The sequence below is a fragment of the Elephas maximus genome, chromosome 1 (assembly GCF_024166365.1).
Source record: "Elephas maximus indicus isolate mEleMax1 chromosome 1, mEleMax1 primary haplotype, whole genome shotgun sequence".
Taxonomy (NCBI): domain Eukaryota; kingdom Metazoa; phylum Chordata; class Mammalia; order Proboscidea; family Elephantidae; genus Elephas; species Elephas maximus.
In genome coordinates, this window is record NC_064819.1 from 148112184 (window position 1) to 148256362 (window position 144179).

Consider the following 144179-nt stretch of genomic DNA (forward strand, 5'->3'; position numbering starts at 1 on the left):
TAGTTGTGCTGGACTCAATTTGGTGGAGGCTGTGGTAGTTGTGGTCCATTAGTCCTTTGGACTAATCTTTCCCTTGTGTCTTTGGTTTTCTTCATTCTCCCTGGCTCTAGATGGGGGGGGGGGGGTGTCCAATGGAGTATTATAGATGGCCGTTTATAATCTTTTAAGGCCCCAGACAAAAGGGTTTTTAATTACTACTTCATTCTGAAGAAAGTTCTTGATATAGGTCCACAAATACTAATTACCACAATATTTTAGATAAAACACCAGAAAATTTGACAAAATCAGTAACTATAAAAAACACTGGCAGCAAAAACAAAACAAAACAGTACATGCTTGTACTGCCTGCAGATGAAACCTTGTGATTCAAAGGTCATTATAACTGGGTAATAATGACAGCTCTGTCCAGCACATATTAGAAAGTTCAAAAAGAAAATTAGCATAGAGTTTTAGCCTTGTGGTTATATTGCTACATGTAAGCTGGGCTTATGAAAAATATTTTTCTTGTTATAACTAACTACAGGGATACTTTTATAGATAGTTGTTTTGGTGTCACGCCCTCTGACAATGTCACCTGGTGTGGTCCTCACCCCCACACCTCCCTAGTGAGGGCACTGGGTGCCAGGTTTTGAAGTCACATAAATTGAGTAAAGGAAAAGACTTTCTACTTTCTTCTTAGGTCTTTGAATTAAATGAAACAGCACACGGGTCCCCAATATTTTTAACTAATACTATTTTTTTTTATATTACTGCATTACGTTCAGTATTAGAAACTTTAGATATAATTAACCATTGGAAGTTTATGGTTCATCTTGACTACAGCACTAGAGGGCCCTGTGCCAGTTCTTGGCCTTTTTGCTCTCAGGCCTGCTCTGTGTTTCAGGGGAACTAATCCTCACAGGCTGCATTTCTCAGGCTCCAACATCTGTCTTTGGTCAGTGGAAGACACTGGCTGGATATTAGAGGCTACCCATTTATGCTTTTTGTAGTGTTGATAGAAAGGATCATGCTGACAATAAGAGGCTGAATTAAATGGGAAATAACTAACTCTATTTGTAAATTGTAACTCTTTGTGTTTACTTAGTTCATGTACATCTTCTAACTAGTTTATAACCATCATGAGGATAAGGATTATGTTTGTGATGTTAAATATTATTTACCCAGTGCCTAGCACAACGCTTGGCAAACGCTTGTTGTTGTTAGGTGCCATTGAGTCAGCTCCAACTTTATTATTGAATGAATGAAAGAATAGGAACAACCATTTCTTCAAGGTGATTTAATTAGTTAGTGATAGTTCTGGGTTTAAAAATTTCTGTGTCAAACTTCAAAATCTGTGAGCTTTCTGTTAAGGAATACTGTCTCTGATAACCTTAAGATAATCTTGTAAGTCAGTATTACAATGTAGGAAATGAGCTTAATATTCAACAAGAAATTAATGTCTCTTCTGTTTAACTTCATTGTCATGAGTGTGGCTATCGTGTTTAGTTGTTCACATTTTAGAAGAGTCCACCTGCCAACTTAGACAGAATATGGTACCTGCATGAATGATGCATTAAAAAAACTATTTATTAAGCACTTTTTACATGCAAAACTTTGTGCTAGAACTTTCAAAGACAATAAAGAATTTTAAAACATGATTTATCTCTTCTTCAAATAACTTATAATTTAGTCACAGAGTAATTCATCCATATCTAAAAGCTAACATTATGATTAGGTATTTTTTATCTGATGAGACCAAATAGGATGAATTGAAGTGGAAAAGGAAGACTAAGTGACTTGTGACTTCTATTCCAGTTTGTCAGAAGAGATATCCTGAAGGATCCTCCTCAAAAAACAAACAAAAAATTCTGGCTGAAGTATTAACAATCATATCTTAAAATATACCACTGAGGTGGTGTGAAAGGAAGAAATGGGAAGAGCCTAAAAATAGAGAAAGCAGAAACTTAGGAAGAGAAAAAAGTCTAAAGCTTGCTCTTGCCCTAAAGATTTATGCTAAATTCTGGCAACACAAAGCTTCAGCTTTGATAAAAAAAAAAAAAAAAAAAAATTTTGATAGCTGCAGGAAAAGAAGAAAACCCTAGAGCCTGTGCAAGTTGAGAATTTTGCTAGGAGGAGACAATATCAAACTGAGACACCAAAGGATAAAATTTGTAGTACAAAAGAATTTAGCAAATAAACTTACCTGCTTCAATCTTGACACTCATGGTACACAACAAAGAAAGTCCCTAATGAGAATTCATAACCTAAATCTGACCCTCACTTAAGTCTGCTGTCATGATTCACACAATCTTTGCGGTCTCAAACATCTCAAACACCTAAAATAAAATAAATAATAATAATTTAACATGGCCCTGAATTGAAAATGTCCCAAGCAATTAGCAGAAGCAAGCACAAATTCTTCCTTGAACAGCTCAATATCAACCCAGGCCTTGAAAATTTCTTGTAGGTGAATTTCCAAGGAAATCAGCCTCTCATGGTTAAAAATTAAAAAAAGAAAAAGATACGAGAACAAATGGCACCATGAGAAAGAATATTGAGCTGATAGACGAGGAACTTCATTGACTGAAATTAGAAAACACAGAATTAAAAAAATAACTTTATGTTTGAAAAATATAAGATGTTTAGATATATAAGCAGATAACAAGAGACAATAAAACAAGCAGAGTTCTAAAAATAAATAGAGCTAGAGATTTTTTTCAAAAGGAATAAAAACTGAATGAATGGATTTAACAGTGGATTCTCCCTCCCTGGCCAAAAAAAAAAAACCCACTGGTGTCATGCCGATTCTGACCCACAGCCACCCTATGGGACAGAGTAAAACTACCTGGAGTGGCTGTGGATTCGAACTGACGACCTTTTGGTTAGCAACTGTATCACTGTGCCATCAGAGCTCCAATACGAAGAAATTGTCCAGAATGCAACCTGAAGAGACAAAGAAAAAGAAAATATGGAAGAAAGGTCCAAAGTTATGAAGACTAGAATAAGAAGTTCTAATACACATCTAAGCAAAACAGGAAATATGTTAAAAGAAAAATGGGATAAAGAGAAAATGAGTGTAAGAAAAAGACAATGAAATCAGGACCAAGATTAATTTTTAGAAAGTACCCCATGGGATATCACAGACTGTTACAAATCAGCAAAGTGGAACATAAATTTGACTCTAAGCTACCTAGCAGTCACAATAAAGAGGGAGATGGATTTATTATGTCTAAAAGATAAAGAGATTGGTAGTCCAAGAGAAGCACAGATATGGAGAGTCCTGAAAAAAGAGAAATGCCTTCCTTGTGTCTTCATGATGAGATGAATAATGTCCATACGGTGAACACAGTCATGAGATTTCTTAGTTATTTCTGGTAAGAGTCCTTTATGTAGGCCCTCATAATGTTTTTCTGGTTTAATTCAAGTGTAGATTTTTAGAATAACAAGAGGAATTAATATCTCCCAGGAAGTTTTCTAAATTTCACCTTTCAGGAAATTCTCTAAAAATATTATTTCTTTAAACTGAGCTTCTGATAAATATCACGTGACAATAAATTTGAGCTCATACTCCTTGATAACTACCTGTAGTGTAGCTATCTGCATAGCTAGGAGAATGAAGAACCATTGGCTTTAACAGTCTCCAGAGTCCTGGGGAGGAATGACATCCTTTTATGACTACTGCAGAGCTGGCAAGGGCACATGTCTGGAGAGAATTTACCCTTAACTACCTCAGAAGGTAGCAGAAGAGAAACCTTTGGTCAAGACCAAAGAGTTTTGGGTCCTTCCTAGTTCTCTAATGAAAGGGTATTTGAGCTTCTAAGGTTCTTCTACACCACAGAACATGACCACATGGAAACTGTAAAGGCAATTATAACCAACAATAAGTAAGTAAGTAAATAAAACAAAGCATCCATAGAAATTGATTCTTGAATGTTATAATTGCCTGGTACTCCTTCAAAGATAGACTGGTTGAAAAATATATACCTAGCTAACCAATTGTTTTAACATGCTGTAGAGGAATTGTTATATGACTGTTAATGGAGAAGAGTAGGGCGATACCTATCATTTAAAGTTATTGCTTTAAATTTGGAAACGCCATTGTTCCATAACTGTTTCATTTTTCCTAGCAGTAATCAAATAGTAAAGTCTTCTCTTTAAGACCAGTACTAGTTCTTGATAGTAAGGGAGGTATCTGTATGTTGGATATTTATCTGTCTAGTCTTTATGGTGGGAATGGAGTGGGCGAGAGGGGTGAAGGCAAGTGTCCATCTAATGCAAGAGTAATATAAAGTAACTGAACTGCAAATTAAAAAAAAAGAAAGGCCAGGTTAAGAAAAAAAATCTTCATTCTTCCCACCTGGAAAATGCTGTTAAATTTATAAAAAATATTTCTACGAATCTTGACTTCCGAAGTGGGACTAAGGTGATTACTCTGTGAAAACATCAATATACTATCTGTTCTGAACTTATACCAGTTCTTTTCCATTCATAGAGTGAAGGACACATAAGCAGGAAAAAAAAAAAGTAGATTTCAAAGCAGTATATGATTCAAACTTTCTTTATAAAATACATATTATGTATGAGAAATACACCAAATTATTTATCCCTGGATAAGGAGATTGTGGGTGGTTTTTATTTTCTCTTTATATTTATTGTGTAGGTTTCTAGTTTCCTGCAATAAACATGTATTTCTTATATAACCAAAAATATATGTTTAGGGTTTCCAATATCTGCTTAGAATTTAAAAAGCTAGAAAGAGCACATATCCCATTCATACAATCAAAAAACAATGTAAGCCAGAAAAACTGTAAATTCACAGCCTTTTCTTGACCCACGAGAGAGCTGAGATCACAGGCACTACAAGGAGAAATGGGACACAAACATTTGTTTACCTGGGGCAAACATAGTTGGACACCAATCATAATCAGCTAAAATTGTTAAATTAGCGGTGTGGATTGAATTTTATCCCTCAAAAAAAATGTTGAAGTCCTAAGCCCTGTAATTGTGCATATGACCTTGCTTGGGGAAGCAGGGTCTCTCTTTAAAGATACTATCAGTTAAATCACACAGGAGTAGGGTGAGTCTGAGTCCTAGTCCCTTCTTAGTGGTGCTCTTCTCCACAGACCTCACCAAGTGCTCTCAAAAAAGACTGTCAAAACTCCCAAGAAAATGTTCCTTGTAGTACAAGACTAGGGTAGGGAACAGTAATACTATGGAAAGGCATGAAACTTACCCAAATCCTTCTCCCTTATCTCTCCTATGGGGGAAAAATGCCTTAATCTATGACTATTGTCTTTAGGGCACTACTGAAAAACCCATTGCAGATGGTGAGAATTTAAGAAAGAGATAAAAACAAAAAACAAACAAACAAAAACCTTGCCCTGAGGGAAGAGCCGGAATAAAGTACTAGGCCGAAAACTACAGTTGGAAGAGGAGCAGGAGCACTGAGACAGGCCATACCCCCAAGACTCAGGTATAAATACCTGATTAAGACTTAGGCTTCACTTGTGATCAGCCGTCTAGGATACTCCACTTGTCTCACCCCTTCAGGAGCAAGGAAGAATGAAGAAAACTAAAGATACAAGGGAAAGATCAGTCCAAAGGACTAATGGACTACAACTACCATGGCCTCCACCAGACTGAGTCCAGTACAACTAGATGGTGTCCGGCTACTGCCACTGACTGCTCTGACAGGCGTCACAATAGAGGGTCCCAGACAGAGCTGGAGAAACATGTAGAACAAAATTCTAACTCAAAAAGAAAGACCAGACTTTCTGGCCTGAAAGAGACTGTGGAAACCCTAAGAATGTGGCCCCCGGAAACCCTTTCAGCTGAGTAATAAAGTCACTCCTGAGGTTTACCCTTCAGCCAAAGATTGGGCAGGCCCACTAAAAACAAAACAAAACAAAAAAACACAGACTAAAGGGGCACAGCAGCCCAGGGGCAAGAACTAGAAGGAATTAAAGGAAAAAAAAAAAAGACTGAGGCTTCATCAGATCAGTAAAGGTACTCTCACCCCCACCACTAGATTAACAAACATTGAGTAAAAAGTAATTTGTTGTTGTTGTTAGGTGCTGTCGAGTCGATTCCGACTCAAAGCGACCCTATGTACAACAGACTGAAACACTGCCTGGTCCTGCTCCATGTCCACAATCGTTGTTATGCTTGAGCCCATTATTGCAACCACTGTGTCAATCCATCTTACTGACGGTCTTCCTCTTTTTCACTGACCCTGCATTTTACCCATCATGATGTCCTTCCCCAGGGACTGATCTCTCCTGACAACACCTCCAAAGTATGTAAGATGTAGTCTCGCTGTCCTTGCTTCTAAGGAGAATTCTGGCTGTACTTCTTCTGAGACAGACTTGTTTGTTCTTTTGGCAGTCCACAGTATATTCAATATTCTTTGCCAACACCACAATTCGAGGGCATCAGTTCTTTTTCTGTCTTCCTTATTCATTGTCCAGCTTTCACATGCATATGATGTGACTGAAAACACCATGGCTTGGGTCAGGAGCACCTTAGTCTTCAAGGTGACATCTTTGCTTTTTAACAGTTTAAAGAGGTCCTTTGTGGCAGATTCACCCAATGCAATGCGTCTTTTGATTTCTTGACTGCTGCTTCCATGGCTGTTGATTGTGGATCCAAGTAAAATGAAATCCTTGACAACTTCAATCTTTTCTCCGTTTATCATGATGTTGTTCATTGGTCCAGTTGTGAGGATTTTTGTTTTTTTATGTTGAGGTGCAATCCCTACTGAAGGCTGTGGTCTTTGGTCTTCATTAGTAAGTGCTTCAAGTCCTTTTCATTTTCAGCAAGGAAGGTTGTGTCATCTGATAACACAGGTTGTTAATGAGTCTTCCTCCAATCCTGATGCCCCATTCTTCTTCATATAGTCCAGCTTCTCAGATTATTTGCTAAGCATACAGATTGAATAGGTATGATGGTAAACCAATCAGTTTCCCCTTGTTCTGCCCAAACAACTGCCTCTTGATCTATGCAAAGTTTCCTCATGAGCACAATTAAGTGTTCTGGAATTCCCATTCTTCTCAATGTTATCCATAATTTGTTATGATCCACACAGTCAAATGCCTTTACAGAGTCAATAAAACCCAGGTAAACATTCTTTTGGTATTCTCTGCTTTCAGCCAAGATCCATCTGACATCAGCAATGATATCCCTTGTTCCATGCCCTCTTCTGAATCCAGCCTGAATTTCTGGCAGTTCTCTGTTGATATACTGCTGCAGCCGCTTTTGAATGATCTTTAGCAAAATTTTACTTGCATGTGGTATTAATGATATTGTTTGATAATTTCCTTATTCAATTGGATCACCTTTCTTGGGAATAGGTATATATATGGATCTTTTCCAGTCGGTTGTCCAGGTAGCTGTCTTCCAAATTTCTTGGCATAGATAAGTGAGCACTTCCAGGGCTGCTTCGGTTTGTTGAAACATCCCGATTGATATTCCGTCAAATTCCAGAGCCTTGTTTTTCACCAACGCCTTCGGTGCAGCTTGGGCTTCTTCCTTCAGTGCCAATGGTTCCTGATCATACGCTATCTCTAAAAAGTAATAATGGCATATTATAGGGAGAGTGGCAAAAGCAAGGAGAGAGACTCTCTCTTGAAGTGAGGTACAAAGAAACAACTTATAGCTGAGAAGGAGGAAATGAAAAAAAAAAAAGCCCTGGGAAACCAGCTCTCACCCCAAAATGGCATCACTAGAAGGACTTGCAATACATATTATACAATTGTATATGATTTTTAGGAGAGCATTTGTCAACTTCAACACCAATGTTCCTACACCACTTTTGGCTTTAGAATGACTCAATTACTGGCAGTGGCCTTGGAGATAGGATTTGAAAAAGTCCCTGTGCCTTGTCAAAATATACATGGGTAAAACACGGACTTAAAAAGTTGCCATTAGTTACAAGGCCAGAAAAAAAAAAAAATTTGTTTTGGAATCCACAAAGTAACAGAGCAGTTGTCTTATAATGTTAATATGTCCAAGTCTGACCCTGGTTTTAAGAAGCAGCACAGTGAATTTCACTGAGGACAACCAAAGCCAAAGACTAGAGTTCAGCTGGAGGAGCAAAATTGAGAGAAATATTGTTGAAAAAGGACTTAAGAGTGTGAATTTGAGGGTTGGTCTGAATTCCAAGATCAATCATACAGAGAGAAGCTGGTCAGATATAGAATAATTAATCAAAACTCCAACCAAGTCAAAATCTGAGATGTCCTTACCTGTTGGGGTAGGGGGTTGTTGACTGGTGATTGATAGAGGTCCACACTGAGCAATTACTGAAGCTTCAGATATTTGATTAACCCAGAAAGAACCTTGGACCCAGGCATGGTGTTTAAGGACAGAAAGTCAGTTACTGGGGAGAGTGAGGTTCCATAAGGGCAAGTGTGTGGCTGGAAGGACTGGTGGACATAGTGAGAACTAAGCTACTAAGAAACAAGGAACAGAACATGAAATTCAGAACTATCAATCTGGTAGATGAGACAAAACTTTGTCACTAAGAGATAATATTTGTAATAATAATAATGAAGTAGTTGAGATTATACAAGTGTTTGCCATTTGTTGGGCACCATGCTGAGTACTTCACATGGATTATCTCATTTAATCTTTAAAACAAACTTAGGAAGAAGAGGCTATCATTATACCAAATTTACAAAACTGAGGCTTAGACTCGTCTCCTAACTTGACAATAACTTGGTGCTTTTTAAGTGCTGGAGCTATGAGTCAGGACCATCAGAGTGCCTGACTCATGGTGGAGGGGTCAGGAGAGGGCCCCAGATCTGGGACCCCTAAAGAGGGGCTGGAATTAGTTTACGGGTAGGAGGACATGGCTGTGGGGAGCTCAGACACAGCACACTCACCCTCCTGTGACTTGAGGATTTACATCCTGTATTAGACCTGTATCACAAACAAATGAATGACTCTTAATTTACACATATTGATTTGATTAACATAAGTTGTGCTTGAATTAGCTTTGTGTCTGAAGGTTCACAGAAAGTCTTAAATTTTCAAATATTAGCAACAAATGGTGCTTACTGTCTTTTAAAATTTCTTAACAATTGTACCAGTTATATTTATAATGTATTTATTTTTAATCAAGACATTTATTTCTGTGAGGTAGAAGAAAGGTTAACGCCATTATTTTAGAAAGAGGAATTTTGACAGAGAGGTTCAGTGACTTATACGTATCCAAATTCCTGATCTATAAACAGTAGCACTAAATTCAAGAGAATTCAAATGTTGTATATTTAGTTTTATCACCTTCTTCTCATAAAAAAAAAAAAAAAAAAAAATTTTTTTTTTAGGGCACTATAAAAGTCTAGAAGTCTGTTGTTTCTAAATCTCCATTATTTGAAGGTGAATGTTTACCTTTTTTTTTTTTTTTTTAATATAATCTATATTCAAGACTAGATAGTGACCTGTTTGATATCTGATTTTGTTTGGAAGACATTTGCTTTCTAGAGTACAATGTTTTGAAATGTACTCACTCAATTATATAAATAACCAGTTCCAAATATGAAACATAGCCAAGTTACCCAAGTAATAAGACAGGGGAAAAATTCAATTAATATAAGCTCCCCTATTCTGAAGTGTTAAATAGCTGTTTTATAACCTTGCGACAGTCACCACCGTTATATCACCAGTGTTTCTTTATAACACCTTAAAAAACTTGCCTGTTCCAAAAAATGGTATTATAAATATATTTCTTTATTCTACTCTCATTATAACAAGAGAAGGTCAATGGTCTAAAGGGTGGTTTCCTATTAAAAGAGGGATAAAAGCTAAAATCAATAAATCTTCAGATCATAAATGTTGCTACAGTCTGGCAAGGTTGAGAAAATTATGAGCCAAGCTTCATGATGTCTGGCTATTGTAGCTTGTAAATTTCTACATACATATGTATGTGGTTATATACATGCTTGCTGCTGGGCACTTCCTAGAGTTTGCTGAGAAATGTGGTGGGATTTTGTTCAGTATTGGTTCTGGGATTATTGAGAAAATGTTGGTAGAGTACACTGTGTATTCAAAAATGAAGATATGACATTAATTCATTTGGAAAAAGATTCCTAAGATAATAAAGTCATATATTTTCCTTTTGGCTTAAGTAGTTTGATCAGGGAACTCAAATAGGATATCATCTGCCTCCATTGTTCAATAAATTATGAATGTTGAAATTAATTGGCAAAGCTTTGACCTCTGTTACAAATGTTCACACTGAATGGTGATAATTCTAATAGTTCTACCAAAATAAGATAGATTATCAGAAGCATAATAAATTGGTTCAAAAGAAGACAATGTATAACAAATTACTATGCAGCACAGCATGGCATTTTAGTCAGTGTAGACTAATGGTTAATTGCAAAGACGCTGAAGCCAGATTGTCTGTGTCAATTCCTGCCTCTGCCACTTAACAGCTGTATCTTTGGCAAGATACATAATCTCTGTATGCCTCATTTTCTTCATTTATAAAATGGTAAAAAAAAAAAAAAAAAGTTCCTACTCAGAAAGTTGCTGTGAGGGTTAAATGAGTAAACACATATAAAGAGTTTATATCCGTAGTAAGCACTATATACAAATTGGCTACCTTACACTGACATCTTACAAGTAACCCCAAATGCCAATAAAAGAATGGCTGTTGAGTTCATGATCTGAATTTCTGCAAAGCAGAGCATGAAAATTCATCTTAGAAGTGCCTTCAAGAATGTGATGGGGATCACTATAAATAAATTAATTAAATGAATAATGTAAATAATAGAGAACTATGTGCTAGATTTTTTTTCTAGGTGCTAGGCCTATAGCAGTAAATGAAAAATACCTATATAACACATTAGATGGCAAGTGCTAAGAAGAAAAATCAATCAGGTTATGGGCCAAAGTATAGTGAGGGTGCATAAATTTAGATAAGGAAAAAATACAGAAGCAGATTCACTATCTAAGAATATACCAACTTCCTTTGGGCCCCATTTTTATATTATCCTCACCCCCAGTGCACACACACATACATCCATTAAAGGTCTTGCTACTCTAAGAAAATACAGTGGAAAATGGCAGGGCAAAATATGAAAGGAGAGAAAAAGGAAAAAAGGAGACAGACCAAGGAAGAGTGAAAGGGGTGTAATTAAACTAGAAAAACGTAAAATTCTCCCTCGCTGTGCATTCTATATAACAGGGCTATGGAAGAGAAAAACAGTAGAATCAAGAAATGCTTTTTAGAGAAAATTGGAACTACAGTAGATGAAGTCTTTACCTGTTCACAACTCAGCTATATGATAAAGTCACCTATATGGAATTTAGTTGAGAACAAGGAACTGAGTCCCAGTCCTCCCCACCCATCACCACAAAAATGCTGTTGAAAAGCAGTCCCAGGAGCCCCAGAATCCACATATTAAAATTCTTGTTTATTCATAAAGGAACCTATTGACTTTACCCTGAAGATAACTCTGACAAAACAGAGAGGTATCTCAACCCGCAACAGGTTTGGTGTAGCAATTAAAGATGAAGATGAGGGGCAGGCATTACTACCAGACTGACAGCTTAAGAAATGATAGAAAGTGTTGAGAATGAAAAATAGCAAAAAACAAAAACAGGCACTCCCAAAGCACAATTGTGCAGGTGAAACACTTCCATATTCCTTCAAAGTAGTTTTCTTACTCTATAGCACATTATTGGAAACCTTGGTGGCGTAATGGTTAATTGCTACGGCTGCTAACCAAAGGGTCAGCAGTTGGCATCTGCCAGGGACTTCTTGGAAACTCTATGGGGCAGTTCTACTCTGTCCTATAGGGCTGCTATGAATCTGAATTGATTCGATGGCACTGGATTTGGTTTTATGGCACATTAACTGATATTCGTGTGGGTAATTCTTTTCATTTTTAGTTGCCATTGAGTTGATTCTGACTCTTGGTGACTCCATGTGTGCAAAGTAGGACTGCTCCATAGGGTTTTCAAAGCTGTGACCTCTTAGAGCGGATTGCCAGGCCTGTCTTCCAAGGCGCCTCAGGGTGGGTTCTAACTGCCAGCCTTTCAGCTAGCTGTTGAGTGCTTAACCATTTACGCCACCCAGGGACTCCTATGGGTAATTCTAAATCCTTGAAAAAAATGTTGACTATACCCAAAATTCTTTGCCTAAATAGGCAAATGATTATATTAAGCAATAAAAGGATAGACCCTTCTATCTAGATCCAAATCAAGTCGCATGAGTTCTGGATATATGAAGATTTTGTGTAAATATCAAGAGATATTGGAAGCAAACACCTTCCATAGTCTGGTTGGAATTTTTGCAGACATTGTTATACATATGGCATATTATATATGGAAAAGTGTATAGATCTTTTATAATAGCTTCAATAAAACTCGCTGTTAATATAATAAAAGGAATAGGAGGGCTTTTGCATATTGTGGGGTTGCTTTGTTCATTTGGGAACTGCTAAAGTCAATTATCAACAAGCCTCTACCCCATACCCCATCTTCTCTCATAACCTCAACCCCTCTGATTTCTATCAGACCGTATTTTCATAATATTGAAGTTTTCAAGGATTTCATTTTACTCAGATTCACAATCAGTGCCCATGGAAGCAGCAGTCAAGAAATCAAATGACGTGTTGCATTGGGCAAATCTGCTGCAAAAGATGTCTTTAAAGTGTTAAAACCCAAAGATGTCACTTTAAGGACTAGGGTGTGCCTGACCCAAACCATGGTATTGTCAATTACCTCATATGTAAGTGAAAGGTGGACTATGAATAAGGAAGACTGAAGAAGAATCGATGTCTTTTAATTATGGTGTTGCCAAAGAATATTAAGTATACCATGAACTTCCAGAAGAACAAAGAAATCTATTATGGAAGAAGTGCACCCGGAATTCTCCTTAGAAGCAAAGTACTTCTCACATACTTTGGATATACTATCAGGAGGGACTAGTCCCTGAAGGAGGACATAATGCTTGATAAAATAGAGGGTCAATGAAAAAGAGGAAGACCCTCAATGAGATGGATTGACACAGTGGCTGTAACAATGGACTCAAGCATAACAACTACTGTGAGGATGGCACAGAACTGGGCAGTATTTCGTTCTACTGTACATAGGGTCACTATGAGTCAGAACTGAATTAATGACACCTAACAACGACAACAACAACAACGTACTTTCATGCTCTGGTGGTCTGAGGGAGGGTTGGTCAGGACTGGTTTACTAACTTGCTGTCTCAAAGGCCTACAGGAACTGCTCAGACATTGCATTCTTATTATATTAGTTTAGAAGTTGAGAGTGGGGTAAAAAACCAGGAGCATAACAACCAGAAACAGTCATCCTTCCCCAGGGATTTGTCATCATTATCCATTAAATGCTCAGCCATAGTATTTCCTGAGAGTGCTTTTTGCAAAGTACCTTTCCTCTTGGAACGCCAAAAGTGGTCAGTTTTGCAATGATTGCTGAAGACATAGGTGCTCATATTTCTTAAAACTAAAATGCACCTTCTGTGATCATATTAGAGTCTCAAAAAGCCAAAGTTTCATAGAAACCTTCAATGAATCCATTATAATGGACTTTTTTTTAAGTGCTGCAGTTACTACAAATGTCTTCCCTGCCCCCACAACTATATTAAGAACACTAACCTTCTAGATCCTTAATCACACGTCTAGTCACTATTTTTACAAATGCATGAAGGAAAGCTAGAATTTATTTTTGTTAAGGCTGAACTGTGGTCCCCAGTGGTTCCCTAACATGCAGTGGGCTGGCAGAAGAACCAAGAGGGTCAAGGCAAAGCCAGATGCTCTAACCCAGCCTAGAATATGTCCATCCTATGTAAGTATCCAGTGGCAGGAGTTCTAATGGAATCCAGTATGAGAAGGTAGGCAAGTGGTCCAAAAATTGAACACACAGGTGTTTGAGGTCTGGAGACAGAATGAACAGCCTAATGCAGGGACAATTCAGGTACTTGTTTGAAAAACTAAGCAGTAGATCCAAATTAGGCAACAGCCAAAGGGCAAACAGAAGTTACAGGTCAAAGCAATACAGTAAGTCTTTCTCTTCCAACCATCCAAATACCTTATTTCAATGGCTGACAGATGCATGTCTGTGCTTTGGTTCTTTCCCCCGTATGTTCCCCCTTTTTGGCATGAAAAATAAGTCTTCTGTGAGACAGTGATGTAGTTGGCAAGCGGGAGTGGGCAGACAGCATCTCATGGGAACTTTTCAGAAGATTATCCATTTTCACAAATTATTCTCAAATTGCTCTATCCATTTTAAGGAGTGAAGAGTCATTTGGGAATGTATTTGATCATCAAAAAATGTTTTTTGGTGCTTTGTGTTTAAAATGAAAAAAAGTTAGTGGAAAATTTATTAAGGCTGACAGTCCACTATGAACTTCAATGTACTGCAAGCTGAGCTGGCAAAATACTCCTTAACAGGAAAGAGAAATGGGACAATGGATCTAACCTATCATATCACTTTTCGATGGCAGCTCTCATGGGAGAGGCTTTGTCAAAACCTGTTTGTCATGTGCTCTGGGCTCTTTGATGGTTTTCTTTCTTAGCTTTGGGTCCCAGGAACATATTCAAGATATCATTTAACTCTACTACATAACATCTGCTATGGGGTTTCAAAACCACAAAGCAAGCACACTTAATGATTCAAAGTTCACAGCTTTATCAACAGCAACAACTGTTCACAATCAGAGTCAACATGCCATCACCACATGTTATTGACGTGATTATAAATGATGCTGATGATTACCACATTCACAAGTTACCTTTCCCAATGGTCTGTTTTTCAAACAGTAATTAATGAATCCTCTCTGGACTGTAGTAAAGAAACACTATAGCACTTTAGTTGGTTGATATTAGAAGCAGGCGTGCTAAATGACTCTGCTAACTTTCTCCACTCACCACCCTTGTTATCTTTCAACTCTCTCCATGGCCCCCGCCTCACGAGTTTCCTGAAGGCTATAGTATTGAATGTGAAAAGAAGAAAAAAAAAAACAACATATATAGTATGACATTCAGATGGAGCATTTCTGAAATGTCTAATCACAGTATAATGAGATGCTCTGTTCAAAGATTAGTTCAGTAAGCTTGCGGATAATGTATCCTATATCTTCCTTGGAGATTCATAATTAACATTACCATATGAAAGGCTTTGGGTATTTCTATAGCATGGGTCTCTTTTCAGATGGCAGGGTTCATTGAAGGTAGATGTCAGGAGGAGAAAGGGATTAAAAAATGGAGAAGTGGGAGATGATATGGCAGAGTCGGAAGATGATGATTGTGTTTGAAACCATAGGCAAATGCAAGGGAATGCAGAGTCAAATGAAATCCACCTATGTTCTCAAATGCTTAGAGCAGCTAGTATTTCCTTGGAGAATATGAATGCCTTACATAGGGGGCAAATTTGAAGTGTTGAGATTTAAAAAAGTAGAAAAGGTGCCTTGAGAAAGCAAGGTTTTGGCATTTTCCTTAGTGGCTTTATCACAGTCCAGACTGGAGTCCTCAAGTCTGCAGCCCTAGGATCTTGATAGCAGGTCCGTGTTTAGAAGCATACTCACACTCATGGAACTAGCTGTGATGGATGTATAAAGGAGACAATTATTATTATACATCTAGATCTATAAGCATCTACAGCAGCTCTGTAGTATGTTCTCTGCTGGAAGGCATCTGGGAAGGATACCACATTTCTGTCAGAAGAGGTCTTTTGGCCTATGGAATCAGAAAGCATGGAGTTTATTTTGTAAGTCAAATGTTTGTTGCCGAGAACCTTGATTACCACAAATATACGTAAACTTACATTGGCCTATGTCGCATCCTGGGGCCAGTAGTTTCTTTTCCCAAATTGGCACCCCTATAAATCTTCTCTTCCTGGGCTTTCATGGCTGCCCAATCTCTCTATTGACTCTCATTTTTTCCTGATGCATATTAATTCTTGTAATAAAGTCTTGCTTTGGCTGTGATTGACGGGAGGACGTCAGGTGAAGGATTAAAAAACAAAACAAACAACAACAAAAAAAAACCTGTTGCTGTCCAGAACTGCTCCGTGGTGTTTCCAAGGAATGGCTGGTGGATTCAAACTGAAAACTTTAGGGCTCTGAACAAGAATAAAGGGACTAAAAAATGGAGAAGTGGAAGGTGAAGGAGAAGGAGACCAACTACCTTCCTTAAAGTTTTATTTTATGACTATCTCTAAGCTTTTCCATTATTTTTTGGTTTTACAGTTTAACTCTCAGAAGACAACTGTACCTACTCTGACAGCCATGATCTTCGGTGAGGCAGATTTATTGTTGTCCTCATGCATTACCTATGCAGAAGTCCACATTTGCTATCTTCTAGAGGAAAATAACTGAAGAACTTCTATAAACCCCCATCAAGTTCTTCACTTGTTTAATGCTTACATGTGATGGTGTGGGCAAAAGTCTTTGCTTCAAGCCTGGAACACAGTACTTAATGTCAAACTAAAAAAGAAAATACAATAAAAAAAAAAAATACAAGTAAACAAGAACCACTAGCAGAGATCTGAAGTTTAAAGGGATAAATTATTTGCCTGGTCTGTTACATTAATATCAAAAAGAACATTTTCTGATTGGTTTCCTTATCTCTAAACTAATAATGCCTGTTTTAATGAATTATTCTAAGGAACAAATGGAATACTACATGGCGTATTAAAGTGCTTTTTAACTTGTAAGATGCTTTTTCAAGCATAAGATAACATAAGAGTTATTAAACTGGTTGTAGCTTATTTAAGATTTTTCTACTTAAAAAGGTAAGTACAAGAACATCTAAAATGTAGATGGCACTGGGAACTTGCAAATGGTAAGAAAATTCAGTTTGTGTTAGGCCAGACCAATACGTTGAATATTAAGGACAATTATAGCCCAATGCACAGTAGGTTGAAATATCAAATCAACGTTATGACCTGAGTTGGTCTTTCTGGTAAACTCTTAACAGGAGGGTGAAAACAAGTGAGGTATGTTGTCTGTGGGCGGCCTTGTTATTGGACTGTGATGAATGTGGCTGTTAAACATTTAGGTAAAAAACATTTGCAGCTTTCAGTGCCATGGGGAGCTACTTTCTCTGTGTCTTTACCCAGTCAAGTGATACAAAGCAAACTTGGCTGCTGAATAATTTGGTGTAATTGTACCCCGGAGAACTGAGGTATACAGGAAGGAGGTCTTTTGTGTACAAGTACCCATTTAAGAAACTACAATGGAAAACGAATACATCTGTTGGTGGACCCTTACTTGCAATTATCTTCAGCTGAAATTTCCAAATGTTGAACATAACGAAAATTCCCCCGGTAGAAAAATGTCCCTGGTTAGCTTCAGTATCTACTCGTTACTTTCTAAATGGTCTTACCAGGCAAACTAAGCAAAAAGAAATCTCTTTTATAAAAATATTACCTGCAAAGCACAGGGCCAGGTTGGCTGGTCTGTTGCAGGCAGTAATTCCTCCAAAGGACCTTGTGATTTTGTTGGTGGGGGGATTTCACTCCCTCACCTGACTAAGCCTTTCATACGCATGTGCTTGCTTTGGTGGAACTGTCCGTGTCAATCTCCCAAACTGGAATTAATTGGTGAGGGAGACAGCTTCAGGTGGACAATTAGGATTTTCTTTCTCAAGAGAGGTGTTAAATATTTTATACTCTACATTACGCTTATGTTATACTTTACAACCCCTCATTAGCCCACACAATATGCCCAGGGAAAATGCCAAGGTAGTCCCTTCATGGGATAGTTGAGAGGAAATTAATAGTAAAGAAGTTGGCCTTGTCCATATTCTGCCAAAGGTAGAAGTGGAATTAACTAGTTTTTTTTTTTTTTAACTTACTCATGAAATAAGAGCAAAAGATTTGGACAACTAAATAAGCACTTAAATGCTAACAGAGAAAGGTATTCTTGCAGTGTCCTCTCATCAAACTCTTTCCCTGAATGCTTTGTGGGAGCCTCTCCCAACCACTGCCTAGAGTTGGTCCCTCTGTGAAATTTCTAGAGTTCCTCCTTTCTTACTGCTGTACCTGGCACTGTTATTCAAGTTGGTTGCCAAAGTTCTTTGCTTACGCTAGGCTTTTCTATTGTATCTGTTGTTCTCTTCCTCCTGACACCCTGCCTTTGGGAGACTATGGGAATCCCTTCATGCTTTATTCCTCTATCCTCCCTTTTTGCCACCTCGCCTCATCATTTATTACCATATTCCTCCTTCTGCCTTCCTCACCTCCCTCATCAAAACCCTTCAGTGGTACTAGAGACACTACCTGTAGGACATTTTATTTTACATTCATTTATTTAAGCCTCTTATCATTCCCATCTGAAAAGCTGACTTTAGAATAGGTACTACAAATGAATCATCATAGAAAATTCACAACCTAAGAGTCCAACAATTAGAGAGTGGTTAACTTTAGCATACTCCAATTCAGTGGAACATTTTAAGTAATCATACTAAAGATAGTAGAGAAATATGTAAAAGTAATTTTGAGAAAGTGTTAAGTGAAAAAACACAAATCCAAAATGTTATGTTTACTATGATTTAATTAAGTCATATGCCTATGGACAAAGATGGAAGTGGAATATGTGAAAAAAGAACATAGATGACTTGGGTGGTGAGATTAGGGGAAATTTCACCAATTTAAAACAAGTTTTATAAAGTTGTGAAAATCTGCTGTTTTGACCTGGTCTCTGATTTATTCCTCTTTTCCCTCAAAAAAAAAATTATTGTACCTTTAGTATCATGGCTTCCTCAAACTTTAGATCAAGGCCGCATTCATTTAGTTCATAATTATGAAAATCTGTAATTTCCATTCCTGAACCAAAGTGATGCTCAGGATACAAGATGAATTGCCAGACAAAAAAGGTTATCAATTAGTTTAAACTTGGGAATAGAGTTTCTAATTGGTTTTCATTCTTTAAATAATGCAGACTTTTTTGTTATTGTGCTTTAAGTGAAAGTTTATAATTCACATCAGTTTCTCATACATAAACTTATACACACTTTGCCATGTGACCCTAGCTACTCTCCCTACAATGTGACAGCACACACTCCTTCTCTCCACCCTGTATTTCCCATGTCCATTCAACTAGCTCCTGCCCTCCTCTGTCTTCTCATCTTACCACCAGACAGGAGCTGCCCACAAGACCTCATGTGTCCACTTGAGCTAAGAAGCACCCTCCTCACCAGTATCATTTTATTTCTTATAGTCCAGTCTAATCTTTGTCTGAAAAGTTGGCTTCAGGAATGAATAACTCAGACTTTTTAAAGTAAATTTGTCAAACTTAATAGTTGCCTGAGTGGGAAATAATTTTTTTTTTTATTTTCATTGCCTTTTTCTCCATCTAGAAAACTACATATTCTGTAAGTGAAAAAGAGCCCTGAAACATCAGAAAGGTTAGCAGCACTGCTCTCTAAGTAAGAAGATGTTCTGTGAAACCCTTATGTTTCATTTGTTCTGTATCTGTCAGATTAGGTGTCTTTCAAGGTACATAGCTGTTTAAAAAACAAATGCCCCAGTTTTGGACAGTATGAAAGAAACTTCCTGAGACAAAAGTACTAGTGCTTTGCTTTTCCTTCCATAGAAAACTGGCATAAAATGCTTCAGAACTAATTTTGTCCAGTTATTATTTTGCTGTTGTCATATACCCTTCTCATATTAGCCTTCTCTGACCCTGCAGTTTGGTCTCTGGAAGTGTGCATTGAGGCTGTCCCTGGTGTTTGCTCCAGAAAACTTCAGTGACCCCTGTCAACAGGTCTTCCTTTCTCCAGTTCTGTGTCTAGTGAGTCATTCAAAAAACCAAAAACCAAACCCACTGCTGTCGAGTCGATTCCGACTCATAGCGACCCCATAGGACAGAGTAGAACTGCCTTGTAGAGTTTCCAAGGAGCGCCTGGCGGATTCGAACTGCCAACCTCTTGGTTAGCAGCCACATTAGAGGTGCTGAATTTGATGCTGACATCGATCTGTCTCTAAGCTGACAGACAGAAGAAGAACTGATTTGTTTGAATATGGTGTTGGCAAAGGATCTGAAGAATAGTGAATATATCGTGGCCTGCCAAAAGAATGAAAAACTAGAGCTTAAAAGAACTACAACCCAAATGTTCCTTAGGAGCAAGAATGGCGAGACTTTGATTCACCTACTTTGGTCACATCAGCAGGAAAGACTAATTGTTAGAAAAGAACATCATGTTTGGTGAAATAGGGGGCCAATGAAAAATGAGGGAAATCCTTCATGAGATGGATTGACACAATAGCCTCAACAAGGGGCTCAGACTCACCAATGATCATAAAATGGAGGAGGACCACTGGGAAATATTTTGGTCTATTATACATAACTTTGCCATGAGTTGGAGCCAACTTGATGACATCTAGCAACAATAACAACAAGCTGAAGAAAGGGGCAGGACAAAACTCTAGTTGAGCTCTGGTTTTTAAGCTTTCTCAGAGGGTTGAGATTTTAGCCCGAGATCTAGCCTTGTTGGATTGTTATTTCTGGGAATGCAAGAGTGGCTTCTACGACTAGTCCAGTGTCTCAGTGCCAGAGCTGAGCCTGCCCTGGGCTGAAAACAGAATGGCTCAACGTTGCATGCAGGTTATTATAGATTCTGCTTACTTTACAACGGTCTGTTAACAGCTCTAATGTCTTTAACATGTGCAGCCTATTGACTTTTAAGTAACATTTTATTGAAGTAACTGCCGTGCTTATTAGCCCGTAAGATTTACGCTTCATTTTCAGTCCTGAATCTGGAGGAGAGGACAACCTTCCCTTAAAAGGTAAGGTGGGAGCGTTGCGAGATAAGGGATGCTCAGTGTGAATGAGAACATATGTGGTGCAGTAGGGTTAGGAAGAGAGAAGCAGCTTTTCTCCCAGGATTTGGAATGTGCTAAAAGATCATAAAGAAACAATCATGTCTTCATTAATGGGACTAAAATTTGGAGGAAAAAATATTTTCAGATGTGGCCAGTGTAGATGACTAATGTTATAGCTGTACTATTTTATAGTATCAGGTAGAGAGCTAATTTCAATGAGTGCAAAATTCCACATTAGTGAACATACAGAGAACCCTCAGAATTGACACCTGAATATCATATGCTGCTTTTACTTTGGTGTTTTGAAAAAAATAAAAGATTTGCCTAGATGATATCTTTTCATTGCTGCTGTTAGCTCTTGAAAACACTACATGCATAGATCACTGTTCACAAAATACACCAACATGTAAATTTTCTTTATGTACAAAAGACATACTGAGAAGGAGTAGTCGGGCATTCACCTGACCCTGAGATTTTTGGATTTATCAAATAGTTAACTATTAAATAAAAATGAATATTTAGGAGCCTCCAGATGTTGCAAATGGTTAAATACTGGGCTACTAAGCAAAAAGTTAGTGATTCAAACCCACCCAGAGCCACCTCAGAAAAAAAGGCCTGGTGATCTGCTTCCAAAAGGTCACAGCCATGAACACCAGAGGGAGTGCAGTTCTACTCTGCACACATGGGGTTGCCATAAATTGGAATTGACTCTATGGCAACTGGGTTTTGGGTTTTTTTTTTGTTTGTTTGTTTTTTTTGGTGTATGTTTGTTTTAGGACATTCAAAATAAATGAGGAAAACAGCTATATTATGTACAAATGTAAGTTTATTAAATAAAAGGGAATCTTTCCATTCAACTGTATATTAATAGCTCAGTATGATGAGGTACAAATTAAGACTTCCAAGGACTCTTCCAAAGAGCATAGAGTGGAGAGACAAGGAGAAGCAGTTCATAAGGATAGGTGCAAATATGACTAATCACAATGATCTGACGTTTTATGGCTTAAGGAAAGCAATGTTTCTTGTTTCATTTTTCGAGCCATGGCTCAGAAATAAACTGAAGAACCGGGCCCAAAGCATGGTTCTCCCGTAACTTTTCCAGACCAGAGGTAAAGTTTTCTTGAACATTTATGGTAAAAACTAAAAGAAAGATAAGAACCCACAGCTAACTGTGGGCCAGCACTATTTCTTCTGCCTTAGAGACACCAGCTCCTCCTTTCTGAGAAATCTCATCACCCAGAGCTTAAACTGATGGAAGAAGATTGTCGTAGCCAAAGGGCTTAAATTCCTAGATTTTGGGGTGTACAGAGACTTTGAGAAACGTACTAATATATTCACAACGGGAGGAAAGTGCCAACAGAAACAGATCCTGAACTGGATCCCAAACAGGATGACAAAAAAAGTCCACCCAGACCACACACAAATCAGCCGCACTGCACGGGAGCCTGCAACATACACTTGTTTTGTTTCACCCACATATCTGCCGACTGAAAGCTCTTCACATGAGGACTTGATCGCTCCTGCCTCTTAATTAAATTTTGCACTTAGCTCAGTGACTCAGAATCTGTGTTGGTAAAAAAATATATATTTCTTCCAAGTAGTTCAGTCTCCAAGGGATGTGCCCTTTAAGAAAAATTCAGGGGGAGGGAGGGAACAAAGGGGCAGTATGCAAACAAGAAAGTTAAGTTTATGTTCTAAAATTACACACTAGTATATATCATTTAAGGAGCCCTGGTAGCACAGTGGTTAAGTGCTCAGCTGCTAAGCAAAAGGTCAGGGATTAGAACCCAACAGCTGCTCCTCGGAAAAAAGATGTGGCAGTCTGCTTCAGTGAAGATTACCGTCTTGGAAAACCTAAGGGGCAGTCAGTCCTCCTCTGTCCTACAGGGTTGCTATGAGTCAGAATTGACTCAATGGCAATGGATTTGGTTTGGGTTTTTGGTATATCATCTGTGCACAAATTGACTATACATCTCTCAAATGTTTTTGTTGTAATGTGGTTTTAAGAAAATTTTTGTATGAATATTGTTTAAGATAACAAAGTACTAAAGCCCAACTAAGACGCCCCTCTTGCAAAAGCCTGGAAAGTCAATACAGACTTAATAAAATTTGTGTCTAGCTTGCTGGCTTCTGGAAATAGAACCTTTTTAAGAGATTGCAAAATTACTGGAGTTGGCATCAAGTGAGAGGACTTTTTATAATCAGACTGTATTCCCTGAAAACTTGTTCCTAACCAGAGCAACCAAGGGAAAATTCTACCTAAAAGGACTAAAATGGACCCAAATTTAGCTGCCCTGCATAAAACCTTAAAAATGCAGACAAAAAATGAAATGTTAAGTAGATGAAAACATCTGTGGTGTCTTATTTAATGTCTGATTAATTGTAGATAAGCTTCATGCAAAAACAATTGATAAAAGACTGAAAGAGATCAGTGATTATAAATTCCAAACATTTCAGAACTTTATAGGAGTTTTTTTTCAACTTGGGTTAATGCTTTAGTCCCAACACCTTTAATAAAATCAAGGTGACAGACCATGAAAACATTTACTTGAGTTCCACAAGCAAATCTGATACTGTTGTTGAAAGATGCCTCAGGGCATATGTACAAGTGTTCTGTAGCAAAGACGGCGGTGGAGGCGGTGGAGGTGTGAGGCGTTCTGCCTCGGGAACTGTGTGAGTCTTCAGAACAATCGCAGGGCTATGATAATTTAAACCTGTTAAAACAGAAGAAACTGGAGCCCAAACCCTGCACAGATCACAGGAAAGAGGGTGTCATCCAAAGGCAAATTTATTTTCAAGCAAAAATTATGTATTTTTTCCTGGTTATAAGTAAAATGTGGTTTCATAAATTAATGCCTATGCAACATGAAGGCAGCTGAAAAATGAGCTTGAAATAATTTCACCCTGCAGTTCACAACTCACACTTCATCTCACATCAAGCCCAGATCCTGAAAATGGAAATTGGCAATTTCACAGGTTACTTAAATACTGATGGTGAAATTATATAACCTTTTCAGAGTTCCAAGTAGTGAATTTCATAAAACAGCAAGAAGGAGTTTTGTAATGCCTGGGTAAGAATCATGGACTAATAAAACTTAAATCATTTTGGAGACCTGAGAGATCTCTGTTTAGCAATCCTAACTTTATCTAGGGAAAGAAGAGGCTCTGATTCATGTTTCCCTTCTTTTATTGCCTGAAACTATATACAAAATAAGAACATATTTATTTCGTACCGTTGTGATCTGAGTTTATTTCTGATAATAACAGAAATGATCTGTTGTGATAACTTTCTGAAAATATCTCCATATATAGCGAAGGTTGAAAATACTGCACTCCACGAACACCAGAACAGCAAATATTTGGATATTTCCCCAAGCATGATTACATGAGAGAGAAAATTGAGACCTGACGTACAATTAAAAATAAAGTGATTGCTTAGGGGGAGAAAAACCTCAAAATCATGTTTCTCAAGAAAGAGACCAGTTTCTTATTTTGCTTTGTCAAATTAGCCTAAAAGTTGCTGATGCGTTTGTTCTCAGAGGACAAGAAAAATAATTTTTCTTGTAATATTACTATGGGGAAAATCAGTCCAATTGTATAATGTGAGCTGTACCTGAAATACAAATGAATTACATGCAAATGAAAAAGTCATTTGAAACAGAAATAAGAAGTTACTTTATAGGGATTCTTATTTTTTAACTTTTGTCAAAATGTAGTAGATTATTTTTAAGTTTAAGAAGATGCTTCAGAACTGTTGTAAAGAAATGTAAACTACCACATATGTTTATAGATCTTAGCCCGTCTCTCCTCTCATACTAGCTTGGAGCATTTTACTTAATTCTAACAGTAGCTTTGCTCTTCGTTATTTAGATGTTATGTATCTAGTTAAAACTCTTTCAATTTAACACAATAGTATTTTAAGCAAGCCCCATTTCAGATGGCTAACTTTATTAATAAAATTATGTACTACCATCTCCTTTCTCTGATGTGTCTGTCAGTTTGTCGCGCTGTGGGGGCTTGCATGTTGCTGTGATGCTGGAAGCTATGCCACTGGTATTCAGATACCAGCAGGGTAACCCATGGTGGACAGGTTTCAGCTGAGCTTCCAGACTAAGACAAGGAAGAAGGACCCCACAGTCTACTTCTGAAAAGAATTACCCAGTGAAAACCTTATGAATACCACCGGAACATTGTCTGATATAGTGCCAAAAGATGAGCCCCAACGGTTGGAAGTCACTCAGAATATGATTGGGGAAGAGCTATCTCCTCAAAGTAGAGTTGACCACCTTAATGACATGGATGGAGTCAAGTGTCCAGGACCCTCATTTGCTGATGTGGCACAACTCAAAACGAGAAGAAACAACCACAAACATACATTAATAATCAGAACCTGGAATGTATGAAGTGTGAATCTAGAAAAATTGAAAATCGTCAAAAATGAAATGGAATGCATAAACGTCAACACCCTAGGCCTTAGTGAGCTCAAAGGGACAGGTACTGGCCATTTTGGATAGGACAATCATATGGTCTACTATGCCAGGGAGGACAACTTCAAGAGAAATGGTGTTGCATTCATCGTCAAAAAGAACATCTCAAGATCTATTCTGAAGTGCAATACTGTCAGCGATAGGATAATATCCATATGACTACAAGGAAGACCAGTTAATATGACTATTATTCAAATTTACACACCAACCACTAAAGCCAAAGATGCAGAAATTGAAGATTTTTACCAGCTCCTGCAGTCTGAAATTGATGAAACATGCAATCAGCCTGCATTGATAATTACTGGTGATTGGGATGCAAAAGTCGGAAACAAAGAAGAAGGATCGGTAGTTGGAAAATATGGCCTTGATAGAAACAATGGAATACATCTGTGGAAAGAGATGATGGAAAAGCTCAATAACATCAGTCAGAACAAGGCCAGGGGCCGACTGTGGAACAGACCATCAATTGCTCATATGCAAGTTCAAGTTGAAAGTGAAGAAAATTAGAACAAGTCCATAAGAGCCAAAGCACAACCATGAGTATATTCCACCTGAATTTAAAGACCATCTCAAGAATAGATTTGACGAGTTGAACACTAATGACCGAAGTCCAGATGAGTTGTGGAATGACATCAAGGACATCATACATGAAGAAAGCAAGAGGTCATTAAAAAACCAGGAAAGAAAGAAAAGACCAAAATGGATGTCGGAAGAGCTCTGAAACCTGCTTTTGAATGTCAAGCAGCTAAAGTAAAAGGAAGAAATGATGAAGTAAAAGAACTGAACAGAAGGTTTCAAGGGGAAGCTGGAGAAGATGAAGCATTATAATGACATGTGTAAAGAGCTGGAGATAGAAAACCAAAAGGGAAGGACATGCTCAGCATTTCTCATGCTGAAAGAACTGAAGAAAAAATTCAAGCCTCAAGTTGCAACACTCAAGTATTCTATGGGGAAAATATTAAACGACACAGGAAACATCAAAGGAAGATGAAAGGAATACACAGAGTTACTGTACCAAATCTGTCTTGGAAGAAGTACAACTAGAACGCTCCTTAGAAGCAAGGATGACAAGACTGCATCTTACATACTTCGGACATGTTGTTAGGAGGGATCAGCCCCTGGAGATGGACACCATGCTTGGTAAAGTACAGGGTCAGAGAAAAAGAGGAAGACCCTCAATAAGATGGATTGACACAGTGGCTGCAACAATAGGCTCAAGCGTAACGATTGTGAGCATAACGCCGGCCAAGGCCGTGTTTTGTTCTGTGGTACATAGGGTCGCTGTAAGTTCGAATGGACTCAATGGCACCTAACAGCAACAACCATCTCCTCTTGTGTCAACCAAATTCTGTAAAAATTTTGTCAAAATTGTAATCAAATTTTCAATAAAATTATGCTGATGCTACTGTTTACAGTTACAATAAACCCATTGCCATCAAGTCAATTCTGACTCATAGTGACCTACAGGACAGAGTAAAACTGTGGCATAGGGTTTCCAAGGCTGTAAATCTTTATGGAAGCCAACTGCCACATCTTTCTCCTTTGGAGTGGCTGGTGGTTTTGAACTGCTGACCTTTTCTTAACAGCCGAATGCCTTAACCTCTGTGCCAGTAGGGCTCCTTACGGTTGCATTAAAAAAAACACAAAATTAAAACTGAAGTGGTGTAGGTACTATTAATTAAGGAAAACTTGGTTCTTTCATCATTGTAACTACTTTCTAATTTGAAGATTATTTTTAAATTCCTTTTTTGGGGAGAGCATATAAACCATGCTGTTTTCTGTATCTAAGGACAGAGCACCCTGTTTAATTTATCTAAGAATTCAACAGATCTGTTGGCTTTAAGCTCAAAGTAGATGAGAATGTTATGCTGTATTGGAAGAAAAAAACTAATAAAAATAAATTTCTTACACAAACTGTTAGAACTATGACAATTCGTTTTCAGACGAGTTTTATTTGCATTGTTTATCATATGCAAGAAGTTGCATGAATCTCTCTAGAGATCATATCCTTTTATAGGCTAAAAAGACTCTGCAGAATCCAATGTGTTCCTTACCATTTCAACACCCAGTTAAAATTAAGAAGAGCTATGGAATTTCTCCACTCTCCATAGTTACTTAAATCACCAGGACTGAAGGGCTCCCAGCAGTAACCATGACAAACACAATCAAAACAAAAATCTGTAGAGAACTTTATCTTTTTCAAAGTATTTTCACACTGATAATCTTGAGAGGTAAGCACAGTTTCCGTGACTGTCCTACAAATGAGGACTCCAAAATTCCGAAAAATCCAGTGGTCTCTGCTAGATCCCAGATCTTAGTTACTGAACTGGGAAATACAATTCAAGTTTTAAGATGGCCCTGGGAGGCACAAATGGTTAAACTCTTGACTACTAGCCTAAACATTGGTGGTTCAAACTCACCGAGAGGCACCTAGGAAGACAGGCGTTGCAATCTGCTTCTGAAAGGTCACAGCCTTGAAAACCACGTGGAGCAGTTTTACTCTGCACGTACGGCGTCGCCATGGACTGGAATTGACTCAATGGCAGCAAATAACAACAATAACAGCCCAGATTCAGTCATTTTAAAGACCACTAAATATGCATAGATGAGCCTACTCCCCAAGATGGAGAATCTCTGTAACAAGCAATGCTATAAATTAATTTTAACATCCTTCTTCCAGTTATCTGATTCCAACTACATATTTTTATGCGTATGAGCAGAGAAGAATCATTCACGTAAAGTGTGTTTGAAAGCTTTTTAAAAGATGGAGCATATTGACCTTAGGGGTGAGGAGCGGGGCTGGAACCAGGATGTGCTTGGACATACTGAATCCAAGTCAAAAAAAGTGACCATAAATATTCCGAAGGGGTCACGTTCTGAGTTTTATCCCAACCACCATGGCTCTGGGTGGGTTTATATGCAGTTGTACCACTACTAGCGCTACATCTGAACCAAGCTGTTCAGTCATTCTAAGCCTTAGTTTCCTCATCTCTAAAATGGGGAAAATAATACCTAACTTACAGGGGGTATGGTGAGGATTAAATGAACTAATGTGAGTAAAGCATTTGAACAGTGCTTGCGACCAAACCCTTATGTCCCCTACTTCTATCATCCTTGCTTGAGACCTTAAATTTGGTCAATTCTGGGTAATTAGCCCAGTGGTTCCCACCTCTGACTGCATGTTAAAATCACCGTGGGCAGCTGTTATAATCCCAATGCCTGAGTTGCGTTGTTGTTGTTGTTAGGTGCCATCGAGTCAGGTCCAACTCATAACGACCCTGTGCACAACAGAACGAAACCCTGCCCTGTCCTGCGCCATCCTAAAAATCGTTGTTATGCTTGAGCTCATTGTTGCAGCCACTGTGTCAGTCCACCCCGTTGAGGGTCTTCCTCTCTTCTGCTGACCCTGTACTCTGCCAAGCATGATGTCCTTCTCCAGGGACTGATCTCTCCTGACAACATGTCCAAAGAATGTAAGACTTAGTCTTGCCATCCTTGCCTCTAAGGAGCATTCTGGCTGTACTTCTTCTAAGGCAGATTTGTTCCTTCTTTTAGCAGCCCATGGTATATTCAATATTCTTCACCGACACCACAATTCGAAGGTGTCAGTTCTTCTTCAGTCTTCCTTATTCATTGTCCAGCTTTCACATACGTATGATATGATTGAAAATACCATGGCTGGGGTCAAGCACGCCTTAGTCTTCAGGGTGACATCTTTGCTCTTCAACACTTTGAACAGGTCCTTTGCAGCAGATTTACCCAATGCAATGTGTCTTGATTTCTTGACTGGTGCTTCCATGGCTGTTGATTGTGGATCCAAGTAAAATGAAATTTTTGACAACTTTAATATTTTCTCCATTTATCATGATGTTGCTTATTGGTCCAGTTATGAGGATTTTTGTTTTCTTTATGTGGAGGCACAATCCATACTGAAGGCTGTGGTCTTTGATCTTCATTAGTAAGTGCTTCAAGTCCTCTTCACTTTCAGCAAGCAAGGTTGTGTCATCTGCATAACACAGGTTGTTAATGAGTCTTCCTCCAATCCTGATGCCCCATTCTTCTTCATATAGTCCAGCTTCTCGTATTATTTGCTCAGCATGCAGATTAAATAGGTGTGGTGAAAGAATACAACCCGGACACATACCTTTCCTGACTTTAAACCAATCAGTATCCTTTTGTCCAGTCAGAACAACTGCCTCTTGATCTATGTGAAGGTTCCTCATGAGCACAATAAAGTGTTCTGGAATTCCCATTCTTCGCAATGTTATCCAGTTTGTTATGATCCGCACAGTCAGATGCCTTTGCGTAGTCAATAAAACACAGGTAAACATCTTTCTGGCATTCTCTGCTTTCAGCCGGGATCCATCTGACAACAGCAATGATATCCCTGGTTCCATGTCCTCTTCTGAAACTGCCCTGAATTTCTGGCAGTTCCCTGTTGATACACTGCTGTAGCCATTTTTGAATGATCTTCAGCAAAATTTTGCTTACATGTGATATTAATGATATTGTTCTATAATTTCCACCTTCGGTTGGATCACCTTTCTTGGGAATAGGCATAAATATGGATCTCTTCCAGTCAGTTGGCCAGGAAGCTGTCTTCCATATTTCTTGGCATAGACAAGTGAGCACTTCCAGCGATGCATCTGTTTGTTGAAACATCTCAATTGATATTCCATCAATTCCTGGATCCTTGTTTTTCACCAATGCCTTCAGAGCATCTTGGGCTTATTCCTTCAGTACCATCGGTTCCTGATCATATGCCACCTCTTGAAATGGTTGAACATCGACTAATTCTTTTTGGTATAATGACTTTGTGTATTCCTTCCGTCTTCTTTTGATGCTTCCTGCGTCGTTCAATATTTTCCCCATGGGATCCTTCAGTATTGCAACTCGAGGCTTGAATTTTTTCTTCAGTTCTTTCAGCTTGAGAAACATGGAACTTGTTCTTCCCTTTTGATTTTCCATCTCCAGATCTTTGCACATGTCATTATAATACTTTACTTTGTCTTGTTGAGAGGCCCTTTGAAATCTTCTGTTCAGTACTTTTACTTCATCATTTCTTTCTTTTGCTTTAGCTGCTCGACGCTCAAGAGCATGTTTCAGTCTCCTCTGACATACATCTTGGTCTTTTCTGTCTTTTCAATGACCTCTTGCTTTCTTCATGTATGATGTCCTCGATGTCATTCCACAACTCGTTTGGTCTTTGGTCACTAGTGTTCAACGTGTCAAATCTATTCTTCAGATGGTCTCCAAATTCAGGTGGAATATACTCAAGGTCATATTTTGGCTCTCGGGACTTGCTCTGATTTTCTTCAGTTTCAGCTTGAACTTGCATGTGAGCAATTGATGGTCTGTTCTACAGTCGGCCCCTGTCTTTGTTCTGACTGATGTTATTGAGCTTTTCCATCATCTCTTTCCACAGATGTAGTCAGTTTGATTTCTGTGTGTTCCACCTGGCGAAGTCCATGTGTGTAGTCACCATTTATGCTGGTGAAAGGAAGCATTTGCAATGAAGTCGTTGGTCTTGCAAAATTCTATCATTCGATCTCCAGCATTGTTTATATCATCAAGGCCATATTTTCCAACTACTGATCCTTCTTCTTTGTTTCTAACTTTTGCATTCCAATCACCAGTAATTATCAATGCATCTTGATTGCATGTTTGATCAATTTCAGACTGTAGCAGCTGATAAAAATCTTCTATTTCTTCAACTTTGGCCCTAGTGGTTGGTGAGTAAATTTGAACAAGAGTCGTATTAGCTGGTCTTCCTTGTAGGTATATGGATATTATCCCATCACCGACAGCGTTGTACTTTAGGATAGATTTTGAAATGTTCTTTTTGACGATGAATGCAACACCATTCCTCTTCAAGTTGTCATTCCCAGCATAGTAGACTATATGATTGTTTGATTCAAAATGCCCAATATCAGTCCATTTCAGCTCACTAATGCCTAGGATATCAATGTTTATGCATTCCATTTCATTTTTGACGATTTCCAATTTTCCTAGATTCATACTTTGTACATTCCAGGTTCTGATTATTAATGGATGTTTGCAGCTGTTTCATCTCATTTTGAGTCATGCCACATCAGCAAATGAAGGTCCCAAAAGCTTTACTCTTCCCCAGTCATCTTTTGAGTGCCTTCCAACCTGGGGGGCTCATCTTCCAGCACTGTATCAGACAATGTTCCGCTGCTATTCATGAGGTTTTCACTGGCTAATGGTTTTCAGAAGTAGAATGCCGGGTCCTTCTTCCTAGTCTGTCTTAGTCTGGAAGCTCTACTGAAGCCTGTCCTCCATGGGTGACCCTGCTGGTATCTGAATACCAGTGGCATAGCTTCCAGCATCACAGCAACACACAAGCCCCCACAGTACAACAAACTGACCAACATGTGGGGTGAGTTGCATTACAGACCCATTAAGTCTGAATCTCTGGGTGTGAGTCACAAGCAGCTGTACATTTAATGTTGCTGAGGTGATTCTAATGTGCAGTCAAGGTTGGGAACCTCTGTACAAGAGCACAGTTGGAGGCAGGTTCATAGAGGGTTTGGGTTTCAGATTAAATCAGAATCTTTGTGTTTACCTGTTCAAGAGACAGAGTCATCTGGGGTAGAGCAATATAGAGGAATTTATTGCTTTATCAGCTCATCCACCCAAATCATGGTGCTTGACTTTTCCACGCTATTTCCACCTGTGCTTTAGGAGTAGGGTTTAAGAGAAGGGTTTAAGGCAGGACTTGTTGGGAAGCTTACAAGCTTACAAGTTCCAAACTCAATGACATTGTTGATTCAAAAGGACTTTGTTGGGGGGCTGGATATGGACATAATCATTTGTCTCCAAATCTAAATTAAGCCAAGGCCCCTGGGAAGTACTAGGGACTGAGCGAATTCTTTTCTAAAGTACCTAAGCACATGCTGGTAAAAAACAAAAACAAAAAACACTCTTCTGTTTCTTGGAAGGGTTGTGAAGGTGCTAACCAGAGTAGGTGATGTTTGCTACTGAGCTGTCCAAACATCCAGGTTGGGCTGTCCAAAGTGTTGGCACACTTGTGTTTCAGTTATTTTCTTTCAAGACTTTCACATGCTAACCTCCTGCATGATTACAGGTGTCTTTCATAGCAAAGCTCCAGAAGGAATTTGGGAAGAAAATTTGGTATCGTGCCACCCACATCAGGAACCCAGCATATATCACAAACACAATCACAATCAACATGCCCCTGCTAGCATGCGTTTTACCTTCAAAGCACTGCTGTTTTCTAACCTGGCATGGCTATTCATCATCAAACGAAGGTCTTCAAGAAGTACAATTAGTGATTCTTCCCATCCTAATGACCTCACCTTTGCCCCTGAGAAACATGATCCCAGACGCCAGGCTAATACCTTCTTTTACAATAAAGGATGCACAGTTCATAAAGCAGTCTAGGATGCTTATTCCAGAGTTACTTGCTTTCCAAGCACAGTCTTAGTTCAAATTAGCAAAGTTCCAAATTTAAGCGTTAGGCCCTAGCCTGATTTTGAAGCATGTTTTGAGATAACAGAATGATGGGCCTGATGCCTTGAAATAGCACAACGTATCTGTCCACCTATTCTTCCCACACTTAATTGTGCTCGTGAGGAGCCTATACATAGATCAAGAAGCAGTCGTGCGAACAGAACACAGGGATACTGCATGGTTTAAAGTCAGGAAAGGAGTGCGTGAAGGTTGTATCCTTTCACCATACCTATTCATTCTGTATGCTGAGCAAATAATCTGAGAAACGATTATAGGAAGAATAATTGGGCACCAGGATTGGAGGAAGACTCATTTAAAACTCCTGTTATATATGCAGATGACACAACCTTGCTTACTGAAAGTGAAGAGGACTTGAAGCATTTACTGATGAAGATCAAAGATCACAGCCTTCAGTATAGATTACACCTCAATGTAAAGACAACAAAAATCCTCACAACTGAACCAATAAGCAACATCATGATAAACGGAGAAAAGATTGAAGTTATCAAGGATTTCATTTTACTTGGATCCACAATCAATACCCATGGAAGCAAAAGTCAAGAAATCAAAAGATACATTGCATTGGACCAATCTGCTGCAAAAGACCTCTTTATTTATTTATTTTTATTGTACTTTAGTTGAAGGTTTACAGAACAAACTAATTTCTCACCTAAGAGTATACACATTGTTCTATGACATTGGTTAACAACCCCATGACATGTCAACACTCTTCCTTCTCAACTTTGGGTTCCCTATTACCAGCTTTCCCATTCCCGCCTGCTTTCCAGTCCCTGCCCCTGCTCTTGGTGCACCTCTTTAGTCTTGTTTTGTTCCATGGGCCTTTTCAATCTTTGGCTGCATGGTGAACCTCAAGAGTGACATCATTACTGAGCTGAAAGGGTGTCTGGGGGCCATACTCTCAGAGTTTCTCCAGTCTCTGTCAGGCCAGCAAGTCTGGTCTTTCTTTTTGAGTTAGAATTTTGTTCTACAGTTTTCTCCGGCTCTGTCTAGGACCTTTTATTGTGATCCTTGTCCGAGCAGTCAGTGGTGGTAGCTGGGCACCATCTCGTTGTACTGGACTCAGTCTGGTGGAGGCCATGGTAGATGTGGTCCATTGGTCCTTTGGACTAATCTTTCCCTTGTATCTTTAGTTTTATTCATTCTTCCTTACTCCTGAAGGGGCGAGACCAGTGGAGTATCCTAGATGGCCGCTCACATGCTTTTAAGACCTCAGACGCTACTCACCAAAGTAGAATTAGAACATATTCTTTATAAACTATGTTAAGCCAGTTGAGCTAGATATTCCCAATGATCATGGCCCCCACAGCCCTCAGCCCAGCAATTCAGTCTCTCAGGGAGTTTGGATTTGTCTATGGAGCTACCATGACCTTGCCTTGTACAGGTTGCACTGGCTTCCCCTGTATTGTGTACTGTCTTATCCTTCACCAAAGTTTCCACTTATCTATTGTGCAAATGACCTCTTTAAAATGAAGAGCAAAGATGTCGCCTTGAAGACTAAGTTGTGTCTGACCCAAGCCACGGTGTTTTCAATCGCATCCTATGCATGTGAAAGCTGGACAATGAATAAGGTAGACCAAAGAGGAATTGGCACCTTTGAATTGTGGTGTTGGTGAAGAATATTGAATATACCATGGACTTCTAAAAGAATGAACAAATCTGTCTTGGAAGAAGTGCAACTGGAATGCTCCTTAGAAGCAAGAATGGCAAGACTATGTCTCACATACCTTGGACATGTTGTCAGGAGGGATCAGTCCCATGCTTGGTAAAGTAGAGGGTCAGGAAAAAAGAGAAAGACCCTCAATGAGATGGGTTGACACAGTGGCTTCAACAACCAACCAGCTTGAGTATAACAACGATTGTGAGGATTGCACAGGACCAGGTAGTGTTTTGTTCTGTTGTACATAGGGTCACTATGAATTGGAACTGACTTGATGGCACCTAACAACAACAATTCTTCCCACGTATTAGCCTGGGAAGCCTTGTGAGCCCATGCTACCAAGGCATCTTCAGAGAGTCCAGAGCACTGGTTATTAGCTCTCCAATGTACATGGTCGTGCACAGCCCAACGTCTCATAGAATAAACTGGAATCAAAGAGACTGAAGTCTGCTTGGGAAGGGAATATGTTGCTGAGAAACTTGAGTCTTTTGGCTAATGCAAAGAAGTGGGAGTGTGTGAGCTCTCTACAATTTCCACTCTGTGGAAGATGGACTTCTCCTTCCAAGCAGCATTGTAAGGTCAGCAGATAAAAATATGCAAAATCATTCAGTTTATACTTACACAGATAGTAAAACTATATTTAAAAGAAAAAAAATAAAATGAATATCACAGAAGTCAGGATAAAGGATACTTCTGTGGGACAGGAGGTAATATGATCAAGAAAGGGCAACAGAGGACTTCTAAAATAGAGCAATGTTCTTTCCCTGAATTAATACATGGTTACGCATGTGTTTGTTTTATTATCCTTCTTTGCACTGTAAATGCTTTATATATTCTTCTTTAAGTATGTGGATGTCACAATAAAAAAGACAGCAGTCTTAAACTGGACTATAAAGTATAAAAAGACTTTAATTTTTGCATTTATTTTAGATCATCTTTTATTTCCAGACAGTAGACTCCCTTTGCACAAGTATGTATCAATTTTAAACAACAGTTCTGTGAATATCTTTAAGTTGAAAAGTTTTCATAATCCATCTTTAAAAACACAAGGAAAGTTCTATTCAGGATAAGCAGAGAGCAGAACAAACAATGGCTCTGCTCATTAAAAATACTTTATTATTACCATCAGTTCTGAAAAAGAAATCCTGAGAGATAAGAGTGGCAGTTCTGTTGACACAAAAGAAGTCATTGGAAGAGAAGGTTGGTTGGAACACGGGCAAAAAAGTGTTATTTAAACTAGTCTTCCGGACAAATTTTCCAAGTGCTTTTCCTGGCAAGTTCTCCATTATACATAACTTGCTTTTCTTCAGAGTTTGTATCTGGTCCCCCAACGGCTGCTGGTTCCCACCCCAATTATGCCTGCAAAAGCCGTTTGTGACGTCCATAGGAAGATTTTGGAAGAAAGTGGGTAAATGGGTCTAGAAATGCTGAATCAATACCTGAGAGTCTGTCCCCTGGTCCCCAGTCCTTTCCTTGTAAATCGCCTAAAGAAACTCCTCTGCCAGCACTTATTACATTTGCAAACGGACTTTTTCCATCTCGTGTTGGAGTCCTGAGGACTTGTTAATGTTGGAAAATGCAAAAGGATAATGAAATATAAAAAGTACACACAAACAAATAACCTTACAGTTGGGATTATTAAAATATTTTTTTCTATTTTATTAATTTGGATACAAAAGTGGCAGGTAGAATTTTAAGCAGATTCTGTCATTTTACCCTAAAAAATGAATTTTGGAAACACTGGAAAGCTAATTTTCTTTTCACTTTATACAAAGATTACCCCCGTGAAAATGGAGGTAAAGTATAGCTGTAAAAGACACATTCTAATTCCTCCTGGGAGGCGAGGGGGAAAAGAAGTTTGTAATCCATGCAAAAATTTAATTGCCATTTCAGAGTAGCTTGCCTTTGTTGTTAATTTTCTAATCCACGGATTTAATGACTCACACATTTAAATTTTGTTTTAAAATCCAAGAGGTTTTCATTGCTGCTTTTGGCAATTTTAGCAAATTATGATTCGTTTGCAAAGTAATGATATAGAAATATTATGAATATTGATTCTAGGTATTGAAGCTAATAATTAAACTAGAATTTGTGCAAGGGAGAATTTAGTAGTATGGGCTCACAAGGCTTTCTTTGTCGTGGCAATATTTATTTAATCAGATCCCCACACATTTTCTACTCCAGGGAAAAAAAAAAAAAAAGGAAGGCTTCTCCTTAAGTTGAAGTAAGAAGTACTCAAATTCAGCAACTGCTTGGCCACCGGTGCAGAGAAAGTAAGTTATTTAGAGTTGCTGACGTTTTAAATAGACTCAATGAACATACGTTCAAGTAGACGAACTAAGTGGAGAGTATTGGGTGAAAGATCAGAGTACACCCCAAGGGCGCCCTTCGCCCATCTCACCATGGGGTGGCGCTCTAAGGCCCAGATTTGCCCGCGTCGCCCTCTGCGCTATTGTAGGGAAGAGAGAATGAACTTTTCTCAAGCTCTCAACTCTGTGGCTCTTTCTCATTGTACATGTAAAATATTTACATTAAAAACCCACTGACCGTTCAGCACTGATGAAAATAACAAAGTAATTAGGAATCGGCTGGACATTTGTATACTTAGCTATCACAAGTATGTTTATACAGGTGATAGAAATGAAGGTTTGGGATATAAGAAATAGTAGCACTATCGTATAATTTCAAAGTTTGAATTAAATTTTCCTGAAAATATCTTAGTATTTATGTATTTTTAAATCTCATATCTAAACTCCCAGGGGTCCACTTTTAACTTTTTATAAACCGTACCATATAGTTTTAAAATCCAATGACTAAAAGTGTTTTCAAGTTATTAGTGAAGTCAAAGCTAGTGTGTGTACTTTTTTTGTGATAAAAGAAGATAGGTGGCTACATTTTAAATAAATGAAGATTTCAAAGCAGCATCATTGTTTTAGTTTAGCATTCTGGACTATCCCCTATGGGAAGTATTAAAGAAAAACTACAGTCTTAGAATAAACTACAAATTAAACTCTGTTCCCCAAATAATCTGAATCACTTTTATTATTTAATTGGGCAGATATATTGCTCTGTGCAAAGGGGAAAAAGAGAGCACTCCATTTTCAAAGGGCAAGAAGCATAGAAGATAAGGTTCAGAGCTACAAAAATATATATGATTCATTTTAAAAGGAAGCCTTCTTAAAGACAGTGGTCTGATCATCCGCCGACATCTCCCACAGCTGTTGCCAAGAGACAAATGACCTCCCACACGCACAATTAGGATCGTGCCATAGCTACCGTTTTTCATCTTACTCTTTTTACATAAGGTCATATCATAGGCACTTTCCCAAATTATTAAATGTCCTTAGAAAAACTTATTTTGATATCTGTATCATAAATGTTTTAACAATTTGTATTTTTAGTTTTTCTAAATAATGATTTAATAATTATTATAAATAAAATTGTGGAGATATCTGTACTTAAATTCTTAAGCGACTGTCTAAGTTGTTAAAGTTCTGTTGTATTGTAAAAGTAATAAATCTGCTCTTAACTTTTAAAATTTAAATTATGCAGAATTTGATAAATGTCAGTTTATACGGTATGTAATTGATTGCATATAGAGAGGGGGTTTGGTCTGGAGTTTAAACTCCCTAATAAGAGTAAGCTGGTATCTGACCAATTATGTAGAAAATTAGCTTTTAAAAATCACAGGTTCTTAATGACCTGCTTGAGTAAAGTAAGCTGATGGATTAATTTTGAGATGCTACATTTTGAGAAATAGAAAAGCCACTTCTGGAACTATCGTTAACTTCTCAATAAATGTCAGGTTTGCCTACTAAACAGATCAGAAGTAGTAAATCTAATTTAATATTTAGATGTTGATGTTTTATGTTATTTTCTACAGAAATGGATGGACTTGAAAAGGAAACCAAGAGCTATCCTGGGAAAAATGTTGATGCTCCCAAGCCTAAGAAAATGTCCTTTTTGAGAGGATCATGTATTTTCTTTTTTGCTTTGAAAATGAGTTCTTCACATGAAGGCTGCTAACGGAAGATGTTTGTCTATGATCTCAAAATAATGGGCGAAAACCTAAAGAAATAAAAGGTTATGCTCAAATATACAGTTGAACACATGGTGTCTGCTTTGAAATTCTCTTTCTATATTTGGACATAAACTTTTTCAAAGAAATTCAAGCATAGTCTCTTTGACTTTCTGTTTACGCACATCATAGTCAAAATTTCTTAGGCAAGAAAACGTTTTCCTGTTACAAAAATTCACCAGTGAGAACATAAAACAGAAGATTCATAATATAAAACTGATTTTCACACTTAGGCAATTAAAACTAAAGGCTATGGTTTAAAGCAAGTATCTCAAAATCTGATTATTTTCATTGAAACAAGTTTCATCTTTAGCTTTTTTTCCCCCCCTTTCATTGTTACTGAAGTAACTGTGAAATGCATTCAGATAACGACTTGGAAAGCTGAAACGTTATACTGACACATCAAGAAAGGTATTCCTTCAATACGGTAATTTTCAATGTTCTGCCTTAAAAGGAACAAAACAAAAAACCAAACCCACCACCAGTGAGTCAGTTCGACCCTATAGGACAGGGTAGAACTGCCCCATAGCGTTTCTGACTGAGGCTGTAAATCTTTAAGAAAGCAGACTGCCACATCTTGCTCCTGCAAAGGGGCTAGTAGGTTCGAACCACTGACCTTTCAGATAGCAGAGGAGAGCTTAACCACTGCACCACCAGGACTCCTTTTAAAGAGAACAATACCTCTTTAACTGAGAATTTTCCTTACTTGCACAATGAAGGCAAGGAAAGTTACATAGGGCTTTTCTTCCACTATCATTATGAAAAGGAAGACATACACAGAAAAATTATCTAAAATTCTAGAGGTCGGTAACCACGATGAAGGGTTTGTTTTTTTTCTTATGGTAGCCAGGCCAGAACCTGATGTAGGTGTTTTAGAAACAGAATTTGCTGGTGGAGTGAGCAGGACTGTGGAGTCAGACATTCTTGTTCTCCATCTGTGGATGTCTGTCATTTAGTGACAAGAACCTGCACTATATTTTCTTAACCCAATATGGACAGAGAATGTGTTTGGATTGTATTGTGTGACATCTCCTTCCCTACTGCACAGGCCCAAGAGGTGACGGGGGTGGGGTCTGGCTTTTTAAGGATGGGTCTAATGCATTCAGCTGTTATCACACTTTGCTGATTGCAATCACTCGTTTTATGGTTTCTTTTCCAGCTGCTCCAAAAATTCATTGCAATGTCTTTTAGGTTTGTTTTTAATATCCTGTAATTCAAAGATCTAAGAAAGAAGAGTTGAAATAGAAATCCAGGTCCTGATTCCCTCCCCATTTTTTCTCATGGGTAAGAAATTTAGGATTTGGACACATTCCTCAAAATTCTTTCTGGAGAGATGTGTTCTTTTCTGCAGGGAAGAAGGCAGCTTGGAGTCCATTCACGGGTTTATTCAATAGACAGGGAGTTGGGAAAAGATCCTATGTAAATATACAGAAATTTTTAAATTAAAATTAAAAAAATCAATATTTCCTTCAGAGCACTCACAATTAAAATGTTTCTTTTTCCAGAGTAGTGGCAAAGTAGTGGCACTCTGTTGGCGTTTAGGATTTCTAGAATCTCTAAATAAAAAGTGAGTATTTCATCTAAAACTTGTTCTAAAACTTGATTAGTACAACTTAAAAACATATAGCTCCGTAAGCTCTTTTTATTTTATTTTTTTTAATTGTGGTGAAACTACACATAACAATACATTTGCCAATTCAACAATTTCTGCGTGGATAATTCAGTAGCATTGATTCCATTCTTCATGTGGTGTGGCCATTATCACCTTCCTTTTTCACATTATTTCACCACCATCAACGTAAACCCAATGCCCCCTAAGCAAAAACTCCCTTAGCTCTATAAGCTTTTACCCTTAGAAAAAATTAAAAGGAAAGGGGGAATCCCCACATGTGCCTTCTCTGATAATATCTGACTTACGCTTTTAAATCGATTTATTTCAGGCAAAGTATAAGGTATCAGTTTTCTCTGTTTTCCCCTGTCCTCTGTTACCTCTGAAGAGCTGGGTCCAAGAAATGATTTGGCCAGAATTATAGGTTGCCATTTCCACATGTTTCACTGCATAGCGGTGGCTCCTTTCAGTCACTTGGAAGTCCTTTTAAAGTCCATAGAAAAGAAAAAACTCTGCCTGTAAATCAGAAGGACCCAGTTTCTTGGTTTCAGTGAAGGGTGGTTTTACTATCTGCTGTCACCACAGCTGTCAGCAGGATGCCTTAAACATCCTAATTGTCACCAGGGATCGGATTGTTCCTTAACTAATTGTTTAGATCAGCTAATCTATATCCATCATCTGCAAAGGGTCAGCAGCCCCAAGCATCCTGTAATTTAGATAAAACCCCTATCCTGGGTCCAAACACACTTGTTTGGGTGGCCAAGGGTCAGGGGACCAAAAAGCCAACCCACAGTTGGAACAAGAGTGTGGATTGTTAATATAGGAGTGGATAAGCCTGCAGGTTTAGACCCCCAGTCCATCTGCATGTGTCCCACCCAAATGATGCTAATCGGTAGAAGATTCTATTTCATTGATGGCAATATGCTCAGAACCCGAACACAGCAGACAGCCAAGATCACCGCCAATGTCAGCCTTTATGTCTGCACTTGTATGGGCTTTGGGCGTACTTTTTATGATATGAACATACCACTGTATTTTTGAGTTATTTAGAAGTCTTTTCTTTTTTCTTGAGTTGAAGTTCTAAAAACATGTAAACAGAAGTAGTGGAGTAGTAATTATACGTGTAATGCACAGGTTCCATATTAGAACATAGGCTACCTTCCAGAGCCATTTCCTTAGTCGGTTCTCCAAAATAATTAGTTAATTTGTTATTTTAGACTGTGGGATAGTTTGGCTTGCATTCTTCTGGCGTTTATTCTTCCATTCAATAAAAATACATTTCAAAACCATGTGAGTCAGGCAAGAAAGTTTTTATACCTCAGAAATGTGAACCATTTAGAAATAAGCCCACCATCTTACATTTATATAATGCTTACTTCAAAGTTCTTTTAAAAGAATTAAAGACTCAATTGGATAGAAATAAATAAATGAATAAATAAATAAACAAACAAATAAATAAATAAAAGCAACCAGGTCTTTTCCCCCAATTTACTAAGCAGAAGTGAATAGGGGGAGAAAGACAGGCAAGTCTATGATACACAAGAAGCAAACAAACAAAAAAACAAATACAACAGCCTTTAGAAAAGTGAAATGTATTCATTAAGATGCTTTAAGCAAAAGGACCTGCCTGGGGATTTTTTCTTTTTAAATAGAAATTTGGAAAATCCTCCATGCCCTATGTCCTTCTTTTAGACTTAGTAAGATCTTATTAATTTTTCAGTAAAGAACCTTATCGATTTTGTGTAGGCCAGTATTTCCCTCACTTACTTGGATTATTATTATTTTTATAACTGTACACCTAAGCCTTATAGAATCAGGGTGCTGTGGAATAGACTTTGGGAAAAGAATCAACAAAGTACAATTGCTACATGATACCAACAGCCAGCATTTATTGTGACTTACCTGTTTACCAGGCATTATTTCAAACACTTTATGTGTATCAACTCATTTAATCATCACAACAACCCTATGATGTAGGTACACTTCTTATTCCCATTTTGTATATAGGAAAACTTCACGGAGAGGTTAGTTAATTTACCCAAGATCACAGATTGTGCTAGGAGGTTAGCACAGAACGGTTTGGCGAACTCAGGAAAACATTTTAGAGAAAACAGGCTTTGAACCAGGAACTGAAGGCAAACACAAGAGTGGGCAGGGCCAGTTGCACAGATGTGAATGGGTCAAGGAGCTGAGCCTTCAGATGCTGTGGGCTTCTGTAAAACTGGATTGGAAGGAACTAGAAACCCAGCCTGGGAGAGGGGAGAAATGACAGCAATAGAGACAAGAGGGACGCCAAGGCAGCTGCAGACCCTGTTGAGCCTCCAGCACTTAGCAACTTGGTTTTGTCATTTTGACCTATTACATTGATTAAGAGGACTTGGCAAATCTGTAGACCACTTTTCTGTCTTGCTCCCCATCCAGCCATATTTTAAGTAATTTTTTTATTAAAAAGTAGTATATGTTTACTGTAGAAAATATGAAAAACATGAAACACACACAAAAGAGAAAACAAAATTTATAATCCCACTTCCCAGAGACAGCCACTTTTAGCCTTCTAGCATATATAACTCTAGACTTTTTAAATAAGTCATAAATAAGAAAACGGAGTCATAATGAAAAACAAACCCATTGCCGTCAAGTCAATTTCAACTCATAGCGACCCTATAGGACAGGGTAGAACTGCCCCATAGGGTTTCCAAGAAGCAGCTGGTGAATTCAAATTGCCGACATTTTGGTTAGCAGCCGAGCTCTTAACCACTGCGCCACCAGGGCTTCATTATAATGGACATAGTGCTTTGTAATTTTCTTCCTGTCCCCACACTTATCTTGGTTAAATGAATATTTTTTATGTTTTTATACGTCCCACTTTAATGAATGCCTCATATTCGATTTATTAATTTAACAGATATCCTATTGATAGACCCTTAGGTTCTTTCCACTTTTTTTTACTATTTTATGTGTTATTGCAATAGATACTTTCAGATCAATATTTTGTTCCACTTGAGATTATTCTTTATTATTATTTTATATTATTTATATTACTCTTTATTATTGTGTTATAGAAACTGATCGATTAAATCAAAGTGTGTGTATACATATTTGAATGCATACATGTCTCGTGTGTGTGTGTGTGTGTGTGTATATATATAAACCAGTTGCCATCAGTGGGGCCCAACATCTGAAAAATGGCTGATTTTTTGGAAGTAGGTCACCAGGCCTTTCTTCCAAGGCACCTGTGGGTGGACTCGAACCTACAATTTTCTGGTTAGCAGCTGCCTCATTAACCGTTTGCACCACCCAGGGATTCCCTTATGTATATACATACATGTATGTTGTTGTTGTTGTTAGGTGCCATCAAGTCAATTTTGACTCATAGCAAATCCAAGTGATAGACTAGAACTGCCCCATAGGGTTTTCCAGGCTGTAATCTTTAAGGAGCAGATGACCAGGTCTTTCTCCCACGGAGCCCCTGGGCGGGTTGGAACTGCCAACTTTTTGGTTAGCAGCCAAGCACTTAACTGTTATGCCACCAGGATTCCATCCATACACTTCTAAATCCATTTATGTGGATTTTGAAACTTATTCCTAAATGCCTTCCAAAGGTTGTATCATTTTATCTCCCTCACAGCCTAGGATTAGAAAGCCATTTCCCACACACACCACACAGGCACAGAAGTTCTCCAACTTCCAAAGGCTTGATTCACAAATTTTCCTGGACAGGAAGGAACAAAGCCATGCCCCAGAGCAAAGATGGATCACCTCTACTTGTCACCAACAGATGGCAGTGGCTGCCATTTGAATGGCATCCGCTGTACTTAGGAACAAATCAAGTTAAAGCCATCTTGTGAAGTTAACCTTTTAAATACTTTTTGACAAAAATTTAAAAGATTCTTATCAAAATTATAATAATCTCAAATTAAGGAGAATGTTGACCTGAAAGTAAAAGCAGTATGTCCTTGTTGTTTGAATTTAAATATCTTTAATTACTAAACATTACTGACTATTCTTTTGTACGTTCAACTGCACTTCTTTGGTAGACTGTCCCGTAACTTCTTTGGCCCATTCTTTTTGTACCAGGATGTGCACCTTTTCCATATTATTCCTACATTACCTTTTTATGTAAGGATATGAATCCATGCATAAGAGAGAAATATTGTTGCAGGTTTTTATGTCTTTTAATCCACAGATTTTTGTTTTTTGATGAGGAGGATGGGGAAATGTACAGCAGTTTTCAATGTTTATATAGACAAAATAGCCAATTCTATTTCACCGTTTATGATTTGTTTGTTTTTATGCTGAAAAAGGCTTTCTTTGCCTCAAGATTAGAAAAATATTCCTCTATACTTTCTTCATTTTTTCCAGGCATGTAGCTCTTTGATACATCTAGTATTTATTTTAGTGTAAGATGTTGAAGGGAATTCAACATTATTTTTTTCAAAGCCCTGACCAATTGTTTCCGTACCATTTTAAAAAAATAATCACATGTTCTTGTAATGATTAGAAATACCACCCTTAACCTGTAGTGAAATTTTACAACTGCAGGGTTTATTTCAGACTTTTCTGTTTTATTCCATGGGTCTGTTTAATTACCAGAGCCACTGTGCTATCTCAATACTTGTTCTCGCTTTGCTTTTAATTTTTAAAATGTTTTCTTGGAGTTGATTTTTAAATCATTACATTAACATGCACCTCTTGTAACAAATGGAACTGTAGAGTATGATGTCTACATAAAGCTAACAATTTCTCCCTTACTCTTCTAGTCCCACTCTTCTGTGGAAATAATGCCTACTGTTTGATGAATACGGTTGTATACTTTTGTTTATGTTCTTGCAACCAAACAATAATAATAATAACCATAATAATGCAAATGTTTATCAAGTGCTTACTTGTGCAAGGCATTGTTCTAAGCACTCTACCTGAATTACTTCATTTGTTTTTTTATCACAAACCTACAAGGTAGATATTATCATCACCAATATACAGATAAATAAGCCGAGTCACTGGAAGGCTAAATAATTTGTCCAAGTCACACAGTTAGTAAGTGGGGAACGGGGATCCAAATCCAAAGTGTGAGTTCTATCCCATTCTTTAGCATCTCCCTCTCCCCGTCCTTCTTCCGTTCCTCCTCCTTCATCTCCTCTATTAAAAACACAGAAATATTTCATATACATTGCTTTGAAACTTGCCTTTTTCACTTAAAATACATTAGGTTCTCCTTTCTAGCTGAATACACATAGATGCATCAATTTTTTTTTTGATATATCAGCGTATCAGATATGCTAGTATTCTACAGTACAACATAACATAATAGACCATTCTCCTTTTTTAGAAATAACATTTTATTGTGTTTTTGGTGAAGGTTTACACAGCAGTTTTGGTTCCCATTCAACAGTTTCTATACAAATTGCTCAGTGACATTGGTTGCAATCTTCACAATGTGTGAACATTCTCATTATTTCTGTTCTGGTATTCTATTTCCATTAATCTAGTTTCCTTGCCCTTTACAGTCTCATCTTTGTTTTAAAGCAATTGTTGAGAGTTTGGCCTTATATAGGTGATTTTTTTTAAAGGAGCATATTGCTTATGAGTATATTCATTATTTTGTGAGCCAATCTGTTACTTAGCTACAAGGTGACCTCAGAGTTAGTTTCAGCTCAAGGTTTGAAGAGTATCTCAGGGCAACAGTCTCAAAGAATCTTCCAGCCTCAATCAGTACAGTAAGTCTGTTTTTGTTTCGTTTGCTTGTTTTAGTAATTTGAGGTTGTGTTTCACATTTTCCTCCCATTCTGTCAGGGTTCATCTTTTGTGGCCCTGATTGGAATGGTTGATAGTGGTAACCAGGAACCATCTAGTTCTTTTAGTCTCAGGGTACTTGAGGTTGTGGTTTGTGTAGACTGTTTGTCCTATAGACTAGTTTCTTCTTTGAGTCTGTGGTTTCCTTCTTTCTCTTTTGTTTCAGGTGAGTACAGACCAATAGTTGCTAAACCATTCTCCTTTTGATAGGCATTCAAATTGTTCTTATTTCCTGGCTGTCACCCAATAATACTGCTATTAACAGTTTTGTACTCAAATTCTTTCATACTGGTAATTTTATTTTTGGCAAATAGTTTCTCAAAAGTGAAATTGCTGGATCTAAGGGCATATGTGATTTTTTTTTTTTAACAGTTACTACCAGATTATTTTCCACAATGAGTGTTCTAATTAATATCCCACCAGCAATGTACAAAACTACCCCACGCCTTTCCTTTCATTCACTCTTTCTCTTTTATTGAAACTCCAAACATGCCCAGCTGTTCTCAGAACTGGGATCCCGTGGTAGACAAGGTAAACATGGTTCTTGCTTTTGAGAGGAAAAGGTGTTGGTTCACACTGGACACTGCTCCTCTTCCTCAGTTCCCTAAAAGCACCACGACTTAACATAACACAGAGCACTTTACAGGAAACAATCTAAAGTTGAATACAAGCCATCTCTATTCTTTAATTGCCCTGGTCTTCAATATTGCTGCTTATACAATCTTCCTTCCACACAACCACACTCTTCCTCAAGAGCCCTCCTCCATATCTCCAAGACTTCATACCTTAGAAGTCACAAAGGAATGGCTTTTCAAAGGAATGATAATTTACCTTTCTCTTTGTTTCATGTCTTTCCTTTCAGACCCTGCCCAGGGAACCCTCTTTCAACAACAATAACATCAAAAACAAATACAGCTTCTCCAAAGAAAAGAACTTGGAAAAGGAGATCAAGAATACAGTATCATTTATAATAGCCTTTAAAAAGATAAAGTACTTAGAAATAAACCTACCAGGCATGTAAAAGACCTATACAAACAAGATTACAAAACACTACTGCAAGAAACCAAAAGACACCTACATAAATGGAAAACATACCAAGTTCATAGATAGGAAGACTCACCATCGTGAAAATGTCAATTATACCCAAAGTGATCTACAGATATAATGCAATCCTGATCCAAATACCAATAGTATTCTTTAATGAGATGTAAAAACTAGTCACAAACTTTATATGGAAAGGAAAGAGGCCTGGATAAGCAAAGAATTATTGAAGAGAAAGAACAAAGTAGGAGGCCTCAAACTACCTGATCTCAAAACCTACTATACAGCCATGATAGGCAAGACAGCCTGGTACTGGTACAATGACAGACACATAGACCAATGGAACAGAATCAAGAACCCAGATGTAAATTCATCCATCCATCTACGGCCAGCTGATCTTTGACAAAGGACCAAGGCCCGTTAAATGGGTAAAAGACAGTCTTTTCAACAAATTGTGCTGGCAAAACTGCATAACCATCTATTAAAAAAAAAAAAGAGAGAAATACAACCCACACCTCAAACCATACACAAAAACTGATTCAAAATGGATCAAAGACCTAATTGTAAAATGATAAAGATAATGGAAGAAAAAATAATGACAACACTAAGGACCCTAATACATGGCATAGATAGAACACAAACCATAATTAAGAACGCACAAACACCAGAAGATAATCTAGATAACTGGGAGCTCCTAAGAATTAAACACATATGCTTATCAAAAGACTTCACCAAAAAAGTAAAAAGAGAACCTGTAGATTGGAAAAAAGTGTTTTGCTACGACATATCTGACAAGGGTCTAATATCTAAAACCTATAAAATATTTCGACACTTCAACAACAAAATGACAATCCAGTTAAAAATAGACAGAGGATATGAATAGACATTTCACTAAAGAAGACATTCAGGCAGCTAACAGGCACATGAGGAAATGCTCGTGATCATTAGCCATTTCAGGCAGCTAACAGGCACATGAGGAAATGCTCGTGATCATTAGCCATTAGAGAAATGCAAATCAAAACTACAATGACATACCATCTCACCCCAACATTACTGGCATGAATCAAAAAAAACAGAAAATAACAAATGTTGGAGAGGTTGTTGGAAGACTGGAACTCTTATGCATTGCTGATAGGAATGTAAAATGGTACAACCACTATAGAGAACGATATGGCACCTCCTTAAAAAGCTAGAAATAGAAATACTATACAATCCAGCAACCCCACTCCTAGGAATATATCCTAGAGAAATAAGAGCCATCAATGAGTAGACATATTCACGCCCATGTTTATTGCAGCATTATTCTCAAACACAAAAAAACGGAAACAATCTAAGTGCCCATCAATGGATGAACGGATAAACCAAGCACAGTATACACAATGGAATACTAAACAACAATAAAGAATGATGATAAATCCATAAAACTTCTCATAACATGGATGAATCTGGGGCATTATGCTAAGTAAAATAAGTCAATCACAAAAGGACAAATATTGTGTGAGACCACTATTACAAAAGCTCAAGAAAAGGTTTACACAGAGGAAAAGGAACAACAATTTTTAATGCTTACCAGGGAGGGACGAGATGGGGAAGAGGAATTGCTAACTAGATAATAGACAAGTATTAACTTTGGTGAAGGGAAAAAACACACAATATAGGGGAAGTCAGCACTACTTGACCAAAGCAAATCGTAGATGCTTCCTAGACACATCCAAACACCTTGAGGGACTGAGTTACTGGGGCTGAGGCCTGGGAACCAAAGTCTCAGGGTATACCTAGGCCAATTGGTATAACATAGTTCTTCAAGAAAATGTTCCACATCATACTTTGGTGAGTAGTGTCTGGGGCCTTAAAAGCTTGAGAGCAGCCATCTAAGATACATCTATTGGTCATATCCAGTCCAGAGCAAAGGAGAATGAGAAAAAAACCAAAGAAACAAGGAAAATTAGTCCAAAGGACTAATGGTCCACATGAACCACAGCCTCCACCAGCCTGAGTCCAGAGAACTAGATGGTGCCCAGCTACCACCACCGACTGTTCTGACAGGGATCAAAATAGAGGGTCCTGGACAGAGCAGGAGAAATATGTAGAAAAAAATTCAAATTCACAAAAAAGACCAGACTTACTGATCTGACATAGCCTGGGGGAACCCAGACTATAGCCCCTGGATACCCTGCTAACTCAGAACTGAAGCCACTCCAGAAGTCCACCTTTCAGCCAAAGATTATAAAAGAAAAAATAGAACCTGTAACGAATGTGCTTCTTAGTTCAATCAAGGATGAGACCAAATGGGCAAGACCTGCCCAAAAGGAAAAATGAGAAGGCAGGAAGGGACAATTAAACTGTGTGAATGGGCATGGGGAACCCAGGGTGGAAAAGGGGAGAGTGCTGACCCATTGCAGGGATTGCAACCAATGTCACAAAACAATTTGTGTAAAAATTTTTGAATGAGAAATGAATTTGCACTGTAAACTTTCACCTAAAAAAAAAAAAGCACAACAAAATTAAAAAAAAAAAATCAGATTATGCAAGCAAGCAAGCACATATAGAGGGAGAAGATAAGCATGATGGCCAAGGAACCTAGGAATAGAAGCTGAAAAGAGACAAGGACCTTCCACCAGAATCAATAGAAAGTCTTTCCCTAGAGCCAGCTCCCTGAATTCAGACTTCTGGTTTGCTGAACTGTGAGAAAATAGATTTCTGTCCATTAAGAACAAAACAAGTATAGTGTTCTTCCTTCCGCCCTTCCTTTCTTTCTTTCTCCCTCTTCACTTCCTCCCTCCCTCCCTCCCTCCCTCCATCTACCCCCCTTCTTACATTCATTTCTTTTAAAATAAAAAATGCATTTCTTTCAAAACAGTCATTCTGAATACCTTCTAGGTTTCCAACTCAAACTCCAATTAAAAAAAAAAAAAAAAAAAAGCTTATTTCCTCATTATATCCATTTGCTTTTCCCAAGATTGCACTTGCATGCTGGTATAGAATGGGATTTTCGGAATCTTGTAATGCCTATTTCACATCTCTTAAGGATCTCAGAGTGTCATATTCACTTTGACTTTTGTTAATGGTCTTATTCACCAATGATAACTTTCATTGGTAGACTAAACTGTTCGTTTGGCATCTTAGAAAATAAATAGATTTCACCTCACCTTTAAAAGCAGATGTAGATAAGACCATTTTCCTTTACTTAATTCAGAAAAAGAAAACAAGAGAAGCTTTTTTCCCCCCATAAAGAATGGCCCATGTAAATGGACTGTCCACATCCTTTCAGACTCAGATCAGAGGTCATTGCTTCTATGAAGCCTTTTATGTCTCGTCCAGATGATCAGTTGTTTGACCCTCTATGATCCCATCTTGCTTATTCCTTCCTTTATCTTGGCCCTTGCCACTAAGTGTTTTAATTCGCTTTTGGTTCGTCTATCTCTCTCATTTGATCATAGCTACCCGAGGACAGGGACATTTCTGAATCATAGCAAACATAACAAATGTTTGTTGAGTGAATGGTGGTGGATAGATGGATGTACCACACTGTGAAGTTAACTTGGAGACTATTAAAATGAAGCAGCTATAGTGGACTCTCTTTATATGTTTATATATTAATATCACATCAAAGAATAAAGGGGTCTGCTAACAAATTAGTGCACTTTTTTTTTTTATGGTTCGATAAATAACCCAGATAGGGGCAGTTTATGGTTTCACTGCCCTGTGGACAGGGACACCCATTCTGTCTATTTCACCTGAGAGATAATAATCTTCATGTCACTGGTTTCATATAGCATCATTCAGGCAAGACTTGTCAGTGCTTCTATTAGTGAGGTGATTTCTCCAAGCACTGCTGATTTGGAAGACTAAAACGCCTGGAAAGAAATTGGACTAAGTTTTGAAAGAAACCTTTACGTAAAGGATGGCTTTTCTCTGACATGCAAACACCAGGAAGTAAATGGCTTTAATCTCAACACTTCCAGTGTTTTCAGCACTTTCATCATCTCTATTTGTATAATCTCCTATTTATCCTCAGAGAGGCAGTGTTGTTCAGTGGTTAAGACCGTTAATCCTCAAGCCAGACTGTTGGATTCGAATCCCAGCTTCCTACCTTGGGAGCATCACTTCACACAGTCGGCTGAGTTGCACAACTTCAGGAGGAACCACTCAAGTAGGACCTAACATGAGATGATGAATGTAGAGCATTTTAGCCCATTTAAACCTACCAAGCAGCACTCATTAAATAAGCAAATAGTATTATCATTTTCCTGGCACCCCTGTGAGTAGATGTTATTAACATCATCTCAATAATAGAGACATTATGGACTAAGGAGCTTAAACGACTTGTTCAAAGTTAAACAGGAAGTCAGAAGCAGACTCCTGACATCCCAGTCTCCAGATTCCCAGGCTGGCACATTTATTTCCACCTTTATTATTATGAAGGAGCTCTGGTGACACAGTGGTTAGCACTTGGCTGCTAACCAAAAGGTCAACAGTTCGAACCCACCAGCCTATCCTTGGGTGAAAGATGTGGCAGTTTGCTTCAGTAAAGATTTACAGCCTTGGAAGCCCTATTGGGCAGCTCTACTCTGTCCCATAGGGTTGCTGTGAGTCAGAATCGACCCAATGGCAACAGGTGTGGTTTTGGCTTTTTACTATTATGAATTACCCCTGAGCAAATATATGTGACCTGTTATTGTTGTTTTGTTTTTTGCTGTCTTGGATAGGGTTTTTAAAACTGAGCATGGGACAGGAATTTACAATGATCTACACCGTAACATAACCAACAACCACCACAGCAAAAACCAACTTAAAATCTTAAGACTGGTTACTCCATATTCAACCCTAAACTCTTCCTCCACCGAGCCTTTGCCCCCTTCCACACACCTTGTTCATTGCCTTCTATCATTACTAGATTTTTAGGTCCCTGAGGACTGGGACTCTGCTTTATTTATCTCTGACTTTCACTCAAGGACTTACAATAATGTTTCATATATAATGTTGTTGTTAGGTGCCATTGAGTCAGTTCTGACTCCTAGCGACCCTGTGCACAACAGAATGAAACACTGCCCAGTCCTACGCCATCCTCATGATCATTATTTTGCTTGAAGCCACTCTTGCAGCCACTGTGTCAGTCCATCTCATTGATAGTCTTCCTCTCCTTCACTGACCCTCCACTTTACCAAACATGACATCCTTCTTCAGGGACTGGGGTCCCTGCTGGCATTTGAATACCGGTGTCATGGCTTCCAGGATCGCAGCAACATGCAAGCCCCCACAGTACAACAAACTGACAGACGTGTTTTCATACATAATAGATGCCTAATAAATGTTTGTTATATAAAATAAATAGGAGTTTACTATCCAATAAAAAATTCACATTTCTATTATTTACTGCTTTCAACTTGTGGAGACAGAACCTGACTGAATCTATGGGAGTGGGCACTTTTATAACGAGATAATATTTAAAGGGCTACTGTAAAAAACCAAAAACCAAACCCGTTGCCGTTGAGTTGATTTCGACTCATAGCGAACCTACAGGACAGAGTAGAATTGCCCCATAGAGTTTCCAAGGAACACCAGGTGGATTCGAACTGCCTACCTTTTGGTTAGCAGCCTTAGCACTTAACCACTACGCCAACAGGGTTTCCGTATAGCAATTTCTTATTCAGAAAGTATAGGCTCTAAACTGTAGTCATCTTTGAGCATCTTGAAATTTTTATTTGAGTTTCCTAAACATGCAAATTGATTTTGAGACTAATGTACTATCCTGCTATCATCTTGAAAGATGAGCAATGTATGTATTAAAATTTAGTGTTGGCCTAAGGGGGCAAAGTCTAGTAATTTGGGAAAAAGAGGTGTGTATTCTTGCTGACAATAAAAATATGTATACTTGTTATGATAAATGAATCTTACTTTGAATTCATGCTGCTGACGGAGCCTACAGGTGGCACAACGGTTAAGTGTTTGGCTGCTAACCGCAGGGCTGGCAGTTTCAATCCACACAGCGGCTCCTTGGGAGAAAGTCCTGGCAGTCTGCTCCTGTAAAAACTACAGCCTAGAAAACCCTGTGGGGCAGTTCTACTGTCATATGGGGTCGCTATGAGTTGGAATCGACTCTACAGCAAACAACAAAGAAGCCCACCATATAAAATTATAAGAGTAAGTGAAAAACAAATTCATGTCTTAGAATAACAGCTAGGGTTAGAATGAGTTTTCATATACATGCAAGCCAGTCAGCATTTTAATAATAAAAATTAAGTTAAATAAAGATCTGTAAACTTACTAATGTTACAACTATTGTATCTATGAGACTATATCTTAACAGCTGTGTTTCAATACTGAACTACTTTTAGCTCATTTGTCTCATCGATAAAATCCTTTCAGTTAAAATCATAGAAAAAAGAATATGTAGAAGAAATCTTACTTTGAAATAAAAAATAATGCTTATCTTCCTTACTTAAGAATATCATACATGCATTGTAATGCCCAAACGCATGGGGAAAGTTTCCGATAACTGTCTTTTCTAATGCATTTATGACTGCAAAGGTTTGCACATTTCTTCTTCCTACCATCAATGTCCTTCTAGTGCAAGCCAGCAGACACTCTGCTGGCAGTCATTGATTTTTACAATTTCTCTTTAATTGCCGTGGAGTCAATTCAGAATCCTCGCAACCATATAGGACAGAATAGAAATGACCCAGAGGATTTCCAAGGCTATAATCTTTACGGAAGCAGACTGCCACGTCTTTCTCCCAAGGAGCAGCTGGTGGGTTCAAACTGCCGCCCTTTCAGTTAGCAGCTGACTGCTTTAACCACTGCCACCAGGACTCCTTTGGGAATAAATAATCATGCTTATTTCTTGGCATGAAAATGTCTACTCATTCACCAAATATTCGATTTCACTTCCACCATTTGCAGATTTTCTTTGTAAGTAAAAAGGTAGCTCCCATGTCTCCTCAACTTCAGCTGCATCCCAGCTGTGTTTATGAAACAGAGATTTCACATTGTCTGGTCTTTTGTCTTCTGTTCCATCATCTTCCCCATCTGGCTCCCCTCCCCACCACCCCCATATCCTAGTGAACATATCCATATTTTTACTGACAGTAGGGTGTTTTTTTTTTCATATATATATCTTTCCCTGATGATAGCAGTTAACATTCCTTTAAAAGCTTAAATTTCACCTCTGTTCCCTTGTTCACATTTCAACTATGTGAAATTGGGTGATTTGAAACAATTTTAGCAGCTTCTCACTCAACTATAATCCCTTACGACTTGTGATGGTTTTGAATTCTTGGCAACCATTTTCTATGCCACTAAGTTTCCCTGTAAAGGAAGGATTGTTAAGAGTTACAAGCACAGAGGCAGTGCATTAAACAACAAAGAAGACACATGTCACTTCAAGAAGAATAAAAGAGAATGTACTGTCACTTGTCCAGATTTCCCTACTTTCCTAGGTGGAAATAGAAAGCGGGTAGAAAAATACACCCCAGCATTTCAGGGGCAGGGACTTTCCTGGGTGGGGTATTCCTTTCTGAAGGAAGTCAAAGATATTAATCTCAAAGTTCTCCTGTCACTGTTAGTAACGTTTGCAATTCCATTTTCCTTGAGGCTTAGCCAATTAGGTAGATAAATCAAATTCTCTCTTTTTCTCTTTATAGAAAAACCAAAAAACCAGCCTGACTCATGGTGACCCCACATGTGTCACAATAGAACTATGCTCCATAGGGCTTCCAATGGCTGATTTTTCAGAAGTAGATCTCCAGTCCTTTCTTCCCAGTCATCTCTGGGTAGACTCAAACCTCCAACCTTTCCATTGGCAGCAGCCATGTGTACCACCCAATGTATTTTGAGGTAATTTATATACCCTGTATAAATTACCCCAAAAGTCAAGTGTAATCATAAGTAAGCAAAGAACTTTGATTCATTTGTGCAAACAAATATAATTTAATTTATTTAACTTCATTTTAAAATTATTGGCTAATCTCTCATTTTTCAAAATCAAATGATATTTCTCTGAAGATTGTGAAATAGAAGATGACCATTCACTTTTGGGAACTTATATGGAGAAATCTGTTTTAAAAGAAAAAAAATTAACTATTAATTCAAAATTTAATTGCATAATTTGTTTTTCAGCTGCAATAACAAATCACATTGAAGTATAATGGTCCCTAGTATAGTGCAGTGATTAAGAGACTGAAGGTAGATGCCCTGAGTTCAATTCCCAGCTCTGCTACTTCTTAGCTGTTTGATTTTGAGCAAAGTACTCAACTTTTCTTGTCTCAGTTTCCTTTTCTGAAAATAGGGCTGGTAGTAACAGTACTTACCTTATGAAATTGATTTGAGAATTAAATTAGTTAACACAGGTTAAAAAAAAAAAAACCTATTGCCGTTGAGTCTATTTCAACTCACAGTAACCCTATAAGACAGAGTAGAACTGCCCCATAGGGTTTCCAAGGAGTGGCTGGTGGACTCAAGCTGCCGACCTTTTGGTTAGCGGCTGTAGCTCTTAACCACTGTGCCACCAGGGCTCCAGTTATAGTTGTAGCATCCATCAACTTGGCGAGTGGGTTATGCAGGTTTAAAATTAATGGATTTGTACCTTGATCCAGCAAAAGAAAATTTCTATTCTGCTTCAAGGAGCCTTTACTTAACATCAATTATATGTTTAGCACTGTGAAACTGAGGGAGAAACAAACTAATCTATCTAGTTCAAATCAAACTTTTGGCACCCATAGACTTCCAGAATGACAGCAAAACAGGAAATAAGAAAACCAGAAAACAAACAGAAAAAGAAAAAAAAAAAAAGTGTCTTTTGTGAACCAAAAATTAAGCAACTAAATTCCCCTAAAAAGTCAAAGAAATGAAGCAAAGGTTATGCCCAGATGCTATCTTTCATGTTAAAGCAATCGACTGCTAATTGAAAGGTTGGAGTTCCAAACCACCAGTGGCTCCATAGGAGAAAGATGTGGCAGTTTGCTTCCATAGAGATTCATGGTCTTGGAAAACCTATGGGGTCGCTATGAGTTGGCATTGACTTGATGGCAGTGGGTTTTGGCTATCTTTGATTACTTTAATAACATGAACAAAAGTAGTTCTCTGATTGGTACTATGATAGGTGAGCTATTTTAAAGAAAGTTGAGAGGTCAGACAGAAGAGCAGTGTAAAACAGAGAAATTAAAAAAAAAAAGTGGTCTGTAGAAAGAGAGCCTAGTTTGGATACATTTCTTTGGCTTGAATTTAGAACTCCCTCTGACATACTTCAGGGTTTACACTCAGTGGTAAGCACTATGACTGTTGGTAAAGGACACTTCCCACCTCACTCTTGCCTGCCTTTTAGGGTAGGGGATGTGTCCAGTGGAGTAGAGGCAGAGGCAACAGGTGAATTTGATGGGAACTATTGTTCTGTGAGCAGGGGAGCAGAGAACCAGGGATGAAGAGGAAGGAAAACAGCTTTGAGTATGGAAACCCTTTAAGAGAAGCAGATCCTTAGTTGGTGCAAACAGTTTGCAGTGTAGTGGTCAAGAGCGTGGCTGCTAACCTAAAGGTTGGCAGTTCAAATCCACCAGCTGCTCCTTGGAAGCCCTATGGGGCAGTTCTACTCTGTCCTATAGGGTCACTTTGAGTTGGAACTGACTTGACTGCACCTAACAACAACAACTAACCTAAAGGTTGGCAGTTTGAACCCCACAACGATACTGTGGAAGAAGGGCCTGGTGGTCTGCTTGCATTAAGATGACAGCCAAGAAAACCCTATGGCGAAAACTACATGTAACAATGCATGGGGTTGCCATCAATCAGGAATGACTTGATGGCAATGAGTCTGGTTTTGAGTTTTAAGAGAAGCACTGTGGTGCCTCCTCCAAGGCTTTCATTTATTCATCTCTTCGTATTACATCCTTTGTATTTGCTGGGCCTCAGTTTCTTTAAATGTAAAATGTACTTATTTGATTATAAAATCTCTAAACTCTTTTCAGCATTCATGTTTCTGAACATTCATCTTTATAAACCTAGTGTTCTCACATTCATGGTTGATCCTTAGTCATCAAAAAACATCTAATTATCGTCTGCTCATTAACTTTAGAAACAGTTTTTGAAAGATGACTTACCAAAATATTACCAAAACATCCTGTTCACTAGACAAAGCTGAGTTTATTTTTTACTGATGGATCCCCCTCACCCTGTCCTGTTAGAGTCTTGATAGCATATGAGATGAGGAAGGGCAAAGCTGGGATCTTTATAGAGATTTTAAAGTCTGGTTTAAGCTTAGTTTTCAGTGTGGGGAGGTGGGGCTTGGTTAAGATTGGCTAAAGTTTAGGTTTGATGAGCATAGCAAGGTGAGGATTTTAAGCCAAAGGGTTCAAAAAGTCAGTTTGCCATGGTCTTCCATAGGTTTCTCACCGGGGCTGTCAGCATAGCTGCTTGATCCTATCCCTACCTCTCTTCCTGTCAATAAGCCAAAAACCAAACCGGTTGCCATCAAGCTGATTCTGACTCATGGCGACCCCATGTGTTGCAGAGTAGAACTGTGTTCCATAGGGTTTTCGATGGCTGGTTTTTTAAAAAATAGATCAGTAGGCCTTTTTTCCGAGGTGCCTCTGGGTGGACTTGAACCTCTAACTTTTTGGTTTAGTAGCCAAGCACTTAACCATTTTCACCACCAGGGACTCCTCTTCCTCTCAATGTTGTTGTTATTAGTTGCTATCAAGTCAGTTTTGACTCATGGCGACACCATGTGTGTCAGAATAGAATTGCTTCATGTGGTTTTCAAGGTTGTAAACTTTTGGAAGCAGATGACCAGGCCTGCCATCCAAGCTGTCTCTGGATTCGTCCAAACTGCCAACATTTAGGCTAGTAGTAGAGCTTTTAACTGTTTGAGCCATCCAGGGACTCTCTTCCTTTTAATAAAAAAAAAACTGAATTTCTGAATTACTGGGACCTGGTATATGTTCCTTGAACTGTATTTTCTCCACTGAAAAGTTCTTGATTCCATCAATTCTTCTTTACTGCTCTCTTTGAGAAAAAGGCATTCCTATCTATGGTCTTTGTCATATCCTGTTCACCTCAGAGATACTCATCTCTTCATTATCTGCTCTTTCTTACGTGTTAACCATTTTAACTTCACTGACTGCTTTCCCTTGGCCTATAAACATAATTTTGTATTCTTTAGTATAAATAATATCTACTGGGTCTGTGAGCTTCAAGTCATAGTCTTCTGTTCTTTTGCTTCTGCCTAAAATTCTATCCTTGCTTCCATGACAACTCCTGACAGCATTAATCATGGACTTGAAAAAAAGCAAAGATCTTCTTTGACTCCAAACCCCTCTGTAGGCATCACCCTCTCAGTTTACAATCCTTTGGTCCCTACCAAGATTTTAGAATGTATAGCTAATACTGCTTGTTGCCACTTTTCCACTCCCATTTACTTTTCATTGCACCGTAATCTGGCTGCCTTGGTAAGGTTACAAGTGATTTTCTAAGTGCCAAATTCAAGAGAAAATTCAAATTACTTATCTTTGTAGCATTTGACACTACTGACTTCCTTGTCTTTTTCTGACTTCCAAGACTTGTTCTCTCTCTAACTGGTTCTCTTATACATCTGCTTTTTAAATAATACTGTTATTTAAGACTTTGTCCTTGGTTCCTTGCTTTTATTACACTATCTAGTCCCATGGAGTGATTTCATCCCTAAGCATGGCTTTATCACCTACCCATGGATGAGTTCCTACATTTAAAATTTCCAGCATGGTTCTCTCCTTAGTTTCAGATACTGAAATTCAGTTACCTGTTAAATATTTCCACTTAGATCAAATTAACTATTTGCAAAATAAATTCATTATCTTTTTTATGAGAGTTCTTCCTTGTCTTTATTTATGGAAACACTATCCACTTTGTCTTGTGTTTTTCCAACAATATCAAATGAGTATCGCTTGCAGCATTTCTTAAACCATCAGATTACCAGGCTTCTTGCCTAGAAATTCTGATTTGGTTGTCTGATTCAGTTGGGTAGTACAGAAAACACTGACAGGACTCGGCATCATACTTGCCTTCTCCATTGATTCATTCTCACCTCACCCATTTGGCCACCTGGGATCTGTCCATTGCATCTACTAAGTATCTCTCAAACCACACCTCATCTCTCCATCCCCACTGTTACAATTTTAGTTCAGGCCCTCATGAACTGTTCAGTACCTTTAGGTTTAACTCTGTGCAATCTCATTCCCCAACAAGATTCCAGAGAGGTCTTTCTGAAATGTTTATCTTATCCTGTTTCTCACTGGGTAGAAACCTTCAATAGATCCCTATTTCAGGCAGGGAGAAGTCAAAATCTTTAGTCAAACCCCTCAATGATTGTTATCTGCTTATTATGCAAACCCAACCCTTCTATTCTCATCATCTTGAACACCCAGAATTTCCTTTATCCGGCCTTATTTTTCTTATCACTATTTCTTCTTCCTGAAAAACAATCCCCCATCCTAGCTTCCTTTTACTATCGAAATAGTCATTCTTTGAGACCCAAATAAAGTAAGTTAGAACATGGTTACCTGGAACATGGTAAGTACACAGTGATTTTTGAATGAACAAATTCTAATGGACTTCTTTTTTAGTCACATACTGGATGCAACTTTTAATGTTCTTGCCAAGGGAGGAGTGTTTCACCATAAAGATACAGGTTACCTGTAAGCCCAGATTTTGGGTTCAGATAGGTTTGAGTTCTATATGATTTTGGGAAAGTTCTTCAAACTTTCTAAGTCTCAAATTCTCATCTGTAAAAATAGGAATGATAATAGTGAGGATTAAATATCACAATGGAAGCAATGTGTTGAGCACAGTTCCTGCCGCAGTTGGGGCTCTAGAATCTTCATTGTTGTTGTTGTTAGTTGCCATCAAGTTGTCTCCAACTCATAGAAATTTTATGCATCATAGAATGAATTGTTGCCTGGTCCTGTGCCATCTTCATGATCATTGGTAGGTTTCAACATACTGTCGTGCCTACTGTGTCAATCAATAGTACTGAGATTTTCCCCTTGTTTTTGCTGATCCTCCACTTTACCAAACGTGATGCCCTTTTCCAGTGATTGCTCTTTTCTGATGGTGTGTCCAAAGTAAGTGAGCCAAGGTCTCATCATCTTCTCTTCTAAGGAGCATTCTGGTTGCATTTCTTCTAAGACTGATTTGTTCATTCTTCTGGCAGTCCATGGTATATTCAATGTTCTTCACCAACACCACAGTTCAAAGTGCATAAATTCTTCTATCTTTTTTCGTTGTCCAGCTTTTGCATGCATATGAGGTGATTTTGAAAGACCATGGCTTGAGTCAGGACACCTTAGTCATCAAAGTGATTTTTTTGTTTTTAAAACCTTTAAAGAAGTCTTTTTGCAGCAGATTTGCCCAGTGTATTTTGTCATCTGATTTCTTGACTGTTGCTTCCATGGGTGTTGATTTATGATTCACGTAGAGTGAAATCACTGACAATGTGAGTTTTTTTCTCCATTTATATTTTCTTCATGTACAGAAGTAATCTATACTGAAAGCTGTACGTAGTCTCTGACCTTCATCAGTAAGTGCTTCAAATTGTCTTCTTTGGAAGCGAGAATGTGTCATCTGCATATCACAGGTTGTTAATGAATCTTCCTCCGATCTTGTTGCCATGTTTTTTTTCATATAGTCTGGCTTCGTGCATTATATTTGTTCAGTATACAGATTGAATAAGTAAGGTGGAAGGATATAACCCTGCTACACACCTTTTTAATTTTGAACCACACAATATCTCCTTGCTCTGTTTCAATGATTGCCTCTTGATCCATACACAGGCTCTACATGAGCACAATTAAGTGTTCTAGAATTCTCATTCTTCATAATGTTATCCACAATTTGTTATGATCCACACATGACAATAAAACACAGTCTATAAAACATAGGCAAACATCTTTCTGGTATTCCCTGTTTTCAGCCTGGACACGTCTGACATCATCAGTGATCTCCCTTGTTTCATGTCCTCTTCTGAATCTGGTTTGAACTTTTGAAAGTTCTCTGTCAATGTATGGCTGTATTTTTTGAATTGTCCTCAGCAAAATTTTGCTAGCATGTGATATTAATGGTATTATTAGATAATAAGTATCATAGAGAGTATTTGTTACTTTTATTACAGGAAAGGAATAGGTTTTAAAAGCAAAGAGGTTGAGTTCAGTTTTAGACATGTAGATATTGGAAATCTTTGTGAAGACATCTAGTAGGCAGTTGGTTGGATATATTCATCTGGAATTCCAAGGAAAGGACTTGGTTGGAAACATAAAAAAAAAAAAAAATAGGTACTGTTAAATTTCAGCAGGTAAGTATGATTAAAAACATGAGGGTGGATAGAATCTCTTAGGGAATATGTGGAGAGTGAAGAGAGTAGGCCGAGAATAGGAGAGTGATTTTTTTTTTTTAATGAGATTTCTCAGTTTATTTGGCAATGTGTTAGGAATGGGTGGACACCATAATCATTAAAAAACTTGCTGCTTACTTCCTGCTATAAAATGTTTTTTCTTTCTATAACAGTTGGTATTTCAACAGTGAATCATTTCCAAACCTGAATCTTGTTAATGGAAGGATTTCAGTAAGAGAAATTAGTAGATGAAGAAAAAGCAATATTAAAATAAATGATGTGGGTAGATCTCAAGGAGTTCAGCCAAGAAATGTAAAAGCCAGCTCTAGAAAGTAAAAATGCAATCACTGAGGAAGGTTGAAAACTGTGGAACTGGAGTCACTCTAGGAGATATCTACGGCCTGTGGTGAATTCAGAACAATGAGAGTCTGAGGTATAACTGATGTCAGTGGGGAAACTAAGCTTAGCAACATGTCACTGTGGTGACTAGGTTTTCTAAACCAAGGATGGGACACAGGTCTAACCCAGAGAAAATCTTTCACATCATCAGTGTGGTAGAAAATCTAGGATATATCTCAGGCATTTCATGGTCCTTCTTCTTGAAATATGCGATGCCTTGAAATACCTTTCAGTAACCAAAACCAGTTACAATAGAGTCAGCTCTCACTCATGGTGACCCCATGTGTCAGAGTAGAACTGTGATCCATAGAGTTTGCAATGGCTAATTTTTTCAGAAGTAGATTGCCAGGCCTTTTTTTTTTTTCCAAATAATATTTTATTGTGTTTTTTGTGAAAGTTTACAAAAAAAGATAGGTTTCTATTTGACAATCCACACAAATTATTCAGTGACATTAGTTACATTTTTTACAATGTGTCAACATTCTCTTTGTGTTCTGACTTTTCATTTCCAGAATTCTAGTTTCCCTGCCTCCCTTATCTTTTTATCTTTGTTTTAGAGTAATGTTGACATTTTGGTTTCATACAGATGGCTTTTAAGTAGAGTAACGATCTTATGGGTAATATGCTTTATTTTGTGTGCCACTCTGCTATTTCTCTGAAAAGTGATCTCAGGGGATAGATTTGGTTCAAGGTTTAAAGAGTGTCTCAGGGTGGTAGAATCAGGGGGTGTCAGGCCTTTCTTCCAAGGCAGCTCTGAGTGGACTCAAACCTCCAACCTTTCTGTTGGTAGCCAAGAATGGTTGACCATTTGCACCGGCCCCCAACTCCTGAACTACCCCCAGGAATTCCAAAAAAGGAGAAGCCACCATTGGTAAGATTGAGCTACAGACAAGTTGTGAGCAGGGTGACCAAAATGTAAAATTGGCTAGAAAAAGAGGTAACAGGTAGGAGAAGATAACATTTTAGTTAGGTTTAACAATAAACAAGTGAGTTGACTTGGGGCTGTATCTAACCCTCCTTCCCCACAACCCACACCCCCAGTGGTCTCTGTGGGATGACATGGCATCCTCATGAATGGTTTTGGGCAGCAGGACTGAGGGAAGAACACAAACTTCTTTTTATAAACAGGACCCTGTTCTGTGGGCTGTCAATTTAGCTCCTTTAACGGACAGTAAATTCATCAGCAAAATGTTATTTAAACCTTCAATTCAAACATTATGCTACAAAGGGATGGGGGTGGGTAACTCAGGGCCCAAATAATAGGAACCAGATTCGAAGTAACATTATTGATTCTGTATGTATTTATATCTATGTTTCTGAGGAGGTAAGTAATCCACATACTTCCTGCAGCTGAAGACTTGATGTTACAGTATTTGGTATGTAAATAGTGCCTTTCTATGGGGCAACTTTAGAATAAAAAGAACTTTTCTCCCTCCCACAAAGTTCTATTATTGGCCAGAGAATATCATCACACACACTACCACCAACGTGCATGTACATGTGCACAGGCGCATGTGTGTGCACACACACTTGCAAATGCAATTGCTTAAAAGTTACACTTGAAAACATTATGCAGAATGAAATAAGTCAGTCACGAAGGACAAATATTGTATGAGCTCCCTTACATGAAATATCTAGAATAGGCAAGTGTAGAGAGATCAAAGTTTATTAGTGGTTACCAGAAGTGGGCAAGAGGGAGGGGAAAGGAGGGACTCATGGCTTAGGAAACACTGAGCTTCTGTTAAGGGTGATGGAAAAATTTGGAAATGATGATGATCGAACCACATGATAAACATAATCAATGTCACCGAATTTTATCTGTGAAGAATGTTGAAATAGCAAATGTTATGTTACTTACATATTTACCACAACTAAAAAAAAAAGTCATTAAAATATTTATACTAACTAAGATGCGTATAAATACTACCTAACCACTGTTGCGCTGTGGTTAAAGAGATGACTGCTAACCAAAAGGTCAGCAATTCGAATCCACCAGCCAGTCCTTGGAAGCTCTATGGGACATTTCTACTCTATCCTATATGGTCGCTGTAAGTCAGAATTGACTCGATGACAGTGAGTTAAGACTCACTGTAGTTAAACTGCTTTCGAATGGGAAAGGGAGTCCCTCCAAACAGTTTTTATCATGTACTCGAACATTAAAGAGCTTGAAGCTGGTAAAGGTGAAAAGAAGCAGCTGGTTTAGATCATCCAGGTCTCCATTAAGCTATATCTTGATGAAGACATTTTATCTTGGGTCCACTGTCCCAAAAGGAGTCCTTGCGTGACACCAATGGTTAAGTGCTTAGTACTAACCAAAAGGATGGTGGTTTTAATCCACTCAGAGGCACCTCGGGAGAAAGCCCTTGCAAAATACTTCTGAAAGGTCACAGTCGTGAAAACCCTATGGAGTGCAGTTCTACTCCGAAACACATGGGGTTGCCATGAGTTAGAATTGACTCTATGGCAAGTAGTGTTTGGGGTTTATCTTCCTGAAAGAAATGTGATTTTCTTTCTCACCAACATCTCTGAAGAAAGTAATAGTATCCTTTGATGTGTCTCCTCAGGCTCTGGAACAAGCATTTAATGGAGAGCTTCTTAATTGGTAAGTGTTCAAGTCCAAGAGTACGTCACCTGGGCCACTCAGGCCTCCGTGCATTAACAGCATAACTCTTTGCAAATAAACAAAGCTTTGGATTCCTGAGGAAAAATGCAGCTTACACAGCACTTAGGAGGGCTCAAAGAGCCTCTGTTCCCTCTCCATACTAATGTGGTTTCACAAGAAGACTGAGATTATTTTATTGCCCCAGGATGCCAGGAAATTTTCATTTGGCTCCCTCAGATCTTTGGGATAAAAGTGGGACAGTAAGGGAAAGAATTCCCTTTGCTGTCTTAGATTTCTGTTCTCCGGGAAAATATGTTATGTTTGCTAAGATCAGATACTCTGTCGTTTGTTTTTAGCTTTGGTGACTGTATTATTTTACATCCCCCGGTCCCTATTTTTTTCAAAGGAATATCTCTCTCTGCTCCTTCCTGTTTTGGATTGTTTCATGGGATTTCACTTGTGGCAAAAATACAGGTAGTGTCTTTCACACATCGTAGGCTTATTGACTCTATGTTTTCTCAACTTCATAGAAATGAAGGATTCAAGGATTTCCTAAGTAGAAATTATAATCACAACAAAAAATGAACAAAGTAAGTACCTTTTCTGGTACCACCTGAGACAGTTCATTCTAGAAGTTTTTGAGGTGTGGGCTTTTAGAGTCACTTGAAGTCATCCATAAACATTCTCATAAAGTGCTTCCCTGACCATCGCTTGTGACGTCCTCCATCTTTGTCACCTTTGCTCTGTTTAATTTATCTTCACAGCACTCAACACCTTACACAGCATTTGTTTGTTTACTTATTTGTCTGTCTCTACCAAAAATGGAGTCTCCGTAAATGAATAGGGTTTTATATCGTCTGTAATCATGGTGCTCAGGAACTATTGGACGAGTGAATGAATGACTCTGAGGTAGGGAGGAGTATCTTATTTGTGTATGTAAACAAAACCGAACACTCACTTGAAACCTTAAATCAGTCTCAAAAGCTCTATTATTCCATTTCTTAGGCTCTTGCCTTGAATAATTCTGGTTCAGTTTTGTAATAAAATATTTCATAAATTCCATAGCAGTAAGAAAGACTTAAGTAAATAAATAAATAAATAACCTGTAACCTCACTTATGACTCAAGTGAGAGAAAGAAGTCCCTCTCTTCCTCTCTCTCTCGTGAGCAGGTAGCTGCTGACATTCAGTCTCTCACACACGTACTTGATTCTCTCTACTTTATATCCTGGTGCCAGGTGCTCAGTTTTTTTCCTTATGTTTTCCTATAATTTTGCAGCAATATCTGGTTTGGAAACTTTTTCTATGAAATGGTCTTCCAAAGTACATCTGCAAAGTCAGGATCCAAAGCTTTTTACCATTTGTGAAATTAAAAATGTTATAAACATTTCCAAAATGAGAAAGAAAAGTGTTGCCACTTTGAATCCATTTGGGAAGTAAATGGGAGCCTAAATAACAGGTCATGACAAAATTAACATGTGTATGAATTCATGCACACTTTTCCCCTTAATCATTAGGTATTCCCTCTCCTCTTCAACTCTGTTATTCAAAGGCCCAAATGAAAAATCTACTTGCACACTGAATAAACATGTTCTCTAGGGGATTTTTCTAGGGGATATATATAACAAATCTTATTACAAAGGAAATTTCTGTTAACCTGATTTCTTCCCTGGTTCTTTCAAAGATTTTTTCATATGATTTTGACCATAAATTTAATAAAATAGTTTTTTTGACTTTGAAAATTTGCTCCCCATTTTTTTGAATTTTATGGGTTCTCCATCATGGGCTGGGCAGCTCCATACGTATTGCCTCATTTGATGCTCATAGCTAACTTTTGAGTGGACACTACCTACCAAATAGGGGATTCTGAAGTTCAGAGAAGTTGAGCTAAACACCCAAAGTCACATAGAGAACAACACACAGATCCGGGAATCAGACCCACATCATTTTAGCTTTAATTCCCATGTTCTGCTCCCTTACCTATTAAACCTAGCATCTGACTTCCTGCTTACATGCATTTCTTTTTCATCCTATTGGAGGCAGAGAAACCCCACATGGCTAAAAAACATGGACTAGTAAAAACAGCAATGGATAAGAAGAGAAGGTATTCTTTCTAGGGCTTAATTTTCTTGCCTGTAGAATGGACAAGGAGGGCTTTCAGATCTCTTTCAGTTCTGAAATCCTATGGCAATAGAATGGCCTTAATTGGAATCAATAAAAATAAAATAATTTAAAAATGTGTTTCAGTGCATAGAGTTCTATTCCAAGCTCTTTCGCTATTCGAAAATGAGGAATAAAAAAACAGTAAGTTTTAAAAGTGTTTTTATGAAGTATAGATCTATATTTAAATCTGGATTAAATTTGTTTTTATTGAATTCATCTACAGTCTGGATAGTTACAACTGCGAAATGCTTTATTTAAAAAAAAAAGTCTGACGAGATTCTTCTGATTTTTACTATTTTCTGAAAGGCACAGTGTAATTCCCAGGCGCGACTCAAGAAAGGGCGGCAAATACTGCCCCTTCTGTGAAGGGGCTCATCATGACTGACATGGCGCGTGACCAGGGCATTTCCAAACACAAGCGCTGTCCTGGGCTCTGAGAGCCTGCATGCCAGTCCACAAGGCCACCTCCTGGTTTCCATTTTGTTCTCTAAAGTTTGACAAGCAGCCGCCCCTCCTCCCAACTCCTGACACTTTAAAAGTGGTGAGGGGGATATTGTGTCTTACTTAAAAAAGTCCTGTGCCAAACTTTTCCTGATAATTAATCTATTTTAAAATGGAGATTTAATACCAGAGCCTCATTTTCATTTTGAGGTTAATGTTCCCTGATCTGAAGTTTTGCTTTTCCCTTTGAATGGTCTCGATTATTTTCAATGTCCTTTGACTGCCCCGTTCTATAAATCACACGGGTGCTTTCTTTAATCATGCTTATATATACTAGAATGTTTTCCACTAAATATATGCAAATCTGTTACAGCTTTCTTAAAGTACTAACAATCTCTGTAAGCTTTGCTAACCCCAAGTACAAACATCTAATAAGAATACATCAAGCCAAGTTAAAAAAAAAAAAAAAATAGCTAAAATGCATGGCCTTTTTTTTTTTTTTTTGTACGTTTGCTTTGAGAACGTTACTATTCTTGCCTCCTACAAATTTCCCTTTTGAGGAGGTGGTTGGAAGAAAAATCTCAGCAGACTTTTACCATAAACATAGTTTTATGGAGACAATGTGTAGCACAAGGAATGAGAAAAACAGGAGCATCATTTTATCGGCCAGATACATATATTAGTGCCTGGATTTGCCAAAATAGCACTGATATTGTGAAATCTGATATTCAGAATTGCTAAGATCCCAATACACAACTCTTATGTTGTTTAAAGATGGCCCTCGCTTTCAAAGAGCATCCACCCAACTCATACCTTTCATCCGGAAATCCTGCTATCTAAACATTCCAGAGGCTTTGAAATGGAAATTGTCTCCATAAAGAATTTTTTTTTTAAGGGGGAGGGCAAAATCTCTGGAAAAAATTGCCCCTTAAAATCTGTATCCAAGAGAACAAAACCTCAAATCAAAATTCCTGATGCATTTGATGTTAAAGCCAGTTCATACTCTGCCTAAATGCTATAATGCAGAGATTTTAAGTCAGGACGCAGTGTTGACCTTATCTTCTGTTTGAATGATTACATCCAAAAGAAAAGTCAGCGAAGTTCATTGAACAGGTGAGCAAAGTATACCTGAGGCAAATAATTTCATCTACATATATAGCCTGCACTCTGCTAGAAAAAAAAAAAATATATATGATTGGTAAAATAAAACTACAGGTGAATTAAATATTTTAAGAATAGCTTCATTTGAAAATGACAATAAATGAAGAAGTCAGTTATATAAAATTTGCTGAGTGTGTGCACATACACACACGTGCGTACACACATGCATGCCCACACACACACACATACTTTCTGACCCTGCCAGGTTTACCTATGGTGTGAGAGGGTAAGATTTTCATCAGGTTATGGAATTAAGCCTAACCTTACCTTCTCATGTTAAACATTTATTCTGACGTATTTTTTTTTTCCTTCCAACTTTGTTGGATTTTTTTTTTATTTCAATTTTATAGGACAGCTTTGACTCTGCACTAAACCATGCCACTAACACGTTACTTAATCTAGCTGGCACATTGTAAAATTTTACACATGCGCTCATCCAGATAATTACACAATTAATTTTCACTTAGTTCAGCTGAAACAGGGATAATGAAATTTCCACTGGTGTACTGTTACGTCCAGGGGCCAAGGGTCAGTTTCCTGTTTGGATAAGGGTGAGTTTAAAGAGGATTTCTGACAGTCTCCGTACTTTAAATGGTTCTAAAAACATTGCAATGGAATTTCAATTTACAGCTCAGTTCAATGAAAGGAGCAGATGTTGGGAGTGTGCCACCACCATGCAAGAGCTGCCTTGCACCCAGGTGTGCCAAAGGAACCTCCATCAGCTCTTGCTTTAAGGACATGTCCCATCTATCTTGCATTTTGTATTGAAAAAGTGGCCGACAGACACTTGGAGTTCATCTTTCTCTGAAGATTTAGACATCTGCTGAGCAGTGATTTCAAAGCAAAGGTCTCAATTCCCACTGTCTATTGGAAACAGAATCTCAATGACTAGATTGTCACTTAGCTTAGAAGATACTTAAAATCAAAGTCTTGTGAAATGTCTTCACAGTGCAAACGTGGCCTGAGGTCAAGGTTTGCCTGGTAGTAAAAGTGGAGAAATTTTACTTTGAAATAAAGTACATGGAGCCCAGTTCTACTCTCACACACATGGGTTTCTGTGCGTCAGGGTTGACTTGACAGCAACTAGTATTAATCTTGCCTTGATAGTTTGCTTGTTTTGCCATAATTTCAGTGTTTAAATGTCTTCTCTGTGGCACTAATTTGGAATTTTATAAATAGCAGGCAGAAATGCTCAGTAAGGCTAATCCATTTTCTTTCCTCAAAATATGCTGAAGAATCAGACATACTGCTAAAATTCTACATGTGGTTGAAAGAATTGGCTTCTAGTACCAGTCAGCTTTATGTTACATGCATGTAAAATGTTCATGTCTGATGGGTGATAAAAATGCCTGACCAGAGCAATATCTGTAATGAAGAAAACCTCTGTAGATGCTCTGTTTTGATGTTGGTTTCTTAATCTAAGGGTGGAGAACCACTTTTAATAGCTGAATCTGAATGTCTTGCACATTGCCACATTATGGTATGATATATCACTTTTGTGTGGTTTTGCTAGCCATGGTCTTATAACTCTCACACAAGTGATTGGATGGGACTGTGTGATAGGGTAACTGTGGCCCACCAAGGGGACTGGTCAGTTTTGCCATCCCACTGGGCATGAAATGAGCCACCCCAGAGGCAGGAAGGAGAGGATCCTGCCACCACCAAGGAAGAACAGCCAGGAGTGGAGAGTATGTCCTTTGGACTCAGGATCCCTGTACTGAGAAGTTTCTAGAGCCAGGAGACAGAGAGTGAGAGAGAGAGAGCTTGAGAAGTGGTGGCAGTGAAATGACAGCAAGAGGCAGTGTGGTGGGCTTCCCGGCCCACAGAGCTAGAAAGCTAAACGCCTTTGGGTGGGAGGCTTGCTGGCAGAGTAGAGTGCCTCTGGGCACTTATTGGTAGAGCTAAAAGAGCTTGGTAACATTTGCCCTAGCAGGGCAGAGGCTGAGGTTCAGAGAGGCATGCCTCTGAGCACGGCTGGCAAGAGACTGTCCTGAGGGAAGAACTGTATGTACCCTGAGCATTCCTGAATCTGAATTGTAACCTGTTATTTCCCTAATAAACCCCATAATCATGAGTATTGTCTGTGAGTTCTGTATGGCAACTGCAATGAATTATCTAACCCAGTAGAGAAGTAAAAGAGTGCCATGGGAGGTATGTTTGGTGTTAGAATTGGTAAAGATGTTGGAGAGAGGAGGCATGTCTGACCTCTGCCTCATAGGACTCAACCTTGGGCTGTTGATCTTGATCCTCTTTCTCCGTTGGGAAGTTAGCGAAGGTCAGATGCCACTCCATGCTGTTTTTACACATGTGTAGGAAAGGCTCATATGTTTACCCATACAGATTATTTTAAAAATTACTAAAGGGAAATTGAGAAAATACAGTATGTTACTGTTATTGGCCAAATATGTTTTGCATCCAAAATTGCACTGGAAAACTCATGTTAAAACTCAAGAAAGTGAAGTCTTAGATTATAGCAGCATATTAACTTCCATGTTTTCCAAAGAAATATCTTCCCCTTTTAAAATAAGTGAGTCTTGCATAGATTTAAAATTATTTAGAAGAAAAGGTCTGGCACTTAGAGGCCTGGTTTTGTAAAAATGTGTCCAGGTAAAAAACACGTATCTCTTTCATATACAAGGTAGTAAGCTGGACTTTGCTCTTCCTCCAACATGCCAGGCATGACTCGGCCATAGGAGTTTTGCATTGGCTATTTCCTCCACCTGAAGCGCTTATTCTCCAAAAAGCTATGAAATGAACTCTCTCATCTCCTCCAAGTGTTTGCTCACATCTCACCTTTTCAGTGAAGTCTACCCTTACCATCCTAAATGGAAATGACAACTCACACTGCCCTGGCCCTAGCTCTTCCACATTCACCTTTTCCTGATGTAGTTCTCTTTCTTCATAGCATTTATCTCATTCTAATACATAGTAAAATTTACAGATTTATTTTTATCTATTTGATTATCATTCTACAGGAGGATGTAAGGCCCACAATGGCAAGGATCTCTGTTTTGTTCACTGCCATATTCCAAGCTCCTAGAATGGTGCTTGCTAGATGCTCAGTGAATATGTATTGAATGATTGAATGAATGAATAAGCTTCCTGAGAGTAGGAGCTATATCTCTTTTACTCCTTGCTGTGATCACAGAAACTAGCATAGTCCCTGACATAAAGGAAAGGCTCTCTATTACAGAAAGGAAGAATGAATAACCAGGTATAGTTAATTTGCATGTATGTTCTGGAGATACAGAGCATTCTGGGAAGGCTAGTCACGCTAAGACCAATGAGCGATAACTTCACGAGCATAGCAGGTATCACAAAACAAACTTTCCCTTTGGAGGTAATTAAATCTCTTCGTTAAATAGAGCGCACAAGTCTGTCCTGCTCTTGACATCCTCCCTATCACTCAATCTGCTTTGAGTTCAAAATTTTTTACTCTCTTGTAAATATTCAGAGAGGTCAACTGCATCTTAAATATGCTTTTATTCCATGGCAGAAAGTATCTTGCTTCTAGGCTAGACTTGGGGGAGCAATTTAATACAAATTAACATACATAACACACTTCCAAGGAGTGCTGGTGGCGCAGTGGTTAAGAACTCAGCTACAAACCAAAAGATCGGTGGTTTGAACCCACTAAACAACTCTCAGAGAGAAAGATGTGGCAGTCTACTTCTGTAAAGATTAAACCAAAAAACCCACTGCCGTCGAATTGATTCCAACTCAAAGGGGCACTATACAGCCTTGGAAATCCTATAGGACAGCTCTGTTCTGTCCTGTAGGGTCACTATGAGTCAGAAGCAACTTGTTGGCACACGGCAACAGTACACTTCCATACTTTTAAATAAAACCAAACCAAACCCAGTGCCGTCGAGCCTATTATGACTCATAGCAACCCTATAGGACAGAGTAGAACTACCCCATAGAGTTTCTAAGCAGCACCTGGCAGATTCGAACTGCTGACCCGTTGGTTGGCAGCCGTAACACTTAACCACTACACCACCAGGGTTTCCATACTTTTAAAAAAGCACCATAAAATCTTAGTTGTGTTACTTTGCATGAGTAACAGCAGAGTGAACACATTTCTGAAAATAGTAAGCTTACCAAACGTGTCTTTCCTTCTAGGAAAAAAAGTCTTTTGCTTTGAGTGATTCGCAAGCATCCATTAGGTTTGCATGATATTCAGGCTGTTGCTGAGCAAGTCACAGCTCAGGTGCAAGTAGTGGTTATTGAAGGAGCATCTGTTGAAGGGTCGGGGAGGCTCCAGTAACTTTTCATTTGGGAACAAGGAAGAAGCCCTATGACATTTTTTTCTAGGTATATAGTATACAAACATGCTGAAAGTCACATTTTAAAATAAAATCAAGAACATGTGATTTCTCGTCTTTCTAATTTGTTGTGTTGTTTTTACTGAACCCCAGGTGGTGCAAAATTTTAAGCCCTCCACTGCTAACCAAAAGGTTGGAGGTTCAAGTCCACCCAGCAGCACCTTGGAAGAAAAGCCTGGCAACCTACTTCCCAAAAAATCAGCTATTGAAAACCTTATGGAGTACTGTTCTACTCTGACACACATGGGGTTGCCATAAGTTGGAATCAAGTAGATGGCAACTGGTAAGTTGTATAACATCGATCTGAAGTCAAATTAAAAAGGAAACGGATGGCTTTGATGTCTGTGTACCATATCCCACTATCGGCCTGAGCTTTAATGCTTTGTGTTTCATTGCAATGCCACCTTTCTAGAAAAGCTTAGGACAAACTTGAGTTTAGCCAGCTCCACAGTGAGGAAATACAGAAGCCATTAGACCATGATTCTTAGAGTGTTTATTATAACTAGCAGCTCCCTCTACCCCCTACCTCTCAGGAGATACATGACCCACTGGGTTTATTCCTTCTTCCATATTCATCTTTGTATATTTCTTAAGACCTCGAATTTATAACCAGTCCCCCTGGCAAGATCTGTATAGAAAGTTTTCAGTGGTTTGACACCCCCACTTTTTCAATTAATGTCCTGAGCACCAATTCTCCCCATCTCCATTCCTTAAGTCCATTGAATTTTCTGGAATCACACATTCAATTTCCATTGACACTCTATACTGTCAGCCAAGGTTCTTGGGGAATTTAGACAAGGGAAAAAACATCACTTACAAATGAACATTGTTTAGGGTTCTCTGTTCTTTATATATCACTGAAAACTGGGTGATGGATTGGCAGTCCCCATGGCCTTTATCTGTCACTTCTTAATAGAATCACTACATTGCTTCCATATGTTCCGTTATTACACTTTCTCTGTTTCATTTTGGACCTTCCCCATGGTCTGTAACTGAGTGACTTTCCAATGGTATGTCAGACACCTCATAGAAAATTACCATGTTGTGCACTAAGTCCGTCTTTCTTTGTGATTACACCATTTTTACTGATAAAAAGCACTCTACTGAATAGAAACATGGTATCTCCATTTTTTCTTTTTTCTTCACAAGCATTAATTTCAGTTAATTTGTTCATTTCAACCAAAGGTAATAATTCATTTTTGTTTTGTTTTTAAATCACTGAAGGCCTGGGAATCCTCATAGACATCATATACACATGAGAATCTCGAACTCCTCTCCTCCCCTACCTGCCTCCCCCACTCCCTGCATCTGAACAACCAATTCTCTCTTCTCCCTTCGTTTCCACTCTGGTCAGAATGTAATATCACCCCCATTCCTGGGACCACATTTTAAAAGAAAAACCCATTGGAGTGAGTTTTCCCAAGAAACCATGAAATTTTCTTGCTGGAGGCACTTAAGGAGAGATGAGATGAGATGGCCATTGCCTAAATAGCCTATAAATGGCTCAGACATTGACTAGCTGAGTGACCTTGAGCAAGTGACATAACCACTCTGAACCTGTTTTCTAATATGAAAAATAAAATATAAATATCAAGTCATATGGGGTGATTGCTGTGGGGATATAAAAGTGTGTTCTGGGCTTGAAAGCATGATATAAGCAAAGATACTAAAGTTGCTTTCTACTCTAAATGATTCTGCATGACTTCACTTCCCCAATGTCTTTTAGGAAATAATATCACTCCCTCGTGTTTATTTTGCTAGAGATCACAGAGGCGTTCCTAGGAATCCTTGTTGGGTCATTACTAATGCCTCAGTAGCTTGCTATCCTGACCCAGACAGCTTCACTTAATGGTTCTTCACATAGCAGTTCTGTATGATTGATCCTCTAGACACCATGATTGGTACTTTTGTCTGTCTCTGGCTAGGCTACTATAAACTAGCCTTTTCCTTTCTTTTCATTAACAGGCTTTTGCATTTTTGTTTTTCTCACACTTCAAAAGTGATAAGCTAATCCATCATTATTTTTCTTACCTCTTTACCATTGTTTAATATGTTGTCTAGGTTTGTAAAGACTGTTATTTTCAACATTTTTAGGAGCTATTGTCATTTCTTTATATTTTGAGATAGTCTTCATTTGGCTTGGCTTTTAATAAATGGATACATGAAATTTAAGATGTGCTATGCTTGGTTTTATAGTCCTCCAAATTAGTGGGGTTTTGTTTCTTTTATCTTTTTTCAGAATTTTTAACTAATGCCTAAAAATCTCTCAAATGAGATGAAAATTCAGTCTTCATGATGAATTGTAAAAATTGGAGGAGATAAAACACATCAGCTTTACATTTATGTTTAAGTTTATGCATTTTCATACTTGGGACTGTCTAAATATCCAGACTTCCTGTTGTCTTTGACATTTAGCTAATTCAATCAATTCAGCTTCTTGACTAGAAATTCCTAGCAAAAGATTTCATACGACTTAATGATAATTAACCTCAGAGGGACCAGCATGCCTACCTTTTAGGAATAAAAACTTTGTAATGCCCTTTTCTATTACTCTCCTACAAAAAGAAGCTCTTTCACATTTCAAATATTGGTTTTTGCTGCTTCTACACATGGCAAATTAATTTGGCCTTTATAATGAGGTGGAATGTTTCAAATCTAAATTAACACCTTTGGCTTTACTTTGTGAGACGACCTACTCATTACTCTCTAGTAACTTAATGGTTGTGCCATTCTATGAACCAAAATAGTTTAATGTAATCTGACATTTATGACTTCCACATAATATCAACTGCTAAAGTTTGGAAAAGGGTTTCTATTCAGAAAAAAAAAAAAGAAAAAAAAAACTCAAACTAATAAGCATGCACCCAATATTAAAATCGGGTCAGAGATCCTTTTCACTTTCATTACATATAATTTATGCCACTTGAATGTAGTTTAATAAGGTCGTAAAAATGCCAGTTGTGGTATCTCATAATACTTTTTATAAACTGGTTTTACAGTCTTTTCTTTGTTCCAAAGTTCAAAGTGACAATTGAAAGGCACAGGTTGCTTAGGAGTTCTTGAAGTTTCTCCTGGAAAAGCTGAATGGTAAATATATAAATTATATGTATTATATATATATTATACACATGCACACATATATATAATTGCATTTTTGAGTACTAATATAGTATTTACCTTCTATATGCTATTTATTTAAGATACATTTTTAAAATGTAAAACTCTGTTTTTCAAAATCTTGGTAATTATGAAGGCATTCCTTTCTTCCAGGTGTGTTTAAGCGGATCCTTTTCTATTAAAAAAAAAAGGGAGGGAAAAAAACAGAATTCAAGAAAAGGCTAGTTGTATATTATTGCTCTGGCCCTACCCTTTTGTTAAGATGAAATAAAAACTTCCCAACATGTATTTCTAGTTTGGTCAATGTCAAACAATACTCTGAGGTGCTCTTACAATAGTGGCATTGTCAGCTTTCCATGACTTCATTCACTTGCTGACCACTGCCTTACTTCCTGGCTGAGGTAAATAGGGCTTTTTGAGCACTTCCCTTAAGTCATTTCAGAGGAGATAAATAATGATTGCAATGTAATATTGTGATGGTGCTAAAATATTTCCTTCAAGTTTCAACTTTGAGCACAAGTTTCCAATAATATATAATTTTTCACTTGCTAGCTCAAACTTTTGGTTTTATTAAATTCTACAGCTGCACTCAGTATTTATGCATTTGGTGACCAACCTTGATATAATAATGTAGACCTAAGATTTCATATATAAGAATACAAAAAAAATTCCCAAATCACTATTGAATCAAACATGGGTATTGAACATAATTTGCTTAAATATCAATTGGACAAAAGCATGAGCAAGTATTTAAGTTTTGGGGCCAACATTAAAATTGGTATTCACAGAGCTTGCTCCATCTTTCTTTTACAGCTTCATTTGTACTATCAGTTAAGAGAATTAGTCTGAAAGATCACTTATAAAATGTTCCTATTCAGTAGTGAAACACTCTATAGAGGTTTTTCAGTTAAATTGATACTTGGCAAGTAAGAAGATATTTCTTACAAATATATACCTCACTCTGCTAAAAACAAGACAAAAACAAAAGAAGTACTGTATTTATATTGCTTTTTTTTTTTTTTTTGTCAGGGAGAAAAACACAAGGGTTTCAACTGGAAAAGCTGGGTTCAGTTCAGGTCTTATACTTCCTAGCCACTTACTCTTTGCATTTCTACCTCCTCATCTGTGAAATGGGTATAACTACAGCATTCTGGTAAGATCAAAATCATAATAAGATGTATGTGAAATGAAAACTATAATGCATATTACAAAAATAATACATTGTTATTATTAGAGTGAAATGCACATGCCATATTAAACAGTGGGTATAATTCACTCCTGTTTTCTGCAGGATTCAATAAAGACCCTGGCTTATCAAGTCAGGCACTGTTACTTATTGAATATATCAATGCTAGCATACAGGAAGGGCCCTCCCTGGCACACCTGGGACCCAGGAGGAAACATGATTGGAGGGAATTATCAGGAAGCTACCAAGATTTGGGACCAATAGAGCAGAAGTGTAGGCCTCATGAAGAAGGATGGCAAACAGGGAACACTGGTTACAGGGTAGGATTAGGGCTAACAGCACATCATGACTGGGTAGATTTAAGTCAAGGACTGTTTCCACTGGCCCAATTGTGCTAAGCACAGTCTCTTCCTCCAGCCTCTGTCATGGGCCCCTGCATCTGGATTTAAGACATAGCCCTGATTTCACAACAGCACTGGTCTTGAACCTGAAGGGGAGGAACACATCTCCCAACTTCATATAAACTTTCATTTGGGAATGCCTTCTTGGTTTACAGCAGTCTGTTAGTCTACCAGTGGGGAGTGTAGAAAGAAGCCTAGTAAATTTTCATAGGGCAATACACTTTGAGTTATTAGATGAAATCAATACCAATAGCTATGTGAAATATATAATGAGTATTAAATACAAACCACTTGTGCTTACAACTATTATGATTGAAAGGGAATTTTCACTTGATCCTTAAGAATTTTGTATCATTTCAGATATGGCTTTCTTCTTTCTTTGTCATCTCCATACTTAGAGTCAGCATGCCACCCATTTTATTTTTCCATTCTCATTCATTCTCTTTCTCTCCTTCCTCTGATACAGACACTAGAGAGAAGGAAACCTGGCCCTGAGCATCAGGGCTTGCAGTTCACTGTTACCACCAAACTGTGTTGCCAGGTAAAATCCTCAGCACAGCTTTTGGAAGTTACACCTGGAGGCAGACAGCTTGTTATTAAGACAAGACCACAGCAACATTATGAAAAGCCCTTTGCCATATTATTATGTGTTTCTAAAAAGAAAAAAAACAATGCAAACACAACACCCAGAGAGAAGTCACCAGGGCTGTATACCCAAAACCCATTGCCTTCTAGTCAATTCCAACTCATAGCAATACTATAGGACAGAGTAGAATTGCCCCACAGGGTTTCCAAGGAGCAACTGGTGGATTCAAACTGTTGACTTTGGTTAGCAGCTGAGCTCTTAACCACTACTCCACCAGGACTCCAGGGTTGTATGGGGAGTGTTAAATATGAGGAATTATTGTGAATATTGAATGGGCAGGACTGTAGTAAAGCTAAACTTGGGATCCATCCTGTATCCTTGGAAGTTTGTTCTATATTGCAAGAACTTAACAAGAATGAAACAACCCTGTACGATTAGTGACTAGACTAATAACCCCTTGCTGGTTTGTTGCAACTTCCTCATTGTGTAGGTGACTCTCAAGACTTAGTTTTTTTTTATATGAAAATTGTCTAAAAATCCTTTTCAGTAATTCCTCAGCCCAATGTTCAAGGAACTTGGTATTTGGTCTTCAAGCTACATGTTTGGATTGTTCTTGCAGTCATCCCAAGATGTGAAGATGTGTTAGGGGTTAGATATCAAATACTGAAATCCTGTGCACCCTCAAAGCTCCAAATGTCACAACACTAAAGCAAACATTGTGAGGAAGGATCATGAGATCCATCCCAGAAATTGGAAGCTTGACAGAAGTAAGTTCTTTCTTGTGCAGCACCCAGATTTTTTTCCACCTGGCTCTGTTTGAGAGCTTCATTCTGTCCCTAAGCTCAAGGAGAAAGAGTAAAGAAAAGAGGCCTGAACAGGAATCTGAACTGAGAGAATCTGCAGGACTGAGGAGTAAGAATGGAAAATAAGAGGTGCTCAGTGAGAAACCTTATTATCATGAAGTTAATTCATTTATGGTTTGGAGAGCAGTGTAGCACAATTTAAACAGCACTGGATTTGGAGTCAGGGACATATAGGTCAAATCTGAGCTTTAACTCTTGTTAGATGGCACTTCGGCAAGACAATTAATCTCTCTGAGCCTTAATTTCTTATCTTTAAAGTGGAGGAATAAGCCGTTAATTACTATGTTGTTGTTGGTTGCTGTTAAGTCGATTCTTACTCGTAGCGGGCCCCATGTGACAGATTAGAGCTACCCTATAGGGTTTTCTTGGCTATGATCTTTACGGAAATAGGTCCCCAGGTCTTTCTCCTGAAAAGCTACTGGGTGGGTTCAAACTACCAACCTTTTGCTTAAGGCACACAGTAACTACTGTTGCGTGTGGGAAGTGAACTGTTACATGTCTCTTATATAGTGCAAAGAAGAGACTCTGCCCCAGCGACTGCACTAACTTCCTCCCCACACAAAATTTTCCTTTCCAGTCACCAAATCCTTGTCAGTAGATTGTCAAAGTATTGACTCCTCACATCTTTCAGAGCTCATCCCAAGAATTCTCAGATGACTTCGAATTTCCAAACTCTGATAGAGGCTCTCACGCCCAAACACTTTCCTTCAGTTATTACAGATTGCCTAAATCTTGGGATCTTTGTGAGAGGACAAAAAAGAAAAAGGAAGAAAAAAATCTGATCATGTGAAAATGACATAGACAACTAATCTAGTCTGTTTTTCCTCCCCACAGGAAATATTGACATAATGTCCGTTCTTCCTTACATAAGATAATTCACTGTCTTTAAAAAGATCTCCAATTGTTTGAAGTCAAACTGAACGTAGGCAGAAAAAAAAAAAAAAAGACTTTATCTAAAATATCTGAGCTTGAATTGGAAAAGCAATCCTGAGAACATGTTTACACAGTGCTTTAAAATAACAGACCCACGGAATTTTCCAGCTGATTGTCCCTTAAAGATAATGGAACATTTTTTTACACTCGTTGGTGACTTACTGTCAAAAACTATCCACTTGATTCAAAATGTTTATGAAACACAGTAATCCAACATAGCAGAGGGAGTTTTCACACCAATAATAAATGGGTGTGCACTGAGCGGACCTCGTTGGAGATCTCATGATGAACTGAACATCTTTTGTTAAGTCAGAGAATACTAAACAAGTTCTTTCTTCATTAAGTCATGATGGAAAATCTATTTTTAAGTAGAATTTGGTCACTTGCTCTTTTTTTTTTTATTAAATCAATGAAATATTCATGCCTAAACTAAACCAGTTGTCATTGAGTTGATTCTGACTCATAACGACCCCATGTGTGCTGAGGAGAACTGCTCCATAAACTTTTCAAAGCTGTGATCTCTTGAAAGCAGATCACCAGGCCTTTCTTTCAAGCTGCCTCTGGGTGGGTTTAAACTGCCAATCTTGTGGTTAATAGTTGAATGCTTAACCAACTGCACCAGCCGGAGACTCCTATTCAAGTGTAATGGAAAAGAAATTAACTGGAGTTTTAAAAGCTTTTATAAACTCAACACTTATTAGTAGGTGTGGTAGACAGTCTACTCCTTTCTTCAAGAGAAGAATCAATTTACTCACCCCTTGCATCTGAGTTGAACTTCAGCCACAGAATGCAGCTGATGACTCTTCTTTCCTTCTTACTTCTGGGACTAGGCCTTAAGAAACCTGGAAGCTTATACTTTTTCTGTCTTGGGCTTCTTAATGAATAATGAGAGACTGCGTGGAGAGAGAGAGGAGCCATGTGGAGAAAGTGAGACACTTCAGCTGCTAAGAAGCATCGAAACTTCGTATGTGTTAGTGAGGACATATGATAGGCAAAAGATAACAGAACAATAAATACTAATCATGAAAAAATCAGGGAATAGAGGTTAATTGTCCTTAAAATTGGAGTTTTATAAATTGCACAGTCAGTCTTAAACATGATAATCTTAGCAATCCCAAAGATTAATAAGGCCGATTTTTCCAAAGGAAAAATTGTTTGAGTTTGATGGGCTTCTTCTCAACATGACTTGAAGTGTTCTTAGTCACATCCCCAACTTTTGCAGCAGTTCCTTGTGACTCTGGGATTGCCTGCCAACGGCAGGTCTGCTTTTCCTCAGTTAAGTCTAAAAAATGCACAGACGGCAAACATATGCCACGCCTGTATGTCTTAACCCTCATGCAAATAATTAGGTGGAAGAGACGAAGCCCTCCCGCAGATTTGGTGGAGGAACTTGGTGAAGATGATTAGCTAGGTTTCAAATCACTCAGAAATGTAAGGCTGTATGGCAGACAATAATAAGCACTCTAGTGTGCACACACTGCTCAGTTTTATCCGTTAGAAAAAATTTCAGGACATGGTGTCTAGTCAGGTGGCAGGTAACGAGAACCTTAACTGGGGTCATGATAGTGGGGTTGGGAACGAAATTTAACATTGACATTGTTGTGCACATGGCAAATTATGCCTACCAATAAATAAAAATGGGGAAAAGTGTACAGATCTTTATAATAGCTTCAATAAAACTCACTGTTAGTATAATCCAAGGAATAGGAGGGCTTTTGCATATTGTGGGGTTGCTTTGTTCATTTGGGAACTGCTAAAATCAGTTATCAACAAGCCTCCACCCTAAACCCTATCTTCTCCCTTACCCTCACCCACTCTGATTTCCATCAGACCATATTTTCATAATACTGAAGTTGTCGAGGATTTTATTTTACTTGGATCCACTATCAACGCCCATGGAAGCAGCAGTCAAGAAATCAAATGACATATTGCGTTGCGCAAATATGCTGCAAAATACTCTTAAAAGTGTTAAGCAAAGGTGTCACCTTAAGGACTAAGATGCACCTGACCAAAGCCATGCTGTTTTCAATCACCTCATACGCATGCAAAAGCTGAACTCAGAGCATAAGAAACTTCCTGTCTAGTTCGTTTTCCTGACAGAACCACTGAACCACGCTGGCCTAGAAAGAAGACAGGGAATGAGCTTTAAATGGTGCTGTGCTCCTTTGTTTAAGGAGCCCTGGTGGCCCAGTGGTTAAAGCCGCTCAGCTGTTACCAAAGGTTGATGGTTCGAATCCACCAGCTACTCCACAGGAAAAAGATGTGGCAATCTGCTTCCTAAAGATTTACAGCCCTGGAAACTCTATGGGGCAGTACTACTCTTTCTTATAGGGTCACTATGAGTCAGAATTGACTCGACCACAGTGGGTTTTGGTTCCTTTGTTTATCCTGCTCCAGTTTCTGTTCGGAAACCCTGGTGGTGTAGTGGTTAAGAGCTATGGCTGCTAACTGAAAGGTTGGCAGTTTAAATCCATTTGGTGCTCCTTGAAAACTCTATGGAGCAGTTCTGCTCTTTAAAAAAATTTTTTTTTTTTTTTTTAGAGTTGCTATAAGTTGGAATCGACTTGACAGCAATCGGTTTGGTTTTTTGATTTAGTGTCTGTTTGGGTGTGGTTGACCTGGTTGAGCCTGATCCTGCTGGCTTTAGTCACTGGCTCTGATCATTTACCTGACTTCAATGTGCTACGCCAACAACAGGTCGTGGGATGTCACTTCCAGGGGAGACTCTGACCTTTCAGGGTCAGGCAGTGTTAAGGTTAACCCGAGCTCACTGCATTGCAATGTGGTTACGCTGCCCGCTCCCTCAAGGGCCTGCTGTCTTAGCAACTCCCAGTCAAGTGTTGGCAGCGGTCTTCTGGGGATGTAATGTTGTCCTTTCCAGGAACAGTGGCTGAAGAGCTAGACAGGCTTAATGCAGCAAAAATTAACCTAGATTTTGATCTGACAGAGCTAATGGCAAAAAAATAACACAGAAGTTCTGAACTGGGAAATTATCTTGAAGAAGAAATATCAGATTTTACTCTGTCAAAGAGTAGTTTGAAAAAAATATTCTTAAACCAAATTTACAAATGAGAGGGTTTTTTTTTTTTTTTAATATGACAGTTTGATCAAATGGTACGTGCATAGCATACAATAAAGATTGAAAAAAAACAAAAAAACAAAACAGTTGCCATCAAGTCGATTCTGACCCACGGTGACCACTTGTGTGTCAGAATAGAACTATGTTCATAGCTTTGTCAATGGCTGATATTTTGGAAGTAGATCTCCAGCCCCTTCTTCCAAGGTGCCTCAGAGTGGGCTGGCAACTGAGTGTGTTAACTGTTTGTACCACCCAAATCCTCCAATAAAGAGAACAGACTCTAAAAAATAATTATGTAATGAAATAATCTTTTTGTTTGTTTACTTTTTCATTACTTATACTGTTCTTTTTTCTGGCATTATAAGTAAGAATAAATAATCAATGAAAAATCTTAAATGCCCTGTATGGGGATGGATAATAAACTAGTTCAAGATCTATAGGAGTAGAGGGGAAGATGATCCTCTAGCTTTGTGGGAGAAGATTTTTTTTTTTTAATTCTGTAACTTAGAGATACACTGGTAAATAAACACCTATTTCTTAATACATATTTAGGAGGAATACACTAAATAAACTTTTTTTTATTGTATTTATGCAATAAGGATTTGATTTTATGTCAGTGTTTACGTGGTAAGTCTACTACCATTCTACTGATATAGTTTCTTCTAGTGATAACGTATTGCACTTTTTTTATTCCCCAAAGCCCATTGTCTCAGTGTACATCTGGCATGGAGAAGCTTTGGTGTCTACCCTCAAACTGCCAATACCAAAAGGAACACCAGTGTCCCTAAATCATAAGAACGCATTGTCTCTAGAGGGAGTAAGCTCTCCTCTTCCTCTCTCTTCACCCTCCCCAGTGGACAGGAAGGAACTCCTTGGTCTATTTAACTAGTGGGAAGGGAACAATCATATATTAATCACTTATGTACTAGGCCACATTTATAATGAACATTTCATATAACCATGTAAAATTTCTTTTAATTCACATAGTAATTCTTTACAATAGGTTACTATTTTCTCTGTAGTACAGATGAGGAAATTGAGACTTAGACGTGCTAAATAATTTGCCAAAGGTCTCACAGCTGTATGTGAACAGATATGTCTGTCTGCAAGGTAGAATCTTTCTTCTACACACCCATTATGCTGCTGCCAAAAGCTCCTTTCTCTTTAGAGATCACAAAGAGATATCCCTCCATCCACAGAACAGTAACTCCACCAACCTGCTCAGGGTACGTATAGTAACCATTTTCTATTGAAAGAAACCCATGAGCCTTGGGGAAGTGACTATCCTTTACTACTACGAATAGACAAACCCCATTTTCACTTCATTATAACTGTGGCCCAGATCCCAGAGCCAGAAATCACTAACATGTTAGCTTTTTGCACTTTCCCTGGAAAGGGGGAAGAGAGTGGAGAAAGGGAGGCATGCAATCACTGATGCCAGCAACTGCCAACTTTAAGATGTAGGAACTAGTGGAGGTCAAATATGAATGCTTTGTGGATTTCCTAGGAGAACAACAATGCTAAGACATCACCTGTTCTACACACTTAGTGCTTAACAGAGACAGCCATCAAGCACAACAACACAGACATAGCCCTATTAGACTGGGGAAATATGGCTGGATAATGCCCATGGTGAGACCAACACCATAGCTATTAGCTGAAGTTTGCCATTAACAGCCAACTTTTAGGAAGCTCATTGATAAACCTAGGACTGCATCATTGATGGGGAGTAGGGAATGGATTAAACTTTTCCAAATATGGTTTACTAGTGTCTGAGATTTGCTGAAGAACAACATTTCCTAAGGGGAAATGGCCAGAATGAGTCCTATGTCTATAAATAATTTCACAAAGCCTACTTCTTGCTCCTAACCACACAGCTACTGCCTCCCTACCCACAGACCTTGAACACCCTGACAGTGTTCACTTTCCTAAAATTCTTGTTGTAATATGAACCCCTGTGATAGTTCTCTGGCTTGTTTCCTCTGTGATAGGAACTTCCCCTTCTGGATAAATTGCCATCACTCTCCTGGTGGAACCTGGACAATCACTATCCAAGGCTCCCAAAACTGTCATAGGTCAGTAGCCCAAGGCAGTCATATTTTCATTGTGAGTGATTTGTGTAAACTTTGTCAAGTTAATTATCCCCTCAGCTTCCTCCTTTGTCGATGGAGCTTGACCTAGTTGATGAAGTCCTTTTCAGGTGTAATTTATAATAATTCTTGCATATAAATAAATTTAATGCTGATGAAACTTCTGTACTGCCTCAAAGGGTGGGGCTCTGGTAGTACAAATTTTGACTTAACCTGTAAGTGCAAATATTTTCCTAGGTTTGCCCCTCTGCCCAAAAGATCCTTGAGGTTTACGGTGAGTTAATACCAAGTCAGAGGGCTAAGCTGTAAATTACTTAGTTGACCAAAATCAACTATAGGTCAGTTATTTCAAGACTTGCTCAATTTTGGTGTTTGAAAAACATCAACACCTCCATTATATTGTTACTATTGAAAGGGGGGAAAAAGTACAGTGAACGCTCTTCTAAGGACATCAGGCTTGGGAGGTAGGACAGCCCTCAGTGAGCCTGCACACAGAGGGTGTTTTAATAAAGACAGTAGAACAAGGCCTTTGGAAGGAAAGTGTTGATTGCAAAGCATGTATAGTGGAATTCAAAAAACAAAGCAGACCCTATGTGGCTAAATGATTAGTGATGTTATTTGAGAACTAGAAACTTAAAGACTGGAATGAAGAATCTTATTCATGTCAATCTGTTCATCAGTTAGCTGAATTTGGAAGTCATCTCAAATACATTTTGGATGTGCTGTGAGAAATTTATACTAAGAAAGTGCCACTGTGACTTTGCCAATAAATTGTATATTTCACCATGTGCTAATGATTTTTTTTTTTCCAAAAAAGAATGCACTGTGACCTCAATAAACTTTTATTATTTCAAAATAATGAAACATAACCTTATTTTCTGGTGCCAACTTTCTATAAAACCACTCTTTAAAAAAATATGAAACTCACTGCAGCATGTAGAATTTTATACGCAGCTTCAGAATGGGTCTGGCGTGACACATCTTTATAAAGTGAAAAGATTTGGAATGTATTCTAGATTCAAATGCCAAGGTTCATATCTGTGTCTTTGATTTCTTATTCCTTTTAAAAAATGCATGTAATATATGCTTACTACTGTATCACATAACACAGTAACATCTTAGACAATGTTAGTTGGCTGATGTTGCTCCTTCATGACATTTTCCACACTGGACATTTTTATGGCACAATCAAGTTTCTTTTTGTTCAGCCAAAGTTGTTGTAGCCTTAAAAATAGCAAAACTTAATAGCATTGCGTTTAAAAAATCTAAATGTCAACCTTTAGACTGATTAACTTGTCTTCAGTATAGTGTCCTGGTTAAGAGCTAAGGCTTCTTGAGTTCAAGTCTCAGCACTGCCTATTATGAGCAGTGTGACCTTAGGCACACTAGTTAATCTTTCTGTGGCTCAGTTTCTTCATGTGTACAACAGGGATAATAATAACATCTACATCATAGGTTGCAATGAGTTAATATTTGTGAAGTATCTTAGATAATACACGGCAAAAATAAAATGCTATAAATTGCTGTTTCTGTTGTTATTATTCTTAGATGCTCATAGAGGGCTGAAGAGAGAAAAAAAATCCACATTCCATCTGGGGAGAAAAAAATCAAAGAATGACTTGACAGAAAGTGAGAAGAATACAGTTACAGATGCTCAATTATTATGCAAATTATTTAATTATTTACAAATAATTTGAGATCTTCACGGCCAAGATTTTTCTGAACAATAATTTTAGGTCAAGAACATTCTATCACAAGGCAATAGGAGAAGGATATCAGTGCACTGGTGCAGTAAGGACCTTCAAAAAGCTGGTCCACCATAAAAACAATGATAATATTGGTGAAAATTGTCAAAATAAATATTTTTAGAACTCTGGAAATTAATCAAAGGCTTGCAACCATTTGAGGAGGGTTTATTTAACAACAACAACAACAAAAAGGTGGTGGTAGAGGTGGTTAAATCTCAGTACGAACAGCAGGTTTTGTGCTGTTTTAACTCATCTTCTTCCCAGTGGCCCCTCCCCAGTTCTGTGACAGCCTTGAAAAGAAACAGCCTCACAGTCATCGTGGCTACGAAAACCAGCAGCCTAGCAGCTACTAAAGGTGTGGAATGGGTTTAGAGCTCCTTGAAAGTGCCCATCTCAAGGAATTGTCACTTTTGAACTGCCTGGTAGTTCCCTGGAAGTCCTCACTCACAGAGCTTGTCCTCACTCAGTGGAACATCCTTTTCCTTGAGGGCGTTTTATTAAAACAATCAGTGGCAATTGTTTAACACTGCAGTTGCCTGAGATGGTGATAATAATTGGAGCAAACAAGAAGCTGACAAAGAAACTTAAAAAGAGAAGTTGAGGAACGAGATGTCTAGAGGGACCTTTGAACAGATCTGATAAACCCTAGGACTCTAGAAGGCTCTGACCATGTAGGTTGTATGCCAGCCCAAGAAAGACCTAAGAAAGTCCTAAGTTCTCACCTCTGGTAGACTTGAGGTATCACACAAGCAGGAAATGAAGACTAAGACCATAATGTGATTATCACTTTACATGAACTAGGGTGGCTATAATCAAAGAGACAGACCACAAGTATTGGAGAGGATGTGGAGAAATTGGAAGCTTTATACATTTCTGGTAGACTGTAAAATTTTGCAACATCTTGGGGAAAAAAGATTGGCAGTTCCTTAAAAATTAAACAATTATTATAGGACATAACAATTCCATTCCTAGATAGATAGCTAAGAGAAATGAACACATGTACATGCATAAACTTGTACATGAATGTTCATAGTAGCACTACCCCCAAAAGCCAAGATGTGGAAACAATCCAAATGTCTATCAATTGATTAGTGGGTGAACAAGGTGTGGTGTATCCATACAATAGAATATTATTGAGCCATAAGAAAGAGTGAAGTACTGCTACATGTTACAATGTGGATGAACTTTAGAAAAATTGAAGTGAAGGAAATCAGACAAAAAAGTCCACATATTGTATGATTCCATATGCATGAAATGTTCAGAATTAGCAAATTCATAGGAATAGAAAGATGTTTAGTGGTTACTAGGACCGGAGGTGGGGAGGAGCAGCATGTGGTGTGGGGAGAGACTGCTAATGGGGATGAGGAAAATGTTCTGAAATTAGATAGTGGTGATGGTTCCACAGTTATGTGACTATACTAAATAATACTGAATTACGTACTTTAAAATGATGATTTAAAAAAAAAAATTTTATTGTGCTTTAAGTGAAAGTTTACAAATCAAGTCAGTCTCTAATGCAAAAATTTATATACACCTTGCTATATACTCCTAATTGCTCTCCACCTAATGAGACAGCACACTCCTTCCCTCCACTCTATATTTTTTTTGTCCATTCAGTCAGCTTCTGACGTCCTCTACCCTCTCATATCCCCTCCAGAGAGGAGATGCCAACATAGTGTAATGTGTCTACTTGAAAAAGGATGAATTTTATGGATTGTAAATTATACAGTAATCCCACCTTATCTGTCATTTTGCTTTCTGCAGTTTCAGTCACCTAAGGTCAACCATGTTTGAAAATGTTAAATGAATACATAGTGTGATGAAGATTTGCACCATCCCACTCCATTATTCACCTAACTTTTATTACAGTATATTTCTATAATTGTTATATTTTTATTAGTTATTATTGTTAATCTCTTACTGTGCCCAGTTTATAAATTGAGCCTTATCGTAGGTATATACTTATGAAACAAAATATAGTGTATAAAGGGTTCAATACTATCTCTGGTTTCAGGCATCCAAGGGGGTTTTGGAATGTATCCCATGAGGATAAGGGGGGGAAGGTAACTGTACTTCAATTTTTTTAAAAAGGGAATAGATAACTTTAGCTCTGTATGTACCCCCACGTGTCTGTCAGTTTCTTGTATCATGGGGGCTTTTGTGTTGCTGTGTTGCTGGAAGCTATGCCACTGATATTCAAATACCTGCCACCCGTGGCAGACAGGTTTCGGTTGAGCTTCCAGACTAAGACAGACTAGGAAGAAGGGTCCAGCAGTCTCCTTCTGAAAAGAATTAGCCAGTGAAAACCTTAAGAATAGCAGTAGAACATTGTCTGATATAATGCCGGAAGATGAGCCCCTCAGGTTGGAAGGCACTCAAAATATGACTGGGGAAGAGCTGCCTCCTCAAAGTGGAGTCGACCTTAATGACATAGATGGAGTCAAGCTTTTGAGGCCTTCATTTGCTGATGTGGCATGACTCAAAATGAGAAGAAACAGCTGCAAATATCCACTAATAATTGGAACGTGGAATGTAAGAAGTATGAATCTAGGAAAACTAGAAATTGTCAAAAATGAAATGGAACACAAAACATCAATATCCTAGGTATTAGTGACCTGAAACGGACTGGTTTCGGCCATTTTAAAATGGACAATCATATGGTCTACTACGCTGGGAATGGAAACTTGAAGAGGAATAGTGTTGTATTCATCATCAAAAAGAATATTTCAAGATCTATCCTGAAGTACAATGGTGTCAGTGATAGGATAATATCCACACACCTACAAGGAAGGCCAGTTAATGTGACTATTATTCAAATGCATGCACCAATCACTAAGGCCAAAGATGAGGAAACTGAAGATTTTTACCAGCTTCTGCAGTCTGAAATTGATCAGAATTGATCAGGATGCATTGATAATTACTGGCAATTGGAATGAGAAAGTTGGAAACAAAGAAGAAGGCTCAGTAGTTGGAAAATATGGCCTTGGTGGTAGAAATGATGTTGGAGATTGCAATATAAAATTTTTCAAGACCAATGAGTTCTTCATTGCAAATACCTTTTTTTTTTTTTTTACCAACATAAACGTCAGCTGTGCATTTGACCAGAGGGAATATATAGGAATCAAATGGACTAAAAGGAACCATGGAAAAGCTCAGTATCATCAGTCAGAACAAGGCCAGGGGCCGACTGTGGAACAAACCATCAATTGCTCACATGCAAGTTCAAGTTGAAACTGAAGAAAATTAGAGCAAGTCCACGAGAGCCAAAGTACAACCGTGAGTATATCCCATCTGAATTTAGAGACCATTTCAAGAATAGATTTGACAAGTTGAACATTGATGGCCAAAGACCAGATGAGCTGTGGAATGACATCAAGGGCATAACACATGAGGAAAGCAAAAGATCATTAAAAAGACAGGAAAGAAAGAAAAAGACCAAAATGGATGTCAGAAAAGACTCTGAAACTTGCTCTTGATCTCAGAGTAGTTAAAGTGAGAGGAAGAAATGATGAAGTAAAAGAGCCGAACAGAAGATTTCAAATGGCAGCTCGAGAAGACAAAATAAAGTATTATAATAACATATGCAAAGACCTGGAGATAGAAAACCAAAAGGGAAGAACATGCTCAGCATTTCTCAAGCTAAAAGAACTGAAGAAAAAATTCAAGCCTCAAGTTGCAATATTGAAAAAGTCTATGGGGAAAATACTAAATGATGCAGGAAGCATCAAAGGAAGATGGAAGGAATACACACAGTTACTGTACCGAAAAGAATTGGTTGACATTCAACCATTTCAGGCAGTAGCATATGATCGGGAACCGATGGTACTGAAGGAAGAAGTCCTAGCTGTACCGAAGGCGCTGGTGAAAAACAAGGCTCCAGGAAGTGAGATTAGCAATTGAGATGTTTCAGCAAATGAAAGCTGCACTGACAGTGCTCACTAGTCCATGCCTAGAAATTTGGAAGACAGCTACCTGGCCAACCAACTGGAAGAGGTCCATATTTATGCCCGTTCCCAAAAAAGGTGATCCAATCGAAAGTGGAAGTTATGGAACAATATTATTGATATCCCACATAAGTAAAATTTTGCTGAAGATCATTCAAAAGCGACTACAGCAGTGTATCGACAGAGAACTGCCAGAAATTCATGCCAGATTCAGAAGAGGATGTGGAATTAAAGATATCATTGCTGATGTCAGATGGATCTGGCTGAAAGCAGAGACTACTAGAAAGATGTTTACCTGTGTTTCATTGGATATGCAAAGGCATTCGACCTTGTGGATCATAAAAAATTATGCATAACATTGCAAAGAATGGGAATTCCAGAATACTTAAATTTGCTCATGAGGAACCTGTACATAGATCAAGAGGCAGTTGTTCGAACAGAACAAGGGGCTACTGTGTGGTTTAAAGTCAGGAAAGGCATGCTTCAGGGTTGTATCCTTTCACTATACATATTCAATCTGTATGCTGAGAAAATAATCCAAGAAGCTGGACTACATGAAGAAGAACAGGGCATCAGAATTGGAGGAAGACTCATTAACAACCTGTGTTACACAGATGACACAAAGTTGCTTGCTGAAAGTGAAGAGGATTGAAGCACTTACTGATGAAGACTATAGCCTTCAATATGGATTGCACCTCAACATAAAGAAAACAAAAATCCTCACAACTGGACAAATAAGCAAACCACGATAAATGGAGAAAAGATTGAAGTTATCAAGGATTTTATTTTACTTGTATCCACAATCAACACCCATGGAAGCAGCAATCAAGAAATCAAAAGATGCATGGCATTGGGCAAATCTGCCGCAAAAGACCTCTCTGAAGTTCTGAAGAACAAAGACGTCACCTTGAAGACTAAGGTACGCCTGACCCAAGCCATCATATTCTCAATCACCTCATATGTGTGTGAAAGCTGGACAATGAATAAGGAAGATAGAAGATGAATTGATGCCTTTGAGTTGTGGTATTGGTGAAGAATATTGACTATACCATGGACTGCCAAAAGAGTGAATAAATCTGCCTTGGACGAAGTACAGCCAGGGTGCTCCTTAGAAGTGAGGAAGGCGAGGTTTCATCTTGTGTATCTTGGACATGTTATTAGCAGGGAACAGTCCCTGGAGAAGGACATCATACTCGGCAAAATAGAGGCTGAGTGAAAAAGAAAACAACCCTCAGTGAGATGGATTGACAAAATTGCCGCAACAATGGGCTCAAACATAGCAATGATTATACGGACCAGACAGCATTTCATTCTGTTGTACACAGGGTCACTATGAATCGGAACTGACTCGATGGCACCTAATGACAAGTAAAGTGGACGATGAGCATACCTACAATCCAGGAATTTCACTTGTAAACATAAACCCAAAGACGTTCTAGCACATGTGCACAAGGATGTTCCTTCAAGCATTGCTTGTAGTAGCAAAAATTAAAAAAAAAAAAAAAATTAGAAATAGTCAAATGTCCAGTACCAGAAAATACATAAATAAATTGTGGTTTATCCTTGCTGGAATACAGTAGAGCACTTAGGAACTAGATTTACAGCCATAAACCTGGAAAGGATAACACTGAGTTCTAAAATGATATCTAGAGGATAAACTCACACATACACACAGCTATGTTCTAAAAGTATATAACATGGATGGAAAAGATCCACACAAACTTCAGAACATTGGTAACCTCTGGGGAGGAAGGAGGAAAAGTGAATGGGGTCTGGGTTCAAGTAAAGGTTTATCTGTGTTTGTAACATTTGATTTCTTTTTTGAAAATCTTTGAAATAATGATTAAGGAATGTCCTAAGGACTAAATGAAATATTTTTACACATAATAGCATATAAGAAAGTGCTTGACAATCTGCCTGAAAATAAGTGATAAACAAATGTTAGTTGTTAATTATAATTAATAGAATTAGCTATTATATCATTAAGAATGAAAAAACAAAGGAAGAAATAACTAAATTTTCTTTGGAGGGTTAGGAAAGATTTCATAGAGTATTTGACAATTAATATAGGTCCCTAGAGGAGTGAGCAGTCCCTGTGCCAAGTGAAAAGAGGAGGAAAACATGAAGTGCCACGGGGGTCATATTTGTAAACTGCTGGTCCCTCCCTGCATTACTCAGATGAATAAACAGATCCCTAAGCTACACAACCCCCTACTGGATATGACATAAAGTTTCACTTGTGAGAAGGAGGTTGATTACAGGCTTTCTTTTTAGAAAATCTGCCGTTGTGATTTTAGTCAGGGGCACATGGTAAATACCATTGATTTATTTCTCTTTCAAGGGCATCTCTAATAGCCTGGCCTCTCGATGAACTTTGGTTCAGCTGTCCTGGAGGGTGACTGCATGCCTTTTTAGGTACCTCCTCAGGGCAATTCCTCATAGGATGCACAGTCTATATTTTAAATCAAGTATCCCAAACATATCCTCTAAATTTGGTGCGAATTCCTCCAACTGTTTTCAGGAAGCACAGAAATTCAATACAATTTATGCTAAAAATGCTTCACTTTTTACCCAATATGGTAGACAATAGGAAGACTGTTATGGAAAAAGCTTCCAGGTATATCTGTGGCTAAGAAAGCCCAGAAAAATACATGTGGCTGCCATAACAAAATACCACAAAATGGGTGGCTTTAAAGAAAAGAAATTTGTTCTCTAGGAGGTTTGGAGGTGAGGAGTAGAAATCAGGGCATTAGCAGAGCTAGGGTCTCTCCGTTGGCACTAGGGGAAGACCCTTACTTGTCTCTTTCGGCTTCTGTAACCCCAGGAGTTCCTTGGCATTCTTTGATTTGTAGAAGGATCCTCACATGCTGTCTTCCCCCCGTGTATGTGACTCAGTTTCAGTGCCTATCCTCTTTTATAAAACACCAGTCATATAGGATCAGGATTAGGTGACCCAGTGGTTAAAATGCTTGGCAACTAACCGAAAGGTCAGCAGCTGGAACCCACCAGCTGTTCCTCGGGAAAAAGATGTGGCGTGTGCTTCCATAAAGATTACATCCTTAGAAACCCTATGGGGCAGTTCTACTCTGTCCTATAGGGTCACTATGAGTTGAAATTGACTTGATGGAAGTGGGTTTGGTACTCTGGTAGGATCTCATTAACATAAAAAAAGAAAACCCCTATTTCCAAAAAAGGTGACATTTAGAAGTACAGGGGTTAGGACTTCCACGTGTCTTCTTGGGAGACACAATTCAATCCATTACAAGCCTACTCAGACAGTCAGTCCTAAATTGGGTCAAAACCTGAAGAACCAGGCTGAAGAGATGTACCTTGTTGGTAAACAAAGGGGATAGAGGAAGAAAACGTGGGCTGAAGAACAGAAGCTAATCCAAACAGCAAAACCTTCTTGTATGGCCAGGGAGATAAAAATCTTGATGGGAGAAGAGTTTAGGCTACTGGCTGTTATCTGAGGGGTCCTGGTGAGGAGCAGTTAAGCATTAGGCTGCTAACCAAAAAGGTCGGCAGTTCGAATCCACCAGTTGCCCCTTGGAAACCCTATGGGGCAGTTCTACTCTGTCCTATATGGTCGCTATGAGTCAGAATCATCTTGATGGCAACAGGTTTGGTTTTTTTTAGCAGTTATCTGAACAATAAGACTTCCCCTCTCACATTCCTCTAATTGCTCTCCACTTGTGGACAAAGTCACAGACATGGAGCAATCACTTTTCTGCATTCAGCGCAACTCTCTTGAATGCTTGTGACCATTGATGCCACCCCTAAGAGTGTCAAGCAAGTTATGAGTGAAATAATTTTCCCCTGACTTTGTTGTAGTTAGGAGCCGTCCAGTCAGTTCCTACTCATAGCAACTCTCTGTGAAACAGGAAGAAACACTGCCCCATCCTGTGCCATCCTCACAACCATTGCTATGTTTGAGCCCATTGTTGCACTCACTGTGTCAACCTTTCTCATTGAGGACCTTTCTATTTTTTACTTACCCTCTACTTTACCAAACATGATGTCCTTCCCCAGGGACTGGTCCATCCCGATAACACATCCAAAGTACATTGGATGAAGTCTTGTCATCCTTGCTTCTAAGGAGCATTCTGGCTGTATTTCTTCCAAGACAGATTTGTTCGTTCTTCTGGCAGTCCATGTTATATTCAATATTCTTTGTTAACATCATAATTCAAAGGCATCAATTCTTCTTCAATTTTCCTTATTAATTGCATCATTTTTGCATGCATATGGAGGCAATTGAAAATACCATGGCTTGGGTCAGGGGCACCTTATCCTCAAAGTGACATTTTTTATTTTTAACACTATAAAGAGGCCTTTTCCAGCAGATTTGCCCAATATGGTTTGATTTCTTGACAGCTGCCTCCATGGGTGTTGACTGTGGATCCAAGTAAAATGAAATCCTTGACAACTTCAATCTTTATCTGTTTATCACGATGTTGCTTATTGGTCCACTTGTGAGGATTTTTGTTTTCTTTATGTTAAGGCATAATCCATGCTGAAAGCTGTGTTATTTGATCTTCACCACTAAGTGCGTCAAGTTCGCTTTCAGTAAGCAAGATTGTGCCATCTGCATATCGCAGGTTGTTAATGAGTCTTTCGCTAATCCTGATGCCGTGTTCTTCTTTGCATAGTTCAGATTCTCTGATTATTTGCTCAACATACAGATTAAATAGGTATGGTGAAATAACACAACCCAGACACACACTTTTTCTCATTTTAAACCACACAATATCCCCTTGTCCTGTTCGATTAACTGCCTCTTGGTCTATGTACAGGTTTGACATGAGCACAATTAAGTGTTCTGGAATTCCCATTCTTTACAGTGTTATCCATAATTTGTTATGATGCACACAGTCAAATGCCTTTGCATAGCCGATAAAACACAGGCAAACATCTTTCTGGTATTCTCTGCTTTTAGCCAAGATCCATCTGACATCAACAATGATATCCCTGATTCTACTTCCTTTTCTGAATATGGCTTGAGTTTCTGGCAGATCCCTGTCAATGTACTGCTGCAACTGTTTTTGAATTATCTTCAGCAAAATTTTACTTGCCTGTGATATTAATGATATTGTTCGATAATTTCCACATTCATTGGGTCACCTTTCTTGAGAACAGGCATAAATATGGATCTCTACTAATCAGTTGGCCAAGTAGCTGTTTTCCAAATTTCTTGGCAGAGATGAGTGAATGCCTCCAGTGTTGCAACCGTTTGTTGAAATATCTCGGTTGGCATTCCATCAATTCCTGGAGCCTTGTTTTTTGCCAATGCCTTCAGTGCAGCTTGGACTTCTTCCTTCAATACCATCGGTTCTTCTCCAGCCTTAGCCCCCCTTAAAAAGAAAATGCCAAAGCCTTTACACTATGGCACAGAGACTGGTATTTCATAACATAGCCTATTTGTGGGTGTTTCTCTACCACTGTGATTATTAATATGTCTGTTTCCTCTAAGACTTAAACTTAGAACACCAGGCCCAAGTTTATTTACAGTTCAGCATGTGTAGGGCCTAAGCCACACAGCAAGGCAACAGGAAATGTGTGTGTAGGTCATCTCTGCACTCCACATCGAAAGCATCACCCGTGGCGTATTTAGACAGGAGAGTCCAGAAAAATGAGCACACCGTAAAAGTTTCCAGTAATTCAGAAACTAAGATATCTGGAATCGATAAAATCTGCAATTGATAAAAGCTTCCCTTGTTATATTTAGGCCACACATACTCTAAATAACATATACCACTTAGAAATGATTTGTGTTGATAAAACTAGATGGAGTTGTTTTTCCAAATGTCTTCTCCCTGCTGGGAATTTCACACTTTGGCAGGCCCTCCTTGGGCCTCCCCAGTTGCCAGTCTCCTTCCATGACCTGACCCAGTGTTGTTTATACGGCTGTTTACACATTTCTTAACAACCTTTGCAAAGAGTCTCTAATGACTTTCACTCCTGGCAGTGCTTAGCTTGAGGCAGGGCTCCAAAGGCTGCCAGTGTTGTTCTGTTTATTTGTGCAGTGCCCTCCTCCAGCCTCCCCTCAGTCCCTCAGAGAGGGGCCTGGAAAGCATGTTGCAGGTTAGATAGCTGCAGATGAGTTTTAAGACTTGGGCTATAGTTGTTAGTAATGAAGTATGGTAAGCCCATTTAAACAATTAGGGACAGTCATCAAGTTTCAAGTAGGCCCTCCTTGAGGACTGAGCCATTAATATTTCAGTTTGCTTGAAGGAGCAGCATGAAGAGGTCCCGACTCCAGCTCTTATCTGTTATGATGGAGGGCAGGCCCATTATCTTTCTTGGGCTTTGTTTCCCTCATCTGCTAAATGAGGGAGTGAATTAGATGATTGCCAAGTTCCAACAACCTTGCGTAGGCTAAACTCAGTGAATTCCTACGTAACCTTAGACAAGTGGCTCAGACTTGGCTATGGATTAGGAAAGATTAAAAACATCCTCTTGGAGAGCTCTCAAAGAATGACTAGTATGATAGATAAAGCATTTGACTTTTACGCTGGATTGATAGTTTAGGGTGTGAAGAAGATAATTGGCATTTACATAGTTAATTTAGATAGGCAGCCAAATTATATAATCCAGGCCACAAAAATACAAATAGGATCTAGATTACCTAGAATGACTTTTTAACCTAGACATTGCCAGCTCTTCTTTTCTACTTTGTAAAGACAAGTATAAGTAACGGAGAAGCCAGGGATCCACCATGAGATGAGTGGGAGTTTTAAGAGTGAGAGGAGAGACCAGGAGCCTCTGGTGAACAGAACAAAAGTGTGAAAATGAGAAGCCCGGTGTGTCAGGCTGAGTGCCACGTTCACCTAACTGAGGTGGTGCCCCAGCTTCCTCATCATTCACACGGGAAGAATAGGACACTGCTGAAATCAGCAGCATTCACACTAGCAAAATTCTGACACCGAAAAGCATGCCCCTTATAGAAACAGTAAATAAAAATATCAAAACTTAATCCATTTGGCATTAAAGCAGCGTCAAATGCTTCTCATTTTGAAGCAAAAGTAACACGTGTTGGAGTCACAGGATGTCTTAAAACATGGTCACTGGTTACTGTGACAAATGGATTCACAAATAGATTCAGAGCTCTTCTAAAAGCAGAGAAAAGTGTGTTCAAAACAAATTAATTGTGGAGAGCTCTCCCTTTTGCATATCCATTACTAGAGGAAGAGTTAGCCCCCTCTGACATTTTCTTTTTAAAATTTTTGTGATCTCACAGTAGATTATGTTGGTCTAAGTTTCTTAAAACAATTTAGAGAGTTGCTAGAAATATTCCTTTCTCATACATTTTCATGAATACTCAGTTCAGTTCCCAGCATATGTTTATTAGACATCTACCGTTGTGCTGGCGGAAACCCTGGTAGCATAGTGGTTAAGTCCTATGGCTGCTAACCAAAAGGTCAGTAGTTTGAATCCACCGGGTACTTCTTGGAAACTCTATGGGACAGTTCTACTCTTCCTATAGGGTCTCTATGAGTCAGAATTAACTTGACGACAACAGGTTTGGTTTTTGGGTAGTTGTGCTAGACCTGGGAACATCAAAATGAATAAGGTACAAATATAGTATGCCTGCCTCAAAGAGCTAAAAGTCTAAAGACAGGAAATGCTAGATAAGTTTGCGATGCAATGGAAACTATAACAGAAAAGCATAAGTATATTCATGAGCTGTTTTCCTTGATGGTTCTCTTTTATATCATTTGGGGGAACACAGGTTCGCATGCAGTCTAAATTGCTACATCACATACACTTGGGCTTTTGGTGGTATGCAAATATGGCAGGTAGTCAGAAAACCTTTAAGAGGAAGCTAATCTCATTACTCAGGTGGATGATCCTTTCGATACGTGGACATCTCAGGTCCTTGAACTCCTCTTTTCCAGTGATCTTCTCTCTACCTTAACTTACCCTCTGGGTCATATCTTAAACCTTGTCTTCACTAACAATTACAAACTATTCATAACTTCTCCCCAGCAGAATGTCAACAATTTTATGGACCAGTGACTGCTACATATCTTCTGGTTTTTTCCTCCCTTTTTCAAAGGGGAGTTTTCTTGTAGGTCCACTGTGTTTGCTTCACCGTTGTATAGCCTGTGTGTGTGTGTATGTGTGTGTGTGTGGTTGGAAGTGGGATGGGGTGTCAGATACCATGTCTTTCTGTTTAAAGGTTGATGGTTCACAAAGAATCACACCAGATCTAATAGAGGAGACTGTGCAGTGTGCTTTAGGAATAGAAGTCAAGTAAATATATATTTATTAAATTTGCTTATACATACAGTAAGTTAAAAAGGGATAAGGAGAAAATAAATCAGAGAAGGGGGATGCATTTTGTGGAGGATGCAATTTTGGGGTGGCTAGTGAAGGCCTCATTGAAAGAAGAAGGTAAAAATCATGGGAGAAAATACCAATACAGAAGAATAATGCTTAAGATCCAACGACTGAAGAACAGGAGCTACAGTAAAGAATTGACCAAATGGAGAGGAAAGGCTTACTGGAGAAAATTGCCCAGAATTTCAGGGAGAGACTGAAGTAGGACACCTTAGAAAGGATGAGAATTAGGCTGGTATCAGATTTCCCATCAAAACATTGAATGCAAGAAGCAATGTCTTTAGAGTTTTGAGGGACAGTAATTTTTTTTTTTAGTTTTTGTTTTTTGTACCTTTAGACGAAGGTTTACAGAGCAAACTCACTTCTCATTAAACAATTAATATACCTATTGTTTTATGACATTGGTTGCCAACCCCACAACATGTCAACATTCTCCCCTTCTCTTCCTTATTACCAGCTTTCCAGTTCCCTCCTACTTTCTCCTCCTTGCCCCTGGGCTGGTGTGCCCATTTAGTCCTGTTTTGTTTTATGGCCCTGTCTAATCTTTGGCTGAAGGGTGAACCTCAGGAGTGAATTCATTACTGAGCTAGAAGGGTGTCCGGAGGCCATACTCTCAGGTTTTCTCTAGTCTCTGTCAGACCAGTAAGTCTGGTCTTTTTTTTTTTTTAGTTAGAATTTTGTTCTACATTTTTCTCCAGCTCTGTCCAGGATCCTCTATTGTGATCCCTGTCAGAGCAATCGATGGTGCTAGCCAGGCACCATCTAGTTGTGTTGGACTCAGTCTGGTGGAGGCTGTGGTAGTTGTGGTCCATTAGACCTTTGGACTAATCTTTCCCTTGTGTCTTTGGTTTTCTTCATCCTCCCTTGCTTTGAGGAAAAGTAATTTTCAGTCTAGACAGCAAGTCCAGGAAAACTATCAGTTAAGTGTGAAGCTAAAATAAAGACTTGTATAACTCAGAGTTTACCTCCCAAGGATCCTTTATTAGTTGGGTAGTAAAGCTGGAAAGAGGAAAGCAGGAGCTTCAGTAAATATTAGATGCTATTGATAAGGCAATGAAGGGGAATCTAAGGATGACCACTACACAGCAGACTTAGAAGGCATTTTAGTCAATACAGCAAGAAGACAGGACCACAGAGGCCTCTGGAAGAAAAAAAAAAATTGTTAATTCCAAATTTAGGGAATATGCGGAGATCTCAGAAATATTTAAGGATATGATACAGGTATGTATTGCAAGAGCTAAGGGGAAAAGGCCTCTGTAAATTCTAGGGAAAACACACCTAAGTTATTAGAAAGAAAATGTACTCACAACATGTTACTTGATATGGCAGTTAACAATATTTGCACAGTCATAAAAATATAAAAGTTATTTATTTTCAGCTTTTAGAATTGATTTATATGCAAATACAGGAGACTTAAGGATCACTAGTGGCATAGTGGTCAAGCACTCAGCTGCTAACCAAAAGGTCGGTGGTTTGAACCCATTAGCCGCTCCACAGGAGAAAGATATGGCAGTCTGCTTCCCTAAAAATTACAGCCTTGGAAACCCTATGAGGCAGTTCTACTCTCTCCTATAGGATCCAAAGGAGTTGGAATCAACTTGACAGCAACCGTTTTTTTTTTTTTTGTTGTTGTTGTTTATAGAGAAATTAACTATGAGCATAGAGCTCAGAATTAGAGTTATTAATCTTGAGACTGCAACAGTAAAAACATGCATGCCAGGAGTTGAGAAGTGAAGGCTGAAGGAGAAGTTGAGGTAAGCATGGAGGTGCTATCATCCTCTTCTTACAAATTTACAAATGGGGTGCCTGGAGATTTGGTAGATGCGATGTAAATAGATGATGAGGGACAGCATTTAAAGGATGGAGGGAGAATATGCAAGATCTATTCTGAGCATATAGTTAACAGGATTTTACCATCTAAATGAATAGATGTAAGGAGTGTGGAGATGGACTAGAATGAAATGTGGCTCCAAAATCTTGCCCTTGGGTGAGGGAGACTGATTGTACCATTAAATCTGATGATTAGGCTTCTTGAGGCCAAGAACCAACTATTATTGAACTTGTAGGCCAAGGGGAAAGGATCATTGGAAAGACAGAAATTGAATGTGTGAGTGTAAGAGAGACAGAGTAATTGGACAAGGACATGGAATCCTCATGAAGGGAAAGGCTCAAAGGCACAGTGGAAAATACAACCTTGAAAAGGAGGAAGAATAGAGTATTCATTAAGAAACCAATAAATTTGGCTGATAGATTAAGTTAGAAAAAATTTGAAGACATGTAGACTGATCATATCAATGGTTCTTTACTTTGGCTGCAGTTAGAATTCCTGGGGAGATTTTATTCCTGACACACCCAAGAAGAATTAAATCAGACTCCCTAGAGGTAGAGCCTAGGTATCAGCATTTTCAAAGCTTCCAAAGTGACCACAATAGCAGCCAAGGTTTAGAAACGATAGCTCAGATGATCTAGCTTATGATGGTAGGAGGTAAGGGCACCTGCTAAGGGTGGGTAAATTGGAAAATTTGGAGACCGGAGGAGAAGAAAAACATTTGCAACACCTGCAATGGGGAAATTCAAATGGATTTTAGCAGAGGTTAATAAATAGCTTGGTCAGCAGTAGTGAGGTCCCTCTCATTGCACTCCTCAACCCCAATCGCAATCAACTCAAAGGTGGATACATGGGTTTGGGATGAACTCAATCATTAGAAAATGTGTTTGTTTGTTTTTCGCTGCCAGTGACAGTGCATATAAAGAAAAGTGGCTTTAACCAGATTGACCAGGAGGGTATTACGAATGTGAAGGTGATATGTGGTTCTAGGGAATTGCTAGAGAAATACAGAAAGATTAACAATAAGGTCCAAGTTGATAGGGGATACACAAGGTCAAAGGGAACTGGGGGTAAAGGTTTGGAAGTCATGTGACATGATGAGACTGAAGAAAAGAAAGATGAAGGAAGATGATGGATTATGATTCAAGGGGTATAATTCAGAGCTTCAGATGTTAACACAATAGGTCAATTCTAGATCTCAGGTATACTGTTGAGTGGCTAAAATAGAGTGAAAATAAAAGCTATAGGAAATGAGGAAACAAAGGAGTTGTTAGGGTCTTCGACATAATGTTAGAGCAACAAAGAACATTAGGGTACACAGTGGAGAGAAGAGCTAGACGTGAACCAGACGCTAAATGAAGATTTTGGAAATATGTAGAAGATGCTAATAGAAATGGGAAGATGATAGTTTGCCAATGCTTCGGGGACCATAGAACATGCTTTTCACGTAGAATTAAAATCCAGTGATAAATTCTGTTACCAATCTAATAAAGCCATCTTTAGGAATTTTGGAAAAATGCAATTTAGAAGCCATATGAGAATTTACCATCACACATGAATTATGGGTCTGTAACTTAAAAAAAAAAAATTTTTTTAACTTAAATATAAACAAGAAATATACTCTGTAAATTGAGGCATTTAGGACTATGAACTATTATTGTACATGATGTTCATTGTTCTGTAGCAAAAAAAGAAACACGTTAAATGTTTATCAATAGTAAAAATCTATTGCCATCAAGTTGACTCCGACTCGTAGTGACCATATACAGGGTAGAACTGCCCCATAGGGTTTCCAAGGCTATAACCTTTATGGAAACAGACTGTCACATCTTTCTCCTGTGGAGCAGCTGGTGGGGTTGAGCCCCCGATCATTCGGTTAACAGCAGAGCACTTAACCACTGTGCCACCAGGGCTCCTTTTTCTTCAGTATCGAAATGGATAAATTAAATACAGTATATTCATCAGATAAAATATTACACAGCAGGTATACTTGTCTAAATATGAGATATCTCTCATAACCATAATGTTTTATTTTAAAAAAAAGCAAGTATCAGAATAGCACATAGAGTAAGACACCATTTACGTATCTTTTAGGAAACACATTTTAGGTAACAGACAAATTGAGGACTAGAAAAATATATCAACTCATGATACTGGTTGCTTCTGGAAAGCAGTAGGGATGATGCTGGTTGAAGGGTACAAATAGGACTTAAATTGTACCTACGATGTTTTTACTTTTTTAAAAAAGTAAATAATTTGAAGAAAATATAATAGAGTGATAACGTTTGTTAATTCTGGGGTATCATCACATGAGTGTTTTTAAATACATTTTTCTGTATTTTTTGACCAATAAATACATGAATAACATGGAGGTATTTGTAGAAACATTTTCATTCAAACAAAACTCCTTTTATAGTCACCTTTGCATTCACAAACGTTGTCTTTATATCCTTTCTAATATCCTTGAGGAAGATGGTATCCTACTTTGTCCTACTTTACAGGTGACAAAATTAACCCTTTAGCAATAGAGGTCAAGGAGGAGGGAGAGGTGAGGCAAGATGCCAAACATCTGAATAGTGTCCAGTCTAATACTCCTTTCACCACAGAAATGTCCTTTGTGTCACACTTTCATAAAATAATATATATGCCCATTTACTAGTAAGCCATCTTCTTCTATGATTTGTGCTTTCTGAGTTTGGTTAAATAAATGATTCAAAATAGTCACAGGCTGTGCTACTGGAGAATATTTCGAAAAAGAAAATGAAACCTGTTTGAGGTCATTTTCTTTATCTCTTTTTCCAGGACCTGTAATTTTTCAGGAGCCCTGGTGGTACAGTGGTTAAGAGCTCAGCTGCTAACTAAAATGTTGGCAGTTTGAATCCACCAGCTGTTCCCTGGAAACCAAAATTCTAATTTCTACATAAACAACTATCTCTTAAAGTTTTTCTTTCTTTTGGTCTTTCACTGTCATTCACACAGGAAAGCGTTTATGTTCATTTTTAAATATCTCAACTGCCCTAGCAAACAACGAGTCTCTTTACCAGTCAGCAATAAGTCAGGATGGTAAGATTTAAAGAACATCCCGCTGACCCAGGGAAGTAGGCCGAGTGAAGCTTTTATCTCCAAGTTGAAGCTACCCCCTTTCTATGGCAATTATTTGTGGATCTGTATTTCAAACCATCATCAGCAAAAGGAGTGAACTTTCAAGAGGCATCAAATTAAAGAACGAATGCCTCAGTGAATGCCTTGCTGCACTTACAGGCCAGTAGCCATTTGTAAGATCAAAATCAGTGCACTAGCAACTAAGCCTGCTTTTCCTTAGTTCTGTCTGTACGAAATCACACAATAGCTATTTACAACGCACTGCAGTTTAAAAAAAAGAGTCAAGTTTTAGGGAAACAATTAAAAGGATTCCCAGTACAGAAAATTCTTACAGATTCATTATACTGAAAAGAGAATCCCATCTGGTGTAGCCGAAAGAATATTGAATTAGGGTGAAAAGATCTGGAATTCTAAGCCTGGCTTATTCTACCTCTGTCTTCTGGATGTAGCTTAAAAACCTATTTTCTTTTTCCTACCTCTAACATGGAAACCCTGGTGGTGTAGTGGTTAAGTGCTACGGCTGCTAACCAAAGGGTCAGCAGCTGAAATCCTCCAGGTGCTCCTTGGAAACTCTATGGGGCAGTTCTACTCTGTCCTATAGGGTTGCTATGAGTCGGAATCGACTCAATGGTGCTGGGTTTGGTTTTTTGGTTTTACCTCTAACATAACAACAACCAAAAACCACGCACCTCTTCAGCCTCATTTTTCCCACTTGTCTTTCTCTGACATGCCGAAGCAGTCTATGCATCTTCCTTCTTGGAGCAGATTGCATTTTCCATAGATGGCCTCCACAATATATCCCAACTCACATGCACTTCTTAGAATGGAACATTGACGATTCTCTCGTGGAGATGTGAGGTCTGTGTCACTTCCTTCTTGAATCTTGGAAGGCTTATGGTTACAGCAGAAGTGATGTTACGGGATTTCGAAAAGTGAGGTCATAAAGAGCAACATAACTTCTGCCTGGTTCTCATGGGATTATGACTCTTAAAATCTAGTCACTGTGCCATGAGAGAACAGAGCGATCACATGCAGAGGTGTAAGTAGGTGTTTCAGTCTACAGCCAAGCTGAGGACCCAGCTGAGAATCATATTTCAGACAATGAATGAAGAATTTTTTGAGATGACTGCAGCCACAGCCACTGTCTGACCACAACAAAGTAAGAGACCCTGAGGAAGAATTGCCTATCTGTGCCCAGTCAGCCCCTAAACTATGGAGAAAAAAAAAAATCAAATGATTTTATCCCAAGTGCCCAACCAGTACCTGACAATGGCGTGCTCTAGACACATTTGTAATATAAGCAAACGAATAATAAATATTGATTGAATGAATTTACTGAAACTTCCTTGGCCCCCAAATCTTCTTTACAAGTTTTCCATTTCTTCCTCAGATTCTATTCATGCACCCCCCTTCTCCTATTTTTCCTAGCTCATCTTTGACTCCTCCTTATTTTCCCAACAAATTCAGTTACTAAGTCTTACCAATCTACGTCCACCAAGTCAGTCACAGACACTCTTTCTTTGCCTTTCACCTGTGTTCAAACTGTCTTCACCAATTTTCTCCTGGACTCTTGCAGAAGTTTAACTGTTCTTTCAACCTCTCCTCTCTCCTTGCTCTCTTTCTTCTACCCTGGAGCAGAATGATGTAGGCTTTGGTGCCAAAGAGACATGGATTTGGCTTCTGGTTCAGCTACCAGGATGCTCTTGGGTTAAGTTATCAGCCTCCCTTAGCCTCTGTTTTCTTATTTGAATCCTGGGGTTAAACCATTCTTGTGAGGATTTGATATAACATTCGAAAAATGCCTAGCACTGTGCCTGCCAAAAGTAGGGACCAATGATGGTGGCCACTTTTGCTATCTACACCCATCACCTCAATTGGCTTCCCTAAGCTATTACTCCCCCTACTCTCACTAGAATGTAAGCTCCATGAGGGCAGGGAATTGTGTCTGTTTTCTCACTGTTGTATCTTCAGTGGTTACTATTATAACCATCATATGTTGGCATTTTAGGATCCATCTGATTTGGGCCCTGCCTGCTTTTCTTGACTTATCTCCCTGACCCTCTGTTTGTGCCTCTTGTTTTAGTCAAAATGAACGACTTGTCTTTCCATAAACACTTCCTCTACTTTTCGATCTTTCAATCCTTTATCATTTGTTCCATCTACCTCCAGTGGAACCTGATTCCTTTCCGTTGGAATAGTATTCATCCTCTTATGCCCAACTCACAAGCTACTGTGTACATCAAGTCTTCTCTGATTCCCCCCATGCTGCTCTAGTGTTATTGTTGATAACTCCCCTTTCATGACACTGTCTGGCTTGTGACAACATTATTGGTTTCAAATTACTTTTGGAGCGTCAAGGACAATGACTAATTAATTTTCATAAGTCCTTGATACATGATCTAGCCCATAAAACTCATCCAACAGCTCTTGGAATATGTTTATGAATGAATAAATGCATCCTTGTTCCCCCACTCTGGGACAAGGGAATTACCTTAAAAGGAAAAAACTCTGGCAAGAAACTATACATTATTTTGGAAGTGACCCAAAATTATAGCCCTAAAGTAGAAACTAGACTCCCCAAGAGCCAGTGGCAAAGACAAACTGTATGGAGAACAAATTCACCTTGTTTGTAAACAGAGTTTGCAAAGATAAACCTGCTAGTCTCCCATATGTGTTTTCCAGCTGGAGCTCATAAGGAATTTCCCCAGGGTTTAGCCTTCCATGTGCTGGGGAGTCCCCCCTGCAGATTAAGCCCTGGTTGTGTTAATGCTTAACACACCTCTAGATTAGGTTACAATGTGGAGGCTGCACATGTCATTGGAAAGGGGTTTGCATGGAAAAAGTATAACCAGAAAGACCCTACTATACCCCTATCCCATGTCTTGTCTCCTATTGATAATTATTGTAACACTTTTGAATATAACTATAAAAGTGGTCCATAGATTCCTTACTCTTCTTTATTCCTGGGGAATGCCTTTTAAAACAGCCACTTCATAAGAGCTTTTCTTATAATCATCCAACTGCCTGTTATGTATAAATTGTTTAATAAAAAAAATAATTATCATAAATATAAGAAGAGAAGAGAAAGATGAAGAGGAGGAGGAAGTGGTTGAACTATTTATCAGACAACTACTGTGTATTGGGCATATATTGTCTCATTTAGTCCTTGGATATTGGTACTATTGTCGCTTTTTAAAACATATTTAAAACTGAAGGAAGAAGTCCAAGCTGCTCCGAAGGCATTGGCAAAAAACAAGGCTCCAGGAATTGATGGAATATCAATTGAGATGTTTCAACAAACAGATGCAGCACTGGAGGTGCTCACTAGTCTATGCCAAGAAATATGGAAGACAGCTTCCTGGCCAACTGACTGGAAGAGATCCATATTTATGCCTGTTCCCAAGAAAGGTGATACAACCGAATGTGGAAATTATAGAACAATATCATTAATATCACACGCTAGCAAAATTTTGCTGAAGATCATTCAAAAACGGCTGCAGCAGTATATCAACAGGGAACTGCCAGAAATTCAGGCTGGTTTCAGAAGAGGACGTGGAGCCAGGGATATCATTGCTGACGTCAGATGGATCCTGGCTGGAAGCAGAGAATACCAGAAGGATGTTTACCTGTGTTTCATTGACTATGCAAAGGCATTCGACTGTGTGGGTCATAACAAACTATGGATAACATTGCGAAGAATGGGAATTCAAGAACACAATTGTGCTCATGAGGAACCTTTACATAGATCAAGAGGCAGCTGTTCAGACAGAACAAGGGGATACTGATTGGTTTAAAGTCAGGAAAGATGTGCGTCAGAGTTGTATTCTTTCACCATACCTATTTAATCTGTATGCTGAACAAATAATACGAGAAGCTGGACTATATGAAGAAGAACGGGGTATCAAGATTGGAGAAAAACTCATTAACAACCTGCGTTATGCAGATGACACAACCTTGCTTGCTGAAATCGAAGAGGACTTGAAGCATTTACTAATGAAGATCGAAGACCACAGCCTTCAGTATGGACTGCACCTCAACATAAAGAAAAACAAAAATCCTCACAACTGGACCAATGAGCAACATCATGGTAAACGGAGAAAAGATTGAAGTTGTCAAGGATTTCATTTTACTTGGATCCACAATCAACAGCCATGGTAGCAGCAGTCAAGAAATCAAAGGACACATTGCATTGGGTAAATCTGCTGCAAAGGACCTGTTCAAAGTGTTGAAGAGCAAAGATGTCATCCTGAAGACTAAGGTGTGCCTGACCCAAGCCACGGTATTTTCAATCGCATCATATGCATGTGAAAGCTGGACAATGAATAAGGAAGACTGAAGAAGAGTTGACACCTTTGAATTGTGGTTTTGGTGAAGAATATTGAATACACCATGGACTGCCAAAAGAACGAACAAGTCTGCCTTGGAAGAAGTGCGGCCAGAATGCTCCTTAGAGGCAAGGATGGCAAGACTGCGTCTTACATACTTTGAACATGTTGTCAGGAGGGATCAGTCTCTGGAGAAGGACATCATGCCTGGCAGAGTACAGGGTCAGCAGAAAAGAGGAAGACCCTCAACGAGGTGGACTGACACAGTGGCTGCGACAATGAGCTCATGCATAACAACGATTATAAGGACGGCTTAGGACTGGGCAGTGTTTCGTTCTGCTGTGCATAGGGTTGCTATGAGTCAGAACTGACTTGACAGCACCTAACAACAACAATAACATTTAAAACATGAGAAACTAAGTATTCAGAAAGGGAAAGTAACATGCCCAAGTCCAGCCACTAGTAAGTAGCGGAGTCGGGAGTGCCTGACTATAAAACCCGTGTCCAAGCACCAAGTGATAATAAAAAAAAAACCAAGTGATACTGTCCCCTATAATTCCATATTACACACTATTAGCTAAAATAAACTGAGCCAAATAGATCCTGTGGCTCAGAGAAATAACATTAAAGATTAGTAATATTTTACCAATACTAAATTAGAAGGTCTTCCAGGAAACCTATGAGAAATGAGGCATGTATGAGTCCATGGGTGGTGCAAATGGTTCAGTGCTGGGCTACCAACTGAAAGGTTGGCAGTTTGAGTCCACCCAGAGGCACCATGGAAAAAAAGTCTGGAGATCTACTTCTGAAAAGGTCAGAGGCATTGAAAACCCTATGGATCACAGTTCTACTCTGACACACATGGGGTTGCCATGGGTTGGAATAGACTCCACAGCAACTGGCACTGGCTTGGGTGTAAAAATTCTTTTTAGCTGGAAAATAGATATCTCCTATACTTTTCTATGATATATTTATAACACCGAATTACCACGAAGCACCTAAAATAGGAAACTAGCCTACTTGTATACTGGTTATGGAAATAGTTTTTGAATAACCTAAGGTGGCCAACACAAAGGAACCTCGACATAAAGAAAACAAAAATCTTCACAACAGGACCAATAAATAACATCATGATAAACAAGAAAATATTGATATTGTCAAGGATTTCATTTTACTTGGATCCACAAATGATGCCAGCAGTCAAAAAATCCAACAACGTATTACATTGGGCAAATCTGCTGTAAAAGACTTCTTTAAAGTGTAAAAAAGCAAAGACGGTGCTTTAAGGACTAAGGACATTTTAAGGAACCTGATCCAAGCCATGGTATTTTCAATCATCTCATATGCATGTGAAAGCTGGACAATGAATAAGGAAGCCGAAGGAAGAACTGACACATTTAAATTATAGTGTTGGTGAAGAATATTGAATATATCATGGACTGCCAGAAGAACTTTCAGGTGGTATATACTCAAGATCATACTTTGGCTCTTGTGGACTTGTCTTAATATTTTTCAGCATCACCTTGAACTTGCATATGAGCAATTGATGGTCTATTCCACAGTCAGCCCCTGGCCTTGTTCTGGTTAATAATATTGAGCTTCTCCAACGCCCTTTTTCACAGATGTAGTCAATCTGATTCCTGTGTATTGCATCCAGTGAGGTTCAGGTGTGTAGTCACTGGTTATGCCCTTGAAAAAAAGATATTTCCAATAAATAAGTCATTGGTCTTGCAAAATTCTATTATGCTATCTCTGGTGTCCTTTCTATTACCAAGGCCATGTTTTCCATCTACTGAACCTTCTTCTTTGTTTCCAACTTTTGCATTTCAGTAACCAGTAATTATTAATGCATCTTGATTGCATGTTTGATCAATTTCAGACTGCAGAAATTAGTAAAAATCTTCATTGTCTTCATCATCATTAGTGGTTGGTGCGTAAATTCGACAAGTTGTGGGATGACATCAAGGACATCGTACATAAAGAGAGCAAAAGATCATTTAAAAGACAGGAAAGAAAGAAAAGACCAAAAGGGATATCAGAAGAGACTCTCAAACTTGCTCTTGAACATAGAGTAGCAAAGCAAATGGAAGAAATGAAGAAATAAAAAGAGATGAACAGTTTTCAAAGGGTGGCTCGAGAAGATAAAGTATTACAACGAAATGTGCAAAGACGAAGAGTTAGAAAACCAAAAGGGAAGAATATGTTCAGCATTTCTCAAGCTGAAAGAACTGAAGAAAAAATTCAAGCCTGAAGTTGCAATATTGAAGGGTTCTATGGGCAAAATGTTGAACAATGCAGGAAGCATCAAAAGAAAATGGAAAGAATACAGAGTTGCTATACCAAAAAGAATTGGTCAATGTTCAACCATTTCAGGAGGTAGCATATGATCAAGAACTGATGGTACTGAAGGAAGAAGTCCAAGATACACTGAAAATATTGGTGAAAAACAAGGCTCCAGGAACTGACAGAATACCAATTGAGACACTTCAAAAAACAGGTGCAATGCTGGAAGTGTTCACTTTTCTATGCCAATAAATTTGGAAGACAGCTACTTGGCCAACTGACTGGGGGAGATTCATATTTGTGCCCATTCCAAAGAAAGGTGAGCCAACAGAATGCAGAAATTATCTAACAATATCATTAATATCACAGGCAAGTAATATTTTGCTGAAGATAATTCATAAATGATTGCAGCAGTACATTGAAAGGGAACTGTCAGAAACTCAAGCCAGATTCAGAAGAGGGTGTGGAACGAGCGATATCATTGCTGATGTCAGGTGGATCTTGGATGAAAGCAGAAAATAGATGTTTACCTGTGTTTTATTGACTATGCAAAGGCATTCGACTGTGTGGGTCATAACAAATTATGGATAACATTGTGAAGAATGGGAATTCCAGAGCACTTAATTGTGCTCACAAGGAACCTGTACATAGATCAAGTGGCAGTCATTTGAAAAGAACAAGGGAATACTGGGTGGCTTAAGGTTAGGAAAGGTGTGCATCAGGGTTGTATCATTTCACTGTACCTATTCAATCTGTATGCTGAGCAAATAATCTGAGAAACTGGTCTATATGAAGAACAGGGCATCAGGGTTGGAGGAAGATTCATTAACAACCTGCATTATGCAGATGACACAACTCTGCAGAAAGTGAAGAGGACTTAAGTACTTACTGATGAAGATCAAAGACCACTTACTAATGAAGATCAAAGACCACAGCCTTCAGAACACAAAAATCCTCACAACAATAAGCAACATCATGATAAATGGAGAAAACATTGAAGTTGTCAAGAATTTCATTTTACTTGGATCCACAATCAATGACCATGGAAGCAGCAGTCAAGAAATCAAATGATGCATTGCATTGGGTACATCTTCTGCAAAAGACCTCTTTAAATTGTTAAAACGTAAACATATCACTTTAAGGACTAAGGTATCCCTTACCCAAGCCATGGTGTTTTCAGTCGCCTCATATGCATGGGAAAGCTGGAAAATGAATAAAGAAGACTGAGGAAGAATTGATGCCTTTGAATTATGGTGTTAATGAAGAATATTGAATATACCATGGACAGCCAGAAGAACTAACAAATCTGTCTTGGAAGAAGTATAGCCAGAATGCTCCTTAGAAGCAAGGACTGCAAGACTTCATTTCACATACTTTGGACATGTTATCTGGAGGGACCAGTTCCTGGGGAAGGACATCATGCTTGGCAAAGTAAAGGGTCATCGAAAAAGAAGAAGACCCTCAACAAGATGGATTGACACAGTGGCTGCAACCATGGGCTCAGGCAGAACAACAACTGCAAGGCTGATGCAGGATTGGGCAGCGTTTCGTCCTGTTGTACATAGGGTTGCTCTGATTCGGAACCAAATTGACTTCGCCTAACAACAACAGCAACAACAACAAGACTATGAGGTGTCCCTTCGTGGTGCAAATAGTTAATGTGATCAGCTGCTAACAGTAAAGTTTGAGTCGATCTTGAGGTGCTTTGGAAGAATGATCTGGTAATCTATACTTCCAAAAAAAAATCAGCCTCTGAAAACCCTGTGGAGCATAGTTCCACTCTCACACAAAAGGAGTCACCATGAGTCAAAGTCGACTCGATAGCAACTTGAAATGAGGCATTGCTGATTCAGTGGTAGAATTCTCTTCCTTCCATGTGGGAGACCCAGGTATGATTCCTGGTCAGTGCACCTCATGTGCAGACATTGCTCGTCTGTCAGTGGAGGCTGGCTTATGTTTTTATGATACTGAAAAGGTTTCAGTGGGGCTCTGGGAGCCATTTTCAGTTCTTCCCTTTGTGCCTGGTACTCTGTTTTTCCACAAGCTCTTAGGAGATTGACCCCGTCCTGTCCCAGAGGGTCACTTTCCTGAACAAGGGCCATGTGATCACTCCAAGTGATCAATCTCTGATCACCAAGCTAGACACAGGCTTGTTGATCATTCGCCTTCTTCAGACTGGGTGACAGGAGTCCCAGAGATAACCTGTCAGCCGCAGGCCTCACCCAACACCATCTCAGGCTGTGATATACTAGTCAATAAACAATAGTTCTCACCTTGGTGGAGAAAATGACACTTCAAGGTGGGAAGAGATGGCAGAGCCCGTGAGAGGCAACAGATTGTGGCATAAGCTAAACGTGAAAGCTGGCCAGCAATTAGCAGTTCCATCCCAGGTGACCTGTGCCCTATCAAGAACTACTTAGTTAGCAAAGGAGTAGTTTGTTAAAGCTGTCCAAGTGTCATCAGTCGTGGTTGGGCCATCGTGTTCATGACTTCAATTGTTCTGATCAACTCTTACTCACCCTGTTGGTGAACAAGGGAGGGATCCCCCACCCTAAATAATGCAAGATCCTGAGCCTCTGACCCTCAGCATCAGACAGATGATATTGACAACAGTTTATTAGTCAAACATACTCACAGGTTGAAGGAGGACACCACATGCCACACAAGGCCACACAGGGGATTGTGCTTGGGAATAGAGGGAACCAATAGGGATTATGGGAGGTAGGTTTTATAGTAACAAAAGAAGGAGATACTCCCCAGTTACTGCAGGAGGATGTAATTGATTTATTTGAATCTTTTTAATCGAACTAAAGCCCATTAGGTTGATGACCAGATGGAGTGTAGCTAGTTTGGTTGATAGTAGAACTAGCTGGGTGGAGGGACTTTCCTGCCTTGTGTGTTGGGGAGGAGGGAGCATGTCTGTCAAAAGCAGGAGCAGAGGAACCCATTGTTAGGCCTTTGGAGCCTTGTGAGGCTCAAAGATGTCAAGGCAGCACTTGAAATTTTAGGTCTTACAATATACATCCCCTTTTGCTTTTACAGAAATACAAATTACATCTTTATACATTAAATGCCCATCAACACAGTTTTATAATTATTTCTTTATGCATTTTTTTTTTCTTTATGCAGTTGTCTTTTAAATAAGATAGGATAAAAAATGAGTTAGACACAACAATACCTTTATATTCTCTTTTGTATTTACCTGCATATTTACCTTTAATAGTTCTCTTTATTTCTTTACGTAGATTCAAATTACAATAAAAAAAATTGCCATCGAGTTGATTCTGACTCATAACAACCCTATAGGACAGAGTAGAACTGCCCCATAGTTTCCAAGAAGTGCCTGGTGGATTTGAGCTGCCAACTTTTGGTTAGTAGCTGTAGCTCTTAACCACTACACCACCAGGGTTTCCACAAATAGTGTCTTTCCACTATTTCTACAGTAGCGTCTTTCATTTTAGCCTGAAGGACGTGCTTTAGTATTTCTTTTAAGAAAAGTCTGCTAGCAGTGAATTTTCTCAATTTTTGGTTTTCTGGTAATATCCTGATTTCCCCTTTATCTTTTTTTTTTTTTAATTTTTATTGTGCTTTAAGTGAAAGTTTACAAACCAAGTCGGTCTCTCATACAAAAACTTGTATACATCTTGCTATATACTCCTAGTTGCTCTCCCTCTAATGAGACCCCACACTCCTTCCCTCCACTCTCTATTTTCCTGTCCACATGACCAGCTTCTGTCCCCCTCTGCCCTCTCATCTCTTCTCCAGACAGGAGCTGCCCACATAGTCTCATGTGTCTACTTGATCCAAGGAGCTCACTCTTCACCAGTATTCCCCTTTATGTTTTGAAGTATAGGTTTGTTAGGTATAAAATTCTTTTTGACAGCACTTTGAATATTTCATTCCAGTGCCTTCTAGCCTCTGTGGTTTCTGAAGAAAAGTCAGCTACTAATTTATTGAGGATCACTTGTATTTGATGAGTCATTTTACTCTTGTTGTTTTCAAGATTATCTCTTTGTCTTTCAACAGTTTGATTATGATGTGTCTAGGGTTGGATTTCTCTGAGGTTATCCTACTTGAAGTGCATTGAGCTTCTAGAATGTGTAGTTTAATGTTTTTCATCATATTTGGGATGTTTTCAGCCATTATTTCTTTAAATGTCCTTTTTTACCCTGTCTCTTTCCATGTCTTTCTGGACTATCATTCTGTATATGTTGGTATGCTTAATGATTTCCCACAAGTTTTTAAGGTCCTGTTCTTTTCATTATTATTATTATTTCTGTTCCCAAGACGGTATAATTTCTATTGGCCTATCGTCAAGTTTTGAGTCCCTGGGTGGTACAAACAGTTAATGTTTTTGACCACTATCCCTCAGTTTGGAGGTGCAAGTCCATCCAGAATCCCCCTGAAGAAAGCTTGGTGATCTATTTCCAAAAAATGAGTCATTGAAAACTCTATAGAGTATACTACTTGTTTAATGAGAAGCTAATTTGTTCTGTAAACCTTCACCTAAAGTGCAATAATAAAACAAAAAAGAAAGAAAAATACATAGGGCATTATGAGGAAGAAAGAGTCAAGGATGTTATTCACATGTCTGTTTTTAATAGCTAAGAGGATGGTGGTGCCATTCCCTGAAATAAAGTTCAGAAAGATCAGTAGAGGGAGTCAGCTCAGTTTTGGAATGTTGTATAGCAGTGCTTTTTGCAACCTACTTTACCCCTGGTGGTTTACCACTGATTTCAGTGCAGCTGTGGAATAAGGTCCATGCACTCTGACAAAAGAAAAGAAAAGAAAACCCTATGGAGCACAGTTCTACTCTGCCACACATATAGTCCCAGTAGTTGGAATCAACTCGACTGCCAACTGGTGGATAGATCCTCAAGTTCCTTGATTCTTTTTCTGCCAGCTCAAATCTGTTGCTGATATCCTCTACTGAATGTTTCATTTGTGCTTTTATACTTTTCAACTGCATAATTTCTATTTGGTGGTTTTTTATAATTTCTACCTCTTTATTGGTGTGATATTGTTCTCATGCTTTCCTTTTGTTCTTTGGACGTGGTTTTCTTTGGTTCTTTGAATATATTTAAAACAGCTGAATTCAAGTCTCCATCTAGTTAGTCCAGATCTGGCCTTCCTCAGGAAGAGTTTTTACCGATTGCTTTTTTTTTACCTGGGTATCGTTCAAACATTTTGTTTCTTTGCATGTCTTTTTTTTTTTTTTAATTTGAAACTAGACATTTAAAAATATATATAATGTAGAAAGTCTGGAAATCATATATCCCCTCTCATCAGGGCTTGTCATTGTTTTTGTTGTTGCTGTTTGTTTGCTTGGTGACCTCCCTAGACTAATTGTGTAAAGCCTGCATTACTTGTTGCATATCTGAAGTCTCTGTTCAGTTAGCTTACTGGTCAGCTACTGATTAGACTGATTTCCTTATATGTCTTCATCCAATATGTCTCACTTTTTGCCAAGGGGCTTTGGGTGTATGCTAGGGAAGTTTTCAGAGGTCCTTACTCTACCATTCTGAAAGTCCTTCTGCTTAAATTAATTTTTGTGTTGATGCGAGACGGGAGTCAAGGTTCTTTTCATTTTCTATGTGGATATCCAGTTGTCCCAGGACTATTTGTTGAAAATAATCCTTTCCCCTTTGGATTATTTTGGAACTTTTGTAGAAAATCAAATGACCATATAATTGTGGGTCTTAAATTCAGTTTTGAATATTGAGTATTTCCTGTCCTTGTTTCTGCTGTTCTTTTCCTCCTATAACTCTTTTGTCTTCACGTGTTTCTCTTTAGTAGTCACTCATTTCTGCATCAGAGCACATTACTGAATGCGAGCTGCCAACCCATCCTTTCAGGGAAACCACGAGTTTTATTTATTATTCTTTACAATTGTTATGTTCTTCAGTTTACCCAAATTTTAGTCTCTGCATGCTACCCCGTTAGCTGGACTATTTCCCTTCTGTTTCCGTTCTTTCACTTGTTTCTCAGTTTCCTAATGGAAGGACTCAGGCCTCTTGGTCTTCTCAAGGTCTCTACCTGGGAAGTATCAGATTAATGATGTTACTGGTCACTTCTTTCTGATCTTGCTCACCCCTTTGACTACCCTGAAATGCAACCACACTTACTATGCTAGCTTATGTTTAACACTATTCACACCCTCTATACTCCTTTATTCATTTCTTAGTTTTAAGTACCTTTAATACCTTTTAATTCACTGGGAGGAGCTGTTATTCTTCCTCAATCATTTTGATCAGAAAGGACAATCTGGTCCCTTCTCAATCACAGGCACTTTTCTGTGTGGAATTTTATCATTTCTCTTTCCAAATGTCTTCTTTCTTTCACAATTGTAAGGCAAGAAGAAGAACGTTTGCATTTTACATGCAGAAGTTCCTACTTACATTTGTATTGCTGCTGCCTCAGCTGAAAAACCCAATTTTGAATATTTTTGATTACTCACTCCACTCTGTGTGCATCTTCTAAGTCTATATATACAAACTGAAACCCAGCAGTGGGTAGAATTAAAGTCCATTTTCAGAACTGGTAATTTTAAGTTGTTAGCAAAAAACTCCAAACTAATAAGAGCTTTTTCTTTTTCTTATTTGAAGATGTGTCATATAACGCATATCTCAGATAGTGTGGGAGCAGCCTGGGTATGATAACTAACTGTATGTTCAACAACAAAGACATCATGTAGCACTTTGGTTTAGATAAGTGAATATTCGGGCTGAGGATGAGAAGTAGGCTGAGGATACTAAAGATCCAACTAATTAGAGAGTTATCACTTGAAAAGTTACATAGCTCTGAATCACTGAAGTAACAGCTATCAAAGGAAACTTCTGGGAGCCAACTTGTTTTCATTTCACAATCTTCTGATGACAGAATAAGCAATATGATTTTGTAGCACAGTTCTTGAAGTATCACTACCCTTTCCAATTTAGTTCAGAGTAAAAAGTTCACAAAGAAATGAATATTTTAGGGGAACAAAAAACTCTCCAATAATTTGAATTTTAACTGGATTTAGAAGGATTAAGTAGACACAAAAAGTTGAATTTATTTAAAATTAGACTCCACATGGATGACAAAGGCAAACAGTGCTTATTGATCAATAAAGTTCCATCAAATATCCTTTTTGACCCTCCATCTCTCTTCTCTCTTTCTGGGACTCCCATTCTGTATATGTTGACGTGTTTGATGATGTCTCACGAGTGTCTGAGGCCCCAGGCCTGTTTCCTCACCTATAAAACTGGAATAATTATATAATAGTACTGAATTAGTAACGCTACCTTAAGGATTAAAATCCATATGAAATGCTTAGCACCCTGCCTGACAATTGATACCAAAAAAATCTAAACCAGTTGCCATCAATGTGATTTTGACTCATAGTGACCCATATGTTTCAGGGTAAAGCTGTTCCACAGGGCTTTTGTAATCTTTCAAAAGTAGGTTGCCGGGTCTTTATTCTGAGGTGTCTTTGGTTGGACTTGAACCACTAACTTAACCATTTGTGCCACCCAGGGACTCCTGACAATTGATAAGTGCTCAATAAATAATAGCTATTAGCTATTTTAGTTACTGAATAGAAATTTCAGGAAAGTACACACACACAAAACAAATGTAGGTATTGACCAACAACCTGGAATATAGCAGAAAAATCTCCTGTTACAACTTGGTGACCTACAACATAAATGGAGACAAGAGCATTGCTTACTAGCCGGTGGTTTTCAGATTGTTTTTTAAACTGCGATTCCCAGTCAGAAATATAATTTACATCATAGCCTGCTATACACAGACTTGTGCACACACACACATATTGAAATAAAACTTCACAAAACATAATTAATCCTTATTATGTACTTCACTTGGGCTGACATGCAGCCTTGGTGGTACAGTGGTTAAGAGTTAGGCTGTTAACCAAAACTTTGGCAGTTCAAATCTACCAGCTGCTCTTTGGAAACCCTATGGGGCAGTTCTACTCTGTCCTATAGGATTGCTATGAGTCAGAATTGACTTGATGGCAACAGTTTTTTTTTTTTTTTTTTTTTTGGTTTGTGTTCTTTGCACTTTGGTATTTTCTATTCTCTTCTACTCTACTCTACCTTACTCTACCCTACCCAATCCTATCTTATCTTATCCTATTCTACATTTTATATTGATTCCTAACTACTAAATTGTTGTTATGATCCAGTAGTGGGCCTCAGCCAAAATGGATCACATTTAGAAAAGCACCAGACCTGGTCAAATTTAGCTTTGAGTAAAAAGATGTGTATTTTGGTCCAACAGGATTATGAATAGGCTCATTAGGCAGTTTCCAGGAAGGAGAGGCCATACTGTACTTTTCCCCATTCTAAAAGCATCAGTTTTAGCCTCCCACCTCTATCCCTGCCACACCAGCCACAAGAAAAATCCTAGCTATGCTTTAGCCAAATCCTGATGTGTAGATATAGGCAACTAGTTTCATTTTTTTCCAGACTCTAAGATAAAACCTTCCATCATCAGATGTAGGAGTGAAATGATCACTCAAATATTTGTAGTTCTTATTCTACTGGGTTTTCAGTGTCCCACTTATCAATGGGTTAAAAGTGCAATCAGCGAGTGTGACTTTTCCTGGCACGCTGTCTAGAAACATCTCCACCACACACCAGCATGTAAGTGATATTCGTCAGCACACACCACATTTTTCATAGCAGCAATTTTGCTTTCAACTGATGAAATACTTCATCGTCTTGCTATTTGGGTAGGAAAAAAAAAAACTTTCTTAAGGCTCAAAGTGCAAACAATAGTATAGTAATTCCACAAATAAGTAATTATTCTTTTGATAGTGTGTTTCATCTCCAAGTTCTCTGTGAAGAAAAGCTACATCTTCCCCCAAAGGTTCATTTTGAAAAATATGTTCAGAAGACCACATAAACAAGGCATGATGCCAAGGGAGGAGCAGAATTCAGAGGACCGGTAAGTCTACATGTGATTCCTGGGTCCAGAATGCAGAAGCAGGGATTCAAGGCAAAACTGTGTCACCACCTGCATTATTCTTCTCAGAATTGTCTCACAATATTTTTAGTGTCCAAACAAAATAGCCAGAAGTTTTCAAATTGTCCTCTATTCAATTAAATATGTTTCTTTTCTCAATATCCAAAAATTATTTAATGGCCCTACATACGAAGCCCTTTTTATGGGCTCACCGAAGAACAGAGAAGAGCTGTAAAACATAATCCCAGCCTTGAAGGGGACTGAGAAAATGTCAACCTGAACTTCTGAGCACTTGGTATGTGTCAGTCACTGTGTTAAGCTCCTTGTTTGAGAAGTAAGTACTATTATCATTCTGTTTTACAGAAAATATTAAATCTTGGGAAGTTTAAGAACATAAGTAAGTGAAGAGCTAGGATGCAAACTCAAGCAAACTCCCTCCAGGACTCACAATCCCTTCTATGATGTGCACATGGGGTGAGAAATTAAACTGTTACAATTTGATGAGCCAAAATGTTGGTGACAAACACTACCTAGTGCCAGCTGAATGAGGAAATTTCTTCTCATTTGGGTGCTCACAGATGCACAACAGTCCTATCCCATGCTGTTTTGAGAAACGCACAAAAAAGAGTCCTACACAAAGGACCCTTAATCCTATAGACAGTGACTAATGTTCTCCCTCCTCCTTCTAGTCACACTAACACAGAGCATTTCTGTTGCGGGTGGAAACCCCAGGCTCTGCTTGGCACAACTTATCTCAACCAATAAACAAGGGACCGAGGTGGAAAAGTAGAAAGGTGCCTTTATTTCATTGCTCAAGGAAAGGAAACAGTAGGGGCTGCTGCCTGCAAGACTGCTCAGTGGAGGAGAGGGGAAAGGTTGCTTTTAAGGGGTTTACAAGTAAGAAGTTCATACAAGTTCATCATCAACATTCTTAATCATACTATGCAGGTGCAATGGGGTTTACATATAACTTCATGAATCACATGTTCAGAAAATGGCAGTTAAGCTTCACCCAGAGGCAGGGAGGTTAATTTGCATGAGGTATTTAATGAGCTAAAAGGTTATGTAAAGCTATGGGGCGTACCAAGCAAGCTGCTGGAGGCAATGGAATGTTCTGAAGCCTGGGGATCTCTGTCTTATTTCTGTCCATTAATACGAGCTGTTAGATCAGTGGCTTTTGTAGAGAGTAGCCTAAAACCCACTTTCCAGATTAATTGTAAAATATGTTCTTATCCAGGGCTTTCTATGTTCACAATGCTGTGTAGGAACCTTGACCATGATCTTACAGTATTCCTTCACTCTATTATGTTTGGTGTCCCTGAGTGGTGCAAATGGTTAACATGGTTTGCTAGTAACTGAAAAGTTGGAGGTTACAGTTCACCGAGAGGTGCCTTGAAAGAAAGGTCTGCATATCTACTTCCAAAAACTCAGCCATTGAAAAGCACTATGGAGCACAGTTCTACTTTGATACACATGAAGTCACTATGAGTCAGAGTTGACACCATGGCAACTGTTTCTTTTTTTTCTTCCTATTATGTTGAAGTCCCAAGAGAGGTGTTCAGTTCTTCTCCCCATTTCTGTTTATAATAAAAACCAAAACCAAACTTGTTGCTGTTGAGTCAATTCTGACTCATAGTTAAACTTCTCATTTTTCAGACATATACATTTGGATTTCCAAAGAAGTCATTTAGGGAAATATTTGTGCTATTACTCATTGAAGTATCTCTCTAATTTTTCTTTAGAAATACAGAAAATTACACCAGGAGAGCATTATGTGTGTAATAAGATGATTCTCATAGCCTGCTGGTCAATCTGAAGCAGACACTGATGGGCACTGAAGGAACTGATCTACATAGAGATTTTGAGAGTGCACATGCCTCCTCCAGGTTCACAAAGAAGAGCTCTGTCAAACATGAGGCCAAAAAAACACCAAATCCCTTGCTGTCGAGTTCATTCTGACTCACAGAAATATACATATCTATGTCAATGAGCCATTAAAATTATGAGACCACTGTTGTCTACTCCTAGAGCAGCAGCATTTCTCAGACCATAGCCTGTGATCAGAAGCCTCGGTGGTGCAGTGGTTAAGTGCTCAGCTGCTAACCAAAAGGTCTGTGGTTCAAACGCACCAGACACTCCTTGGGAGAAAGATGTGGTAGTCTGCTTCCGTAAAGATTACAGCCTTGGAAACACTGTGGAAAAGCTCTACTCTGTCCTATAGGGTCACTATGAGTTGAAATTGACTCAATAACAATGAGTTTAGCCTGGGATTCAGAATTACCTAAAAAGCTTGGAAAACTGCAGATTCCTGCTACCCAATCTGAGGCCTCAGGCAAGGCCCCGAAATCTGCATTTCATATAAGCTTTTCAAGTGTCCAGACACTGAGAAATACTGATCTCAATAGTAGCACTGTGAGCCTTAAGAGAATTAGAAGCCAGTGTATCATCGGTACATGTATTTTTCAGAAAGTACAAAAGGTTTTATTGGTGTTTCCAAAAGCAATTTCTGCAGAATAACAAGCCCAAGAACTGGTCTGTAATATACAATTTCCATGGTCAAATAATTTTGGAAAAATTCCATGCAATATTCTCCCTTTTTGAGGTTCCTAATTTGCACATCAAAGTCTCTGGGAAGTCCTGCAAGAAAGAAACCTGTTTAATGAAGTATTTCCCAAACACTTTTTGACCAAAGAATTTATTTTTGGAATAACACTTGTTAATTTTCCCTGGAACTAATGTTCTTCAGCACTTCTTTGTGGAAAGGTTATGGCAGGCTAATGGTAGAATTTCCAAAAGAGATGAACTAGGTTTGAAGACCTAGGGTCCCAGCTTTAATCCTTGATTCTTAGGAAGCCTTGTAGAAAGGTGAGAAAGCCATAGGTTATTAGTTATACTTCACATCAGTATTGTATTTTATAGTTCCACTAGGCCTCTTTTCCTATTTTTTCTCATTAAGTTTTTTTCTTCACTAGACTCCTATAAGCCAAGCAAATCAGGTATCATTACCCTTGTATTACAAGTGAATAAACAAATCCATGGATGGTAAGGAGTTTATGTATATAGGTCATGTGTCTCTAAGTCTTGTACCTTATTCATCACATAATACATCCAGGCTTTGGGTGACCTAGAATCTAAGGTTCAAAAAATATATCAGTGTATAAAATTTTTCTAACTTTGCTTATAATGTAGCATTATTTTTATGGCAATAGTTATGATACTGATTGTCCACTAGGAGAAAAAGCTATGAATTATTTTTCCCATGGTGGTGATAGGTTGTATTGAACTTTGGTAGCCTTGTGTCATCTCTCCTCTGTTCTGTGGAGTCCATTAGCTCAGATTATTACACAGCTAGCCTTGGCTGGGGGTGAATTTATTTCTAGGATACTATTTTCATCTATGCAACTTTATGAAATGAACTCACAAAATTGTTCCTAGGCTATGTCTTGATCCAGTGAGTTAACATGCTCAACTAATACATTTATTTTAGCAAATAAAAGCTATGACCTTTTAGAAGAATTATCCTAGTACCTTTGGTTCTTGATTTTCTTTTATTTTTATAACTTGTTTTGTTTTACCACTTTTCCATAGCCTGACTTCTCTAGGGCTTATTTTATTTTAGTTCTAGACTAGTCACTAGCATTACTGACACAAAAATAGTTAGACTAATATCTAAATTATAAGATTTAATATTTATATACATCTATAATGAACTATTCCAAACAATGAGCACAAATCTGGAGTACCCGGGAAATTCTTCTGCCTCTTCAACATCTTTGATAATGTGGCTAAATTTCACATTCCTAGCTTTAAAATATCTTCTACTGCTCTCTCTCATCCATCATACCCCATTCAGTCCTGATGTTTGTGACAAATTTGGAATACTATAGCTAGTTATAATTTTCAAGGATTATTAAGCACTTACAATTGAATGAATTTCCACTAAGTTTTTGTTTCTATATTTTGGTTTTTTCAATGTCAAACAAGGCTAAGTTGCACATAACACCTTTTCCTGTGGATTAAATTGAGCCTTGTTTTCTTAGGTATTCTAACTGTAAAAATATAGACTTTCTAGAAATACTACATTACCACACCAACCCACTAATCTCTTTTGTTATATCTGATCCAGGGGAAATAAAAATGCATCATGTTTGAAGTCTATACCATTCAAGGGTAAACTATGTCTCAGTTTGAGTCATATTATACATTCATTATATCTAGAAAAACAATTTGGATAATAAAAGTGTCAAATGTTAACTCAAGCTATAAACATACAATGGCATATTTACATCATGCATCAAACTTTTCTAGATTTCGTTTCTTAACACTTCTCATTTTGCACTAAAATTCTTAACCCATTTGCTTCTTGATTTATGGGGTAGATTAATTATTTTTGATTAATAAAAATTGGAAACTTTAATTGGACCCCATTTGAGGTTTCGTTGCATTAAATGAATCTACTGGTGATCAAAACATATATTTTTAAAGGGAGTTTAGGCTAATATATCAACAGATGAGGAGCTATAAACATGATTAATATACACATTAGACTTTCCTTATCACATTTTGCTGGCAGTTTTTATCCGGTCACAGCTTAAATTCCATTGAGCTCTTTCTCATTTTGTATAAAATACAGATTATGTGGAGACAGCAGTCTGAGCAACTGGAGTTTCATCTTGTCTGCCCATTAATTATTAATGCTGTTTCAGTACTTCTTATCTCTCACCACTGAGCGATGGAGGCTTGTATTTTTATAGTCATTTTCCAGTAAGAAAACAGGCTGGATGGTGCCTCTGTACTTGACAGTAGAGAAAGGATCAAAAGTACTTTCATTTTTATGAAACTGTTAAAAATGACTGCTTGAACTAATTTTACTATTGCACTGAAAGGCAGTATGCTTTCTGAGAAGTAAAAAAAGCTGAGAAAAGCGCTTATCTATTTTGGCATCTTTTTCAAATGTATTCAGAGGTACTGAACCTAGGCCACTCTGACTATTGGAGATTATGCATTGCACAGATTGTATTGATACATCCATATGAGTGGAATTTAGCTTTATGTCTCAGTTGATTGAATAATGGTATTAAGCTTCCTGAAGAGGTACAACATTGTGATTAAGAGCCCAGGCTGTAGTGTAAGGCATGCTAGCCGGGTGACCTTGGTCGAGTGACTTACTGTGCTAAATTCCAATTTGCTTATCTATAGAATGGCATGAGGATACTTATTTTAGAGTGGTGAAAAGGATTCCATGGAACATCACATATAAAGCAAGGTTCAATCAATGGTAGTAAGCCCTGAAACTTGATTGTGTTTGTCTGTTTTGTTTACTAAAATCAATGAAATGTGTAATTCCAATTTTCAACAGGATATAAAATAAAAACAGTAAAGTTAATTCAAAGAGTATTTCAACAACTTAAGCTTAATTTTAGTGGGGGCTGGGAGGGAGTGAGGTGGAAAAGACATCAGTTAAATTCCAAGACTAGGATATCCATCTATTCAATGAATAACAGAAAAAGCAGGAAATCTGATTTATTAAGTAGAGTAGGATTCAGGATATCAAGATACTTGTCTACTGTTACTTAATAACTTTCAATAGGTCATCTTAAATTTTCTCTCATGTTGAATTTCTCCATTATTAAACATATTGTGGAAATACTTGGGATTAGTGAATGGAGGGAAAGTCTCAGAACTCATGAGAACATACACACACTTGTGCATGCATGCACAAGCACGTGCATACACACACACTTGCATATCCCTGAAATTTGCAAATACAATGATAGCATTCTGCCAATAAGTGTTGCATAGACCACTAATTGTTCCTAGCGTCAATTCTTCTCTTCATTCTTTTAGTTAGAGAACACCCACCTTCAAGTTTTAGTGGGCCTTATGGACAGTCGGCCAGATAACTCCTTTCCAGGTCTCTCTTACTGCCAGGTGTGACCAGGTGATTAAGTACTTGCCAGTTAAATGTAAGCACAAATGGTGTATGAAACTTTTGGGTCATATCCTCAAAAAGAAAGCTACTTCCCCTCTACGTCTCTCTTTTCCCATTACCACAGGCTGAGTGTGCAGTAATAACCCTATTTCAACCATGTGGACAAGGGCAAAATCCTAGGAATTTGCCAATTACAACTTAGAAGGGGCCTGGACCCTGCATAACCTTGAGTAGAACAGGTACCTACCTGCTTACCCCAGGGACTGTTAGTGGAAAAGAAACGAACTTCTATAGTGATTGAGTCATTCCATTTGGGGCTTATTTTTTACAGCGACTTGCCTCTACCATAACTAATACAGTTGGTCACATCTAACCTAGGCATTCTGACCCAAGCTATGGATAACTAATGGATATTTGTAGTTTGAAAGAGTTGACCTGCTTCAAGATGACAAATGGCTCTAGTCATTCATGACTTGTAGCAAAACGTAGTCAAGCCAAAAACGAGAGATAATTTCTGATACATCCTGAAAATTTTATGACATCTTATTTATCTTTAACTTTTGTTGTTAGAAGGACAAATAGATGAATGAAAAAAAAAAAAACAGCTGGGGTCATGCAAATAAAGAATGTTTGTCAGTGCTGTCCTGGCTTTTGTGAGAAGAATGGCTTTTAGATGCCCCAGGATACAAAACAGTACTACCAAGTCTCACACACATGGTAGTTTTTTAATACTAAAAAGCAAAGAAGGTCTTTATATAAACCCCTAACCCCCCAGTCTTCACCTATTACTACTTCCCAGATGACTGCAATTATTTTTGTATCACAGTGGTGTTTTACCAGCCAGTAGAAAGACAATTAGTCTGCATACTAGCATTAACAAAACTTTACATTCAGATGAGAAAAATGTCTCTGAGCTGTCTACACTGAATCTCATATGTAACATATCACAATAATAATAGTAGCATTAATATTATAGGAATAATAAATATGTCCTCTCACTTCAAAAACACAGACCTAATTCACTGCCAATATCTCTAAAGTTTACCCTCATTTGTCCAATCAGGTAATGGCTTGGTTTAGCACTTACTGTAGTGGCTCATCTTAATGCTCCTTCTAACGTGCAGTTGTGAGACACTTGTAACTCTTCCCCCAATGAGAAGGATCATGTGAAACTAACTGGCCCATACTTGGCCTTAGCAGAAAAAAAAGAAATCTAAATAACTGAGCTAATCACACAGGCTATGAAAAAGTACATATGGAGAATTCCCAGTGTTATACTGGATTTCTCTGTGAACCACCATGATGATACTTAGTAAGAAATTAAGAAAAGGAGTCTCGTATGTACCTAGAGTGTTGGATGGGCATTAACGGCCAGTTACTAATTCACACCTTTGTGAAAAATATTCACCAAAGAGATAACATGATCTTCCTATGGAAGACTGCTGAACAAATAATAGTCATGTAAGTGTTCAACGGTGTATCTGTGGCCTAAGAATTACTCAGGGGCAAATTATGTTTTATGCTTTAACGACCAAATGATCTTCTTGCTCTGATTAAACATACAGTCTTTGCAACAGTTCACAACTGAAAGTCTCAGGCGAGAACCAATTGAAGTGTTGCTGCATTTCTTGTAACAAGAATTTTTCTTTCTAGCACCTGAAATAGTTACGTGGGTGAAGCTACAGTCAACTTTTAAAATGTGGTAGTGAGAGATCTGGCTCAGACACAGAAAGACTAAAATTGGGAAATGATGGAAAATAACAACCTAGAGAATAATGGCTGAAAGAAGAACATTAATACTAAATAATAAAAAAGAATGTAAACAGATAAGCGATTCAGAGAGCTCTAGATCTTTAAAAGGCTAAAAGAGGGATGGCAAAGATAAAAAATGATAAGACCTGTCAAGAAGAACAAAGTCAATGTTGTGTACATTATTCAGTTTAAGGAATTAGAGTCACAAGGTCAAGTGTGGGTAACATTAAATATGAAAAATGAGGAATAAAATAACTAAAAAGCAAGCTAGTTTCATAAATCAATTCCAGAGCAACTTGGCTGGAGGGGGGAAAACGGAGAATGGAGGATAACCCATCGCAGCCTGTTGAAATGTCAAGATCTATTACCAATTACTAAGTATCAGTGTGTTCATGCAACATCCCAGTGTTTGGAGTCATAAAACAGTGCATTCCATCGGCCAGTGGGGAACTAGAAAAATTGCACTTTGAAGCATATTTAAACAAAACAAAACAAAAAACGCAGGCATGTGTAGCAAGAGGGAAGTGCATTTTAAAGGGCAGGTGGAGAAAAACATGTGAGCCTTCAACACAGTCTATTATCGCAGAATGGTCTGTGAGCCAATCTTGCAGGGAAACTTATTTCTCTGTATCGATAACACCAAGGAAGAAGCTACTATAAAGGACAAGCAAAAAGGGAAGGTCTGGAATGAAGGTTTGGGCAAGAGTCCATACGCCAAGGTTAAGGGCCAGAACTCCTGCTCTTTATGCTCTCCCACTGGGAGTGATACAGGCGGGAGGAACAGGGATGGGCCCCTTGGGGAACCAGGGGACACTGAAGTCGGCCACTAACAACAGATGAAAGCCCAGTGTAAACATTGTGCTGGACACATGTGGGTTGCAGAGAGAGTGGTGATGAATAAGCCTGTATCCAGACAAGGACTTCAAACAGGAGGAGGCTGAGCGATGATGAAAATGATTCAGTGTCCTTAGAAATGACTCATGAGAGGCACAGAATGTGAAGAAAATAAAGGAGTGTCCACATTTATCAAAGCCCTTGACACAGGACAGGGGAGGGGCAGAATTAGGGGGAACAAATCATTGGGACAACATAAAGGAAAGGAGAGAGGCTGTGGACAGTAGGAAAAAAAGAAATCCAAGGATACAAGGGCAGCCCAACCATACAGTAGATATTCTACTCTCACTGAATTGCATTAACACACAGATTAATCTTCCAGGCTCAGGGTTTATTTAATCCAAAGGAATGCTGATTCTTTTTGGCTAGCATCGGTCTCACCTGTTTCATGATCAACTCCATTCACAGGCTCTTTCTTTCTTTAGAAAGAGATCTAGCAGGTATGCACCATACAGCGTGGCCAGGTGTTTATAGTTGGTGCCTATGGTGGTTCAGTGGTAGAATTCTCGCCTTTCACGCAGGAGACACAGGTCAGATTCCCGGCCAATGCACCTCAAGCACTGCTACCACCCATCTGTCAGTGGAAGCTTGCATGTTGCTACGATGCCGAACAAGTTTCGGTGGAGCTTCCAGATTAAGATGAACCAGGAACAAAGGCCTGGTGGCCTAGTTCCAAAAGTTAGCCAATGCAAACGGTATTGATCACAACAGACCAATCACAGCTGGCTGTGGGGATGGCACAGGATCCAGCAGCATTTCTCTCCTTTGCTCTTGGGGTCACTGCAAGCTGGATGACTCAACAGCAGCTAACAACAAAAACAAAGCCTACCTTCGTGGGCAATGCTGACTTTTTAATATATATGTATTTAAGGCTAGTGAATTTTATAAATAAAATAAACCCTTTGGTTTCAATTCTATGCTGTAGTCACACACATATAAGCATATGTGCACACACACACACACACAAATACACACACACACATATGCAAGCATGTCATATATGAAATTTCCCTAAAACTTCCAAAAAAATTCTCCCTGTAGGAGCAATTGCAGAGTTGAATTTGGCAAATGTTAGGCCTGAGGAACCAGACAAAAAGAAAGGGATGACCAAGGCCAGGGCTCTGCTTGTTTGAGGCTGGAATGCCAGGAGGTGAGCATGGAGCTGTAGGCCTGGGGGCACTCGTACCCTCCCTACAAGGATGGACGTTTTTATCTTAGCTTCTAGTCACAACCAGTCTCAGGTAAACACGTTTCTCCCATAACATTTGGACTAGTGTTTATTTTCATACAGTGTCTTGTTTTATAGTATTTGAAAAAGAAAATGTGATTTAAATCTCTATATGCCTATCTGCCAGAGCCAGTGTAAAACAGTTCAGAATATGAAACCCAGCGGTTTGACACCAGGATATGGAAGTACAAAGAAATATCAGTGGCACTGAGGATTTTACATTCTTATTGTTTTTTTTTTTTCTTTTTTCTTTCAGATCCTAATATCTTGTCATTTTTTCCCTTTTATCTGGGCTATTAGGTACCTTGGGTTTATGGGCTTAGCTTCTTTAACAGTACCTAGCACACAGAATGCATCTAATAACTAAATCAACATTTGTTGCATGAATCAATGAATGAAAAATGACAAAAAAAAAATGCTACTAAAGACTCTCTGAAACATAGCAAAACTATTTATAGAAATCTTACCGAATTTTAAAATTGGAAGAGACTTTAAAGACCCTTACAGTTCAGCTTCCCACAGCACCCCTTCCATGGATTTGTCCAACCTCCCTGGAGGTGTTTATTTCCAGGGTCAGGTAGCTCACCATCTTACTGGATGGTCTCTGCCTATGTGAGCTCTGACCTTGACACACATCTGCTTTATGTAACTTCTACAATCTTTGTCTCCACCAAAATGAAAGAAGCCCCGGGTAGAATTAAGTATGTTGTGTCAGACTTTATCCTCAATTTTATCCTCAGCTTCCTTTCCCTAAAGGCCCCAAACCCAAAAACCAAACCCTTTGTTGTCTAGTCAATTCCGACTCATAGCAACCCATATGGGAGGGTTTCCAAGGAACAGCTGGTGGATTCAAACTGCCGACCTTTTGGTTAGCAGCCTGAGCTCTTAACCACTGTGTCATCAGGGCTCCCTCAAAAGTCCCAGGCCCCATATCGTGCCCTCTCCCAGCACTGTGGTTCCTCGTTAGAACCTCCATCTCTCACCTTTCTCCATCCTCCAATGAAATACAACTATCTGGCATCCTATTTGAAATAGCTCTGATACATATCTGTAAACTTTAACAGAGGCTTCTAGGGAGAATGCCTTATCCAGAAGAGTCTTTATTGATATGAACCTCAGATCCTTTAGCAAGTAAGAGTAAAACAGATTTGGGGGCAGATGAAACCCCCTTTGCCCTGCAAATCTCACTGTGAGGTCAGCTCCCTGTTGTAAATTGTATGGGGTTGGTTCTCTTCATCATGTTTTGTCCTGACCTTCCATTAGGTGGCAGGATAGAGCATTTTGTTTTCCATCAAAGGCTGTCTTCAATCTAGGTGGTTAAGCACTTTTGCTATCAACAAGTATGAAGGGAGCTGGGCCCCACCTTGCGTTTTGCCACCATGCTGCTCTGGCTCGACTGCACAAGTTTGACTGAACTTTGATTTTGGGGTCTGGCTGACCTCTAGAGACAAATTGGACTCATTCCCCATCACCCTTGAGATTCTCTGCAGCCAGCTGAGTTCACTCCACAGCCAAACCAAGTGAACATGAAAGTCACTGCAGCAGCCTCATCCTTTACCAAGACATCAGATCCAAAAGGGGATTGTGGAATATCAGGCCAGCTCTAGTGGACACTTGTTCCCTTCTCCCCTACCTTTACTCAGGGTATTTATTTTACCTCTAAAATACTGTCCCATCTAGATTCAGTAGAAGCAACTTTATAAAATTCTGCATGAGAATTCATTTATTTCATGAAAATACCTGTTGTTCTTGTTGTTAGGCTTCATCGAGTCAGTTCTGTCTCATAGTGACCCTATGTACTACAGAACGAAACACTGCCCAGTCCTGCGCCATGCTCACAATCGTTATGCTTCAGCCCATTGTACAGCAAACTGACAAACACGTGGGGGTGAAAACACCTAGCCATCTTCATAATCACTCCTACAGCCCCCAGGTTTGTCTGTAGGAATTGTGTTGGGTGTGTGAACTGATGTTCCACTTAGTTGAGTCACTTACTGTTTTTATTAGTCTTGTCTCCTTAAATAGTATAGGTTGGAAACTTCATGAGATCAGGGCCATTTCTTTACTGTCTTTGTAAGTTTTCTTCATGTTCAATATAATATACATATAGCAAAGATGGACTCATTGACCGTTCCTCACAAAACTATTTTCCTATTTCTTGCCTCCACTTAAAATCTATTTCCCAGAATTTCTGCATTTTTTCATTCATCCATTTGTTCATTCAATAAATAATTATTTGTGGCACAAACGGTTCAGTGCTTGACAGCTAGTGAAAAAGTCAGTGGTTCAAACCGACCTAGAGGCTTCTTGGAAGGCAGGCCTGATGATCTGCTTCTGAAAGATCAGTTTTGAAAACCCTTGGAGTGCAATTCTACTCTGATATACATGGAGTTGCCATGGGTTGGAATCAACCTGATGGTAAACAACAACAACAAGCTCTAAGCATTGGTATAGGGTTTTGGGGAAACACAAGGTCTCCAAGGCTTGTTGGGAGAGATGAATAATTGTGCATAGAGTCATAAGACCATGGTGGCATAAAAGAGGCAGTCACTAACTCTGTGTGGAGATGTCAGAGAAAAAACCATATAAGAGGTAGCACTGGGAAAGAGTCCTGATTTATGAATATGAATTCTTCATATAAACAATATTGTTATTGTTAGGTGCTGTCCAGTTGGTTCTGACTCATAGTTACCCTAGGTACAACAGAATGAAACACTGTCCAGTCCTGCACCATCTTCACAATCATTATTATGCTTGAGACCATTATTCCAACCACTGTGTCAACCCATCTCGTTGAGGGTCTTCCTCTTTTCCTTTGACCCTCTAGCAAGCATGATATCCTTCCCCAGGGACTGGTCCCTCCTGATAACATGTCCAAAGTACATGAGACAAAGTCTCACCATCCTTGCTTCTTAGGAGTATTCTGGCTGTTTTTCTTCCAAGAGAGGTTGTTTGTTCTTCTGGCAGTCCATGGTATATTCAATCTTCTTCCCCAACATGATAATTCAATGGTGTAAGTTCTTCCTCACTCTTCCTTATTCATTGTCCAGCTTTCACATGCATATGAGGCAATTGAAAATACCATGGCTTGGGTCAGGGGCACCTTAGTTCTTAAAGTGACATCTTTGCTTTTTAATTCCTTAAAGAGGTCTTTCCCAGCAGATTTCCCCAGTGGAATACCTTGTTTGATTTCTTTGCTGCTGCTCCCATGAGCATTGATTGTGGATCCAAGTAAAATGAAATCCCTAACGACTTCAATATTTTGTACATTTATCATAATGTTTCTTATTGGTCCAGTTGAGAGGGTTTTTGTTTTCTTTATGTGGAGGTGTAATCCATACTGAAGGCTATAGCCTTTGATCTTCATCACTAAGTACTTCAAGTCCTCTTCACTTTCAACAAGCAAAGTTGTGTCATCTGCATATCGAAGGTTGTCAGTGAGTCTTCCTGCAATCCTGATGCCCCATTCTTATTTTTATAGCCCAGGTTCTTGGATTATTTGCTCAGCATACAGACTAAGTATGGTAAAAGGATACAACCTTGATGCACACTTTTCATATTATAATACATGCAGTAACAGCATGTTCAGCCAAGGAGCACAGGAGGTAAGTAATCAGTGGTGGGAAACGAGGCTAATGAGATAGACAGGGGGCAGAACCATGAAGAATCCTAGAAGCCATACAGAGGAGAGACTGTTTCCTTTAGACAGAAGGGTGTCATTGATGACTTTTGAGTGGAGAGAGACAGGACTTGCTCTTCTCTCACTCAATCACATTTTGGTCATCATCACCAGTTGAGTTAGACTTTCCTAACACATAATTAGACACTTTTCTGTGTTGGCTTGAAAAATCACATTTTTATTAATTTTTTTCTTTTCAGAGGAAAGGGAAGGTCTGCAGCAGAAACCATCTAATAGTTGGAATGGTCAGCATCAGAACGGGAAACTCGTATTACATGTTCACTGTTCAACTCCCTCCACAAGGCCACAAGCAGCAAGAGAGCAAGGACCTGTCTGTTTTGTTTACCCCTGAATTCCAGCATCTACAATAGTGTTGGCTCATAGTAGGTGTGTTAGTTTGTTAGCATTGCTATAACAGAAATAACATAAAACCCATTACTGTTGAGGTGATTCCAACTCATAGTGACCCTATAGGACAGAGTAGGGCTTCCAAGCCTGTAATCTTTACGGAAGCAGACTGCCACATCTTTCTCCCACAGAGTAGCTGGTGAGTTTGAACTGCTGACTTTTTTGGTTAGCAGCCACATACTTAACCACTGTGCCATCAGGGCTCCTTTTAGTGGGTGGGTTTAACAAACAGAAATTTATTTTCTCACAGTTTAGGAGGCTTGAAGTCTGAATTCAGGGTGCCAGTTCTAGAGGAAGGACTTCTCTGTTTGCTTTTGGGGAAAATCCTTCTCTTTCACCTTCTCTTCTTTATTTCCTTGGTGAACTCCATGTGGCATCAATCTTTTTCCATTTTTGCTTCCTTCTTTTGCATCTAATCTGCTCCTTTTATATCTCAAAATTGATTGGCTTAAGACACACCCTACACTGGTATGGCTCCATTAGCGTAACAAAAGCCTTATTCTCAAATGGAATTACATCCATAGGCATAGAGTTATTAGGATTTACAACACATATTTTGAGGGGACACAATTCAATCCATAATAGAGAGTAATTAATAACTATTTGTTCAGTGAATAAATGAATTAATGAATAAGCCTGAGTCAGTGTCAGATAATTTGGAGGCAAAAGCACCTCTTCTTTATTAGGCAGGATTTGGGGTTCATTATCTGGAAATGTCTTTGGATTCTGCCTTATCTTGCACAGACAGCAAATCAGTTTTTGGTCCTCTTTTAGTCTCCCTGCCTAATCACGGGATATAGGGTGACTGGCAATTTATTGTCTGTCCTCTGGGCTTGGCCACTTGGAGTAGAGAAGGACATTCCCAAGAAAGTCAGTTTTGGTATCTACTTGAGCTATAATTTCTCTTCCCAGGCCTCCGTTGAGTGTCCAGGCCAGTGCTATGAGAGCAATTAGCCTTAAATGGCCTCTTCTGCCCCATTGTCTCTGACACATGTACATGTTTGTTTCTTTGTTATTTATCCTTTTGTCCAAATGGACATTCTTAGTTTCTTCAGATAATACAAATGGAGTCACTAGGGCCAAGATCTTAAACCACAAAGGTTTCTCTCGTCATAATTATTTTTAGAAATAGTAAAGTAGATTTAACAAACATTGTAAAATTTATCAGAAATATTTTTGAGTCAGATTGTAGTTTGAAATGCCAAACTGCTAAATCAACAGCTTCTGGGGCGGGGGAGGTGGTGTGGAATAAATCCAGCTATTAGAAGTCTTTGCTGCCAGACGTTCCCTTTCTGATGTGAAACAGCTTTGGGTTAAGAGAACAAAGTCTCTCTGGGCCTGGGTGTGTTTCTCCAAATCTCTTGATCTTTGCTTCTTCTGTCTCTCCTTTACCCTATTCGACACCCAACCCTACCTCCAGCTTCTTGATTTTTCTGACCTCACCCTTCCCTTACCCTACATTTGTCTTTGATTTCTTCTCTACCCATTGATGACTGATCTAAATTCTTCAACATTTTATAAACCAGCTAGGTCTCTGCCATGGATTGAATTGTGTCCCCCCCACCCCGCCTCAAAAATATGTGTCAACTTGGTTAGGCCATGATTCCCAGTATTGTGTGGTTGTCCTCCACTTTGTGATATGATGTAATTGCCCTGTGGGTTGTTGACTCTTTGCAGGTGGCCTTGTCTCATACTTTCAGAGAGACCTGAAACTATGTGATGTGTAGTCCCTCAACTTCTCTCAACCTCAAACAACTATGTACTACCAGAGTTTTTATATACATCACTCAGCTAATCCTCACAACTCTGTGAAAGACTAACCCTAATTAGCAGCACTAATCCCATCCATTGTGCTGGCTTCATGGTTCTTTGCCATCATTTAGTGTCTTCTATCTCTCTTACTACCCAAGTTTTCCCCTGTCTAAAAACACACTGTCATTCTAAACACCAAACAAATACGCAGATAAATAAAACCCTTGACAAAACAAGATACTGCATCCCTCAATCCCCATTTCAAGTGATTATTTCTTCTTGGTCCTAGCTACCAGCCCTGCTTCAATACTGCTCACTTACTTCTAGCAATTTGCCTCCCACCATCTTCCCTCTATAAAGAGCACACTTTCCAAAGACCCCAGTAATATTTTTTCATCTCCCTTTTTCCCTACCTAAACACCTTCTCAATACTTTTTCTTCCTTGGGCTACGTCTATATTCTTTTGACTCTCCAAATTCTCTGAGCACTCCTTTTGTTCTCATCTTAGGATTACTCTACTCTTTCTTGCTCCATGTTTGAAGTTGTTTCCAAAGGTTTTGCCTCTGCTCTCTTTCTGAAAATTTTCTTTTGTTAATCTTACCTAATCACAATGCGTTTGTTCTCAGGGAACAATGGCCTCTCACGTCTATTTCTCTAATTCTCACCTATCTTTTAAGTTCTTCTGGGAATCATATCACATTGTTCATCTCATCTGCAAGTCTAGCAACTAACTTATTGTCAGCTGTCTAGATTTTTCATCTGTATGAATTTATACACCCTTGTTATTCTACTGTTAGTATTACTAACATTATTATCATTCACTAAATAAATTCTTTGTACTATGTGCTGTCCAAGTGCCTTCCTTGGAGAAAGAATTATCTCATTTTATACATAAAGAAAGGGATGCTCAGTTAACTCAGAAAACTTGTCCAAAATCACTCAATTAGTAATATAGCTATGATTTCTTGGGAATCCTGAGATTTCTACCTACCTCTATCTGACTTCGGAGTCTGATTCAATTATCTATCTAAGGTACATTGTCATAAGCTGCCTCAAAAATCAATAATTTAAAAAAGAATAATTTGTATGGGACTTCCAGAATGGCAGAGTAAGATGCTCAGAGGATCTTCTCCCCAGAAAATTGCTTAACTGGTGATAATTATTAAAAAAAAAAAAAAGAAATTATAAAAAATAACCATTTAAAGTCTCTGGAAATTATCCAAAGGGTATACAGAAAATGGAGAAACATTCATTCAAGAAAACATACTAAATTTCAGTAGGAATAATGAGCATGTGGCATTTGAGCCATGTCTTGCTTTATTAACCCTCCTCCAGTTCTTTGTTATCAAAGCCCTACTCTAGACACTAATCCAGACAGGTGCCGTCTAGAACACAGGGACTCCCTCTTCCCTGAGATTCCAGTCTGAGATTTTGGTGGTAAGCAAGTAAGAGGAGGCTGATAGTTCCTTGTTACAAGCAAATGGCAGAACAACTAGAGCCAGAGTTTAAGAGAGAACCAGGGAAAGAGAGCCAAGGAGAACCCTCCTGGGTTCACAGTCAGCTATGAAGATTGGGAAGACCATGTGCGTGTGCTATGCTGCACTCACACAGGAACAATTACAGCAGTATGTGGCTTGCATTTGAAAGCATTCCCCAAGCCTCACACGTCCACTTACGTAGAGCAGAAGCTTCTCTGGCACAGGGGCTTAAATACAACTTCTGAACAATAAGCTACTTTGATCCAGAGACAACTACTTGGAAACCAGGCTGGAAGACTGTGTGCATACCCAAGGCTAAACCCTCTCGCAAGTGATCAGGAAGGAAAAATCCAAGCTAGGAGCCTCTAGTTGGATAGGGAGCAAAAATGTAAACTCTCTGAACTATAATAGCAGCCTCTAAGCCATGCACTTGTTCAATGGTAAAGGATAAAAATCTAACTGGCCAAGATGGCTTAAGCACAACATTTTACCAATAAATGGCTTATGACAGGCAATAGGTAACCCCTAAGTGCTAATCTAAAAGATAAAAACAAAGGCAAAAAAAACCTGAGCAGGGAAATCAGAGGCTGTACACTGTGGGGAAGTAGACTTCAAATAGTTACTTCAGCTAAGTCATTAAACAAAAAATGAAATGACCAAGCAAACAACAACAACAATGACCCTCGGGAAAGGGCGGGGGGGGGATCTGTATTCAGAGTTGCTACAATGTTGTTTGTAAGTTGCCATGCAATCAGCTTCAGCTCAGGGCAATCTTATTTGTAACAGAACAAAACATTGCGTGGTTCTACACCATCTTCATAATCATTGATATGTTTCAGCCCATTGTTGAGGCTGTTGTGTCAATCCATTTCATTGAGCATTTTCCTGATTTTTGCTAACCCTCTACCAAACATAATGTCCTTTCCCAGTGATTGGTCTTTCCTGATGACTTGCCCAAAGTAAGCAAGACAAAGTCTCACTGTCCTTGCTTCTAAGGAGCATTCCGGTTCTATTTCTTCCAAGACTGATTTGTTCATTCTTCTGGAAGTCCATGGTATATTCAATATTCTTTTCCAACACCACAATTCAAATGCTGAATTCTTCTTTGGTCTTCTCTTTTTGTTGTTCACTTTGGTATGCATATGAAACAATTGAAAAGACCACATCTTGGGTCAAGTGCACTTTACTGACATCAAAGTGACATCTTTGCTTTTTAAAACTTTAAAGAGGTCTTTTGCAGCAAATTGCTTGATTTCCTGACTGCTGCTTCTGTAGGTGTTGATTGTTGATCCAAGTAGAATGAAATCCTTGACAAGTTCAAATTTCTCTCTATTTATCATGATGTTGTTCATCAGCCCAGTTGTGAGGATTTTTATTTTCTTTACTTATGTTAAGATGTAACTCATACTGAAGGCTGTGTGGCCCTTTACCTTTATCAGTAAGTGCTTCAAGTCATCTTCATTTTTGGCAAGGAAGGTTAGTCATGTCATCTGCATATTGCAAGTTGTTAATGAGGCTTCCTTTAATCTTGATGTTATATTCTTCATATAGTTCAGTTTCTTGGATTATTTGTTCAGCAAACAGAATAAGTGTATTCTGTAATAAGTAATAATCATATTGAATAAGTTAGGTGGAAGGATACAACTCTGCAACATACTTTTTCTATGCAGTATCTCCATGCTTTGTTTGAACGACTATCTCTTGATTCATGTACAGATTCCACATGAGCACAATTAAGTGTTCTGGAATTCCCATTCTTTGTGATGTTATGTATAATATATTATGATCTACACAGTGAAATGCCTTCAAGTAGCTGATAAAACACAGGTAAACATCTTTCTGGTACTCTCTACTTTTCAGCCAGGATCCATCTGACACCAGCAATGATATTGCATATTCCACATCCTCTTCTGAATCTGGATTGAACTTCTTGCAGTTCCTTGTTAATGTATGGCTGCAATTGTTTTTGAATTATCTTCAGCAAAATTTTGCTAACATGTTTTATTAATGATATTGTTCAGTAATTTCTACATTCTGTTTGATCACCTTTTTTGGAATGGGCACAGATATGGATCTCTTTCAGTCATTTGGCCAGGTAGCTATATTCCAAATTTCTTGACATAGATGAGCATCTTAGTTACCCAGTGCTGCTATAACAAATACCACAAGTGGATGGGTTTGACACACAGAAACTTGTTCTCTCACAGTCTAGGAGGCTAGAAGTCTGAATTCAGGGTGGCAGCTCCAGGGGAAGGCTTTCTGTCTCTATCAGTTCTGAGGGAATGTCCTTGCCATCACCTTCCTCTGGTCTAGGAGCTTTTCAATGCAGCAACCCCAGGTCCAAAGGATGTGTTCTGCTCCTGGCACTGCTTTTTGGTGATATGAGGTCCCCTGTTTCTCCACTCACTTCTGTCTTTTATATCTCAAAAGAGATGGTCTCAAGACACAACCTAATCTTCTAGATTGAGTCCTGCCTTATTAACACAACTGCCTCTAATCCTGCCTCATTAACATTATAGAGGTAGGATTTACAACACTTAAAAAAAAAAATCAGATGACAAAATGATGGACAGTCACACAATACTGGGAATCATGGCATAGCCAAGTTGACACACATTTTTGAGGGACACAATTCAATCCATAACAACAAGTGAGCACTTCCATCATTACATCCATTTGTTGAAGCATCATAACTTGCATTCCATCCATTCCTAGAGCTTTGTTTTTCACCAATGGCTTCAGCACAGCATGATCTTCTTCCTTCTGTACCAGCCTATGCTACTTCCTGAAATGGTTGAGAATTGATCAATTCTTTTTAGTATAGTGACTCTGTGTATTACTTCCATCTTATTTTGATGCTTCCTTTGTCATTCAACTTTTTGGCCATGAAGTCTAATTTTTTTTTTTTTTTTTGGCAAAGTGCCTAGTTTTCAACAAAAATTATGAGATATGCAAAGAAATAGAAAAGTTTGACTCAAATGCAAGAGGTAAAACAAAACAAAACAAAAAGGCAATAGAAAATGTTTTTGAAGGGACCCAGGTGGTAGATTTATCAAAGACTTTAAAGTTGTTATTACAAATATGTTGAAAGAACTAAAGGAAATCATGCTTAAAGAATTAAAGGAAGGTATTTTTTTTTATAGTACTAATATCTCATAAAATAGGGAATCTCAGTAAAAACAATTATTAAAAAGAACAAAATGGAAATTCTGGAGTTGGAAAGCACAATAATTAAAATTAATATTTCACTGGAGAAGCTGAGCAATAGGTTTGGACGGACAGAAGAAAGAATCAGCAAACTTGAAGACAAGTCAATAGATTTATGTAAGTTGAGGAACAGAGAAAAAAGAAAGAAGAGAAATGAACAGAATTTCAGAAAAATGTTGAACACCATTAAGCACACAAGGATACATATGCTAGGGGTACTAGAAAGAGAGGAGAAAGAGAAAGGGACAGGAAAACATTTCTAGAAATAATGACTGCAAACTTCTCAAATATATGAAAAACAATAATCTGCATAACCAATAAGCTCAATAAACTCCAAATAGAATAAATTCAAAGAGATCCACACTCAGATATATCACAGTATAAATGTTTGTCTTAGTCATCTAGTGCTGCTGTAACAGAAGTACCACAAGTGAATGGCTTTAACAAAGAGAAATTTATTCCCTCACAGTCTAGGAGGCTAAAGTCCAAGTTCAGGGTGTCACCTCCAGGGGAAGGCTTTCTCTCTCTGTCGGCTCTAGAAGAAGGTCCTTGTCATAAATATTCCCCTGGACTAGGGGCTTCTCCACACAGTAACCCCGGGTCCAAAGGACATGCTCTGCTCCTAGTGCTGCTTTCTTGGTGATATGAAACCCCCCCTCCCCCGCCACCATCTCTCTGCTTGCTTCTCTCTTTTATATCTCAAAAGAGGTTGGCTTAAGACACAATCTAATCTTGTAAATTTCATCAACATAACTGCTACTAATCATCTCATTAACATCATACCGATAGGATTTACAACACAGAAAGATCACAGAAAATCATATCAGATGACAAAATGGTGGACAATCACACAATACTGAGAATTGTAGCCTAGTCAAATTGATACACATATTTTTGTGGGACACAATTCAATCCATGACAATGTTTAAAGCCAGAAGTGAAGAAAAATATTTGAAGGCCGCAAGAGAAAAATGATCCATCATGCACAAGGGAAGTCCAATAAGAGTAACAGCTGACAACAAAAACAACAAAACGATGGAGTCCATTTAGAAGGGGAATGACATATTCAAAGTGCTGAAGGAAAAAGAATGTCAGCTAAGAAAATTACACATCACAAACTAACTTTAAAAGAAGATGACAAAATAAAGATGTTCTTAGATAAGCTCAGAGACTTTATTGTTAGCAGACCTGCCTTACAAGAAAACTAAATGAAGCTCTTCCGGATGAAAGCAAGTGACACCAGACAATAATTTGAATCCACACAAATAACAATAAAAATAATTATAAATGTAACTGCAAAAACCAGTATAATTGCATATTTCTTCTTTCTTCTCTAAATTCATTGAGAAAGTAATTGCATTAGATAATATGCATATAATTTTATTGTTGTGTCTATAATCAGGGCTTCGAGCAGGTTTGAACCTGTTCAGTCATAGTCAACAAAGCAAAAATGGAGCAGATCTGAATTTTTGCAATTTGAGTGCTCTGGAACGGTAACTGCAACCGGAAAATTAGGGGTCAAAGCCCTGGAATGGAATGTTTGGTAGAGGTGCAGTAAGCCCTTTCAGGAGCCTGATGTGTGAGATTGAACTATTGGCAGGCCTGTGGAGAGTGACACATTCAAAGCCACGCAGTTGGCCATCATCTTTGAGAGAGGCAGCGCTGTTCCTGACTATGGTCAAAATCTGGGGGGCCGGAGATTTCGTTTCTATGCAATGCATAAGATACCCTTGTTTTCTAAGACAGAGATTAGGTTTCTAGCAGGGCTTTGACTCATAATTTTTCCTCTCTGATTACTGTTCCAGTTCACTTGATTTTCATTAATTCAGATCTATTCTGGTTTCACTTCCTAGGCGATGACTGAACTGGGAAATGAAGAAAATGAAGCTGCGTGGGAGTAAAATTTTTATATTTCACTAAATCTAAGACAGAATAAATCTGAAACAGATATTGAGAAATGAATATCTATCTTGTTAGTCCTAGAGCAATGACTAAGAAAATAGTTAAAATAAATAAATAAATAAAAGTCACTGCTGTTGTTAGTTGCTGTGAGTCAGTTCCAATTCATGGTAACCCAAGCGTGCAGAGCAGAACTGCTCCATAGTGTTATCATGGCTGTGATCTTTTGGAAGCAGATTGCCAGGACTGTCTTCCAAGGTGCCCCTGGGCAGGTTGAAACTACCAACTTTTATGCTAGTATTCGAGCACATAACCATTTGCATCCCCAGGGACTCCCTCAATAACCAGGAAGAGTGTGAAAATTAAATAGCAGTCTGAATAAACCTGTAATGAATAAAGACATTGAATAAGTAATTTAAACCTTCTCACAAAGGAAAACCCAGGTCCAGATGATTTTACTGGTGAATTCTAACAAACATTAAAGGAAGAGATAATATAATCTTTCACAAACTCTTCCAAAAAAAAAAAAATAGAAGAGGAACACTTACCAAAACATTCTGTGAGGACCGTATTGCCCTGATACCACAACCAGACAGAAACGGTGCAAGAAAAGAAGACTATAGACCTACTACATCCCTTATGAATATAGAGACAAAAGTCCTCAATAAAATACTATTGTTTTGGATTGAATTGTGTCTTCCAAAAATGTGTGCCAATTTGGCTGAGCTGTGACTCCCAGTATTGTGTGATTGTCCTCCATTTTGTGATCTGATATAATTATCCTATATGTTGTAAATCCTAACCTCTATGATGTTTCCGGAAACCCAGGTGGTGTAGTGGGTAAGAGCTACAGCTGCTAACCAAAAAAAAAAAAAAAGATCAGCAGTCTGAATCCACCGGATGCTCCTTGGAAACTCTATGCATCCGTTCTACTCTCTCCCATAGGGTCGCTATGAGTCGGAATCCACTCAGCAACGGCAACGGGTTTTTATGATGTTTGTGAAGCAGGATTAGAGACAGTTATATTAATGAGGCAGGACTCAGTCTACAGGATTAGGTTGTATTTTGAGTCAATCCCTCTTGAGATAAAGAAGAGAGAATCGAGTAGAGAGGAGAGGGTCCTCCTGCCATCAAGAAAGAAGAGCCAGGGACAAGTGTGCTCTTTGGACCCAGGGTTACTGTACTGAAAAGCTCCTAGACCAGAGGAAGATTAATGGCAAGGATCTTCCCCCAGAGCTGACTGAGAGAGAAGCCTTCCTTTAGAGCTGGCATTCTGAATTTGGACTTCTAGCCTCCTAAGCCGTGACAGAATAAATTTCTCTTTGTTATAGCCATCCACTTGTAGTATTTCTGTTACAGAATCACTAGATAACTAAGACAACTAGCAAACTGAATCCAGCAACATATAAAGAGATCATATACCATGAACAAGTGAGATTTATCCCAGAAATGCAATATTGGCTTAACATATGAAATGTGTGGTGTAAGAGAAGTGAAGAAATAGCAGATAGTTGTTAGTGGTGAGCTCGTAAATTTTTAACAACTGAAACTCTGAAAAAAAAAGTGTATATGTCTAAATCTACATGTCTACCACCTATCTATCTACATAAGTTAGTTATAAATTTTACTGATATAAAGTATGAATAGTATAAAAACCCAGTGCCATCTAGTAGATTCCGACTCATAGCGACCCTATAGGACGGAGTAGAACTGCCCCACAGAGTTTCCAAGGAGCGCCTGGTGGATTCAAACTGCTGACCCTTTGGTTAGAAGCCGTAGCACTTAACCACTACGCTATACTATTCATACATAAATATAATAAGACTGTATACTATTCTTATTATATATATGAAAAGTATACAATCTATAAATAATAATAAAATATGCGATACTGTTTATTTTGAATTCCATATAGCCAACTGATTCTCACAGAACACCTTCACTGATTTTTTTTAATGATGGTAAATATATATGTAACAAATTGTTTGCCACTTCAAAATTCTTCACATATACAATTCAGTGACGTTAGTTATGTTCATTACATTCTTCAACCATTAACATTATTTGTTTCCAAATTTTCCCATCATTTTTTGTGAATTCTTGATTTTTAGTGAACTCTTGTATCTGTAGTCAATCTACGGTTGCAATTCAACCGCGTTTTAACAAATGAAGTTGTACCCCAATTCACTAATACTTACCTAACAATATTGTTTTCACTAAACCTGACATATGATCTGCTGTTAAGCTATTTCTCACTTTCATGCAAATAATATTCCTTAGACTGAAACCTCTTTTAGCTTTAGTACTAGACACAGCACACTTTTAAGTTTAATTTGCATTATGAACATTTTCTCCATCACTTTTTAAAGTCTAGACAACCAACAAAACAAACATTATGCCCTGATTTGTACCTTTTGTTAAATTTCTGTGGTGGAAATACTCCCACCATCACTGATCTCAAGTTACCCAGGTCACATTGCTCAACGAGAGTTGGAAAAAAATGCCCAGCAACACCCTATTATATGGTACTATACGTATTCAGAGCATACAGGTACAATAGGTATAAATAAATTCAAGACCATGGAAACTAGTGAAATAATTAGGAAATGGTGAATTTTCAGCATTTATTACCTTTGGTTTTAATATAATTTATTTAATGGTAATTTTATATAATTTAATTTTTAATAAGGACTGTGCTTAACAACTGGTTTGAAAAATTCTGAATATTTAAAAATTGGCTCTTGTGCGCTGGTATGAG